Source organism: Lissotriton vulgaris, chromosome 4_1 (genome assembly GCF_964263255.1).
Source record: "Lissotriton vulgaris chromosome 4_1, aLisVul1.2, whole genome shotgun sequence".
In the NCBI taxonomy this organism is placed as follows: Eukaryota; Metazoa; Chordata; class Amphibia; order Caudata; family Salamandridae; genus Lissotriton; species Lissotriton vulgaris.
The window spans coordinates 1621185206-1621329384 of record NC_141691.1 but is presented as its reverse complement, the minus strand read 5'-3'; positions in this window follow the sequence as shown (position 1 = coordinate 1621329384).

Genomic DNA, 144179 nt, shown 5'->3' with positions numbered 1-144179 from the left:
CGTCTGACCTAGGCCAAGCCCCTATTCCCTCCTCCTCGACAAAGACACTTGGAGTCACCCTGAATAGTGATCTCTCACTAAAAACACAAGTGGGCCAGGTGGTCTCCAAGTGTTTTTTCCAATTGCGGAAAATCCGGAAAGTGCGACGTCTTTTAACATCAGAAGCCATTACTCAGGTAGTAATCGCGGCCGTGATCTCCCATCTAGATTACGCAAACTCTGTCTATCTGGGCCTACCGCTTTTTCTTCTGAAACGTCTTCAGATGGTACAGAATTATGCGGCTAGACTGATTTTGAATCGTCCTAGATGGCTATCTGCCTCCCCTGTATTGAGGCAACTCCATTGGCTCCCTGTGGCTCAGCGATGCACTTTCAAGACAGGGTGCTTAATTTTCAAATCTCTTCACTGTAAGAGCCCAAGGTTCATAGACAAGCTAATCATCAAGTATGTCCCATTGCGGAATCTGTGCTCTGCCCACCTGGACCTCTTACAGATACCATCGTTCGGCCGTAAACGCTCTGGAGGCTGCAGATTTGGTACCCTGGCTCCCCGTCTGTGGAACACTCTTCCCTTGGAAATTCGGTCCTGTCAGGACTTGCTTACATTCAGGAAAGCATTAAAAAATGGCTTTACATTCAAGCATATCAATAGAATCCCGGATACCCCTTGTTCAAATATTTTTTCTGTTTGTTAGCGCCAAGAAACCAATCGGTGTTAGCGCGCTTTATAAATCATTTTTTACCATAACATAACATAACATAACAGAGAAACAGGAGGAGAATGAGAGAAGAAAGAAAAAGAAAATGGGAAAGGAGGAGAATGAGAGAAGAAAGAAAAAGAAAATGGGCAGACTGAAGAGGGAAAACGAGCAAGAGATATAGATATAAAAGTAAAGGATAATTTTTATAGTGATGTAATTTGAGAACACCTTATAAGACAATATTCACTCAAACAATACATTTCTGTGAGATATCCACTGAGCTCACTTCCAGCACTACTTCTGTGTTTAAAAGTCAGCTATTTCGAACTTAATACATCTGATGAATTTGCACCTAAATTAGGCCACTCTCATGCTGTAGATGTGTTCTACTACAGCATAGTGCAATTTATTCTGAGTAACTGGTTTCGTTGTGGCAGCAACGGTATTTTGTTTAAGGATTTTGTGCAAAATAGGGTTGCAAACAGTGCTCTGAAATTCATGCACCAGGTGTTTGACTGCTGTGACAAGGCTGATACTGTTTGCTACCGATTCTCCGGCAGGGAGTTCTTTATGGTATATGATCTATATGAATGTCAATTTGTGAGGGCAACAATAATTGACTAGTAGCTGGCTGAGTTGTCTAATCTTGAGTTTTAAATGTGCACATTTAGATCCTTTGAATGGAGGTGTAGATAGAAAGTAGAAGAAAGACAACGTGGAGATAGGGTGAAAAGGAGGAATCGGAATGAGGATAAGGGTTGAGGAATGAGTGAAGGGAATGGGCTATTTTTCTTAGAAGACAGAAGGATTCAGACATGGAGTCACAGAAATATCGTTAGAGAAAGAAGGAAGGGACTGATGGAAAGAATGAGAGAACAGAAAGAAGAATGAGGGAAAAGGAGATACGAAAAGTGCAGTTTTTGATTTAAAATGCATCACTTTAAGGAGGTCCTCTTTCATTGAAATATTATGTTTCCTCATAGAAAATTAAAATCTGAAGTGACGGAAGAATGAAACAATAATTATGTATATTCAGAGTAAATATTTAAAAGAGGCTCTTGGGCCCTATAAATACAAAAACACACCGGAGGAATTATGAATTCAAGTTCAACTTTGCAATAAAGTCAGCTGGCATGCGACAACATAGGGAATTAAATAAATCATCCATGCTTATTTTCTTAGTTTTCACATGGCGTTGCACAACTTTTGTCACTGTTCTTCAAATACTTTACATCAATGTTCTTCATTATTTTATAACTTTTAAACTGACTAGTGCCACATTAGGTGACTATACATTGATATTGAATTCAAGATAATTACTAACGGTCTAGTAAATGCATGTGTGGTAAAGACGCGGTCGTGGTTAAGACCACGTGGTTACAGCATGGGTTGTTGAGGCATGCGTTGCTCCATCACACAACCTCCTCTGTACAACAAAATTATACTTAGGGATGCGTTTTCTTAGGAAATGCATTTTTTGGTTTGCTAATAATTTTGGTGCCCTTTGACGAATCTTAACAAAACTTTCCAAAAACTGCTGTTTTTTGCTTGGTTTCTTCTTGAGAAGTTTTAGGCCCCTAGGGCTAAAATCGGACTAGGGAAGGGGCTATGTAGCCCCTTTCCCTTTGAAAAATGTACAAACAGAGACTATGGATCTTTCTTTTCATCTGCAAGCTCAACCCATTTGGCCACACCTCGTTTTCCTTAGCGGTATGCTAAGGTGTTCCCCCCATTTTCCCACATTGATGGACAGTTTATCAATAGCCACCTGAGCGTGTTTCCAGCTGATTTTGGTGATGCATTCTTGATGCAGAGGAATAGGAGGACATCCCCAACAAAGAAAGAAGCACTTACTTCATATAGTTAAGTGGAAGTACCGCTGTTTGGTGGAGATTCTCCTCTTTTTAGTCTTGTTGTGTTCTCTTGATAAGGATTCATGTTATAACAGATTTGTGGATAAAGACGCTGCAGGAACAATCACACTGCTGAAAATACGTGCACACAAGGTCACTGGAGACATTACATCGTGGTCCTTTAAGCAGTGGCCGAAGTGGATGGGATTGGCAGGGCACAGCGTGCCCCTAGTTTTTCAATTTAATAGAATCCATTCCCCAACTTTTTTATTTTAAAAAAGTGACCCAGGACGTCTGAAATAGCTAAAGCTATAGATAAGGGTTGGCCGTTCAGGGACGGGCGGTGTGGGCAGAGAAGGAAAATGACTCTATCTCTTCCTTTTTGCCCAGAGAAGAATAGAACAGTGTCCACTTCTCCTGCTCTGCCACTGGCAGCTGCTCCCCTCTTTCTTCATCCTCTTCTTCCTCTTCTTCCCTCTCTTTCTGTCGCTGTCTTACTCCTCCTCACTTGCTGAATGAACACAGTGACTTCAAGAAACAGCTCCTACCCTCTCTTTCATCTTCTTTCCGTCATTCGTTCCGCTGTGAAATGGATCCAAAAGAGAAAGAAACACTTCTACTTGAAATTTCGTCTTTCTCTGCCATGGTTCTATTCCAAAGAGCAGCCTCATGAGGGAGAGTAAAAAATTTTCAAAATATGAAAAATTACTAAAAGCAGGACAGAGTGGTTGCAAAGTGACCAGATTGGTTTTACTCATACCTAAACACATTAGCGCCACCTTACAGACTTTGCCAGTGAACCTCTACTTTTGTTTTCTGGTCTTTTTTCTTTGAACAGCATTGTTTTTCCCTGGTGAGGAAAGGCACCATTCCTGGAGGTACTGCAATAACTGGTTGATGTGTGGAGGGGAAAATGTTCAATGCGATCATTACCAGCTTTTTTCCTTATTTTAGTTTATAAAATGTGTACCATGGCTCTGTGTTCAGGGATGTGGTCTTTTTAAACCATACTGCTTACATTTTGTAAAGATATAAACAATGGACATTAAATGGGTCCTTTCCAGGGCCTGTAGTCATGCCCTTAACTTTTCAGGAAAAAACACATTCATTTCTGAAAAATGAGCTTAAATGAATTAGGGTAACCATGTTGTTTCTGCTTACATTTCACACACTTAGTCTTGTGTTTTCTATGAGTGTTTGATTTTTCCAGGATGTTATTACTTTTTTTCAAGCATCCTGTTACTCTTGTCTAGTGCTTAGTTTGAATTGAGTTGCGACCAGGTGCTTATAGCAGGGCACAATTTGGTTGTAGCTGAAGGCAGTGCGAGTTTCTCTCAATGGGGCAGTATGGTGTTCAGTGGGGGATGGGATACAGCATTATGGCGAGAGCACCGAATTTTGAACTGAGAAACCATTCAGCCTTAATGACCAGTCCACCAGACCACTCTTCTGAGGGAGCACATTCCCACGCTACACCTTAGAGGGCTCCGCTAGATATTAGAAGTCCTGGTGTCTCAGCACCAGAAGGTGTACCCTAGGGGTGGGTTAACCTAGAAGGCCTGTCCACCACAATCCATACCGAAGTTCACCTCCAATCTTGCAGGCAGGCCTATGAAGCAGCACACCCTAGAGCGACAGTGACTTCGTCACTGAGTTCACATGACCCTTGATGCCAGTCCGCCTCAACCATTGGTACCTCCATTGGCCTTGTTTTAGCAGTAGTAGTGCAACTCACCAGGGATCAGAAATGCAGGATTTCTATGCACACCTAACTACATTTGCAAACTCCATAGTCTCTGCTTCATGCTCAAGCACTTTTAACATGTGCTGCCTGCTTTGAGGGCCACTGGAATTATGCAACAATGGAGGACAACATTATGTTGCAGTGTTGACTAAATTATGCAGCAAAAGAAAAGCTGCAGCCTAATGTGGTACATTTTCTGATAGTTTATTATTTTACACAGCTACTCACATACCCACTCACAGACCGATACAGACATACATACATCTACTCACAGATCCATACAGCCACTCACAAAACCACTGACAAACCCCTACAGCCATGTACACACCCACTCACCGATTCATACACACACTCACATACACACCAAAAAACCCACACACCCTCTCCCTGACCTAAACAGCTACTCACACACCCACCCACCCTCAAAGGTGATAGGTTATATTTAGGAAGTCAATAAAAAACAAAAGGTTACAGGAATGTTATAGTTAGGAAGTAACATTAAAAAGACCATAGAAATTGACTGAAAAAAAACAGAGGTTACAGGGACATATAGTTAGGGAATAGAATTAAAGAAACCTTAGACATTTACTGAAAAAAACAAAGGTTACAGGAACACAAGAAGTGTCTTGCGCCCAGGCTGTCCATTGACGGGGTTAGTTGTGGTAGGTCACAGAGCACAATTAAGTGCTTTCCTCCAAACAGCACGTTATACTCTATTTTTAAAATCTGTTGCATTTTTAAGTGTACAAATGCAAGCATTAAGTTTGATACCATGCTAACCTCATCGATGATTAAAAGTGATGATTAAAAGTTTCAGTTTCTCCAGTACTCTTGAGACTTCATGACAAGCTTCACCAGATAATATTTTGGTACTCCTGTTTGTTGTCATGTTCTACAAGTACCATAAGAAGTCAATGTAAAGTAATTCCATTAATACTGTGTGCAGCTAATTAGCACACAAGACACACTTTAGCTTGTAGTCCTCTGTAGGTAAGCACTGACAACTTCAATTTGAAAGCTTTTCCCAGTGCCAGCTTGACCATTGATGTATAACAGTTTTGGCTTAAATGATGAGCATTTACATTCATTCTTATCATTGAGGAATCCATGCTCTAGTATCTCTTTTCCCTCCATACATATTTCTTTCTGCTCATCGTTCATTTGTTCAAATAACTGCTCGAAATCACCACCTTCTTTTCTTGGTTGTTGCCTTTCACTCTCTACCTCATTCATGGCTATAGCAGCATAATTTTCAATAATTGGTTGTCCAAGAGGATTTTTCGTGAACTGGCATGATCTATCTCAGCAGCAATTGTTTCCTCCTGTTCAATCTCATCATTTAACATTTTCTTGTACTTGGGAAAGACTGAACACTGAAGGCTGTATTTCACAGCGTTGAAGTCAAGTCAAGTCAAAGAATTTATATAGCGCGCTACATACCCAGAGGGTCTTAAGGCGCTTGAGGAGGGGTGGGGAATTACTTGTCAAATATCCACGTTTTAAGTTGCTTTCTGAATGCTAGGTGGTTCTGGGTAAGGCGAAGGTAAGTGGGAAGTGAATTCCAGGTTTTAGCTGCCAGGTAGGAGAAGGATCTACCTCCCATGGTGGTTTTGTTGATGCGGGGTACAGTGGCAAGGGCCTGGTTGGCTGATCGTAGCTGGCGGGAGGGGGTGTAGAAGGACAGTCGTGTGTTGAGGCATTCTGGTCCGATTTCGTAGAGTGCTTTGTGTGCGTGGGTTAGGAGCCGGAAAGTGATCCTCTTATTGACGGGAAGCCAGTGAAGGTTTTTCAGGTGATCAGAGATATGTTCTTTACGCGGGATGTCTAATATGAGCCTGGCTGAGGCGTTTTGGATTCGTTGGAGTTTTTTCTGGAGTTTAGCTGTAGTACCGGCGTAGAGGGTGTTTCCATAGTCCAGTCGGCTCGTGACCAGAGCGTGGGTGACCGTTTTCCTAGTTTCGGTGGGGATCCAGCTAAATGTTTTTTTGAGCATCCGAAGAATGTTGAAGCAAGATGAAGAGACGGCGTTGACTTGTCTGTTCATCGAAAGTGAGGAATCCAGGATGACGCCCAGGTTCCATGCGTGGTCTGTCGGGATGGGTGCTTTTCCAAGGGCTTGTGGCCACCAAGAGTCGTCCCATGCAGAGGGGGAGGTACCTAAGATAAGGACTTCTGTTTTATCTGAGTTCAGTTTTAGACGGCTGTGTTTCATCCATTCGGCTACTTCTTTCATTCCTTCATGCAGGTTGGTTTTGGCGGTGTTCGGGTCTTTGGTGAGTGAGAGGATCAGTTGAGTGTCATCAGCGTAGGAGATGATGTTGAGGTTGTGTTGGCGTGCGATGGTCACGAGGGGGCTCATGTATACGTTGAAGAGGGTGGGGCTGAGTGAGGATCCTTGTGGTACGCCGCAGATGACTTCAGTGGCCTCTGACTTGAATGGTGGAAGGCGGACTCTCTGAGTTCTTCCGGTGAGGAACGAGGTGATCCATTCCAGTGCTTTTCCTTGGATTCCGATGTTTCTGAGGCGTTGTAGAAGGGTGCTATGGCAGACTGTGTCGAAGGCTGCGGAGAGGTCGAGGAGGATGAGGGCGACTGTGTCTCCATTGTCCAGTAGAGTTCGAATGTCGTCTGTTGCTGCGATGAGTGCGGTTTCAGTGCTGTGTTTGGCTCGGAAGCCGGACTGTGAGGAGTTGAGGGATTTGTTGGCTTCGAGGAAGGCGGCGAGCTGGTTGTTGACTGCTTTCTCGATGACTTTGGCCGGGAATGGAAGGAGCGAGATGGGGCGGTAGTTTTTGAGTTCGGTGGGGTCCGCTGTGGGTTTTTTCAGAAGGGCGCTAAGTTCTGTGTGTTTCCAGCTTTCCGGGAAGGTGGCGGATTTGAAAGAGCAGTTGATGACGTCTCGGAGGTGCGGTGCTATGATGGAGTCTGCTTTGTTGAAGATGTGGTGAGGACAAGGGTCAGTGGGGGATCCTGAGTGGATGGAGTTCATCAGGCGGATGGTGTCCTCAGTGGAGATGGGTTCCAGTCATTAAGGGTGTTCGAGGGGGGTGCAGGTCCGGTAGATGGTTGGGAGGGTTGGTCTCCGGGTTGGTTGTCGAAGCTGTTGTGGATGTCTGCAATTTTGTTGTGGAAGAATGAGGCTAGTGAGTCGCAGAGTGCTTGAGAGGGGGTGATGTCGTTAGAGTTGGCCGAGGGATTGGTAAATTCCTTGACGATGTTGAAAAGTTCCTTGCTGTTGTGGGCATTGTTATCTAGTCGTTCCTTGAAGGTGGTTTTCTTGGCCTTTCGGATCAGTTGATGGTGTATGCGGGTGGCGTTTTTGAAGGCGTCCTTGGTGCTGGTGGTTGGGTCTTTTTTCCAGGCCTTCTCAAGGGAGCGGCAGAGTTTCTTGGATTTCTTAAGATCATCGTTGAACCATAAGGCCTTCTTGCTGCCAAGTTTGCTTTGTCGCTTTTTCAGTGGTGCTAGGATGTCGGCGCTGTTGGATAGCCAAAGGGAGAGGTTGGAGGCGGCTTGGTCGTGGTTTGAGGAGTGGGCTGGGGGTTTAGAAGAAGCGATGAGGAGATCTGGTCGATGGTGATTTTGTTCCAGTTTCTTTGCAGAGTTGGTTGGGGGTGGTTGTTGGGTTTGGGTTTGTTGTAGGTAAAGTGAACGCAGCTATGGTCAGTCCAGAGGAGAGCCGTAGTGTGGCTGAAGGAGACATGATTGCTGGAGGTGAAGATAGGGTCGAGAGTGTGACCTGCGATGTGGGTGGGGGAAGTGACCAGTTGTCTAAGTCCGAGGTTGGCGAGGTTGTCCAGAAGGGTGGTGGAGTTGCGGTCGTTGTTCTTTTCAAGGTGAAAGTTGAGGTCTCCCAGGAGGATGTAATCTTTGGAGGGGAGTGCGTGTGGAGTGATGAAGTCCGTGATGTCCTCACTAAATTGTGCACGGGGTCCTGGTGGGCTGTAAAGGAGGGTGCCTCTGAGTGTGGTCTTGGGGTCGATGTGGATCTGGAAGTGAAGGTGTTCAGAGTTGGCGAGATTGATGTCAGAGCTGGTTGAGATGTGGATAGATTTCTTGTGGACGATAGCGATTCCTCCTCCAGTGTGGCCGGTACGGTCTTTGCGTATGATCTTATAATCTTCTGGGATGGCAATGGTGATGTCAGGGGCGGAGGAGGCGTTCATCCATGTTTCTGTGAGGAAGGCGACGTCCGGAGAGATGGTGTCTAGTAGATTCCATAGGTCAATGCCGTGCCTGTGGACCGATCGGGTGTTGAGCAAGATGCATTGTAGGTGTTTGGGGTCGGGAATCTGAGGTGTGATCGTAGCGGGGTTGTTGACGGTGCCGATGAATTTGCAGGAGTAGCATGAGAAAGGTCCATGGGTGTGTCCAGGAGCGGCTTGGACGCAGTTGGGGGAGCGGCCGGGGTTAAGGGCTAGGAGGCTGGTGGCATCGTATGTAATGCGGGATGGGTGGGCAGTGCGGGGGCCAGGGGGTCTGGCGCTGGGCGCGGTCCAGGCGCAGACGGGCGTAGACGGGCTTACCTTTGGCGCACCTTCGGCGCGACTGGGGCGCGATCGCTGCGCGTGAACGCTGCGCGCGGGTACAACTGTCATATATGGATAGTGGAGGGGGAGGGGCGAGGGCGGCTCAGCTGGGAGGCGGGGCGGGCTACGGAGGAGGACAACAACAACAAAATGGAGGCGGAGGGGTCAGAACGGCAAGAGCGCTTGGGGGGAAACGCAAAATCAGCAACAAAGTCACGCTGGCAGTTTAAAAATGCAAATAAGCAAAGCGGCAGTCAAAGCACACAGCAGGCAATAGATATTAATCAGATTCCGGTACAATGCGCTGCACAACGATACCAAAGCCACAGGGGAGCGACCACTCAGCTCAGAAGCGAAGAGCGAGTCACGGCGCTTCCAGGTAAGAGAGCGCTGTTTGTTGTCTGTGGGAGGGCGGCTCAGCTGGGAGGCGGGGCGGGCTACGGAGGAGGACACCAACAACAAAATGGAGGCGGAGGGGTCAAAACGGCAAGAGCGCTTGGGGGAAAACGCAAAATCAGCAACAAAGTCACGCTGGCAGTTTAAAAATGCAAATAAGCAAAGCGGCAGTCAAAGCACACAGCAGGCAATAGATATTAATCAGATTCCGGTACAATGCGCTGCACAACGATACCAAAGCCACAGGGGAGCGACCACTCAGCTCGGAAGCGAAGAGCGAGTCACTGCTATGAAGGAATCTTCATAGCAGTCAAAGTGTCCTAGTAGCTCCGATTCAGAACGCCATAGGTTGAATAGTTGCAGAATTGCTAAATAGAAAAAAATATCTTTTATCAGGAGCTTGGCAACTAAGTTTTCTGTGGTTAATTAGAGTTCCTTTTGTGTGTCAAACCAAGCATCATTTCTACCAACTGCTGCATATTTCCCTTCATCTATGTTTTCTGTTACATTGTTTCGATATCTATATTGTTGAAGTATCTCATAAAGACATATATTTTCAAGGTGTGGTCTCCCTTCTTGGATATTATGTGTCCAACATCTTTGATTTTATAATGTCTGTACTTTCTGGGTCGCACTCTGCTAGGTACTGAATATCCGGTAAAGACTTCAACATTCTAGTTTGTGTATTTGCAAGTCCTAGACCTACCCAAACAATTCCCCTTGGCTTTGTGTACAAACTGGCTGAGCTCAACTGATCATAGCTTCAGCTTGAAAGAATTTTCAAGCTGAAGCTGTACAATTTCTTGGTTACTGTCATTTCTGTAGAAATCTCCTCCCACACCTTCTTCATCTCTGCCTTCTCTCAAAAAGTCAAGAAAGTCATCCCACATGTACTCTGCACAACTCAGTGTCACTAACCAAGTTGGTACTCCTAGGTTTTTCAATATACATTTCAGTTCTCAATGATGACGACACAAATACTCATTGTATACCACATTGGCATGCCATCAAACCAATCTGGTTATATTTCAGCTTCTCATCCTTCCCAGGAACTTTGTCAACAAATTCCATTGCAGAGAAATGTTGTAGATGAACTCCTGTCTTCAGTTTGTGGTTTACAGCATACGATAGTCCAGACAAGTCCCTTTCAAATAGAAGGTGGAATATGTATGGATCCTCTGAACATAATCTGGTTTACCTACATTCAGCTGCTGGTATTTGTATTGAGTAGTCATCATACTGTCCACCTACTTCAGTGGGAAATAATTGTAAAAATAGCAAGCCTCAAAAAGTTTCTCCCACACACTCATGGGAGCTCCTTTTGCTTGTTTCACTTGAAAGAAACCAATAGCATCACCAATAACTTCTTTAGAATGCAGTTAATAGATGCTACAGTGTTTATACATTTCTTTTGATTTGGATAGATCAACTTTTTCAATCTGTCCACTTGATGGTAAAGTTTAATCCGCCTTACAAGTTACATCTCGAACATAAATATTTTTGTAATAAATATTACCTTCTATCAATTAGAATGTTTCTTTTTTTACTCTATTAACCCCCACTAACTTTGCCAGATTTTTTTGTTCCTGGTAGGCACACCATTTACTAGAATGATAAGGGGTTCATCAATAACTTTCTCTACTCCTACAGTTTCAATATTCCATTTAAAATCTAAAGTTAAGTTAGCTCTTCCTTGTAGGGTTTTCTGAGACTCAGTTTGTGGCAGCTTCCTTGTCTTTGGTTCCATACAAACTATTACATGAAATGGGTGTATATATTGTGTAAGAATTCATTCAGAAACATTTAATTCTCAAAAAATGTCTGGAATTGATACCATTTCTAACTTGTTATGTGTTGATCTAGCTAGGATGTTGTTATCATCTAACTTATCATAGCAAGACTTACATATAATGTTGACTAACCAAAATGTTCCTCTACAAATAAATGTACACCAAATTCTTGCCACTTATCTCTGTTTCTGGTTCAGATTTTGAGTACAGATCAACATTGTGAGATGTTTTTTGTAGTGAGTGAGCCAACAACAAATATACATACAGTTTGGTTTATCTGAAGAAACTGTGTGAAACTTTGCAATCTCTTGTGTAGAGTTATCAGTAAGACTACTTGTGTCATGTTCCTTTACAACTGCACATACCAACTCCTCATTTCCCCTAGATTCGTGTTCAAGACTAAAGAAACAAAACTGAACATCTTCATAATCTTTTTTTCTACCTCTGCTACTCTACCAGGTAATAGAGCTCGATTCATTCCTCCTAAACATAAGGCAGGAGTTTTCCCAAAGTAAAGTCTCCTAACTAAATTGGGCATTTTGGAATGATGAACTTCTAACATTTTGCAGTGATGAAACGTGCTTCTGCACACTTTCTTCGATAGACATGCCATTGAATGTTCCTGTAAGGTCATATACTTCCTAACTTTGCATGGATTCTAATTTTCTATTGCAGACTTCTGCATAGAAACATATGTAGGAAAGTTCTCAATATATCTATTGATTCTTACAAACACTTCAAATACTGCTACTGTTCCATTTGTATACAGGGGCCTGTCTACATATTCCTTGTACCTCTTCAGCTTTCACTTCCTTACCATTCCTTGGAACCATCTCCTCTTTTGCAATGGGAGTACCGTCCTTCACTTCATAACATCAACCAGTTGTTTGAACTGCTTACACTAATGTGTTGTCTTGAAAGTAGCTTCCTTTATTTAAGAAAGGATCAGTACTGGATGTATGCTTCCATTTTCCTGTCTCTGTTACCAGGGGGGTTTTGTCCAAAAATGTGGCCGGGTAGGACAATTACAATTTTGAAAAAAGAGGAAGACCCGGTCACTCGTTTATTTGTTCTGCTCAATTTTTATTTAGGGCAGAATCATGCACTAAGGTGTTTAATCCTTATGTGCAACCTTTATGTTTTTTAGAGATTCAGGAAAAGTAAATGCAATGATTTTTACAGATACTATGACAGTCCGAAGAATTACTTGCTGTCCTGCACTGGAACACATATATTTACAATAACTCAAATTGCACATTACTTAGAAAGACAAAAAAGAATTACACATTCATATAATTTTACACAAAAAAACATTTAAGACAAAAATTACTCATTAAGGTTGAAAGTACCCTGTCCACATATTTTCTGTCAGGCCACTGAAAATAAATGTTTTTCTCTTTCTTTTGGCCTGATTGCGCAAGGGGCGGCTAGTACAATGAGCATTCAATGTATTCATGACAAAACACAAGAGCCTTATGCGCAGTAAACAAACATTCGGATTTAAGACGAATGAAAGGTCAAAAGCCTGTAAGCCGACGCGTTTCTGAGCCTGTCTATATGCTTGTTCAGGCTCGTCTTCAGGGCTTCGGGGCTGGGTACCTACATAAATACAAATAGAGGGCATGATAAGTTTTTGACCCTCTTTTGTGCGTCACTAAGACTGTTCAACTTACGTTATTGTTACCTTTTTGTTTTGCGGTGTCATTTAACTGATCATCTGATCGATTTCTTTTAGGGGACTCCTTAGGTTCTGTAATGGAAACAGTAACATGGTATGTGTTTCCAGAAGTTCTTATCTTACATTATTTGTTTTTTCTCATCATGTTTTTCACTCACGTGTTTTACAGCCAATGCGTTTTCTAGCAGGTTATCGATCTCCTTTTTAAAGCGGTAATTGACGCTGGCGCTATAAAGTCAACAAGCACGTAATTAGCAATGTGAAGTTATCTTGATTATCAATACAGAAATTTAGCGCTATTACACGGGCAGCTGGTCATATCGGCACTTGCTTTTAAGCGTTCAGTGGGCGCGGAGCGTCTTGCTTCTCTAAAGTGGGACGCCACCTCTTGTTGGTTTGTAATAGTCGGCGCTGAAAGTTTAAGCGGGTGTGGTGTTTTAGTAACTCATATTACGAGGTTTTCACTGTTTTGAACGTTTTAGTTGAACGATTAAAAATAAAACACCTACTTGCACGGTGTAGACGCCGAGCCTTTGTTGTGAAAGGCGTTGCTCGATTTCAGGTTTGTTTGCAATGGATGCGGGTAGCGCTGCAATCAATTAATGAAGCGGAAAGTAGTTAGGATTGAGGTGTTTGAAAATTGTTGGAGCGTTTCTTATTTTTGTGCGCATATATTCATTTACCTGTGGGTTAGTCGCTAAACGCTGCTGTTTACTCAAGAATTCCTCAGATGAGAGAAGGGCTGAAAAAACGCGAGGGTTTGATGTTTTTTCACCGGTACGTTTTTCACTTGTAGTCCCCAAGGTATGGTTCCCATTTTTAAATGTTGGAACAAGAAATGTCCATGCAATTCAGTGCGTACATTTTTCTTGCTCAAGCGCATTAACTTGTCAGTTTCATTTTGTAGTGAGTGAGCCAACAACAAATATACATACAGTTTGGTTTATCTGAAGAAACTGTGTTAAACTTTGCAATCTCTTGTGTAGAGTTATCAGTAAGACTACTTGTGTCATGTTCCTTTACAACTGCACATACCAACTCCTCATTTCCCCTAGATTCGTGTTCAAGACTAAAGAAACAAAACTGAACATCTTCATAATCTTTTTTTCTACCTCTGCTACTCTACCAGGTAATAGAGCTCGATTCATTCCTCCTAATCATAAGGCAGGAGTTTTCCCAAAGTAAAGTCTCCTAACTAAATTGGGCATTTTGGAATGATGAACTTCTAACATTTTGCAGTGATGTATACACGAGTGTGTGCCTGGGTATACCAGTGTGCGCATCAGTGGATGCATGGGTATCTTAATGTATGCATGATTGTGTGCCTTAGTCAGTGTGCCAGTGTATGCATGAGTGTGCGCTTGAGTGTGTCAATGTATGCATCAGTGGCTGCCTGGCTGCGCTACTGTATACTTTAGAGTGTGTCTGGGTGTGTCAGTGTATGCATCAGTGTATGTTTACCTACGTCTTACTTTAGGGTCACTTATATGTAGAAAAAAAGTAAGTTTAAATCTTGGCAAGGGATTTTAAAAGCCTACTCAACTTGTCAGTACACACAGTTTGTGCAGAAGCAGTCCTGAGACATGTTTGAAAGGCTACTTGTCTAGATAGGTGACTTCGAGTGTCACTACTTGAGAATATATGTACAACAACGAAAGCTTAAGACCCAGCAAGAGCGTTTAAATGCCAAGTCAGCATAGCACTAAAACTCTACACACAGGCTCAGCAGTAGCTGGCCCAGACATTTTTAGGCTGCTACTTCTCTGAATGTGTAAGTAACTATATCGCTGTGTCACTGGCTCTCTTTGTAACTCTATGGGTGTGTAAATGTGCATATAAGTAGCTATATGGATTGCTTACCGGTTGCGTTAGTGAGTATTAGGGTATGTAACTGTGTGCAATTTCCTCAGTTACTGCTGGACACATAAGTGCAATGTGAATGTGTGACCGAATGTATTAGTGCCTCGGGTGCTGTCTGACAGGGTGTGTGAGTGACTTTATGCTTTTGTAAATTGGTATATGAGTTGTAGTATAGGTGGTAGACTGGATGTATAACTGGGCATAATGGTCTGTTAGTGCACAGGCAACTCACTGAAACTTCAAAGTGCATGTCTTACCTTTTAAGGATATACCGCCCTGGCCTTTGGCCTACCTAGAGACTGCCATAGGGGTGACTTATATGCAGTGTAAGGAGATTCAACCTGGCAGAAAAACTGCGCACACAGGCTCCACAGTAGCAGGCCCGAGATATGTGTAAAGGGTTACTTGTCTGGATGGGTGACTAGGAATGTCAGTATTTGAGTACATATCTGACACTGTGTGACAGGCTTTTCTCGTAACTCTATGGTTCTGTAAATGTGCATGTAAGTGGCTGCATTGACTCCTTGCTGTCTCTATTAGTAAGTTTTGGGGTATGTAACTGTGTGTACAACTAGCCCTGTTACTGCTGGATAAACAAGTGCTATGTAGATGTGTGAGTGAAAGTGCAAGTGCCTCTATCACTCTCTGACTGGGTGTGTGCGCGACTCTATGCTTTTGTAAATAGGTATGTGACTCACTAAAACTTACCTTTTAAGCACATACTACCGCGCCCTATAGTTTACATACAGCCTACCTTAGGGATAACTTTATATGTAGTGGAAGTAGAATTTAAGGCTTGACAAGAGGTTTTAAATGCAAGGTCGGACTGGCAGTGAAACTGTGGGTGTGTGAGTGGCTGTATGTTTTTGTAAATAGGTATCTCAGTGAGTGCATAGATAGATGAGCGGATGTATAACTGGGTATATTGATATGTAAGTGTGTTTCTAACTCACTAAAATTTCAAACTACATGATTTCTATTTTATAGACATGCCATCCTACACTATTGGCTACATACAGCTTACCTTAGTGGTGATTTATATGTAGTAAAAGGAAAGCTTAAGACTTGCCAAAGCTTTACAAATGTCAATTCAACATAGTGTGTACTACAGACATAGGTTCTGGACTAGCACGCGCACACATATTTAAAGGCCTCCTTCTTTAGGTTGCACAATCAGATATACAATGCGTCTAGTATTATTTAATTTACAGACCCTGGGCACAGCAACAGAACTGAACTACAGGCTTACAAATAAATTAAATATTCCAATTGTGGATAAGTTAATTAAACTATATCTAGGAGACAAAAAACATTTGCTCGACCACTACCTACCACTAATAAATAAACTTTTCACTCACCTAATTCCAACTAAATGACTCAGTATGTGACTAGATTTGTTAGTGACTATTTCATTGGACTTGTGTGCCCCCTCTGTTATTTCTACAATGTCCCCGGGACTTGGACCACCCAGGGGCTGATTGATAACAAAGCTTTGGAGCCTGTGCAACTTACGCTGAAAAGTTATTTTAATAAAATGCTTTTTGGGCCTTGCGGGGTTCCTGTGAGATCCCCCAGAAAGGCCTAGGGTGTCAGGGTATTTCGACACTGCCCCCTTTTCTTCTTTTTAAAAATAAATTCTGGTACTCAGTTCAACAGAGTCACAATATGGCTGCCAACACTTTCTGGTTTGCAGTGTTGGCAGCCAGTCAGATCTCAGCACAAGGTCGGGAGGGTCATGGTTCATACGTGTCCCTAGATATACAATTGGAAATTTCTTTAAATAATTCTGCAAATACAGAGTGGATTTACACCAAATCACAAAAAGGCACTTGCCTAGACCAACATCTACCTTCTTGCCAAATTTGGTGCGATTCCGTTCAACAGTTCGTGCACTACCTGTTTCTAAAGTTACTATGGAAATTAACTTGGGGAAAACTCATTTTGGGACCCCTCTTTTTCTTGGCCCCCACTTAAAATATCACCCTGAAAATTTCAACGCAGCATATGAATGGAGCGTCTAGCTGGTTTTGAAAAGTTTGTGAGGATTCGTCGAACGACAATAAAGTTATTGTCAAATGAAAAAACACTCTTCCCATGGAAACTAGTATCTAACTATAACTACCTACTGGTGACAAACAGTAGGTAATATATAAATATATATAAGCAGTGCATTGCAAGGGTGTAATTTATAGTTAGCTCGGCTATCTAGCACTGCTGGATTTCACTGGTTTTGTACGAGCGAAACCTGAGCCTAACTATGACGTCCTTGTAACCCTTGTTTTTTTCAGTGAATTTCTAAGGTTTTTTAATTCCATTTCCTAACTATAACGTCCTTGTAACCTTAATTTTTTTCTGTACATTTTTCATTTTTTTTTAATTCTAATTCCTAACTATAACGTCCCTGTAACCTTTGGCCTTTTCAATGAATTTCAATGTTTTTTTAAGTAGTAATGGTGTTTGCAGATTGGTGGAGAGAGGGGAAGGGCCTCTGACTGGCTCTCAGGAATCCCACTGTTTTGGACTTACAGAAAGTGACAGGAGAGCTTCTTGGGCACCAAGGTTCCTCAATATACAAGAGGACTTCATTCCCCAACCAGTAGTGGTCTAGGAGATGTGTTTGCAGAGTGTTGAAGAAAAGGGGCATGGCCTTTGAAGACCTCTTTGCAATCCCACTGTGTGGGACTTACTGGAGGTAACAGGAGGGATTGTTCATCCCCAAGGACCGTGGGCAGCCAAGGGGATGTAGTCCCCCAACTAGTAGTGTGCCAGGAGCTGAATTTACAGAGTAATATAGGAATGGGCCAGCGCCATGAAGACCTCTCAGCAATCCTGCAGTGTGGGACTTAACTGGAGGGGTAGTTGGCCCACAAGGATGTCACAAGGATGTCCTTGGGGGCCAACAACCCCCAGATTGCTTAGAGATCTTCAAAGGCAATGCCTTCTTTCTCCACTGCTCTGTAAATGTACCTCCTGGTGCACTGATGGCTGGGGGATGAAGTGCCCTTGGCTCCACAGAGTTCTTGGGGGCAAATAGGCCCTCATGTTACAAACAGCAAGGTCCACACAGCGTGATTACTGAGACCAAGCCCCCTTTCTCTACCAGTCTGCAACTAGCAGGTGGACCCAAGAGATGGGTTAACCTTGAAGGCCTGTCCGCCACAATCCATATTGAAGTTCACCTCCAATCTTGCAGGCAGGCCTATGAAGCAGCACATCCTGGAGCGACAGTGACTCTGTCACAGAGGTCATAGGACCCTTGATGCCAGTCTGTATCACCCATTGGTACCTGCATTGGCCTTGTTTCACTAGTTGTAGTGCAACTCACCAGGGATCGGCAACGCAGGATTTGCATGCACACCAAACTAAGTTCGAAAACTTCGCAGTCTCTGCTTCATACTCAAGCACTTTTAACATGTGCTGCCTATTTTGGCGGCCACTGGAATTATGCAACAATGGAGGACACAATTATGTTGCAGTGTAGACTAAATTATGCAGCAAAAGAAAATCTGCAGCTTAATGTGGTACATTTTCTAGGAGTTTATTATTTTAACATTTTTTACACATACTCAAAGTCTCTGCATAGATTTTGCCTCATTAGTACCAGTGTAATATCCAAATGCAGCAGTGAGAAAGGGGACCAGTTAACCTTTGCAATGGGCCCTCCACTTTGCCGCAACACAATTCATATTTTTGGGTAACTTTTGCGGGATTGCGGAGAGGTCTATGAAGGCTGTGCCCCCTTTTTCCACCACTTTGGAAATGCGCCTCCTGGCACACTGCTGGTTGGGGGATGGAGTCCACACAATAAACACAAAGGCTCTTCTCAAACGGTGGAGCATTTTCTTTTTGAATCCCTTTTAAAAATAAATTCTGACTTTGTGAATCTGTCCTGAATCTGTATACCAAATGTACACATTCAATGCACAAAAACATATTAAGGTTTCCCTTTATATGTTTCAGATACATACAGTCAGTCACTGTGTGACTGACTGTATGTATATGACTGGAAACGTAGTGGGTCTGTAAGTAGGTGCAGGAATGTCTGAGTGGGTCTGTGAGTGGGACTGGGAATGTCTGAGTGGGTCAGTGAATGGGTCTGTGACTGGGTGCATAAGTGTCTGAGTGGGTCTGTGAGTAAGTGTGTATGTGTCTCAGGGGGTCTGTGAGTGGGTGTGTGAGTGTCTTAGTGGGTCTGCGAGTGTGTGCATCAGTGTCTGAGTGAGGGTGTGTGTGAGTGTTTGAGCTGGTCTGTGAGTTTGTGCGTAGTATATGAGTGGGCCTGTGATTGATGCAAGAGTGTCTGAGTGAGTCTGTGAATGGGTGCATGAGTCTCTGAGTGGGTGCATGAGTGGGTACATGGGTGTCTGAGTGAATCTGTGAGTGGGTATCTGTGTGGGTCTGTTACTGGGAGTTTGAGTGTCTGTGTGGGCCTGTGAGTGGGTGCATAAGTCTCAGACTAGGTGCATGAGTGAGTGTGTGAGTATCTGAGTGGGTGTGTAAATGGATGAGTGAGTGTTTGAGTGGGTCTATCACTGAGTGCATCAGTATCTGAGTAGGTCTGCGAGTGGATGTTTGAGCGTTTGAGTGGGTGTATCAGTTAGTGTGCCAGTATCTGAGTAGGTCTGTGAGTGAGTGCATGAGTCTACTCAAATACTCTGCACAAACTCACAGTCTGTGCGTGGGTGTGTGGGTCTATCAGTGGGTCTGTCTGTGGGTAAATGAGTCTCTGAGTAGGTTTGTGAGTGGACGCATGGCTGTCTGAGTGGGTGCATAAGTCTCTGAGTAGGTCTGTAAGTGGGTATGAGAGTGTCTGCGTGGATCTGTGACTGGCTGAGTGAGCATCTGAGCGAGTCTGTAACTGGGTGCGTAAGTTTCTGAATGTGTCTGTGAGTGGGTGCATGAGTGTCTGAGTGGGTCTGTGAGTGTGTATGTGAGTGTCAGAGTAGGTACATCAGTATCTGAGTATGACTGGGAGTGGGTGTCAGTATCTGATTAAGACTGTGATTGGGTGCAGGAGTGTCTTTGTGGGTATGTGAGTGGGTGTATAAGTGTTTCAGTAGGGCTGTCACTGGATGTATTAGTATCCTAGTAGTCTGTGAGTGGGCGCATGAGTATCTGAGTGGGTGTGTGAGTGGGTGCATGAGGCTGTACGCTTACCCACTTCCTGACTAACTCACTATTCCCATTTCACCATTCCAATATGGCAACCGTCTTTTCAGCTAGAAACACAGTCCTTCTTCAGTGTCTTGTACAGCCCACACACCGGCTTTAACATCACGCTTTACTTTTTGACATTCACCGCCACGCCACGAGTCAGACGGAAGCGCGGATATACTGCGGAGTCCCTTCGCGTCTTAGGAAGTACCTCACACGAGGACCCGTATAGCGTTCACACCGTTAGTATTATGGATTTGTAATGATTCAGAGTATTCAGTGAACGAGGAGCTGTGACAGAGAACCTATGCTCTCCAGTCCTACATTTTTTGCCAGAGGGCACCACCAAACAATATAGATGGCTAGATCTCAATTCTCTGGTGGGGCAATGTTTGATCATCCGCGCTTTAACGAAGGCAGGGCAATTCAAGTATAAGGCCTTAAAGACCATACAGCACACCTTAAACATTGTTGTCTGTGCAACTGGCAGCCAGTGAAGGTCCTTTGTCACTTGGGTGATGTGGCCATTTTTGGGCCGATAATATATCAACCGAGCGGCCTGATTCTAGATTAACTAGAGTCTTCGTAGCAGGACTTTAGGAAGACCGAGGTAAAGAGAATTGGCCTAGTTCATGATAAGGGCTATTATTACATGGGTTAAAGCCTCCCTAGTGAGAAATTTCTTTATCTTTTGTATGCTCCGTAATTAGCAGAAGCTTGCCGAGGTTACTGCACCTACCCGCTGCTTAAATGAAAATTCCTCATTGATGATGACCCCAAGGCTTTTTACCGCCTTTTCAGGAGATGAAGGGGGAGCCATCTCGCTGGGCAAAAATGAGGGGGTCCAATAGTCCACCTTACCGTTTCGGATAACAATCTACGTTTTGTCAGAGTTCAACTTCAACTGATTACTGTACATCCAATCTCAAATGAACAGCATGGTGTACTGAAGTTCTTTAGATGTGGGGCTATCGATAATCATGAATAGAAATTGCATATCATCAGCATAATTAAAAATTTTGACATCCTTGTTTTTAAGGTGATTGACCAAAGGGCGGATGTGGATATTAAAAAGATGTGGAGAAAGGGAGGAACTCTGTGGTACCCCGCAATTCACTTGTACCTCAGATGACACAAAGAGATGATCCATTTCAAGGCTGAGTCCCGGAAACCAGCAGCCCTGACCCGGTCAGCAAGAATGATATGGTTGACTGTGTCGAAAGCCGCAGACAGGTCCAATAGCACCAAGGCTTGAGTATTACCATTGCAGCTTTCTTCTGCATGTCATCTACGACTGACGTAATCACAGCCTCTGTTGAGTGTGCTGGTCTAAATCCCGCATGACTTGGGGCCAGAACTCTGTCACTTCTGTGAAAGAGCAAAGATGGTGGGCTACATGAGCCTCAAATAATTTTGCCAGATATGGCAAGAGGGAAACCGGGCGGTAGTTTTTCAATTCCTTAGGATCTGCTCCCGATTTCTTTAGAATAGGGACATCATAATTATATTATCGCAGGCTATCTCTGGAATTTATCGCCTGGTAGCGCGTTATTAACAACGCGTTACTCCAGGGCGATAAAAATTCCAGAGATAGCAAGGGTATTGCCCTTTTGCAGGGAACATCACTGGTTTTCCAGCAATGTTCCCTGCAAAACGGCGATAATGGCGATAACCTTGCTGATACGACTCACAGGGTCGTATCAGCATAATCCACCCCAATGTTGGGGATAGGTAAGTCTGCGTTTTAGCAGGCGTTAGTTTTACCTATACCTATAAAACAGCTGTTTTCTCCAAAAACTAACGTGTGTTAAAATGCTGGGGCAGCCTTGTAAATATTGCGATGTGAACATCAGCGATATTTGCAAGGTTGTCCATCTGGGGTACGCCCAGTGACGCCCACTTTGCATCATTAGAGATGCAAAGAGAGGCGTTGGCAAAAAGGGTGCTAACATGTGATTATGCATGTTAGCACCCTCTTGTAAATAGGGTGATCGTTTTATCTCTGCTTTTTTGGCTTTTTAAGCCAAAAAGCGGAGATAAAGCACTTGTAAATATGCCCCTTTATTTTTTTAATGTAGTCCATTTTCCTCGAAATGAAATGTGACTGCATTTAAAATGAAACGTTGGCAAAGAGTTGCCAGTGGGCTATGAACAAGATTTTTTTGTATTCCCAAGGAGAAATCAAATGTATTGTCACCTCTTTTGAAGTGTCACGAAATTATCAATTTTTGCAACCAGATTTCGATCCTAAAACTTTGATGCACTAGATACCAATTTGTTATTTTGAAAGGAAACTTAAAAACACACCCCTTCCACATACCAAATCAGTATTCCTCTGTGCTCCCATTTTAGGAGACGAAAAAAGTTTTCTGAGTTCTAAAAGGGTAATAATACATATGAAAAAGCATTTTAAAGGCCGTGAATGCTGAATTGGAGCGTTTGCGGCCATTTAAACTGCTTAGTACATCTGGCCTCATGTTATTTAAAAATGGAAAAAAAGTCCCTGGTTGGGTGTGAGCTGAAATATTGTAACCTCAATTATCCCCTTGAAAAACTACATTTGCCAAAGCTATATCTGGACAGATGAGCCTAAAGTGTTTGAGACGAAAGTTGCACCTGCAGCACAGTTGGGGAGGGCGCATAGCACAGCACGCTGCTGTACACGACTCATTAAATGTATTTTTCAACTTCTTCCTCTTGTCTCTTTTCTAAATGTCTTTTACAGTATGCATTACCTCGGCCCCTGTCTGGCCTGAAAGAGCCCTGGCTCACGCTCGATGTTTCTCTGCCTGCGATGCTGGCTGGCGGATGGGGCTGCTTCTGACCAGCTCAAGGTGATGGTTGGAGGCAGTGGCATGAGACAGCACTAAGGGATGTGCTAGGGTGCAGTCAGGCAGAGCCGTTCTAGGCCCTCGGCTGTGCTGGTGCCATGAAGCCTGTTTCCACATGTGGTGTGCAGGGGCCAGAACTGCACAGCTGTAGTGAATTAAAATACAAAATGAATGATTAATAATTGCCTCCTGCTTCCGCAGAGCCACCAGCAGAAAGGTATCAGTGCGACAGCATAAGGTACAAGTGAACTCCACCAAAAACCACCAGCACAAATTATGCACAGGACTGTCACCTCTGAAAGGAGTTCATTCCATTCCTTCACCATGACTGAAATTAAACCTCTTTACTTCCACTTTAGATGGAAGGTCACGCATGCTCTCTATTTTTCTGTTCCTGGAAAGGGTCATAGGTTCCTCTTGAATTGAGCTATTTTATATTTTGTATCAAGGGGGATTAATGCCGCTCTCAGACACATCTCCCCTAGAGAAAATGACCCTCTGGGTTTAATTTATATTCTTACTAGGAGTCCGCCCCAGTGTTGCCTGGGGCAGACAGGGGTTGGGGGCAGTACACCCGCTCCCGCCCCGACCCCCTCCCGCACCGACTCCCTCCCGCCCGACTCACTCGCGCCCCCCTCCCGCCCAGACTCACTCACGCCCCCCTCCCACCCAGACTCATTCACGCCCCCCTCCCGCCCAGACTCACTCGCGCCCTCCTCCCGCCCAGACTCACTCGCGCCCCTACCTCCTCCGAAACTGCTGCCTCCATACCTTTCCTCGAGCCCCGCAACCTTCGCCAGCTCCGAGCGGCAGATGTCAGCAGCAGAGGAACTCTCCCTTCAGTGCGCTCAAGTGCGGGCCCTCCACTCTACCGCACTCGTTGCTCGGACTCTCCAGCCCGGCACTCGGCTCCCACATTGTCGCCATCTCGCACACAGCTCGCTGCAGAGCCGTAGTCATAGAAGAGAGACACAGCCCTGAGAGACTGCAATCGAGGCATTACTGCACCGCCCTCCTCCTTGTCGTCATGACGCACGTCGCGTCGTGTCCAGCGCTAGGTCCCGGCCGGCGCTACTTTCTGGGGGGAACTACTTTGTTTACAAACGTAATTTTTAAAATTTACTTTTTTTTTGTAATTTATATAGCCTATGTCCATCTACACACCCTGACATTTTCATAGATGTATCGGGTGTGTAGATTGGCGCTGTGGTTCCCGAGTTTACCTGGCCAAAAGGTGCAAGTTCTCTCTTTATAATAGTAGTATAGATAGGACAGCTAAACTGTTGGTTGCACATACTGTAGCCATGGTATCTGTAGATGTATTGGAGGGTTGGTAGTGGTACAGGAACTAAGGTACTGGTAGGGTACAGATGATGGACGAAAATAAGAGCACAGTTGATGGAGAAGAGGGTCAAAATAAACTAAGTGTGGGACCGTAGATTGAAAATGGAGGCCAGAAAAGAGAGGAAAGATGTTGACAAAGAGGGGTAGACTAGGAGAAGAAAGAAGCATGACGGTGAGGTGTACCCACGCAAAACAGAATAAAGGGATCAAGGTGATCCTGCAAAAAAGGGGAGCACAAGAAATTTTATCAACATAAGGAGTATGGAATTCACTAGGATGGATGAAACATCCTGTGAATAACATTAATTTGGCAAAAAAATTGAAAACTGGCTTCTGGAGAGTGTTGCCTCTAGAATAGGTTTCATAGCATAACATATAACAAACAGTAGCAATTTTATAGAAAGGCGAATAACATTTATTCAGAGTTCGCAAATATCTTTTTCCGATTTCGGTTCAAGATAATGGAAATATCAAAGGTCTTGCTTCAATAAAAGTAAGAATGTTAACCAATTCCTAGTTATTAGTCACTGTGCAAGACCCTTTTTTTTCACAATATGACTGGACCCCAATTTATAAAGATGACAACCTTCACTTCACACACACTCTTTCCCTACCTACACTTTGTAGTCCCTATTGTACCACCTATGCTCTTTCACATAGGGCGTTCTTAGATTTAGCTACAAAACCCGGTGCATGGAAGAGCTAAAAAAAACTGTAAATGTAAAGGCACAGCTCTCCCTTAAGTTGAATACCTTGAAGACTGAAGTCATCTACTTCTGTTTGTATTTCTAGCAATGATGCATGACATAATATCTAGGTGAAAGTATGATAGCATGTAAAAAAAGTTCATGTTAATTGGAATAGTCGGGAAGATTTCCACAAAGATAAAACAGGGTGGTCTGGAACTGAAATATTCTCTCCTGCAGGGAGCCTTGTGATTGATAGATGTAAAACAGAATAGATGAAATCATGCCATATCTCCAGGAGAAACTGTAAACATGCACTCTTGTCTGCAATTTGAACATTAGAAAGGGCAACACTCTGCCAGACGATTCAGTGTGAAAATGCGCTGATAATCAATGCAGACAAATCTTATAAGTAAAATGTTTTGTGGACTTTGAGGCAAACTAATCTAGTGTTAAAGTTCTTGTGACAATATTATGGATGTTACGATCTGTGAAATAACTTGCTTTTTTTTAAGACACAGAGAACATGAATTCCAAAATCCTTCAGTACTCAAATGAATCTGTACTTTAATCGATCCCTTCGGATATCCATCAGCAGCAGACCAATCGACAATCATGGCTGTGAAAAGGTAAACTGCATAAAATGTAATAATATTTTCGGTCGCTTTCTCCTCTTTCAATTTCTCCTCTCTTAAACTAATTAAGATTTACCTCTGTGGTCTTTATCACTAGTTTGGTAACATATGACGTGGAGGGTAGACAGAAGTATATGAACAGGGCAACCTCAGTGATTTCATCTTACCACAGTTCTAGTTTCTCTAAGTATTGGTCGGAAGTGTTTCTAAAAACTGATAGAAGCAGTTTAATTTATGATCCCCTCCGACTGGACCTTTTCTTTTAAAAACACTAGAGTCTATTATTGGTTAGAAGGACCACTATTTCTTCTCTCCTGCCGTCCTCACTGATGTTTCTTTCGAATGGTGTCACAATCCTTGCAATTTAGGCTTAAGGACAGCAAGGTTAATTCTGCCTTTTCCTCTTGTAGGTGATCCTACTTCTGGGATTCTAACAAAGTAGGGAACACCTGGGGCCATATTACAGATGACTGCGCCAGCGCTAGTTGTCGCTGTGTGCCAGAGTGTGTTTGTGTTTATGTGCGTTTGTGTCTGTTCGCTAATACAATAAGCGTACAGATGCAAATGCACATAAACACAGAGCTCAGAGGGGCAGATTTATGTTAACTGGCGCATCCATGACGCATCATGAGGGATGCGCCAGTTAACGTGCGCCACAGCTACGCCACCCATGGTGCGCCGCATTTATAATGCGGCGCACCGTGGTGCAAAAATGGCACAGATGCGTGACGCATCTGTGCCGGAAATGTGGCGCATTGCTGGAGTTGCGTCGCAAGCGCGACGCAGCTCCAGCAAGGCTCGGGGGGTGCCCCATCTACACAATGCTGCGTCAAGACCTTCGCCTGCTTCAAGCAGGCGCAGGGTTTTGACGCAGCATTGCCCTGAAAGTGACTGAGTGAAATCTCATAGATTTCACTCAGCCACTTTCAGGAGGCGTTCCTGCGCAGGAACGCCCCCCCCCTGCGCAGGAACACCTCCTTATGGTGCAGTGCTTTACAACGTGACGCATCTCCTAGATGCGTCATGTTGTAAATAGGGCGCATTGTTTGCTCCGCAGTTGCGTCAAATAAAGTGACGCAATTGCGGCGCAAAGAGGCGCAACGGCCTCATAAATCTGCCCCAAAGTCTTCACCAACATCACGGCGCATTACAAACCGATCCTCTGTAATGCCATTGAGCGCATACTCTGGCGCACAGCAACCACTAACGCCTGCGCAGTCATGTGTAAAAGGGCCCCATATTCATAAAAGGGGAAAAGGGAGTTTGGGAATAGAGAGAAGGAGGCACTCCCTTCTAGCAGGATGGCTGGTAGCAGACCTGGACTGGACTGTCTGAGATACAGGATGGCACACCATACAGAGGTGCAATACGAATCACTGTCAAGAAAGAAAACTGAGCATTAGGTAACAGAAGGAGGTTCTTATAATAGGTAGGTGTTATAGAAATGCTTACCCGGAATGAGGTGAAGCGTCGCTTTAACTAGCTCCCAGGCAAGCCTGGAAATTTGCCAGAGAACTGAAGACAAGTAGCGCTTCACTCCAATGAAAAGCTGAATTGTAATTGTTAAACCAAAAGGAGGAATCCAGATGAAAAAAGGATCCTCGTCGACTAAGCCAAATTACATGAGATAACTGGAGCAAGATCAAAAAATAGTAGGTGAGTCCAAATACCACATCAGTCCAAAAACGAATACAGAAGTCAGTGGAAGGAAGTGGGGGAAGGGTGAGCGAGGGAACCGACAAAGAGGTAAAACAATAAAGGTGAGGGAATGGATTTACGCGTGCAAAATGTAATGTCAAGAGAGGGAGCCAAAGCCAGCATGTTGCCAAACAGAGTTTTCTGAGTCCACCAACCCTTTATAGTGCTCTGCCCTCTCTGATCCGGAAGCCATCCACCGGTCCTCTGGTGACTGTGGCATGGTGTTTCAGACCCTGAGAGTTATTGTACTCAATAATGTAGTCTTCATTGCACCATTCTTCCTCTCTTCCATTTGGTATGTTTTCAAAATCTCTTGTGTGGTGTCTATACCTTGAAACCTGACAGAAGGCAGTTCAAACCTCTTCCCCACACCTGCCCCTTCACCAGGCACAAGTATTTTGGAGGAGCCTGGTTGCAAAGATTTACTAAGCCACAACCAATTTCTTATATTTCAATCTTCTCAGGCCATTGCTATAAGTACAATTTAAGTGGTAAATAGTAACAAGCTTTATTTGCAACGCTTATCAACGGTACATGCTACCCTATGAAGTTGTATGTAAAACGCATTCTATCTATCTAAGAATACATATGTATATTCACTGAAAAAAAACAAAGGTTTCAGAGGAATAGTATGGGGATTCCTATTTCCTTCCTGGGTTCTCTGTGTAGATTGGTCTTGCTGGAAAAGGAGGCCCATAGAATCGGAACCCTTATCTGACTTAGGCAGAAGGTCCCTCTCAGGTGACCCTCTTGATACAGTATTCAAGAGTCTACCCTGTCCCACAATCTTAATTAAACATTTCTGATTTATGAGTTTGCAAAACATACTGTGAAGGTTGATGGTTTGAAGACATGGCAATATTCGTTGCAGGAGTCTCATTGGGCAATTACTAAGATGTATATGCCCCATCAACAACTAGACTTATTTTTTTCAACTAATGAATAGCCCAAATTCTTAATAGACAACTCTTTCTTTGATAATTTGTCATGTAAACCTGTTACACTGTTAATGAATGTTTCCCCTTTTTGATAAAGTTTGTTTGCCAAAGTTTCTATATTTGTATCTGAAACTCTCTCTGGCCCATTTAGGTTAATGTTCAAGTCATTATTAGCTGTTTACACGTTTTCCAAAGTGAAGTTACTGTCCTTACAAGGGGTAGCTCTCAAGACGACTGCTCGCTGTTTTGCTCCTAAATCCTTCTTTTTATTTTTCCTTACTGGTTAATACAAATCAGGGGGTGAGGTAACAGGATTATGGTGAACACCGTGACAACCGATGAGGAATCTGTCCCCTGAGAGCCACCTACAGTTCTCTGGTTCATCACACCTGCCTCAACAACCTGGTTCCCCTTCTTAGGTTGAATAATAGTGGGCAGTATGAGGGAATCACCCCATATCACCAACCTTTCTTCCAGCAAAGAATTTCCTAAATTAAAACCCCAACCACCGAAGTGAGGATGGAAATTATGGAAGAACCTTTCTACGGTTCCTTGGAGGCAACAAGACCAGAAGGGCAGGAGGATTTTCACTTACCCAACTTGAGCTATACTCTGACAGGTACTACAGTCATTAGATGGGTGGCCCAGCCTCCTCTGGGCTCTGACAGGCACTGTCTCCGCGCTGCAGGGGATAAACTATGCTTAAGAGCTTTGCAGTCAGTATAGAAGGGCTCAGTGCCTCTGCCCCCTTCTCACACGGGTGGCAGGATTCTCTGGTTACAGGAGAATACTGGAATTCAAAGTCCTGAAGTATGGCGTCCCTAACCAGCCACATTCTTGAAGATCATTTTGCACATGGTAAACAAAGCAGGTTAGTACACGCTGATTTATCCCCCCATGTGGATACATGGCCCAGACAGTCTCTAGCATCATTGCCAGTTTCTTCATCTAAGGGTTCAACTGGGCAGGTGGCTGACAGTGACACCGTTTGAAGGTCCATTAACCATCTGTGGCACTCAGCCCTTTTCTACTCAATCTGGACTCATCCTTGGTGGCTGTATAGGGTTTCCTCAAATCTCCTTGCCTCCATCTGCTGCTCTGTGACCTTAACAGGCTATTCTTCTTCAGGATTAGTGTTCTTCAGGATTAGTGTTACCTGGGGAATTTGCTAGTTCTTATTAGGGTCTCCAAGTCACATCCCTAATCGTAGCCCTTTCTTATCTCCTATTACCAAATGTATTCTCCAGTTTCTCTTTTCATCTGTGTTTGTCATTTCAACAGATTTAGGAGAGAATATCACTGCAACCTCATTGCCCGTATATAGCCTTTACCCAACATAGTTGTAACAGGATTAGAAGCTATTTCCATTCTGATTTAAAGTGAGAGTGGCTCTGTGGGTACATGAGCTTAACACTAAGGGGTCTATTTACTAAATTCTCATGCAGCACAACGCAGCAGCCAAGAATGCTGTGCTGCTTTGTGTGAGATCGAGAGAGCAGGACACCACCATATCTACAGAGATATGGCACTCTCCTTCTGGCTCCCTAGTGCCGGCTAACAATCAGGCTTCCAAACACCCCACTGACACCTTTGCACCGTAGTGCAGAAGTGTCTTCGTGAACCTAGTATAGGTTTTGTACTGGAAGGGCCTTCCTGTCCAAAATAGTATACTTATAGTGAGTTAAAAACTTTTCCTACTTTTTATACCGAGGACATGCCACTCATCCTATTCCTGACAGACAATGCCAACACTACCAGAAACAACTTCATAAACTTCATGATCAGCGTAGTAGACTGGATGAAACAGAATTGCCTGAAGCTCAACACAGAAAAAACATAAGTGATGATCTTTGGAAGCAAGAGCTCACCCTGGAACTCTGCCTGGTGACCAGTGGAAGCAGGACCCACACCAATCCCATCAGATCCAGCCGGAAACCTAGGACTCATCCTGGACAATAAACTCACCATGACACCTCAGGTAAATATAGTCACCACCTCTTGCTTCCTCATGCTAAGAATGCTACATAGGATCCTCAAGCGGCTACCCCAAACTACCAGACACACTGTCACACAAGCACTCATCACAAGCAGGATAGACGATGAAAATGCATTCCATTTTCTGCTCATTAGTGCATCGGGAGGCCCAATTGAGACCAGCTGCTGCTGCAGGGGGAGGCGCTGACATTGCGCTTAAAGCACCGCCTTCCCCCACGCAGCACAGGGCCCTTTTCTGCTCATTAGTTCTTTGGAGGCTGCTGCTGACCTAGAGTCCTGCTTACCTGCTTACCTGCTGAGTGGTCCTTTCGAGGGTCGAGACGCCGCTGCAGACCCCTTCGTGTTCTTGCCCTGGTCGGACTCGTGGTCCCAGGGTGCATCGGGAGGTCCAATTAAGACCAGCTGCTGCTGCAGGGGGAGGCGCTGACATCGCGCTTAAAGCGCCGCCTTCCCCCATGCAGCGCGGGGCCCTTTTCTGCTCATTAGTTCTTTGGAGGCTGCTGCTGACCTAGAGTCCCACTTACCTGCTGACCTGCTGAGAGTTCCTTTCGAGGGTCGAGACGCCGCTGCAGATCCCTTCGTGTTTTTGCCCTGGTGGGACTCGTGGTCCCAGGGTGCATCGGGAGGCCCAATTGAGACCAGCTGCTGCTGCAGTGGGAGGCGCTGACATCGTGCTTAAAGCGCTGCCTTCCCCCACGCAATGCGGGACGCGCGCAGGCGGCGCCGGGAGAAGCCCGGGACAAGGGCGGGACCGTCTTAGGCCGTCAGAGGCCAGAGGAGGCCGGGCTGGGCCCACTCTCTTGGCGGTAATTCGCGAGAAGGTATGGCGTTTGATCCCACGAGTCAATTGTTGGTCACAATGGATGTGTCATCTTTATATACACAGATTCCTCAGCAAGATGGCCTTGACGTCATCGAACTTTATTTGGAAAGCCGACCACGCCCACACAGGGTCCCCACTGACCTAATAATCTTGTTTGCGACCCTGGCTCTAAAGAAGAATTTTTTTACATTTGAGGACGAGATGTTCCTGCAAGTCATAGGCTCGGCGATGGGCTGCCCATTTGCCCCGGAAATGGCCATTCTGTATATGGGTCAATATGAGGAGAAATATGTGTTGAACAATAACCCCTACAGAGACCACATTGAGCAATGGCTCCGATATATAGACGACGTGTGGTGCGTTACTTGAAGAATTTCATGTGTGGTTGAACAACAGGAGCCCGGACATAAAATTCAGTCTGAGCTATGACTGCAAATCCTTACCATTCTTACCATTCTTGAATGTAGAGATATCAGCCAGAAATTATGGACTCTCATGTTCGCTGTACCAAAAGAAAACAGATAAAAACAATGCACTCCATTACAAGAGCTATCACCCGAGGAGTCTAAGGGATAATCTTCCTTATGGACAATTTCTCTGTGTCAGGCGGAATTGCTCTTCTATACAGCAGTTTGAATTGCGCGGACAGACATTGACCACAAAGTTACAAGAAAGGGGATATCCACACAAGTTACTAAAGCACTCCATGAAGAGAGCCAGAGGGACACCCAGGGAACATCTTCTTGAGAAGAGATCAAGACCAGCAACTGAGAGAATGGTTTGTGTGTCAACTTTTGGCCCCCACACCAACCAACTTCAAAAAATCATCAAAAAAAGTTGGCATTTGGTCGAAGAAATTCTTCCAGACATAGGTGCTCCACTCTTTGCCCTTAAAAAAAACAGGAGTATTGGCCAGATGATCACATCTACTCGGCCCCCTGTCAAAAGGGACTCCCAGAGTACGATCTTTGGAGCAAATCCAGTCAAGGGCCACCGCAAGTGTGGGACCTGTTCCGTTTGTGACCTCACAATAGAGGGCTCGCTCTTCACAGATGGTAACAAATTCTGGCGTCATGACGAACATACTGATTGCAAGACTAAATACACTGTATATGCAATCCAATGTCCGTGTAAGAAGCTGTATATCGGCAAGACCACGCAGGAGGTCCGCCAAAGAATCATCCAACATCGCTCAAGAATAAACAATAAGAATCTCACCGCACCTCTGATTTCCCACTTTCTGCAACAAAAACACTCCTCTCATGATATAAGATGGACCGTCTTGGCAGTTATCAGAGGGGGTAGTGGAGACCCCGACATTTGCCTCTCTCAAAAAGAGGCATACCTTATCCTGAAATTCGATACATCCAATTCCGGTCTCAATGAAATGTCCGAAATTGCCAGTCTATGAGCCTCTTTCGAACTATGAATCCTGTTCTGCCTCGTTTGGTTGAGCTGTGTTCTAACTGTGCTGCGCCCTTTCCCTGTTTCACTTCTGTCTACTAATTTCATTCACTGTCGTGCTTAGTTCTTCTCGTGCTTATTCCAATTTTTGGTTTTTTCTTCTACATTCCGTGCCAGACATGGTCGCTACACCAACCACAAGATAATGTATCTGTGTTGTACATCCATGTGTTCGATATTTAGTGGGCAATTGCTACAACCATGCCTGTGTAATTTTTGGGTAATTGCTAGAATTATGCCTGTGAAATGTTGAGTTCATATCCATGATGACCCTCCATCCGCGTTGTAAGGTCAATCATTGTTGAAAAGAAGGGTTGGTGTAATTATGTTGAACTATACTATCTTGCGCTTTTTTCCTAAGCTCTAGTTGTGTTGTTTTGAATACCATGCCTCTTTTGTCGAATATGAGACAAGACTGTGGGATCCCTGTCAGCTACGCCCACATGGGTGATGCCCATGCACTCTTTCTAAGTGCCTATTACGAGCCCCCGAGGTCCCTGAGGTGACCCAGTCTCCCACAACCCTCGCTCCTGTAGCGATGCGTCCCCTCCACCTAAAATGCTGTGATCTAGTCTCTGTTGCTGTCACTAATCCAACTGGGCATTTCGCCCTGACGTTGCATTCAAACCCCCACCTGGGATTATGTATCCACGCTCACATCCAGTCAGTTTCTTTACGATGTCAGCCACATGATGACTACATCTACCAGCATTCCTAAGATGAGAGTGCAGTCCTTCCTCGATTACCATGCTGCATGGAACTCTGATTCGGTTTTTTTATATACACCGCGGCGGTGTCCGCGGCTGACTCGCTGATTGAATTCCCCTCGGAGCGGCAGTGGAGAGCAACTTCTTCAATACGAGTAAGTGCCCCCGGCTGTTTTGACACGAACCGAACCGTAGCGCGGATTCAGTCAGACGCCCCAGCTAATCTGCACTTCTTTTGTTTTCAGCGGGTCGCGGTTGAAGGGTCCCCGCTTGCTGGCTTGAATCGGTTTCATTGACCAGCCGCCCCTTGAATTCCATTTTACTTTTCAATACAGGTAGGAGCCAATCTCTAGTTCCGTTCTAAGTGCTTTTCCATCCACTTCGTGAACATGGTTGCTCAAATTGTCCCGGTTTGTACTCCAATTGTCTCGTTGTTACTAATTACAGCCTACAACACCAGCGCCTAACATGTGAGCCGCCCTTGGCATTGCGCCTTCAGGCTTTTCACCCTGTCAAGCACAGGTATGAATTTTACCACCACAGGCCCTGTGTTGCTACATGTTGCACGTCGCTTGTTTTACACAACGGTTACTGACCGCTCTGTGCACTTTCCTATTTTTCCTTTAGACTTTCATTTTGAACTGCGGTACACCTACACTCCGGCTGCCTTTGTGCCCGCTGTGCAGGTAATATTTGTCCCCCTCCCGCGCTGAGTCAGAGTAGGTCCATGCAGCGTTACTTTATTTATCTGACACCATTCCGTAATTTCCTTGCAGATTAATCCCTTTCCAGTCCCTGTCCTGAGGAGAACCTATAACATCCAAGGTTCGAAACGCGTTGACATCCCCAACCTGTGGCAAGATCAAAGGATGCAGCTAGGGTGAAAATCATACCACCCCTGCGGGCCCTAGCCGTGAAATCCTATAAACATTCGACCACAGGTCCTGTGAGACAGGCAGGCACCCTTTTTCCATTGGTCTTTAGTTCTAAGGACCGGTTTCCTTTTCCTTTCCCTCCATGCACAAGTAAATGTACTGTCCCCAACAGCATTTTGTACTTTGCAATTGATTTGGAATAGTATGTGTTCTATCTTTTTTGGTGTGATAATATGCTTTTTGTCTGATTCTTCACCTTAATTGTTTGTACATTTGTATATTTGTATATATTTGTATATATTGTATACACGATTGCATGTTGCTGAACTACCTGTACTGACAGTCTTCCGTTTATGTCTGTTGTTTTTGAAACCAATGAAATCTAAGTTTAAATGAAAATAAATGTTCTTGGAATATAATTCTATTGGCCACGTAGTACATATTGGCTGCGTGGGTCCAGAGTTTTTTGTCAATCATCCTGACCAGCCAATCTGTTCTGTTTTTCCACTTGTTGAGATCCGGGCTGGCCAGTCGTAGGATCCAATACCTTCACTGTTCCACAGTCTGGTTGAGCGGGCCATTGCTCGCAAGGTTTTGCATGTGTTTCGACATATAAATAGTGGTCGATTTTGCACATTAATTGGTTCCAGGCGGGTTCGCCTTCCTGTAAACTTAACATGGCTGAACAGGATACTCTGTCGTTCAGTGAGGATCACATTAAAAAACTCCTCTCTGACTCTACTCTCTTTTCCTCTGTCAAACTTAGCAGCACAGCCAAACAGCTCAACTACGCAGAGAAACTCATTAGACTTCGAAAGAAACATGTCCGAACAGAGCTACATGGCCATTTCTTACTTGCCAATCTCAGAGCAGGAACTATCCCATGGGGTCTTCAAATCAAGAATGTTCCTGTCATATTCACCGATGACCCAGTCTACCGAAAAGGATTCAGCTTCAATAGCACCAAATGCAGTAGGGATCTGATGGTACACACTGTGGAAACCGCCCAACGAATTCTAAAAAAGGAGGAGGAGGAAATCGAGGAACAACTACAAGCTATTAAAGATAACCAAATTGAGGCAAAAGCTCTCTTGGAAAAGATTACGAAAGAACTTCAGAGACAATACCATCAACTTTAAGACCTCCAAGTTTGAGAAAGATCAAAAAACTTTAACATCGAGACTGTGTATCCCTACTTGAAAGATGAATTCTACAGTAGATCTGATTCCATTAGATACCTTAATACCAACCAAGGGAGATCCAAGAAAAGATTCACCACATTCTCAGAGACATCTTCTTCTGAGTCGATGGAGGACTCTGATGCAGGGGAAGGCACTTCCAATAGGAACCAACAGAACAGAAACACTCCCAAGAGGCCTTTTTTAGGCCAGGGCCAACAGCAGAAGCGAACGAGGTTCAAACCTCAGTGGGAGATGACGACACGCAAAAAACATTACAACTCGTGAAACCGTCTGCCATCATCAACATCTCAGGGAAAGTTTTATCTAAAGCTGAAAAAGAAGTCTTGGAAATGGGCCTTTCTTTTGTACCTGGGGTCGCCATGGATTTTACCAAGATCAAATTGGAGGTGATGGAATTCTTTCGAAAAGTCCGCCTGAGATGGTTTTTCAAGGACTCAACTGATCAAGTTTCCACCGAAGCTTCAGGATTAAGGAACAAATCCACCTTCTGTCCCCCCAACCACAACACCTCAAAAAACATCATTGCCTTTGAACGTTCCGTCATGTCATCTTTGAATATCCTTGAGAAGAAACGTCCGTTTGTGCCCCATAACATTACTAAAAAACATAAAGAAGCCATACAAGAACTGAAGACTCAAAAGGAGGCAATCATCAGGCAAGCAGACAAAGGGGGAGCGGTGGTTTTGTGGTCCAAGGATCTTTACCGAACCGAAGGACGGAGTCATGTCTATAACCAAGAGTGGTACCGCCGGATCACACATGATCCAACATATCAGATTCAAGATGAAGTTAAAAGACTTGTCAATACCGCCAGAGAAGCAGGGATACTCGGACCTAAGGAATCGGAATATCTCGTGAAGCAACATCCACGGACTCCGCATCTGTACTTTCTTCCAAAAGTACACAAAGACTCTCAAACACCCCCAGGACGGCCGACAGTGTCCGGATGTGACTCGGTCTTCGAACCTATTTCCCAATTTGTTGACATATTCCTGAAACCCCTTGTTGTCCAGGTTCCATCTTATCTGAGGGATACTATGGACTTTATAAATAAAGTCGAAGGTATGGCGTTTGATCCCACGAGTCAATTGTTGGTCACAATGGATGTGTCATCTTTATATACACAGATTCCTCAGCAAGATGGCCTTGACGTCATCGAACTTTATTTGGAAAGCCCACCACGCCCACACAGGGTCCCCACTGACCTAATAATCTTGTTTGCGACCCTGGCTCTAAAGAAGAATTTTTTTACATTTGAGGACGAGATGTTCCTGCAAGTCAAAGGCTCGGCGATGGGCTGCCCATTTGCCCCGGAAATGGCCATTCTGTATATGGGTCAATATGAGGAGAAATATGTGTTGAACAATAACCCCTACAGAGACCACATTGAGCAATGGCTCCGATATATAGACGACGTGTGGTGCGTCTGGAATGGAACACCAACGTTACTTGAAGAATTTCATGTGTGGTTGAACAACAGGAGCCCGGACATAAAATTCAGTCTGAGCTATGACTGCAAATCCTTACCATTCTTGGATGTAGAGATATCAGCCAGAAATGATGGACTCTCATGTTTGCTGTACCAAAAGAAAACAGATAAAAACAATGCACTCCATTACAAGAGCTATCACCCGAGGAGTCTAAGGGATAATCTTCCTTATGGACAATTTCTCTGTGTCAGGCGGAATTGCTCTTCTATACAGCAGTTTGAATTACACGGACAGACATTGACCACAAAGTTACAAGAAAGGGGATATCAACACAAGTTACTAAAGCACTCCATGAAGAGAGCCAGATGGACACCCAGGGAACATCTTCTTGAGAAGAGATCAAGACCAGCAACTGAGAGAATGGTTTGTGTGTCAACTTTTGGCCCCCACACCAACCAACTTCAAAAAATCATCAAAAGAAGTTGGCATTTGGTCGAAGAAATTCTTCCAGACATAGGTGCTCCACTCTTTGCCCTTAAAAAAAACAGGAGTATTGGCCAGATGATCACATCTACTCGGCCCCCTGTCAAAAGGGACTCCCAGAGTACGATCTTCGGAGCAAATCCAGTCAAGGGCCACCGCAAGTGTGGGACCTGTTCCGTTTGTGACCTCACAATAGAGGGCTCGCTCTTCACAGATGGTAACAAATTCTGGCGTCATGACGAACATACTAATTGCAAGACTAAATATACTGTATATGCAATCCAATGTCCGTGTAAGAAGCTGTATATCGGCAAGACCACGCAGGAGGTCCACCAAAGAATCATCCAACATCGCTCAAGAATAAACAATAAGAATCTCACCGCACCTCTGGTTTCCCACTTTCTGCAACAAAAACACTCCTCTCATGATATAAGATGGACCGTCTTGGCAGTTATCAGAGGGGGTAGTGGAGACCCCGACCTTCGCCTCTCTCAAAAAGAGGCGTACCTTATCCTGAAATTCGATACATCCAATTCCGGTCTTAATGAAATGTCCGAAATTGCCAGTCTATGAGCCTCTTTCGAACTATGAATCCTGTTCTGCCTCGTTTGGTTGAGCTGTGTTCTAACTGTGCTGCACCCTTTCCCTGTTTCACTTCTGTCTACTAATTTCATTCACTGTCGTGCTCAGTTCTTCTCGTGCTTATTCCAATTTTTGGTTCTTTCTTCTACATTTCGTGCCAGACATGGTCGCTATACCAACCACAAGATAATGTATCTGTGTTGTACATCCATGTGTTCGATATTTAGTGGGCAATTGCTACAACCATGGCTGTGTAATTTTTGGGTAATTGCTAGAATTATGCCTGTGAAATGTTGGGTTCATATCCATGATGACCCTCCATCCGCGTTGTAAGGTCAATCATTGTTGAAAAGAAGGGTTGGTGTAATTATGTTGAACTATACTATCTTGCGCTTTTTTCCTAAGCTCTAGTTGTTTTGTTTTGAATACCATGCCTCTTTTTTTTTTATTTTTTTTTATTTTTGGTGCAAAACAAAGATAGCAATTACATCGTCATCAGTCACATAATCATACTTAGTTGCAGGGTGATTGAGGTCTTACAGTATACATAAAATGATAAAAGGTGAGCAATCCTCTTTGGTTCCAGTGCGCATCTGGCCGTATTGGTGACGTGATGAAAAGGAATATACATGTGTCGTAAAAATACAGTTTGCATTTTGTGTTTTGTTGACTACTATTTGTCCGAGTTTTGCCTTTTTTTTTAAAGTAACCATTAAACAGTAAAAATAGCACACTTAGGGCCAGATGTAGGTAAATGAGATTTACCGATTTTTAATTACCAAATTTTACCGATTCGGTAATTAAAAATCGGTAAATCTGAGGGGTGGATATGTAGGAACATCCAGATGTTCCTTTTACCGAATCGGTAAATATCTGTATTTACCGATTCGGTAAATACCGACCGGTAATGCCCCATTCATTCCTATGGGCTTTGAAGCCCATAGGAATGAATGGGGCATTACCGGTCGGTATTTACCGAATCAGTAAATACCGATTCTGACAAGGGTGCAGGGGGTGTCACTTTGACACCCTCTAGCACCCCCAAAAAGGTTCGGGGGCCATGTGGCAGGCATACCTGCCCTAAGGGCAGGTCTGCCTGTCATATGGCACAGGTGTGCATGCACACATGTGCATGCACACCAGAATCGGTATTTTACCATCAAATAGTATTTGATGGTAAAATACCGATTCTGTAATGCTTGTGGGACTCAGAAGAGTCCCACCTACATATAAATTTTACCGAATCGGAAAAAATACCGATTCGGTATTTTACAGAATCGGTAAATTTACCGATCGGTAAATTTACCGATTCTGTAAAATACAGGGCCCTACATCTCAAATAGCATTTACCGGTCGGTAACGGCCGAATTCGGCCGTTACCGACCGGTAAATTCCTACCTACATCTGGCCCTTAGTCCGGCATGTATTTGAAGTAGTGTCTTCCGAAACTCGCAGCACAGTCCATCTGTAAAGGGAGCAATCAGGTGCGTCGAAGCCCCCTGTCTTTCACACCCCTCCCATACCACCTTCTTAAATTAGGTCCCGCCCGCATCCATATATCACACCCTACATTTATGCACACATTCAATCAAAGGTCTTCGTCACTCTCAGATTCTTCGAGGTCATCCTCTTCCAGTGGTTCACAGATATCCCCCCTATAGGAGTTCCAGGGTTTCCACACCCCATTCCATTTACGTGGATTTTCTCTCAGTTTGTACACCGCCCTTTCAGTCAACATAAGCATGTCCATGTTGCGGATCCATTGGGCCAGTGTGGGGAGATCAGCCGATCCCCACTTCTGAGCTATGTCCCGTTTCGCTGTCACCATCCCAACTGTAACCCAGGTTTTTGCATAAAAGGTGAGGTCGGTCGGCTCCCAGATGTTCAGCAGGCAAAGTCGTGAGTCTAGAGTGAGGGAGGTGTGAAGTGCCTGAGCCATTGTGCGTACTACCCGTTGCCAGTAGCTGACAATCAGTGGACATTCCCACACCGTGTGTATGAAAGATCCTTCTGCTCCGCAGCCTCTAAGGCAGTACGGATGATCAGCCCTGTGCAGTTTATGAAGCATCGTGCGGGTGTAGTAGATTCTGTGTAGGATTTTTAACTGCACCAGGCGAAATTTGGAAGATATGCCTGCTTCACGTGGGGACGCCATGGCTGCGTTCCAAGCGGTTTCATCTAGATCACCCACCTCCAACATCCATTTGTCCTTCAGTTTCCCCAGTGGATCAGGCATATTGTTAATCAATTTGCGGTATGTTAGCGATGTCGCCCCCTCTTGCATGTAGTCAGTAAGTAGACGGTCCTCCAGAGGGGAGGATTCGGGTGGGGATGTGTCGGGCGGGATCGCTGCTTGTAGCGCGTGTAGGACCTGAATGTATCTGTATAGCTCTGTGTCCCCCAACTCATATTGGTCTTGCAGAGTTGTAAATGAGATCACTCCTTCCCTCGTCCACATGTCCCCCACCGTGGAGATGCCGATGTTGTCCCACTGTGTGAAGCCCTTGGAGCATCGCAAATGGCCCAACGCCTTCGCGTCCCATAGAGGTGTAAGTTTCGTGACGACGCCATCCCATTTCAACTTTGCCTGTGCCTTGTACCATATTCGAACTGTGTGTTTCGTGGGCCCAGTGAGTTTCGCCGCCACTCCACGGTGGTACAGTGGGGCCAGTAAAGTGTTCGTACACAGTGGTGCCCTGTCTGCCTTGAACGCTGGATCATCTTGCGGGGCATGTATCCACTGGTTAAGGATTTTGAGTTGAGCCGCCCAGTAGTACAGTTGTATGTTGGGGAGTGCAATTCCCCCGTCGTACCACCCCCTGTTTAATTTGGTGTGGGAGATTTGGGCCGGTTGATTGCCCCACAACAGGCCTGAGATCTGTGCCGTTATTTTCTGGAGGAAGCTATCTGGCACTAAATTCGGAGCGTTTTCCAGTACATACAAGAAACGTGGCAGAGCCATCATTTTAAAAAGCGCTGCCCATCCTAGTAGCGTTAGAGGAAGGTCCTTCCAGTGGCGTACATCCCCACGGAGACGGACCAAGGGGGGCTGTAAGTTCAGTCGTGCGAACTCCGCCTCGTCCCGGGTGATATGAATCCCCAGATATTTGAAGGATGTACGTGCTAGTTCCAGTGGACAGGAGTCCGGGAGAGGCGGAAGCGGCCCCCGCAGTTCAAAAATGACGGATTTGGCCCAGTTAATGGTGTAACCCGAGATTCGCCCATGTGCCGTACAGAGAGCCAGGAGGTTAGGGAGACTCTCTCCCAGGTCCGTAAGATAGATCAGCATATCGTCTGCGTATAGGGATACCCTGTCCTCCCACAGCGGGGTCCATTGTATCCCTTTCAGGAGTTGGGTGGTGCGTATCGTAACCGCCAGTGGTTCTAAAACTAAAGCGAAGAGAAGGGGCGAGAGCGGGCATCCCTGTCGTGTACCTCGGCCTAGGGAGATAGTTCTTGAAATGTGGCCGTTGGCCGTCACTTTGGCTACGGAGTCTCTGTACAGCATGCGTATCCATGAAAGGAACACCGGGCCAAAACCCATACGTGCGAGCACTGCGAAAAGATAGTTCCATTCCACCATGTCGAACGCCATCTTGGCGTCCAAGGAAAGGATAGCAGCCGGTTCCCGCAGTAGCGGAACTCGTGCCACCACTCCATGCACCCTGCGGAGATTTAAAGCAGTGCTACGATGTGGCATGAAGCCGGATTGGTCCGGGTGGATCAAGTGGGACAAACACGGTAGGAGCCTGCTCGCCAACACCTTAGCAATAATTTTGGCCTCCGGGTTCAAAAGGGAGATTGGTCTATAAGACGAGCATTCGCTGGGGGGTTTACCAGGTTTCGGTATTGCTACGATAGTTGCCATCCGTTGATCTGGCGGCAGCGTACCCTTCACTCTAGATTCCTCATACATGTTAAGTAAGGGTGTGCTTAGGGATTCTGTCATGATTTTCAGCCATTCAATGGGGATCCCATTGGGGCCCATAGCCTTACCTGAATGGAGGGCGCCGATAGCCAGCTGAATCTCCTCCACCGTAAGTGGTGTGTCTATATCCTTTGACACCTCTGCTGTCAGTTCCGGTAAGGGAACGTGTGCAAGAGCAGTCCGGACCTCACTTTCTCCCACCACCGTCTCTGGGTTATACACTTCGGTAAAATAATCGGCGAGGACTTCCACTATCTCGTCGGGGCGGGTGTGGTCGTTGCCATGTGAGTCTGTGAGTTGTAGGATATTCTTCCCTCCCTCCTGTCTCTTGTCCAACCATGCCAGCAGTTTACTGGCCTTGTCCCCAATGTCATATACCCTATGTTGCGATGCCGCAATGTCCGACACCGTAATCCTACGCATGTGATCGGTAAGGCGGCGCTGATGGACTTGGAGATCATGGAGGGTGTCATCCGAGGGATTAGCCATATGGGCTGTGATGGCCCTCTCGAGGCCTAGCTCTATGTCTAGGGCCTCTTGTCTGTGCGCCTTTTTGTGAATCGCGATCACGGCTATGGCCTGACCCCTAAACACTGTCTTGTACGCTTCCCATAACGTGGAGGGGGAGTCCACCGAGGACCGGTTTTCCTCGAAGTAGAGCCGTGTTGCCCTCTTCAGGTCCTTATTGATCTGAGGAACTTTAAGATAGCCAGGGAAGATCGGGAATAACCTGCGTCGTTTCATGGCCGTGGTGGTGAGTGTCAATGTGAGTGGCGAGTGATCTGAGACCCCCCGTGGCTGTATACTCGTCTCCGCTACAGTAAGATGACCATTGATCAAAGCAAAAAAATAATCTATTCTAGAAAGGCTGTTGTGAGTGGCCGAGTAGTACGTGTATTGCTGCTGATTAGGGTGTAGTGTGCGCCATATGTCCACCAACCCCTGTGCATTCAAAAATGTCTGGAGCCTGTTGGACCCTTCCGTGTGTGCACGTGGGGGGAAACGGTCTATGGTGGTCGTGAGTGCCATGTTGAAATCCCCACCTATGAGCAGGTTTCCATCGGGGAGGGTCAGCAGGAATTTGCCCAGATCCAGCAAGGCCTCGGAGTGTAGGGCTGGTGGTATGTAAACCGAAACTATGTTTAAAAGTCTCCCCTCCCACTGGCCATGAACTGCCGCAAATCTGCCATGGGCATCAGTTGCAGTAGATTTGACAATAAATTTGGACGATTTCTTCTGCAGGATGCCCGTGCCACGGGACCCCGAAGTGAACTCAGCGTGCACTATCATGTGATATCCTCTCCTATCTAGGGCCTTCGTGGCCGCTCCCGTCAAGTGAGTCTCTTGTAGGAGAATGAGAGCAGGTCCCCATCTCCTTATCCCCTGCAGCACCAGCCCTCGCTTAATCTTGTCCCCTAGACCCCTTACATTCCAGGACATAACAAGCAGTGGGTTCGTGGTGGTTTGACTATCCGTTGCAGCCATATAAAAGCCAATGATTCGCCATGGAGCCCCCTCGCCGCCGGCGATGTGGCACATAGTGGCAGGCGTAGGGCAAGCGTGGTTGGAACCCACAGTCCGACCCCCTTGTGCCCCGAGTGGACCAGAAGTTCTCAGTTACATAAGACATGCCTAGATACAAAAGTGTGCTTGGAACATGAACCTGTAGGACCGAAAAGTCCCGTAGTGCAAACTTACCCAACTCCCCCCCCTCCCTGCCCCCCTGCTGCACGGACTCAAAACTGCCCGCCCCCCCAACTTAGCAGAGTGCATACCCCATCCCCCACCCAGTGTACTTGCGCGTTGGGGTGAGGGACTCTCCGCAGCCGGCAGTCTCTCATTCACACCCTCTGAGGCCCTTCACCCAGTGTCCAATGGCAGGAAGCGCTTGCAGCGTTAAAGTCTCATCACAAAAGTGAATATGAATGTTATCCAAATGGTCATTGTTCCTCGAACACTTCCCTGCCGCCTTCTGCTCCCAAAGAGTCACTGTTGTCCGGTCCCCCTCCCGAAGCCTGGGAGTCCCGGCGTTGGCCTCCAGTCCGATCTTTCTTGGAGCGATGTGCTCGTCTGTGGTTCTGACCCGGTCTCCATACCTCGAGCCACTCCTGTACGTTTTCCGGGTTGTCGAAGAACCAGGTCTTGTTGTCCGCCACCACCCGTAATCTCGCAGGGAATAGCATTGAATAAGGCAGTTCTCTGGACCTCAGTTCTTTTTTCACTTCAAAAAATGTTCGCCGCCGACGGGCGACTTCCGCTGTGTAGTCGGGGAAAATGGCAACGGTGGCGTTCTGGATCTTGAGAGGAGGGGAAGATCTGGCTGCCTGCAGGATTGCGTCCCGGTCACGGAAGTTAAACAAGCGTGCCACTATGGGTCGCGGGGTAGCCCCCGGTTTCGGTTGGCCACCCGGGACTCGATGGGCCCTTTCCACAGAAAAGAAGTTGGACAGTCCCTTCGGCTTTAGTTCATCCGTTATCAGGCTCTCTACGAAGAGATCCATCGCTTTCACACCTTCTGATTCCGGCACCCCTATAATGCGGATGTTGTTGCGCCTAGAACGCCCCTCCTGCTCATCCAGCTTCTCCCGGAGCATTCTATTGTCTTGCGCCATCTTTCCCATTTCACGTTGAAGTTCTGAAACGTCTTCTACCAGAGATTTCGTGACCACCTCCATGTTCTTCACCTTCTCCGACATTTTGTGGAGGTCCGCTCTAAGTAGGGTGACATCCGTGGAGATTCCGCCAACGGTCGTTTGCAGCTGGGCCAGCGCGAGCATGACGTCGTCTAGTGTGGCCTTTTTCCCCCCTGGGGAGTCGGCCGCCTTGCCACCCTGCTCCTTCCCTGCCGGGGACCCGGTGGGTCTGTCGGAGGTAAATCGGTCTATACGGGTCTGTGTGACGCCGCCCTTAGGGCCTTTCCCCGCCATGCCGCCGAGTGTCGTGCTCCTCATGCCCCTACGCTCCTGGATGTGAGGATCGGTGTGGACCCCCTGGCTAGTCCGGTTCAGTAAGGATCAGGTCCAGCGACTTTCTCCAGGGGGCGAGATGCGTCGATTGTTGCCAAATACTTAGCGACTGTTCCGATCAAAAAGATGGCGGGCGCCCACTCCGTTGTCGACGCCCGGGCTCTCGGCGCTGCTGGTGACGATCTTTGACACGTTCTAGGCTCCGGCGACCACTCCGTCAAACACCACTCCCTCGATACGCGTGGACCGCCGCCTCCGACGCTCCGAGATGTATTCGGGCTATTGACTCCTCCGCCACACGGGCACTTCCGGTCCAAGTTCTCCGGTCAAGATGCACTTCCTGCTGGGTTAGCAATCAGGGGAGGTCCCGGCTCTGGAGGTTTGAGCAGGCCGGTTCGAGGCTTCGACGTATCTCTGGCAGCGTACGTCGGATCTTGTCGCTGCTTGTCGCTGCTTACTCCGCCCGGTCCTGGGATCCGGTACCTGCCTGCGGGGCTTGCAAATGTGACGGATTTTGTATCGGATCGACGAAGAGGCCGCTTCAGCCGCGGAGCTCGTCCCTTATGCTGCCGCCATGATCGGCTGCTAGCCACGCCCCTACCATGCCTCTTTTGTCGAATATGAGACAGGACCGTGGGATCCCTGTCAGCTATGCCCACATGGGTGATGCCCATGCACTCTTTCTAAGTGCCTATTACGAGCCCCCGAGGTCCCTGAGGCGACCCAGTCTCCCACAACCCTCGCTCCTGTAGCGATGCGTCCCCTCCACCTAAAATTCTGTGATCTAGTCTCTGTTGCTGTCACTAATCCAACTGGGCATTTCGCCCTGACGTTGCATTCAAACCCCCACCTGGGATTATGTATCCACGCTCACATCCAGTCAGTTTCTTTACGATGTCAGCCACATGATGACTACATCTACCAGCATTCCTAAGATGAGAGTGCAGTCCTTCCTCGATTACCATGCTGCATGGAACTCTGATTCGTTTTTTTTATATACACCGCGGCGGTGTCCGCGGCTGACTCGCTGATTGAATTCCCCTCGGAGCGGCAGTGGAGAGCAACTTCTTCAATACGAGTAAGTGCCCCCGGCTGTTTTGACACGAACCGAACCGTAGCGCGAATTCAGTCAGACGCCCCAGCTAATCTGCACTTCTTTTGTTTTCAGCGGGTCGCGGTTGAATGGTCCCCACTTGCTGGCTTGAATCGGTTTCATTGACCAGCCGCCCCTTGAATTCCATTTTACTTTTCAATACAGGTAGGAGCCAATCTCTAGTTCCGTTCTAAGTGCTTTTCCATCCACTTCGTGAACATGGTTGCTCAAATTGTCCCGGTTTGTACTCCAATTGTCTCGTTGTTACTAATTACAGCCTACAACACCAGCGCCTAACATGTGAGCCGCCCTTCCAACTGAGTCTGCACCGCGTCGAGGGCATTGCGCCTTCAGGCTTTTCACCCTGTCAAGCACAGGTATGAATTTTACCACCACAGGCCCTGTGTTGCTACATGTTGCACGCCGCTTGTTTTACACAACGGTTACTGACCGCTCTGTGCACTTTCCTATTTTTCCTTTAGACTTTCATTTTGAACTGCGGTACACCTACACTCCGGCTGCCTTTGTGCCCGCTGTGCAGGTAATATTTGTCCCCCTACCGCGCAGAGTCAGAGTAGGTCCATGCAGCGTTACTTTATTTATCTGACACCATTCCGTAATTTCCTTGCAAATTAATCCTTTTCCAGTCCCTGTCCTGAGGAGAACCTATAACATCCAAGGTTCGAAACGCTTTGACATCCCCAACCTGTGGCAAGATCAAAGGATGCAGCTAGGTTGAAAATCATACCACCCCTGCGGGCCCTAGCCGTGAAATCCTATAAACATTCGACCACAGGTCCTGTGAGACAGGCAGGCACCCTTTTTCCATCTCAGTTCCGCCTGCCCATTGGTCTTTAGTTCTAAGGACTGGTTTCCTTTTCCTTTCCCTCCGTGCACAAGTAAATGTACTGTCCCCAACAGCATTTTGTACTTTGCAATTGATTTGGAATAGTATGTGTTCTATCTTTTTTGGTGTGATAATATGCTTTTTGTCTGATTCTTCACCTTAATTGTTTGTACATTTGTATATTTGTATATATTTGTATATATTGTATACACGATTGCATGTTGCTGAACTACCTGTACTGACAGTCTTCCGTTTATGTCTGTTGTTTTTGAAACCAATGAAATCTAAGTTTAAATGAAAATACATTTTCTTGGAATATAATTCTATTGGCCACGTAGTACATATTGGCTGCGTGGGTCCAGAGTTTTTGTCAATCATCCTGACCAGCCAATCTGTTCTGTTTTTCCACTTGTTGAGATCCGGGCTGGCCAGTCGTAGGATCCAATACCTTCACTGTTCCACAATCGCGCTTAAAGCGCCGCCTTCCCCCACGCAGCGCGGGGCCCTTTTCTGCTCATTATTTCTTTGGAGGCTGCTGCTGACCTAGAGTCCCGCTTACCTGCTGACCTGCTGAGTGTTCCTTTCAAAGGTCGAGATACCGCAGCAGATCCCTTCGTGTTCTTGCCCTGGTGGGACTCATGATCCCAGGGTGCATCAGGAGGCCCAATTGAGACCAGCTGCTGCTGCAGGGGGAGGCGCTGACATCGCGCTTAAAGCGCCGCCTTCCCCCACGCAGCACGGGGGCCTTTTCTGCTCATTAGTTCTTTGGAGGCTGCTGCTGACCTAGAGTCCCACTTACCTGCTGACCTGCTGAGTGTTCCTTTCGAGGGTCGAGACGCCGCTGCAGATCCTTTCGTGTTTTTGCCCTGGTGGGACTCGTGGTCCCAGGGTGCATTGGGAGGCCCAATTGAGACCTGCTGCTGCTGCAGGGGGAGGCGCTGACATCGTGCTTAAAGCGCCGCCTTCCCCCACGCAATGCAGGACGCGCGCGGGCGGTGCCGGGAGAAGCCCGGGACAAGGGCGGGACCGTCTTAGGCCGTCAGAGGCCGGAGGAGGCCGGGCTGGGCCCACTCTCTTGGCGGTAATTCGCGAGATGGCACTGTTACAAAAGTTATCTGGAGAAAACTCCTAGTACACCCTGCACTTTCGAACTATACGGACTATTTGCTTACTTTTACATCTATATTGTTCAATCCTATTGCTTGGGTTAGTGCTATAATTGGCTTATGTATAATTTGACTATGATCAAAAGGAAGGGAACAGCTAGGACATTAGATGACTTCATAACGAGAGCTGAACATGTATTGTTCCGTGAAATTGAAATAGCTCAGAGAAGATTATCGTTAGACCCATCTAAACTTCCCACATATGCGGCAAATAGGGAACAGCTCCCACCGAAAACCATGAGCCCCACAACTAGTCTAGTTGATCGACAAGAGAATTATAGCATTCCATTAGTTCATTCTAGTTCTTAATCGGACTAGTTGATGGAAATCCTAGTGCAAGCCCTGGAATTTCAAGTAGACTACGAGGACAAAAGGCAATGGGATTAATGGCATCGCATAATGAGGAAATAAATGAAAAATCATTAAGGGGGAAGAAATGTTGTCAAAAGAAAGGGAAAACAGGAGGGAAAGGGGGTGTTTGTCACTCTCAGATGAAGGATACAGAAGTTACAAGCCACAGATCTAGATCAATAGGGATACAAACAGATGATATTGGAATTAACACTAAAGGGTGAATTAATACCTAGTTTATTGGATTGTGATATTGTCCCGCTAGCGAGCACTGACAATGTAATAGTGAGTAATAATCGCTGCGCAGTCAAATGGGCATATACTCTGGAAAATGATGTAAAATTGGCAAATATCTACGGTATTTTTGCAAGTAATTTTTGTAAGTACACATTCCCTGAAGTGGTAATTGACGAAGATTCATTTTTAGATTCACACAAGGAATTTTTTAAGGAAATTGTTCCTTTATTAACCAAGAAAATTAAAGTGAAAACAGAAAAAGGAAATCAAAAGCCGATGGTAAAACCTTGGTATGACACAGCATGTCGCAATGCTAAGACAAAATTAATAAATGCCATTAAAAATAAGAACAATAGTTCTATGGTTAAGGAAGCGCGACAAAGTTATTAGAAGTTATTAGAAAATGCTAAAACAGTCTGGGACGAAGTGATTTGGTCAGATATGTTGGATGCAGCAAAAAGTAGGGATTCCATGGCATTTTGGAAAATAGTTGCTAATGGGAATAGGAAAGAAATGGGCTCTAGAGAAGTCTATTTGGATGAAATGGCATGGATAGACCACTTTACAAAGTTATATGCAGCCCCGGAGATTAGTACCGGGGGAGATGACCTGATATTAGCTAACTCGTGCAAATGTATCTTAAAAGTTAGCCTCCAGGAAACAATTATGGCTATTAACTCTGTTAAAATTAGTAAAGCCCCAGGATTAAACACGATTCCCGGATACCTTTATAAGCATGACATGGGTGTCTGGGGGCCGTATCCTAATTATTTGTGTAATTTTATAGCTGCTGGAGCAGATATACCGGACACGGGGAGGGGGCAGAAATCATCTGTATTTCTAAAAAGGGCGATAGGAGCGATCCGGCAAACAATCTCCGATCAGTTTAATAGACGTTTCACAAAAAATTCATGCCAGGCACATTTTAAATCAAATTAATGTTTGGATTGATGAAAGAGAGGTTCTTACTAAATTCCAGGCAGGATTTAGAACTAAAACCAGTACCATAGACCAAGTATTTAGGTATTGCTGTATCTGCTGGAAATATGTTACTTTAAAAAAAATGCCATTTGTATGTGGCATTCGTTGATTTAAGAGCCGCATTTGATCTCATCCCCAGGCATCTGTTATGGAAAGCACTTGATAGTCAGGGACTACCGGCCCACCTCTTAGTCCAACTAAAAAGATTACACCATAACAATTTTGCTAAGGTGAGGTGGGGCCCAGGTGGCGAACTGACTAGATCATTCCCAATAAATAGGGGAGTTCGCCAAGGTTGCGTCCTGGCACCAACTTTGTTTTCCTTATTTGTTAATGACATTCCTTCCTCTTTAAGTAATTGTAGTAATGATGCACCGAAATTGGGGGTGAGAAAATCCCGGCCCTACTATTTGCGGATGATACCATCCTAATATCGCAAACTTCTAAGGGTCTACAAACCTTGCTCAATATTTTCCAATCTTATTGTAGCAAAAAAGGATTAGAGATAAACACCGGTAAGACAAAATACATGGCGATTAATCCTCATAATTAATTTAGGAGAAATTTGGCCTTGAATAATCAAAAACTGGAATATGTCCAAAACTTTACTTATCTGGGTGTTTTACTTGACTCAAAAATGCAGTGAAATCACAAATTGATAAGCGTAAGCTGGTATTAATACAAAACACTCGTCCGATATTGAAAAGACATGGCAACAGCATCAATAAAGTGGTCCTTCCTGCACTCGAGGGTTTTCGGGCTAAAGCACAATAGGCAGCTTTATATGGGGCAGAACTGTGGGACCCGTCCTGCAAAAAGTCATTTGAGTTGAAAGAGAATATATTTTATAGAGCCCTCCTAAAGGTACCGGTACACACTCCCACAATCCCGCTGATATTTGATCTCAATATGAAGCGTACAGATCATCATGCTATACTTAGACCCTTAATGTTCTGGGTTAGAATGTGGACAACACCAGAGCTCCTACATTATAGAGAGGCTCTGGAGGAGATCAAAGACATAGATACCTCTAACTGCATTACATGGTTTAAACATACTAGAACATGGTTAGAGAGGGTTGGTTTATCACACTTTTGGAGTAATCCATCTGCACTATTGCCAGGGTCAAAAAAGATTATGAAAATAACTTTTTGGGTTTACATGGACGATCATAGAACCAATGATATAACAAATGGTTCTTTGACTAAAGAATTTCTCTCGTTCAAACCAGGCCCAAATTTTAAAACTTTTTTAAATTAAGTAAATCCACCTTTGGCTGAAACATTATATCTAAAGTTTAGATACGGAGTATTAATGTTGAAATGCTGATTAGCAAAGTGGAACAAAGAAAGTAATGATAGATGCACGATGTGCAGTGAGGAAGTTAGGGGGGATACTGTGCATGTCTTGTTCTTTTGCCCTGCTTATTTGACTGCAAGGAAAAGATGGATCAAACCCCTCTGTATAAATATTGGTGTGCGATCGTGCAGAGTAGCAAAAAGAATTTTAAAAACCGATACGCGCCAGGTATTTGTTTTTGGTATCAGTAGGTTTCTGCTAGCAGTGTATTTCCTTAGGAAAAAAGCTGGTGTACAACTTTGAAATTAATTCAAGAACCAATATATTTATACATTAATTAAGACTGTTATAAATTGATGAGTTATTAAGATAATGATTTTATTTTGCCTTTTTAAATTATTTATGCATGTTTTAAATCACGGTTGACTACTTCCCCTCATGATTAGAAATGCCCGTATTTATATCGGCCCACGGTTGTGAAATGATGTTAAACTTCCTTGTAAAAATCTGTGATTTCTTTTTTGTAACTTTTATGATACTGTGTATCGAAATAAAGATTAAATGAATGACTGAAGCATTCCAAGGCAGAAACCTAACCCACCTCATGCAGAGACTCCAGACCATTCAGAGCGCTGCTGACAGACTCAATCTTGACTTCCTTTGACGCACCTACATCTCCCCTCACATCAGAGAACTCCACTGACTCCCTATCCAGAAACACTGCCAACATGCTCCCCTACGCATCAAGGCACTCCACAACATTGGACATGCCTACCTCATCCCCACCTACACTTCTACCAGCTCACAAGACAACTGAGATAAAAGGTCTCTATCTCTCTCTCGTACAAATCCCACAAGCCTACAAAAGCATAGCTGGAGGTTGGGTTTTTTCTTACAACACTGCCAAGATGTGGAATGACCCTCCAAACACATCAGGACCTTTTCTTCACAATGTGACTCAAGTTGAATACCTGACTCTTCAACTTAACCCTGTGGATCTCCTTCAGATGACCAAAGTCTGCTCTCGCTCGACCTTCACACCTGCTCAAGCACCTGGATGCTCTCACAGGTGTCAAGTGTTTCAACAAATCTACATAACATAATATAACATATGTGGGCTGTACAGTGCAGCACACAGGCGAAGTCCAAAAAGAAAAGGGAAAATAATGCATTTCTCCTTGATAATGCCTATTTCAAGTGGTCGCTATTTTTGATGCAAAAACATGTCAAATTTTCAAGTTGATTGAGATTGGCAACAAAAACCATGGGTGGTTGCATGGGAGGACCCATGCACCACCCATGGAACGTCTCCTTGGCGCTATGTAATGCAAAGCAGTTCAAGCCACTGATTATCACTACATTCATTTAAATGTCGCATGCAAAACTATTTTTTACGCTGGAAAGTAAATTGGAAAAAACTGGTCCTGCATCATTTTATGTCACTTTTGTGATGCTAACATTGTGCAAGTTGAAGTGAATGTACGCCAAATAGCCATTAAGGTGACCTTTTTAGGTTTTGCCTGCACACCGCTTGAGCTGTGCTTGTGAAATCTCTTGTATTTAACAGCTGTGGCCGCTGCAGGTATGAGCGGTAGGGAGGTGGGGCTGTGTGCGGGGGGATTTTGAGAGATGACCATGAGGGAAAATTATTTATTTATTTAATTTTCCCTCATGGTCCTCACTCAAACCCCCCACCCCCCTCCACCTGGCACCACTGCCCGACCTCTCTTCCCTGCAGCGGCCGCGGCTGATATTGAATATATATTAAAAGGGGGAACCTATCAGTTCCCACCGCTTAATTACTGTGTTCATTCGCTTTTGTGTGGAACATTTTTTATGGTAATTTCCCCTTGCTGCATGCATTTATGATACTTCTCCTAAAGCTGTTCACACTGTTTAAGCCCTGTCAAGTTAAGAACTTTTCCCACGGAAAAGGGAGACAGCTTCTAACAGTATGCTGGAATGCTTGCTTTTTATTACTTAGTTGTATAAAACATGTGCTTTAGCCTTAGAACAGAGTGGCATTCTCCTATTCCTGCTCCAGTACCTTTCTTTGTATGCATTCTCAGATAGATTTTTTCAACTCAATCTATTTGGTCATTATCGTTAAATTCTAAATGCTGTAATAAACATTGCACATTAAAAATAAGTTAATATACAAGAGCTATGCTATATATTACTACTAAACATGCAGCCACAACTGCAGTTACCTTTCAGACAACATGGTCATAATTTCAATGGTGCAGTAGCACTGGGCCCAACATTTGTCATGACTTCCTAGAAACAGCTGATATTACTATATTTTACTACTATACAGGAAGACACATTGCAGTTAAAAGGGGCTTGATATGAATAGTTCAGCAGGTGTAGTGCAAAAAGCTCCAGGATCCCACTAAAAGCAGAATATTGCTAAACTGTACTACTAAACAGATAGTCACAAGTGCAGTTATCTAGCAGGCCCTAGGGACATGATCTCAATGTAGTGTGGTTTGTGGGCCTTCTTTTTGCGTGCATGTTAAGTTAGCATGGCTTATTAGGAGTTTAAACGCCATTTTATCTTTTGCTGCTTTTGCACACAACACTGCTTAGCAGTTTTTGCAGAGTTAGCTTTCACAAAGGTCTATACATAAGAAAAGGTTTGTTTTTTGACATCTCTAGACATACATCGTGCCCCCAGTCTCTACAGTGAGTGCTGACCTGCCAAGGTTATCATAACATGCGAGCCTGTTTATCGGCGTGTCCGTGTAACACATTCTAGACACAACATTTTGGCAGCTGCAAGCTGAGTAGGATTCTGACGCCTTTATCATAGCACACTTGCCATAATTTCACACACTTGGAAGATTTCAGGCATGCAGAGAGACTAACCGGTCCTGATGTAATTTACACTTACTGAGCGTACGGGTAAATGGGGTCCCCCTAACAAAGCTCGAGAGACCTTCTATAGTTTTATAATACATAGTTCCTAGAAAGGTAGGGCGCTTTAAATAGGCGCTTTTATCACCTGTTTGCACTATCATTGTAATAGGATTCCTCCTTTTGTATTTTATGGAATTGTAACCATGCTGACCATATTATTTTTAATCATATGTATGCTTATGTTGATTAAAATACTGCACTAGAGATCACGTTGTTAAAATAAATATTTTAACCTTACTGTGTCTTTTATTTACTCCTGTTGTGGACTGATATGAGAGTATAACAAAAGAGTGTTCTCACTTCCCACCATTTCTGAGATCGTCCTAAGTCGCATGTTCTAGGTTATCTAATCATTGGTTCCTTTGCTATAGGACGAAGAGCTAATGTGACACTGATTGCTAGTCTGGTAGGGGATTTTTGGTACTAAGGTGAGTTTTAGAACATCCTAATTCACTTAGGTCCTAAGTCTTTGTGCACAGTTCTGTGTTTGCGCAGAATCCTTGTAGCGCGGCGCCGCCAACGAGTGTGGTCTTATTGTGAGACACTGTGTAGTGCTTATATCAGTCTACAGCCCCCTCACTATTGTTTCCGGTTGATGGTAGTGACGGATAAATAACCTACGTATAGTTACATAGGTTTATTCAAGCTTGATCAATTTAAAACGGTTTTCTGTTTGAATTACTACCCAGTTGTGCCTTTTTGTATTGCATTGTACTACACTATTACTGTTTTGATATATGGCTGCGGTTGATATCCCAGCACACAGTCGTGTAGCTGTGCGTAATCATTTTCAGGAATACCTCGTTTCTATAGAGGAACAAGCGGGGGTTTTTGTAGTCTCTGCTGACATAACATACCTGTTTGAGTTGTATTACTCCAGGGTCACATTTCCCGCAGTTGATGCTCATTCTGGTGTTTTTCACTCTTACACCCCTGCTGATGCTCCTGCAGTGTATGCTCCATATCGAACAGTGGAAATTCCAATTTCTGCTTGGCAGCATGCCGTTTGGTTTAATGGCGCCGTCCCACATGTTATTACAGCGGTTAGACAAGGGCCATTGTCTATTCCAGGCGTACTTGGCCTGTTTTAGCTGCTTACACCCCGCATCCCCTGGCGGGGCAGTTAACAGCTCAGCAACTGCGACCCCTGTATGCCTCTGCAATTGCAGTTATTAGGGATCTGGTTCATTACATTACACGCAACCTCCCGGGTGGGGCCCTGGGTGGTGCAGTGCATCCAGTTGGTGGTGGTGGACTAAAACTTAGTCCCGTCATGGTTAATGCGGTCATGGGCAAGCGTCTCCAGGATAAGGAAGAGATGCCTTTTTGGCTTGCCGAGAAATTCGACCAACTAGAAGCTGTGTTCCCAAATACAAGTCCTGTTGAAAAACACAGGATCCTTACAGTTAGTTTGCAGAAAGACTCAGGGCCCGATGTAGGTGTCCATTTACCGACCGGTAACGGACGATTTCGGCCGTTACCGACCGGTAAATGGTCATTCCTGATGTAGGGGCCCTATTTTACCACCCAATCCTATTGGGTGGTAAAATACCGAATACAGGTGTGCATTCACATCTGTGCATGCACACCTGTGCAATGTGACACACAGACATGCCCTTAGCGCATGTCTGTGTGCCACATGACATACAAGTCCGGAATTGGGGTGCCAGAGGGTGTCAAAGTGACACCCCATGCACCCTTGCAACAATCGGAATTTACCGAATCGGTAAATACCGATTCGGTATTCCACATTGATTCCTATGGGCTTCAAGGCCCATAGGAATCAATGGGGGATACCGATTCGGCATTTACAGAACCGATAAATTCCGAATCTTACCGATTCGGTATTTACCGATTCTGAATTACCTACATTTCCCCCCCTCTAATTTACCACTTCTTAAATACCGAATCGGTATGATTTGGTATTTAAGAAGTGGTAAATTAGAATTACCTACATCAGGCCCTTAGTGCCTGACGTAAATGAGTGTACAACTTGGGGGTTGATTTTTGCAGCAGTCTACCCTAGTTGCTTTGGCACCCCGTCAATGTCTGTCCTGCCCTCTGTGATCAAGCGTGTTCAGGATGAACACGGACCAGAGGCGGCTGTGGAGTTGGGGATGCGTCTCGTGGGAACGTTTGACATGGTGCGCGATCTCGTCCTTGCAAATGTCAAGGGGGATGACGTAAGTTTCCAAGTCTCTAATACTGTGCGCGAAGTCCCTGACGCCGACAAACCCATCAGTTACCGAAAATTATTACGGAGGCTTATAAGACCATGGGCCGTAATAGTTTAGGTGTTAAGCCTTTCGCTAAGAAAGAGAAACTGCAGCAAACTTAGCAAGGGTTATCTTATAAGGATGACCGCCCGAAGGTTCAGAAACAAAATTGGAGTAAGAACAAAAAACAGGGTAAGCAGCAACAGAAACAGGGTTCCCGTCCAGCTCCACCTACGCCTGCCCCTGTTGAGCGTAAATATTATTTGCGCGTCTGCAGTACTATTAAGTCGCCTGATAGGTTTCAGGTTCCTGAACAATGTTCTTCTGGCTCTTTGCAGGAAACATAGGTAACAGCCACCGGTGGAGGAGGCGGCGGTAGAGGTCAAGGTGCCCCACAGAGCCCTGAGCAGCCTCGTAAGGCTGACGGAAAAGGCAAGCAGGACGAGACACCACGTCAAAGACCACAGTTTCAAAAGAAGAAAGTTGCTGCTGTAACAGCGAGATATGCCACAGATAGTGAGAACGCAGCCTCGGAATCTGACATGGTCGCTGAGGCTGCTAGACAGCACAGCTGAGATTCCCATCATTCATGAGGCGCTGCGTCCACTACTGAGGGTGACAGCGACTGACACCTTCGTTGTAGTGGAAACAGCTGACACTAGAGTGGCTCCCCTGAAAGACTTTATGAAATTGTCCTTATGATTAAAGGAGATATAGAGCGTACCATAAAAGGTTTTTTTGGGGAAAATCTAACAACTACCTATGATATTTTGTTGGCAGAGGTCGAGTGGCCCCCACCTTTTGTCTTAGCCGCTCCGCAAGGGGAGGAGGTGATGCTCCCCGCTTTTGCGCACACAGTGCCGAAGGAGCAAGCTCTGCAGTTTGCAGAAGATTGGGCTAAGGCGCTTGTGCCGGCGTTGTACCGTACTCACTGTGGGTGGGACAAATTATCCCCTTGACATGAGATTCCATTGCGATCGATGCCCCAGTTTCAACCGCAATACCACATACGGCGAGAGGCGAAAGCCTCTGTTGCCGAAATCCTTGAACAATTGGAGTATCAAGGTGTAATTGAAACGTTTGTGTCTCAGATGAATAACCCACTTTTTACTGTGACCAAGCCGGATGGTTCTTACCTTTTGGTGTTGGATTACCGCCAGTTAAACTCACATTGTCGTACTTGTGCGGTGCAGAATACTCACAGTCCTGCTCTTGCGGATAGTATGGTGCGTAAAAGGTTCAAAACCACGCTTTATTTTATTTATTTAGCGCGAAACGAAGGCCCATGGGCATCTCGGCGCTGAGTAACTGCAATGTTTGGCCAACAAGGGGGCCGGGAGATCATTGATTAAAAAGCCAAGTTTTGAGGTTTTTTCGGAAAGACCATAAAGAAGTGCTGGTCTTGATCGAATGAGGCAGTGTATTCCATAGTTTTGGAGCAGCCACAAGGAATCTTCTGTCACCCCAGTTGACAGATTTAGTTCGGGGGATCACCAGGTTCAGGGAACTGGAAGAGCGCAGTGCTCTGGATGGGCAGTAGAGGGTAAGGTTCTGAGTGAAGAACGCTGGAACAGCGTTGTGTAGAGCCTTATATACCAGGCATAAGGTTTTAAACTTAATCCTCTTCCTCACCGAAAGCCAATGGAGTTGTTTTATGGTGGGTGAAACCGGATGGAATTTGGGGATTCGCCCTAGGAGCCTGGCGGCCGCGTTCTGTATAGACTGCATTTTTGTTAACACTCTCTCCTGGGCCCCTAGAAACAAAGCTTGACATATCCAATGGCTTTTTTGCCCATAATTTGTCCTCCCTTAGTAGTCAGTGGACGAGTTTCACCTGAGGTGGCAAACAGTGCCAATTTCTTCGATTTGCGATGGGCTACAAGAATAGTCCAGGCGTTTTTGCCGCCTGAATAGTCTCTCTTCTTAAGAGGCTCGACGCAGATGCATGTTCGTATATGGATGATATTTATCTCACGGACGACGAATTATGGCCGCATCTGTGCCATGTTGACCGCATAATTTGCCGTTTTGCGGACTTTTGCTATAAATTTAACTTTGCGAAATCACACATTGCAAAGTATACAGCAGAGGTCTTCAAACTTTTTGATGCCAAGACCCCCTTGTAAAACCTTTTTAGGCATAAAGACCCCCTTCCAACAAAAGTTTCTAGAAACTTGTACTTCTCATCATCAACAACTATCGACAACCATAAATGCGCCTGTTAGACCTCATCACATCCATCCATCCATCATTCATCCACCCACACTTTCACACATCCATGCATCCTTCATCCATCCACCCTTTCATCCTTCCATCCATACATCCATCCTTTACCCATCCACCCTTCCATCCATCTACGCATCATTCATCCACCCACCTTTTCACACATTCATCCATCATTCATCCATGAAACCTTCTATACATCCATACATCCATCTTCATCCATCCACCCTTTCATCCTTCCATCCATACATCCATCCTTCATCCATCCACCCTTTCATCCATACATCCATCCTTCATCCACCCACCCTTTCATCCATCCATCATTCATCCCCCACCTTTTCACACATCCACCCATGCATCATTCATCCATGCAACCTTTTATCCATCCATACATCCTTCATTTGTCCATCCTTTCATCCTTCCATCCATCCACTCTCTCATCCTTCCATCCATACATTCATCCTTCATCCATCCACCCTTTCATACATCCATCCAACCATCATTCATCCACCCACCTTTTATGTGCCTCTCTCATGGGGGGGTGGTCAGTATCTCTCTGCTTCTTCTTCCTTCTTCTTCCTCTCTCATGGGAGGGTATCTCTGTGCCTCCCTGCTGGGGGTGGGGGGGAGGGGCAGACAGGCTGTAACATCATCTCGCCTTGAAGAACAGACTCTCAGGAACATTTCTCCAGCACAGGTGCCAGGTATGAGGGCTCGTGGGACTTGAACCAATTATTAATGGAACATATTGGAGGTGGGGGAGAGGACCTTTCTTGTGCTTTACTGGCGGGACCCACAGCTCCAGGTGCGCAACGTCCATTGAACTCAAAGGGCTACAGCCTCCTCCCCCAGCCACCCCACCCCCCCTTGCGTATATGAGCCTGGCTGAAACAGCTCCACAGACACACACAAAGCCACACCCGAGTACTTCACAGGTCTTTAAAAGACCTTTTACTTGTTAATGAGGCTTTGATGTTTTTCACCCCTCGGTGTGAATTAGGCCTCCGCCGTGAGCACCCTCAATCAGCCTGATGCCACTAAGGCAAACCACGCGTTTCAAGGAACTGCACGCTCTGACAGAATCTGCGACCCCCTGCCCAGGACTCCAAGACCCCCCTGGGGGTCACGCTCCACAGATTGAAGACCCCTGGTATACAGTGTTGTTCCTGGGCTACAAGCTCAACAATGAGGGTTGAGGTTTGGCGCCTCACTTCTTGGAGAAGTGCACACTTTTGCGGGCTCCCACAACACTGAAAAAGCTACAATCTCTACTGGGCTTTTTGAATTTCGGACGTACGTACATTCCGGACTATGCCTAGCGTATTAAGCCGCTTTATGCGTTGATACAACCTACTTTTTCCAAATCGTGCTGGCTGCTAGAACATTCAGCCATCTTGCAATCTTTGCAGGCTGACTTACTTGAATCTAAGTTCTTGTCGACTCGTGATAACCACACCAACCGGGTGATAAAAATCGTGCTAGGGGCGGTGGGTTTCATGTACCTCACTTTTAATGAGGGAGACACAGTCCCTATTGCTTACAATTCACACCCGTACACTTCGGCCGAGTTGCGGTTTTCCACTGTGGAAAAAGTTTTGACAGCAGTGCAAATGGCAATTCTTAAGCAACGAGCACTGTCGCAGGGAAAGCGCATTGTGGTTGTTACTCTGTATCCTGCCTTGGAGGCAGTGACGAAGGCCAGTGTACCAAATTCCAAGACCTTTCACACATGGTGGATACAATGGGTTACATCCTTGACATCCCCAGTTGTAACATTAATTTTTGATTCCTATTTGCAGACTCAGGAGTTCTTGCAGTATGAGTTTTTTTGTCCTGCTCCTCTGACTATGCGCCCACTTGAGAATTTTCGTTGTATCATTTACACTGCTGGAAGTGCTCAAGCAGCTACGTGTTCTAGACACGCAAATTCTGCGGCCTGCGCAATTGAGGTTGGTACTATGGTCAATTCAATTCCGATGTCGTGCACACACAGACATTAGGGGACTGTACCGCCCAGTTGGCAGAACTACGTGCTCTGATGCTTGCATTGGAGTACGCGGTTCCCAGTGTGACTACTCTTGTTGTGAGTGATTCCTACACCTGTGTACAGTCTTTCAATGACAATCTACCCTTTTGGACTCAAAGTTATTATCGTGACTCCAAGGGTCGCACAATAAAACATAAAATGATCTGGGTTCGAGTGGCTGAGCTCAAAGAACAGCTCCCACTCATTTTTGTAATTCATACTTTGGGTCATCAGCTCGCTGGGGCTCACGCTGTTGGCAACTGTCTCGCGGACGAGGCTGCAAAGACAGCAGTAGCAACATTTGCAGTGGCAGCGGTTACACATTCCAAAAGTAAGATTGATGATGACATCTTGGCAGCGATTTCCGCAACTGGTGAATGGAGGTAATTATCCTAAAGGATTCTCTTCAAAGTACTCTTATCATTTAAGTCCTGATAAAGTTCCTTATGTGAGAATTAACGACGTTGGTGAAAGATTGATTCCCAACGTGGACCGCAGACAGGCTTTGATTACAGCAGGCCACGCCGGGATGGCTTCGTGCATGCCGGCGTTTCAGCTACTGTATCTCTCCTCCAGCAACGATATTGGTGGCGGGGTTTGTACAAATAGATTTGTGATTTTGGCCTTCAATGTGGCATTTGTCTGCAAATTAAACCTTCTATTGCTGCGCGCCCGCCCCGAATCTCAATGTACATATCTAATAAACCACTTGCGTGTGTTTATTTGGATCACTGCGGTCCTTTCTCCTCTGATACTGCATATAAGTACATCTTAGTAACAGTTGACTCTTGAAAGCGCTTTGTCTGGGTGTGGCCTCAAAGGAGCACTGATGCTAGAACTGTCGTAAGAGATTTGTGTGTCTTTGTGGGAATTTCTGCGTGTGGTACCTTCCATTCGGACCAGGGTCCAGCGTTCGCCTCTAAGGCGTACAAGGATTCCATGGCTTCATTGGGGGTAAAAGTCAAATTTTCGTCTCCATACCGGCCTGAGGGTCATAGTGTTTTGGAGCGAATGAACCGTGATTTAAAGCAATCATTGACAGCAAAGGTTTTAGATGCTGGCAGAGATTTGCTCACCCACCTCAATAGCGTACAGCGTGCACTTAATAATCTCCCTAGAAGGTCTCTGGGTGGGCGAACCCCATACGAAATGCTGTTTGGCATCAAGATGTTTGTACCGGACCTTGCTGGTCTAGACATGGCGGCGGGAGCCGCATCCTTTGACGTAGATAAACATTCTAATGTTTTGCAGAACCTACAAAAGACCAGGGACAGTCTTGCAAAGGAACACTTGCCCTCCACATCTGAAGCTGCGTTGCAGATTCCGGTAGTCGGCTGGCTACCCCAAGTTAACGACCTGGTCCGAGAGAAGATCGACAACAAAAAAGAATTTGGCCCTTCCTATCGAGCTCCAGTTGCCATGCTTGGCGTGCAGGGTACAAGAACAGTCATTTTACCACCTCTTCCTGGGCGAAAGTGGAACAGGTACATTTCCATTGACAATGTCAAATCACACAGGGTGGCTGATTCTCTACAGTATGACACCTGCGGTTTTGCGTCCAGCAGTGACGCAACACTCTGTTTTGGCCCCGGATCCTGCCGTCGGGCCTGATGTTGCTATTGAAATGAGTCCACTTACAAATCCTTTATTGAATCAACCTGCTGGTGATCCTCTTAATGACACTGAATATACTTACCCCACTGACTTGTCTATGCCTGATTTGGAGACCCGTGTGGCTAATCAGTCCCGTTTTTCATTTGACACTGGCTCGTCCACATCTAAGTCCCCTCCAAAAGTTACGATTTTTGCTACCTGGTTTAAAAAAAAATGTTGGATTCCTCCATGGACTTACATTTGGCTGGTGCTGATTGCAAATTTTTGTTCATGTCCATAGGATTTGTTGTATATTTTTCCCGTTTTATCAATGGACACTATGTTGAGGAAAGAACTTCAATTCGAGTGATTGATGGAACTTTGGTTCCCCATTCCTCTTCGCACATCATGAAGAGTTACCAGACATTTGTGAATATAACTGCTTTGCCCGTTTTAGATGGGATTGCATGGGATGCTGTAAAGTTCCAGATACGTGGTCCCACAGAGGTTATTAATGTTCTCAATGTACTCTGTGTTTCTATGGGGGATGTGGTTAAACAGAATATTCGCTCTGATGATTGGGACGTTAAAGCTGTTGAGGCTTTATTTACTGATTTGAAATATTATGCTGCTTTTGATGTTGAAGATTTATATTTGGAATCTGTAAATTATGGTGATTTGTACTGTTACCAGCATTTTGGCATTCATTTTTTGCATAAATCAAATTCATTTAGAAATATGGTTAATTACACACAGTGGGAACATTGTCCCGCACCAGTGTAAGGCAGCTCAAAATCGTTTTTGAAAATGTTTTCCTATTTTACTGATTTTGATCAAGCAAACCCTGATGCATTTTATTTTAAGTTGACTGAGAAGTGCTCTTCCAAGGTTAGACTTACTCACACAAAATTACTGTATTCTAAGACCTTTAATGACCAGTTTGCTGTTGGGGGCTATGAACTGTCGAGAGATACTATTGATCTTAAATCTGTTTGGGGTTCTAAAAGTTGGCAAGTGCAAGGCACTGAGGCTTTGCATCGTGCATGTCTCATCCCAAACCATATGTTGTTTCTGAATGACACTATTTCACAAATCACCTTCTTTGGTTTGTCTACTTCTAAAAAATTAAATGCTCCATCATTTGCTGATTTGGGTGAATTCCCCCATTGGAATAATTATACCATTACTTCCCTGAGTGACTTACAAGCACTGTTTAAAAATTCCTCTTTTAATATTTCCAGCATTAATCCCGAAGGCTGGTTGCTATGGCAAAAAAGTGCAGATTCTTGCCAGCACCGTTTTCTGGGTCTGACCCCTGGCTATACAGAGGTTAGAGTTGATCCCCGTTTTCAGACTCAACATTCAGTCACCACCTATTCTGTAGGTAAATTGTGCGAGAGTTGGCTCACACATTCATCCTTAGCGTCTGTTAAGCCACATTTGTCCAAACTCACTGACAATGTCAATTTAAATGATTTTGTGAAAGTCCGTGCGGGCTCCAGATCAAAGAGATGGATATATGCTGCTTACAATGAAGTTTGGAAACTGTCACAGATTGAAGCTACTTCTAGACTTAGAGCTATTGATCAACCCAATGTAGAAAAAGTGCTTGCAGTTATAGATAATAGCATAAACATCCTTTCTTCCCGAATTTACACTCTGGATAATATTGTATTATATGTGGTTGATATAGTGCAGGAGGATGTTGCAGTATTGTATCATGGGCAAAATCAATTGAGTTCTGTTATGCAGTTTGGCTGGACTTTGCAAATGTTAAAAAATGGCAGAGTTCCATGGGATTACATAAACACAAGTGTATTATTTCTGCCTTTCAATTTGACTGTTAAACAACAATTTATGTTGATGAAAGATGCCACGTTTTCACTATTGCATATTGAAAAGTTAGAACCTTTGCCTTTCTCTGTAGGTGGAAGCCAATTCGGCAGTTTGGCTCATCCATGGGTTAATAACTTTGCCGTTTTCACTTTTCAAGTTTAAGAATTGCATGAAACATTATGCCATGGGCAGATTTGAGCCCCTGGGTGGTGCTTATCTTCATGAAGTATGGATTCTCCCATTCACATATAGATTTCTGAGGGATGGTAAAGAAGTTTTTTTTGAATGGTGGAGATTGCACCACGACACCAGATCATTCATTGACATGCAGAAATATTCAGTTGCATGGATCTTGTAATGTGCTTGCACCAAATTTAGTTTGTATACTGAAAGGTACTCCAGTTCCGGCCATTACACCTACATTTACTTTGCTTGCCAATGGTAGTTATTTACTGCTAAATAATGAAGAGTGTTGTGGGATGCATGCCGGTATTGCTTACATCGTTACCTTTTCCCAGTGTGTAACTTGCTGCAAGAATGTGTTCTTCCCTCCTCCGCATGGCAAGCTTGATGTTTCCATCTGGCCCTCGATTCTGACCTTGAAAGCAGAGTTCAACAAGATGAGCAGAATAAGAGCTCTTTTGTCTCAGAAGGAAGTCCCCCTCCCTTACATCTGCGCGTGAGACATTCGTCCTTCACGTTGCAAATACTCGTATTGAGGTAAATGCCTTATTAAACACAGACCTGCCCCTGCTCTTCGGTGCTTTGATTCACACTATTTTGAATGCCTCATCGACTACTGGCCTGGCACATTTTTTTAAAGTAGTATGTTCTGGCCTTGTGACCTCCTTTCAGACTATATTCGGTTTGATCCCTGCATTTTTTCATTTGATTTTTTCGAGTGTCTTTGGAGGGTTCCCCATGCTCCTGGCTTTAGGTGCAGGCATTCTGCTGCTATTTTGTTTGCTACAAAATGGATGCACAGTTTGTGCCCCACGACGTACTGCCCCGGCGGCTCCACCTGTGTAACCGTATGTTAGAATACTATGGAGCGCTGCCTTTGGCGACTCTAAATGTGGCGTATGCTTTATCCTTTATCCTTCCGGTTCTCTTTCTTCACCTGCATGCAGCCTGTTTTCCATTGTTTTCCATTGCCTGGATTGTGACTTTGAATGGGCCCTGGATTTGTGTCTCTGCAACACGGTGTCTTCTGAGCTGGATTTTGATCTACTAATGAGTCCCTTAGTTGCTCATGAAATAGACTGTTCTAGTAGCGGTACTATGGCCTGCGCAGCAGCACATGGGGTTCTAGGCAACTAGAACATTTGGACTGCTGCCAATGACTTTCTGGATCGCAGTTATCTTGAAATAAGCCCAAGTTGCCCTCTGATGATTCTAGAGGCTCCGGCTATCGAGGAACATGTTTGTTCTTTCCCTTTACTTAATTGGATGGCTGAAATGTTCATGGATGATAACAACAACTTCCTATTGTAGGCGGTTGCAACATATGGTGCTTACACGTTGTTGGACTGAGATACGGATTTTTTTTCTGCATCATAGACACGTATTGAACTAGTGAATATTTTTTTTCTCTTCACGCCATAGCCACGTGTGTTTGTTTTCACTGCCTTGATTATTTTAATTTTCGTTCCCCACATTTCAAGTTTGGCGAAATCTCTGAACTTGGTTCTGTCTCATTCGAACTTGAACTCTGCGTTCTGTGAAGTTTGCCCTGAGTGCTGTGTGTTCCCCGAACATGGGGGGAGGGGTGTAGTGTGGTTTATGGGCCTCTTTTTGCATGCATGTTACGTTAGCATGACTTATTAGGAGTTTAAACGCCATTTTTCCTTTTGTCGCTTTTGCACACAACAATGCTTAGCTGTTTTTGCAGAGTTAGCTTTCACGAAGGTCTATGCATGGGAAAAGGTTTGTTTTTCTAGACATACATCCTGCCCCCGATCTGTACAGTGAGTGTTGAGCCACCAAGGTTATCATAACATGCGAGCCTGTTTATCGGCGTGTCTGTGTAACATTCTAGACACAACATTTTGGCAGCTGCAAGCCGAGTAGGATTCTGGCGCCTTTATCAAAGCACACTTGCCATAATTTCACACACTTGGAAAATTCCAGGCATGCAGAGAGACTAACCGGTCCTGATGTAATTTACACTTACTGAGCACGACAGGTAAATGGGGTCCCCCTAACAAAGCTCAAGAGACCTTCTATAGTTTTATAATACATAGTTCATAGAAAGGGAGGGTGCTTTAAATAGGAGCTTTTATCACCTTTTTTGCACTATCATTGCAATATGATTCCCCCTTTTGTATTTTATGGAATTGTAACCATGCTGACCATATTATTTTTAATCATATGTATGCCTATGTCGATTAAAATACTGTGCTTCAGATCACGTCGTTAAAATAAATAGTTTAACCTTACTGTGTCTCTAATTTAGTCCTGTTGTGGACTGATATGAGAGTATAAGAAAAGAGTGTGCTCACTGAGGTCCTAAGGCTTTGTGCACAGTTCTATGTTTATGCAGAATCCCTGTAACAGGTGCAGTGGCACCTGGGCCAAAAGTAGTCAATACTCCTCTAAACACAAAATATTACTATATTTAACTAGTAAATGAGCAGTCACAAGTGTAGTTACCTTGCAGGCACTAGGGCTTTGATTTCAATGGTGTAGCAGGTGCAGTGTCCCTGGGGCCCAATGCTCTGGGAACCCCTCTAAATGTCAAATATTGCAATAGTTTACTACTAAACATGCAGTCACACGCGCAGTTCCCTTACATGCAATAGGGTCATGATTTGAATGGTGCAGGAGGCGCAGTAGAGCTAGTCCCCAAAAGTTGTCAAACTCTTCTAAATACATAATATTGACTCCTAAACAGTCAGTCACAATTGCAGTTACCTTGCAATTAAAAGGGACTTGATTTGAATGGTGCAGCAGGTGCAGTGGCACTGGGGCCAAAAGCTGTAGGGCCCCACTAAACCCAGATTTTTGCTAAACTTAACTACTAAACAGGCAGCCACAAGTGCAGTTTTCTATCAAGCACTTAGGCAGAGCTTTCCAAAGTATGTGTTGCGACACAGTACTGTGTCGTCTGACATGTGTGGGTGTGTCGCGCGATTGCGCTCTCTAATCAAGCATGTAAGTCTGCCTTAAATCTTTAAGACAGATGTACATGCTTAATAAGACATATGTGAGACGTACGTACATTCTGGTGGATCAGGACGTCTGCGTCGCATACCCAGGAAAAGCTCTGGCTCAACGGATCACCCCTCTGCGAGAAGGCGGAGCGGGAGGTCAAGCTGCTGCTGCTGGGTAAGGGGCGGGGGCGAGCAAGGGTGCGCAGGGCGTGGGATCGGAAGCCACAGGGGTGGATGCAAGCGGCTGGGTGAAGGGACAGCCAGTGGTGTTTGAGAAATGTGGCATACATAGTGTATTGTCCTAGTATTCCAAAGCAGAACGACATTTAGGAGTAAACCCATATGAACACCCTCCGTTTTTCTCTGATTGCTTACTTTTTTATTAAATCAATGAATACACTGGATTTATTGACGCGGTAGTCTGATTCGAAATAAATGGACAAAATCAGTTCTATTTGGGGTATTTAGAGCTGGCTCCTGATAGCACACCAAAGTGGAAACTCTGTTTTACAGATCAACAGTTTTTGCATGTTGGAAAACATTAAGCTGCCCTTTCTCGCCATCAGCGACCATACATTTAACCCATCGCAAGATGCCTCACTTGAAGGTTATCGGCACACCTAGGATATAACACAAAGTACATTTCCATTCTCCTCCAGTGAATTATCGTCTGGTAATTAAAAAAAAAATACTGTTATCCAAAATATATATCTCTGTTGACAGGTATTGTGGAATGTGGGAATGGTGTTTTCTGACAATGAAGGAACAACAATTCAGTGTACAAACAGCCTCTTCAAAATGAGCATGGTTTGAAAAAAGGCATTTCAACCAATTCATTCAAATGAGAAGCTTTTCATATTTGCCAAGGTCCCAGCTCTCATCTGCCAGAGCTGTTAAAACTGGGTATTAACTGCGAAAGCTGGGATAATCTCATATTTTTTTATCAATCAGTTCTCTGTCTGACCTCCAGGGGGCACCTTTTTTTTAATAATAATTTCTTTGATCTTGGGGAGGAGAAGGGACCATTGGCTACATATCGGCACTATCAGGCCCTCCATCTGGGGAGCTTCAGAAGAACACATTGATTGCCAGATTTTGTGAAGAGTATGGGCAGACAATTAGAACACGTTACAGATTCCAATTCAAGTGTCTGTTTCAATCGTATCTTCACTCACAAACTTTACTGTGACAGGTGCAAGGGATTGAAAGATGTTGTGTAACAAAGGTCCTTTGAAAACTCTCGGAACGAAGTAGACCTTTGATTGGGGTGACATCAGCTTCAGTACCATCAACTTTATGGTTTAAATCCACAACCTAAGCTACCCCGACCATGTGTCCCCCCCTCCACCCCCACCCTCTCAGGCCGTCTTTTGGGATTCGGTGAGACGCAGCAGCCGGAGATATCTGGGGCATGTTACCTCCCTAAATTCCGAGGCTAGGAGCGACATAAAGGGTTGCCACAGTTCGCTATATTTGGTTCCCTCCCCGCCATGGTAAGCGTTAGCTTCTCCATGCCAAGTACATGCCATAGACGGTGCAGCCAGCCTATAAACGTTGGGATATTGGGAGTGCGTCAGTGTGTGAGTATGTTTTGTGTCGCTGACCCCAGGGCAATTGCTACCTGTCTGCCCCTGCGTAATCGTAACGGGTACACCAGGAGTTTAGCGAGTCCAAGTAAGATATATGCTGGAAAGCGTGGAATCTCAATCTCGAAATGCTTATACACCTCATCTAGCACCTGGGACCAGTAGGACTGAACATGCTCACACTCCTATAACAGATGCACTAAGGTGCCCACTTGGTCTCAGCCACGCCAACATCTTGCCTCCCGAGTGTGGTCCATTGCATGTAAGCACTCCGGGGTGTAATACCAGTAGGTTACTACCTTCGTGAGTGTCTCGGTAAGCCCCATGTGGTATGGAGAGTGCCGGGCCCTGTAGTATATTTTGTCCCACTCCTTATGGCTGAGTGTCCTGCCCAATTCCCTCTCCCATCGCGCTTTTCTGGGATTGTATGTATATGTATGACCTACTTGCAACATCTTGTACAGATCAGAGATAAGTGTTTTATCTGATGTGCGTGTAATGAGCCATCTTTCGTAAGAGGAGAGGGGCATATCTACTTCGAAGTGGGCCTAGAGTTGAAGCGCCCAGTGTCTAACTTGTAAGTATCTAAGCCTCTCTGTCTCTAGCAGCCCATATTCCTGCTTAAATTGAGGGAACGGGATCACCCCCTCAGCGTCATAGATGTGATACAGAAAGCGACACCCAGCAGGCCTCCACGTTGCAAAGGCGACCTTGTCCATACCAGGAGTGAAATCCGGCTTGTCAATCAGTGGGGTAAGCGGAGATGGAAAGGTCGTACATTCATGTTTGAGATTAGTAGCGTCCCAAATCTCAAGGGGAACCTGTGTAATGTGCGAAGCATATACGTTAGAGGGTCTGTGGGGCTTGCGCAAGAAGGGAATTTCCTGCTAAGGTCGCGCTGCCACCACTTGGTCCTGAAACAGCCAATGCTTCTCTGACTCCCATCGGCTCCACTCAACCAAGTGTTGCAGCTGAGCGGCTTGGAAGTAGAGTCGAAGATCAGGAACCCCAAGTCCTCCCCCCTCAGGAGCAAGCACCCCCAAAGCACGCCTCATTCTTGGCTTCCCCCGTTCCAGATGAATTGTGCAAGGTCCGATTGCATCTGTTGTATCCAACCTGCGGGCGCCCAAAGAGGGATGGTGCGAAAAAGATAAAGGATCTGTGGTAAAATGGTAATTTTGACCGCTGCAATTTTACCGAGCCATGAAAGGGGGTAATGCTTCCATTGACCGAGTTCCCGACAAATCTTCCTACTCCGGAGCGCATAGTTGGTGATGACCACTGCAGGGAGGGAGGAGGCTAGCTGGATCCCCAAGTATGGAACCTTGTCTGTTGCCCATTGAAGAGTAGGCATGTTCTGCAAGTATTCCCGGGTGGGCCGTGACAAGGAGAGGTCTAAAGTTATTGATTTGTCCGTGTTCACCTTAAATCCTGCCGCCCGGGCAAAGGTATCCAAGTCCTCCAGACATGCCGGCAGTGCACTCCTCTGAGTAGCAAGTGATATCAGCACGTCGTCAGCATACAAGCTGATCGTGTGGACATATCCATCAAATTTCATCCCGGTAACTGCTGGATTCTGCCGTAGTCTCTGGGCAAGGGGTTCCATATTGAGGGCAAAGAGAAGGGGCGACAAAGGGCACCCCTGTCTCGTGCCCCTCTCAATGGGGAATCGGGAGGACGTATGTCCGTTTACGCAAACCACCGCAGTGGGGAATTGATAGCAGTTAAGGCTGTATGTGCGAAACCGTTCCCCCATCCCTGCTCGCCTTAGGACTAGCGCCAAGTAAGGCCAGTGAACGCGATCAAACGCCTACTCAGCGTCAATAGCGAGCATCATATACTCCCCCAAAATACGTGTGGCCTTCTCGATGAGATAGAGAACCTGTTTGGTATTGTCTGACGTCCGGCACTCGGGGATAAATCCTGCCTGGTCCGGGTCAATAAGGCCCGGCAAAAGAGGGGCAAGGCGATTGGCTAGGATTCCGGTATACAATTGAAGATCTATGTTGAGGAGAGAGATTGGGAGATATGCTCCACACATAGATTTATCCTTCCCCTGCTTGAGGATAACCACTATGGAGGCCTCCAGGAGGTCACTCAGAATTGCCCCATGGTCTGCAAAAGAGTTAAACAGTTTAGTGAGAAGGGGAGCGAGCAAGGCACAAAACGTTTTGTAAAAGATAGCAGAAAAGCCGTCTGGTGTGGGAGCTTTAGCTAGCTTACGGCGAGAAATAGCAGCGATGACCTCCTCTGTGTGGACATTCCTGTCAAGGTAGTCAGCCTGGGCCTTGGTCAGAGCTGGCAAGGTGACCGAATCTAAAAAAGCAGTCCCAGCCAGTCCAGCGGTGCTCCGGTGTAAAGAGTGGTGTAAAAATTGCAAAATGCTTTGGCTATCGCCTTATACTTGGATACACGTTCACCATCCACTCTGCGGATCTCCAAAACTCCCTGCTTTTGTCAGGTCTCCCGCAACATGTGGATGAAGAGGCGTCCGCGCCTGTTCCTCCCTGTGTAGTAGGAGTGTTTTAACCGTAGAGATGCAAATTAAATTCTGCCCTATCTTGATTAAGTGTTGCTAGCTGCTGGCGCGCAACCTTAAGCTGTCTCCATACTCGAGGGGCTCCCGTCTTCTGATGCATCCGCTCCAACTCCCTAGTTTGTTGCGTAAGTTCTTCTCTTTTGCACTTGCGCTCTACATACGCGGCAGAGATAGCGATGAACTCCCCCGTATGACTGCCTTCAGCGCTGCCCACTGCATTGCAAGAGTTGTGTCAGAGTTGGCATTATGTGAGAGGTAATCAGTAATGGAGTGTTGTACGCACCAAACTATGTTTTCCTGGTGAAGGAGCGTATCCCTGAGGCACCATACCCTAGAGGGCAGTGATAGTGGTGGGAGAGTGGGAGCGACGGTGACCGGCGCGTGGTCCGAAAGTCAAATCCTACATCGACCACAGTCGTGAGCGCATGCACTGGTGCAGTGACCAAAAAATGATCGAGTCTCGCGTAAGTCTTGTGTGCATTGGAATAATATGAGTATTCCCGCTCGTGAGGGTGAAAGCTGCACCACAGATCACACAACCCCAGGTCCTGAATTCGGGTATGTCCTTCAGTAGAAAGAGCACTAGGTTTAGGTCACCCCCTAAAATAACATGACGATCTGTCGTGGCCGTGGCCTCCGAGAGAGCGGCATGCAAGAACCGTTCCTGGCCCTCATTAGGGGCATGCACAGAGCCAATGGTGAAGGTCAGGCCACCTATAGCAAACCGATAAATCAGGAGCCTCCCCTTGATTTCAGCCTCCTTCTGTAATACCTCCCCCGTAAACCACTGAGCCACCAGGATCGCCACCCCGCGTTTTGGTAGGGCCTGAAGAAAAAAATTGGATGGGCAATTTCCGGGACCTTAAAGGATGGCAGTCCCTTGCTAAGAGGTGAGTTTCTTGTAGGGGGCAGAAGTCTGCCTGAGCATTCTCTAAGCATGACAAGACTGCTCTGCATTTTACCGGGTTATTGAGACCCCGTACATTTAGAGTTAAGATCTTAAGTGTGGTGGCACCAAAAAGGACTAGTAACATAGATACTGTGCTGCACATAAGAGAACTGGGATATGAGGCGACCAGGTGACAGAGGGCCCCGTGGTGATGTGGGGCTACCCTAGCTCTAGAAGGATGTGGACATGGAACACTGGATCCCCCCACAAACCCCCCACCCCAAAGAACAACAACAAAATAAGAACAGTTGAAAAGAGGGAACTGTCTCCCATTGTCCATAATCCATCGACGATTGGTAAGAATGTAATTGGGGATAGACCACCAACAGTAGCCTGCCTCCCCTCCCGCCCATGACCTGGCTATTAACAAATTAGTCCATCGGATAGAAACAGTGTCCAAAGTCAGCCCGGTGGGAGATTGGCCAGTTCTGCGGAGACAACTTCAAGAGCCGACCTCTAGCCCTGTGTGATCTCCGCAGCAGGAGGTTTCCTGGGCCTTCGTCTACGGCCCTGTAGGCGCCAACGGGCCTGGAGTCAGCTGTGTTCTCTTTAGTGATCTCTTCCCCACTCTCCTCCTTCGGGATATCTACCACCAGCAGTCTACAGGCCTCTGTCAGGGAGCACAGTTGATACAGTTTGTTATCCATACGAAACACCAAGCGAAATGGGTGGCCCCAGCTGTAAGGAATGTTGTGTTGTTGGAGATGCAGAGTGACCGGTCTGAAGATTCTACGCTTTTGTAGTGTGAGGGCGGATAAGTCCTGAAACAGGACCGGTAGCTGGTCCTCGAACTTCACAGGGTGCCTCTGACGCGCTTTTTGGAGGATAGCTTCTTTGGTGCGGTAGTCCTGGACACAGACCAGGATGTCCGACGGCGGGGCAGACGGCGCCCGCTGTGGTCCCACCCTGTTTGCGCGATCTATGCAGAGTTCCATCTCCAAGGGTCTGCCCAGGATATGATTGAAAAGCTCCCTCGTGTAGGTAAAAAGGTCCTTCAAATCGTCGACCGTCTTCACTCCCCGGCTTCGGATGTTATAGTGCCGGGAGCGGTTTTCTAAGTCTTTCAGATGGGTTTGGAGATCCACCTGTTGGTCGTGGATCCTGAAAATATCCTGCTGGAGTGCCGCCAGCTTCGTGTCTCTCCGATCACTCTTGCCATACAGTTCAACGACCCTCCCACCAATGCCATCCATGTCTCTACGGACCTCCCTGATCTCCAAGGTGAACTCCCGCTTGAGTGTGCGAATGTCTTCCCTTAGTGCTGCAAACATGGACTCAAGAAACGCCTTGGTGATGGGCTCTGTGCGGCCCTTGCGTTCTGATGTTGGGCCAGCAGCACCCGTCGCCATGTTGGAGGCTGCTTGGTCAGTTTGCGCCTTTGCAAACAAGTCTTTGAGGGTCTTGTCTTTGCGTCCCCTGGAGGAGGACATAGCTTGCCTCCCTGGGATCCAAGAGAGCCGCAGAAAATCACCACCAGACTGTCTGTGCTCTCTGGAAAGGTCCGTACCCATTGACGTGTGCTGGCACTGGAGCTCAATGTCTCGGAGGAGTGCCAATGTCTAGTATGGGGCCCGGAGGCAGCAAAGCCCAGGCTCCACCGCAGCCACAACAGTTCGTCCTAGTCCAGCGCCGCCAGCCCCGTCGTGGTCGCATAGAGCTTCTCGCCGAGCAGCGTACCAAAATGGCTCTGGAGTCGTCGGCAGGACCTCACAGCCAGTGCCTCCCGTATTTCTAGTGCGTCCCCGGCTATTTCAATGCAAAACTTCAACTACTCCTGTTGGCCGAATGTTGCACCAGGCTCCAAGCAGCTCCGCCGCCCACTAGCCCCTTCTTGTGGCTTCCAGTGTCCATCTAGGTCAGGCCTGTAGACTAGGCAATGTCCGGGCCCACGTGGACCCGCGTCACTGGGAGCTCGGGAGCAGTGCCTCAGCTCACTTCGCCATCTTGGTCACGCCCCCAAAAGTCAGTACCATCAACTTTAATAGACTGCTTCTCCTCTAAACCCCACTGTAAATCAAAACATGCATTGACAAAGCCAATAAGCGAATTGACTGCCAATGCTTTTTGCCGATGCTGTGCATAATCGGCAAAGAAAGAAAAGAAAAAGGTGTGATGATGCAAATTGAGCATATGTGCGCACACATCATGGTGCTGCTGAAGTCTGCCATTCTGTATGCACGTGCATTCCTGATGATGAATGTGCACTCATAGATTGACACAGTCATTTTATTTTATTTTTTATTTTCAATTGTAAGCCACTTGTAGCAGCAATTTCTTTAAAAATCATTTGCTCAATAGCCCTTTTTTTGGGGAAAACAGAGCAGTCCTGCAGCAAATGGAAGCTGCTGGTCCCGCTAAAAATGTAACACAAAAAATGTTTTTGAAAAAGTTTTGTGAATTGAAGGTTAGGAGGCAACAAGAAAGCAGGTGTCGCACTTCGGAGGCTGGTGCTGAGTGTAACGGTGAGCAGGGGGGGCCTTTAACCAAAATACTTCTAATTAGTTGCTATAATGTGCCTATTAGTGTCGATGTTTCCACGTTAAAGAACAGTATATGTTAAGCACCCAGGATAATGTGCTGCATGGCTACATACTTATAAGATCCCAGAGGCAAGACCTGTTGACTATGCCAATGCTTGGTTTTGTTTGCAGTGTTGTTTGGTGAACTCGACCAAAGGTATTTGAGAGCTTTACATGAGCACCAGTAGGAGGTCAGCTAGAGCCTCAGTTCTTTCTCCCACCAAAGAGAAGAAGAGAACTGGGAGGCATAGAGGAGGTCATTCCACTGTGGCATAGTTTATGCTTTAAAAATGAAGTCTTGTAAATTATGAAAATTAAGATTGCAAATTAACAAGAGCCTAAAACATTCAGAACAAGTTTGTTCTCCTATCTTAATGCTGAATACACCAGGTTCACAATTCTTATCCGGTGAGGGAGGTTCTTGTATCATGCCAGTGGGCTCTACTACCATTTAATAAACATGAGCATTAGCATATATGTATATATTCATATTTATTTTTGTATTGTGTTAGATGTTTTACAGGCTATCATTATTAATTACCATTTGAACATGAGTGAGATTAATAGGGGCTATAATCTGTTATTGTAAAAATCTGGCACTCGGGCCTCTTTAGGCTGCAGTTTGATGCACCAAGGAGAAACTGGGCAGATGACATGATCTCCCAGTGCCCTGTTATCTAATGTCCACAGAGTTCTCCGCAAGTAGTAGTTACTTGTCCCTGGCCTTCTTCGCCCTCCCGTGTTTTGAAGGATGATGGTGTGTGGTGCTATAGTTGTCAACTGTCACCTGTTCAGCCTCATCTGGCTGTCAAACTGCACATGCCAACGAAGACTGGGAAAGCTGACATTGCCCAGGCATCCACCGTGAGACAGGGTGCTGGTAGAGGCGTGATAGTTTCTACTAGAGGTGTCAGGGCTGTTACTTTTGACTCTTTTTAGGTGGTGGTAGCCTGTTGGTGGGAACTTTATTTAAAAGGTGTTTTTTGACTGAATCACTCATTTCTTAGGTAGGTCTGTATACTTTTTATTCTATGCCAGAAGGTTTGCTTGTAGGAGCTGTGTTGGTTGGCCATGTTTTTTTGCTGCTATGTTCAATGGGTAATCCTGCTATGTATTTCTTTCATGGTGTCTTAAGATTCCACTCTGAATGTTGCATTTCCCTTCTGCATCCTGTGTGTCAATTGATCTGTGCCTCCCCACCCTTTGTAATCCCTCTGTGTGGCTGCCACCTCCTCAGTATCTACTTTTTCTGCCTTACACCCTACTGAAGTCCGCATATGTGACCCTTTCTCCACTGCAGCCTCTCTGTTGTATCTATCTCGCCCCTGCCAGTCCTCTGAGCCCCTCCATCCCGAAGCTCCTGTGTGCAACTGCCTAGCCCTAGCCTAGTCTTTTTAACTGCGTGGCCTTCCACCCTTTTGCATCTGCTCTGCCTCATCTCATCAGTGCAGCCCCTCTATGAGCTAAATATAGTGTTTATGTGTGGCAAAGTTCTCTTGCAAACCCTCAGTATGCCCCTGGCCCCCACATGGGCCAATACCTTGTTTCTGCTGTCTCTCTGTGTGACCACGACTCCTGGAACTCCAATATGACACTCATATCCATTTCGCCATACCGTGCCACTCCCCTTCGCTTGTTTCAGGCACAAACCTAACCTTACACCCCGTTTTGCGAGTCACTGTCTTTGTTAGAACAGATTCACAATTGCTTTATTAACCTTCGTGCTTTCTCAAATTTGCTTGAAAATGCACCATTTGCCCACTATTTTAAAAACAATTTATAGGGGGGAGATCCAAAATGAAAATTTGGAAAGCTGTGCACTAAGGCCATGATTTCAATTGTGCTGCAGGTGCAGTGACACCGTGGCCAAACGTTGTCAGAACTCCATTAAACACCAAACATTGATAGATTTTACTATTGAATAAGCAGTCACAAATGTAATTACCTTGCAGGCACTAGGATCATGATTTGAATGGTGCAGCAGGCGCAGTGGCACCTGGGCAAAAAGTTGCCAGAACTCCTCTAAACACCAAATATTGCTATATTTTATTACCAACTAAACAGTCACAAATGCAGTTATCTTGCAGCCACTAAGGGCATGATTGGGATGGTGCATCAGGTGTAGTGGCACCGAGCCCAAAAGTTGTCAGAATAACTCTAAACACATAATATTGTTGCTATAGCAATTCATTCTATTAGTTCCCACTTTCATTTTTCAAAATTTTGCAATTACTTACCCACACTATACTACTAGTAACAGCCCAATATATTGCCTTTTTGTTCATAAGCAGGTCATAACACTTTAACAGACTTTCAGTTACTTATATTGAACAACTACTCAGCAAGGTACAACTTACAACAACAAACAGCTTATTATTGATCACTTAGGCGAAACCTAATGCATTTACCAATGCTTGTTTTATAGATAGTGTCTGTCAGCATTTTCTAAGTGACATTAAAACAGATGTATACAAAGCTTTTCTTTTCCTGGAGTTGATGTTTTGTGTATCATTATGTTTCTCTTTATTAGATTTCTAGTTGTGTTAGTTATTTTCATATTTTCTCATGAATGCCTGACTTAGAAAGAAGGCCAAGTCTTTGGATACACCAGATTCATTAATACATATATTGAGTTCTTAAAAAGGTTGCCGACAAGCAAAGTTCAGCTTATTCTTTTAACATCTTTGAGTGTGAATTGCAAATTAAATCTGTAAAGATAGCTCGCCTCAATTTCAGGGTGCATCCAAAGAGATTTGAAAGGCATGTTTTGGTCTTCTTGTCAACCCGCATTCCAATTTGCCAAAGGGAGAGTGCTGTATATAGATTCTTAATTCTTCCACTGTTTTTGCTGTTTCTGGTACCCAGTGATCCCTCAGCTGCCAGTACAATACAATAGTCCAAGGAAACTCCTTTTGACTCAGTTGTTGCACTCAAGTTAAATTTGCCTTTTCATTTTAGGGAAGTCAATTAAACTCTTGGGTAGTCGTTCAGCAAAGGGGTGAGGTAGCTGCCCACTTTGGAGCAAGGGAAAAGGGGTTTTATCAGTTTATCCATCTTCACCTGAAATGCTTATATTATCCAGGGCACTTTATGTTCCTGTGCCTCAGTTTGTCAAACTCTGTAGCAATTACAAATAGGCTACGCACCAATGCTAGGTGCTTTCTGGAACACAGTGTGTGCTATAAAAGTCTGCTTGCTCACTCAGTGATTAGTTCTACTTCTGTTGAAAACAACTATTTAACAGTTCCTTTGTGTTTATGGTTTCCACCACAGCTTATGTAGGATGGCAGGGTTGAGTTTGTTCTTGGTAGAGGGTGAGAGGAGGAGGAATTCTGTTTTGGGGGCTTTAATATTAGAAAGTTATCTTTTATCCACTTTTTTAGCTGTGCACACCAGTTTTTCAAGGTGATGATGTCTTTGATTTTTAAAGATTTTAGGAACAGCTATGATTGGTGTACTGTTGTATGGTGCGGCCTGCCTCATTGTCGATCAGACTCAGAGCCTGGATGTACAGACAATATGTCTGCCTGGATGCGCTGTTGATGGTGGCTTAATCAGGGCAGGTCTTGGGGGCAGAATATTTGGATGTGTTGGATTTGTTTGCAGATTGCTCGCAATACACAACTACTGAAGCTTCCTCTTAGACACACAGACTCAGCAGATGCAGATGCAGACGTTAGGACGTTAGGAGGAGGAGCATTGTGCTGCGAGGCCACAAGGAGTGGTAAAGAGACACAAGGTGTTGGGGGGTGGCAACGGCACCACTAAAGTGGACGCCGCCTCCGATACTGCCCCTAATACTGTCTCTGATACTGCCCCCCCCCCCCCACCCGGGACACACCCGAATGCTGTATAACGGCCCTCGGGTGGTGCTGTGAGCACGCAGTGGGGAGATTTATGCCTATGAGTTACCAGAGCTGGGCGGGTGACACTTTCTAGCGCATCACAAAGCGCACAGCTCCCCCACTTCTGCAGGGCCCTGTCAAACCAGACTGCACTCCAAGCCAGACTGCACCAAACACGCGTTCCACCAGCTCACAAAGACATCACTGAGTACTCAATGAGCCTGGTGCTCGGAGGTGCCCCATCAGCATTTGATATCAGTCTTTTTTGCCTTAAGAATACAGTGCATTCTCAAATACTTCTGCAAACACTCAGTCTGCAAGCTAGGATGCCGGAGGGTATTAACCAGTATAATAAAGATTAACAACGATGGGGTAACACAATAAAACATCAAGGACCCAAGAGTTACTGAGGGTGGTAGCCCAATAAAACCAGCATTGGAGTTTTATTCCTTCTGTATCCCAAGTGGGTGGCGAACAGCTGGTACCATTGGCTGATTTCCAGGAGAGCGATGGAGCCCCGAGGTCCGCAGAAGTGATCTGACTAGCGTTTGCGGCCTGGGGGAGCTCCCCCATGCCACCTCCCCTCTCGGTATCATAACCACAAGCAGTGCAGTGCACAGCGCCCTATGGCTCATTCAACAGATCCAGGAAAGATCGCCAGCTGTGTGTCTCTCTACTGTAGTACAACCATCAGGAGGCGAGGTGGGACAGTCAGGCAACTAAACCAACCTAACACTATTCTGTCACTGGTAACCACCAAGGAAAACAACTACAAAACAATATCAACACAACTAGAAGATGCCAAGACTGAAGTATCCAACCCTTAAACAGGGGTTGGTGAATAACCCAGCACCTCAATCTCCACACAATGTTTCCTTTCGATTTCCAGGCCCTAAGGCTGCCTGCCTGGTGGAGTCAAGTTGGAGCTGCCGTCAGCCCCCCCCCCACCCCCTTTCCACCCCGCCGGAGACACCTTTGGCGAGGTACAAGATTAGACGATTCCTCTACAAAGCCACAGAAGCAGACCCAGATGCAGGGTGAGAGAGGCCTCAAGATGAGGAGGTGCAGTGCAATGGATCCAATGGCTTGGGGCATCCACACAGGCAAACCAGCAGCTTGACTAGTAGCTCCTTCAAACCCACTCAACTCTCTACTTATGAAGCAAGGATTACAGGGGAATCTAGACTACTAAGATCTCAATCATGTCCTAACCTGAGGAGAAGGCGACCCTACAACTGAGTCAAGCACAGAGTCATCAGCGCAATCCCTCACAACAAAGTTAGCTTCTGTTAATGGGCACGACTGCAATAATGGGGAAGTGACAGTCATCACCACTACGTGCTCCTCTATATTGCCTTCCATCAAGGTCCTATCAGGATCCAAACTGAATCCAAACCAAATGATGGTTGCTCCCCAAGTCTATTGAATGCTAGAGTGGTCCCCAGAGTTGACGAGCTACCGCCCACAACAAAACAAACCAGGGGTTCACTATCAAATATTAACTGCTCTCTCATCCTGCCCAGAAGGTAGAGCTTTACAGACCAGGAACTGGAGTACCTGTCGGATCAATTCCTCTCTAACATAGAAGCACAAATAAATTAAACACCCGAGCAAAGCTTGCTAGTGGAATAGGAGGAAAGGTCTCTGGGTTGGCTCCCGGGCATTCTGACAACACTTTGATGAGCCACCTGGCCACTACAATACAATGTTTGCATGCACCTCCCTGGGCCGGGCTTGGACCAGGGAGTATTTAATAAAGGGTGACGTCAGCGCTCGTGGCTGACGGCATGGACCGAGCATCTGTGTAGATATTCTGTGTGTGTGCTCTGCTGTTGCCCATAGGCTGAACACCTCCTCACACGATCCTATAGTTCCAGTGCGTGGGTTACCCTCTCTAGTCCTGCCGGGTACTTGGAATATCACATTGGCGGCGAAGATGGGATCTAACTCCACAAGCAACTGTGTGGCTGACACGTGGGTTGATTTCAGAGGCAGGCGAGCAGCTGAAGGAATGGGGGGTAACGTGTGCACTTCAATGGAAACAGGAGGTGTGAATCGAGATGGAAAGGACGGCTGCTGTGGGGGCGGCCAGAGGGCCGCTGAGCCACACGACCGGGAAGGAAGAAGTGGCTGGGCAGTTGGAGAACTACTTTGTTGCTACCCGAGAAACAGACGACACAGTGAAGAGAGCGCTGAAGCTACTAATAGGTGATGATGAACTCTACGAGCGGTTCCAAGACCTGCCTGAAACCAGAGGTAGCGGGGACAACGACAAGGCAGTACAGGCCCTAAACTTCTACTTTGATCCACAAGTCCACAAGTAAACCCTGATTTTGAACATTTTAAATTGGGCCAAGCCAAACAACGGGGGGAAGAATCGATTGACATGTACTATGCAAGATTAAGAAAATTAGTCAGCACTTGCAGTGGGGTGATCGAGCATTCGAGACAAGAGCCCAGTTGATTGCGGGATGCAAGTCACCTGATCTGCGCAAGCTGATCCTCCGCCAACCAGGGATTACGTTGGAAGAAATACTAATCCTGGGAAGGTCACATGAGCTGGTGGACGTATGTGCAGGTGATATGGAAATAGCACTTGCAAAGAAATAGCCAGTCTGTGTTCCCAGCTCCTATCAATGAAGAAAGGGTCGAAGCGCTGAAGAAGGCATATGGCGGAGGGGCCGGAATGGGGCCAAGCCAGAGGAAAGGCGCCGGAGGCGCAAGTGCCGAAACTGGGAGATTGGGGCACATGCCCCAAGAGTATGTCCAGCACAAGGGAGGCAGTGCCTGCTATCCAACAAGTATAGACATTTCGCCAAAGTGTGCCAAAGAGGGAAAGCACAGAGTAGTAGCAGGCTTCCAGAGTCGAGGCCCACGAAATCAGCAAAGAAAGTGCTGGAAGAAGAAGAGGTGGACAGCAGTCATCGACAGCGGATACGAGGAAGACAACGTGTTCGTGATATCCCATGTAAGATGGGTGAACACCACCAGGACACCACTTCCTAATGCCCATTGTGGATTGGAGAAACCTGTGTCAGGGCACTAATTGACACTGGGGCCTCGGTCAACATACTGGATGCGGATCAGTATAAGAGGCTCACCCGAGACCCCGACTGATGCAGACGGCCGACCGGATTTTGACATATGGACGAGACACTCCGATTCCACTGCAAGAAGTAGTTGACATGGAGGTGAGGTACAAAGACAGAGTCACCGCCACACGGTTTTATGTCACCTGTGACCGAGCTGGTTCGTTAATAAGATGCCACACTGCAGAAGATCTCAGCCTAGTGACCTTTGCAAAGCACATACATCAATCCCAGGCGGACAAAATCCTGGCAGAATTCCCTGAGCTGTTTAGAGGACTGGGATGGCTGAAAGGAGTGGAGGTCCAACTACACATTGACAAGTAGGTTCAGCCCGTCACGCTTCATCACCGGAGGGTGCCATTTCACCTCAGACCCCTGGTGGAAGTGGAGCTGGATCGGTAAGGAGTGATCGAGAAGGTCTCGGGCCCCACGCCCTGGGTGCCCCCCGTAGTGATAGCACCCAAGCCGAAGCAGCCAGGGGCCATCTGGCTGTGCGTGGACATGCGGCTGCCGAACAAGACCATCCACCGAGAGAGACATATAACGCCAACCATCGATGAAATTGTGACGGACTTGAATGGGGCACAGGGGTTCTCGAAAGTAGATATGAACTCTGGGTATCATCAACTGATGTTGGCGGAAGAGAGCAGGTACATCAAGACGTTTTCCACTCAAGTGGGACTGCGCCAATTCAAGAGACTGAGTTTTGGAGTGTCCTCGGTGGCAGAGGTGTTGCAAGAGGCCGTGAGAGAAACATTATCTGGCTTAGTAGGAGTTATCAATGTGAATGACAACATTTTAATATTCTCAAGTAGATGAAGGCGTTGAAATCTACTTGAAGCACCTGCTGGAAGATGCTCGTCCCAAGCATTGCTGTTGGAAGACATCCGGAAAGCATCAGCTGAAGATGAATGCCTACAGATGGTGGCCCGTACGCTACAAGATAACCAGAGGAAGTGATTCCTCAGTGGAAATGATCGAAGATTGGCGGAGGAGAAGGAATAATGGGAGGGCATGTGGAGGTGTCGAGGAGAGCTGAGTGCGGCAGGGAATGGGGTGATTCTGCGAGGCACCTGGATCATAATACCTGCTGCCCTCTGAGAGCGCATGATCAAATTAGCACACCAGGGGCACCATTGTCTATGGAACAAGGTGTGGTTTCCGGGTGTGGATCGCATGGTGGAAGACAAGGTACGGTGCTGCTATGCCTGCATCGTAACAGGAGCTGATCGCCGGAAGCTCCCATTATCACCTAAGGGCCCAGCCTGTCACCCTGGGAATGAGTGAGCTTGGACTTTGGGAGTTTCCCCGATGGCCGACAAAGGGCTGTGATGGTCGTTAGCCATTCGAAGTTCCCGATAGTGGAGTTGGTGGCCTCGACGGCGTTTGAATGTGTACAACCAGCACTTGAAAATACATTTGCTCTGCTGGGGCTGCCGGTGGAGATTCGGGTCGACAACGGGCCGCCATTCCATGGGCAAGAATTTCACGAATTTCTCAAACAACAGGGCATCCGGCACCAGAAAATAATGCCACAGTGGCCGCTGGCCAACGGATATGTGGAACGGTTCATGCGGACATTGAATAAGGCCCCACGGATCGGAGTAGCCCAAGGGGTCCATTTGGAGAACTGTTTACATCAATTCCTGAGGGCATACTGCCAAACACCACATTGCACGATGAAATGTGCTCCCCATGACCTTCTGCTAAAGAGAGCTGTGCAGATGGAATACCAAGCAGTGAAGCATGGACTTCTGCAGTAGTAGACGTGGAACAATCCCAGGCCTGCCGTAAAAACAACAATGATTGGGCCAGCCAGAGAAGAGGAGCTCGACCAGCTGACATTCGGGTCGGGGACTACGTGGTAGGAAAGGATCGATACCCAGGGTCTAAATTCCACACACCCTTTGAACCTGATCCCTGGAGAGTGGTGCGGGTCCAAGGAACTCTAGTAGTGGCTGAAAAAGGACACCAATGGATAACCCGCATCATATCCTGGTTCAAGAAGTTTCTCGGGCCGAGGGAAACTGCGACGGAACCCAAAGTAGTAGGGTGGGGACAATAGGAAGCAGAAGTGCCAGGGGATGGAAACCAGGCCATGAGTGCAACCCCGAATAGACAGAGGGGGATAGCGGAGCCAAGCGGGAGTGTGCCCGGAAGCGACAGCTCTCAGGAGGGGACAGAGTGTGGAGAGGATAGGAGCCAGCACCATCGTTTTGATTTCCTCAACAAGCCTGTGCCGTACACCAGGCTGCTGGACTTTGTGAGGTAAGTCCAGTTGGCCGGAGGCGCATCAACTGGAGTGCTGTATACGTGCTGCGACCCGGACGTTGCCACTATGACTGGCTTAGTTCAGTATCTAACATTATGCTTTGTGTTGTTTCAAATTGCGAGGTTGAATGGGATGTGGTGAGCCACCCAACCGCTACAATACAATGTTTGCATGCACCTCCCTGGGTCGGGCGCGGACAAGGGAGTATTTATTAAAGAGTGACATCAGCGCACGTGGCTGAAGGCACGGACTGAGTAGCTGTGTAGACGTTCTGTGAGTGTCCTCTGCTGTTGCCCATAGGCCGAACACCCCCTTCACACGATCCTATAGTTCCAGTGCCCGGGTTACCCTCTCTGGGTTACCCTCTCTAGTCCTGCCGGGTACTTGGAATATCACACACACCTAACACAGAAGCGCTGGTGGCAGTAAAAGCTTCACAGGGCACGATTGCCAAGGGCCCTTCTCTAGCAGTCAAGCAAAATAAAACTACAACTGGACCTGATTTAGTCATTCGCTACCACCTAGTAGAATTTGGGGCTAAGCTAAGTCGCCTGGAGTCCTAACTAAAAGATAACAAGAAGGAAAAACCCTGCCCATGCACCCCAATTATCAACAGGAGCCGATAGCAACTTGATGCAACTGGATTCGGCCCTCCAGTGGTGGGAGAAGTCCCTGGAGAACCTCAGACCACTCTTGAAGGGAGAAGAAATCAAGACCAATGCATCACTGCGAAGCATAGCACACAAATTGCCCTGTTGCCCGAGGAGCACAAGCCAGATGCTGTCTTCCTGACAGAGACATGGCTCACAGCCCAATCTGAGCCAGACATAGTCTCAGCCCTACCCGCTGGCTATCAAATCCTTCGACTGGACAGGCCAGAAGGGAGAGGTGGAGGTCTGGCAATCATACTAAAGGACCAGTATCGCTGCCGAACTACAGCAGAAACCATCCCTGAGTGCGAGAGTGTAGAATTTAGCATAGATTTTAAAGCAAACAGCTCCTTCTCCGGCACATTGATATACCGCCCCCCCGGAGCCAGCAAAACTGTTCCACAGGTCTCTCCCAGAAATCATAGCAAAAAGAATTTTGACCTCTGCCAACCACACGGTTTTAGGGGATCTTAATTTCCATTTTAATTCCCCTTTAGATCACATCGCTATGGAACTAATAGGTGACCTAGGAGCCCTTCAACTATCCCAGCTGGTTACAGCCCCGACTCATGAGAAGGGTAATCTACTTGACCCAATCTTTAGTAACTGCACCGATTTGACTGTAGACCAACCCACCCCCCTCCCCTGGTCGGACCACTTTTTAATCCTGTTCACCTGGGTTACACACAAAACCCCCCAGCCGACCCCCCAAGTCACAACAAGGAGGAACTGGACAAAACTCCCTATGGAATCCTGGACATACAATCTGGACTCCACCCGTCCACCCCCCTGCAAAGACCCCAATGTGGCAAATAAAAACTACGTAGGCTGGATCACGAACTCTCTGGACACGATCCTCCCTCTTCGTAGGTCCTCTTCAAAGAGAATGCATAAATCAGCACCCTGGTTTTCAGAGTCTCTAAGAGAAAAAAAACGCCTTTGTAGGCAAAGAGAGAGAGCATGGCGCCTAGACTTCCAACCGGAAAAAAAGGTACATTATAAAGAGGTCATCAAGGCCTACAGAAAAGGGGTCAGGGCGGCCCAGGCAACCTACTTTTCGGACAAAATTTTGGAAGCCAAATCCAAGCCCAAGGAAATCTTCCACATAACAAAACAATGTACCAAAGTCAACACTGCTCCTCCCTCGACCAAAACTCAGGAACAATGTAATGAGCTTGCGGAATTCTTTCACAACAAAGTCTCGAAAATCTACTCCACCTTCCCAACAGCAGCCACAATTCCTGATGCAACCGGCCTACCTTCCCCAAGACCCCCTCTTCCCCCAGATCAGCCAACTCTTGAGCACTTCCCTCCTCTTGACCGTGACACCCTTGGCAAAGTGGCACGCCAAGTCGAATCGGGCTCTCCCCACGATCCAGCTCCACCAGAAGTTTTGATGCAGGCATGCCAAGCCACCCTGCCTGTAATCCTGGAGCTACTAAACTCCTCCATCTCCGCCTGTACAGTGCCCACCGCTTGGAAGCAAGCCATGGTGCGGGTGCTATTAAAAAAAAACAACCTGGATCCAGACGATCACTCCAGTTATCGCCCCATCTCACTCCTCCCATGGGCAAGCAAGGTTCTGGAGAAGTACATAAACGCCCAGCTGGTCCAGTTCCTTGAGAACAACTCACTATTAGACACGTCCCAGACAGGCTTCAGACCGAAGCACAGCACTGAAACCGCCCTGTTAGCGGTTACCGAAGAATCTCGAAGGGTACTAGATCAGGGAGGATCAGTGGCAGTGATCCTCCTTGATCTAAGTGCTGCCTTCGATACGGTCAGCTATGCCACCTTGCTGAACCGTCTCTATAACATCGGAGTATCAGGCGACGCTTTGAGGTGGTTCGATTCCTTCTTGACCAATAGATCTTTTCAGATCTTTGACAGGGACACAGTGTCTTCCAACAAACCATTAAGCTGCGGAGTACCGCAGGGCTCCTCCCTGAGCCCTGCGCTATTCAATGTATACATGAGACCACTAGCTGGGGTCGTAGAACCGTACGGTATCAAAATCGTATCGTACGCCGACGATACCCAACTAGTGGTCTCCCTGGCACAAGAGAATAACAGGCAAACCCCGGAAGGCCTGCTGAAATGTTTAGAGGACGTCAAGGAGTGGATGACTAACTCCTCCCTCAAATTAAATGGAGAAAAAACAGAGCTCATGCTCCTAGGACCAGCCTCGCCAGTGCCTTTCACTTCCTTATGGCCCCCCTGTCTGGGCTCTCCTCCCACCCCTAAGGAAAGTGTAAAGAGCCTGGGAGTATGGCTGGACAAAAATCTCTCCTTCTCCACTCAGGCCACCAAGTTGTCAGCCACATGCTTTGGCCTACTTAGAACCCTGAGGAAGGTTCTCCCGCTTTTACCACTGGAAGCCAAACAGGTGGCAGTACAAGGCCTCATCCAGTCCCGCCTAGACTCAAACAATGCCCTATATGTAGGGGCCCCTGAGATGACTCTTCGGAAGTTGCAGGTGGTACAGAACTGCGCAGCCCGTACCCTGCTACAGATCCTGCGAACCCAGTCAGCCAGACCCGGACTAAAAAGTCTACATTGGTTGCCAGTAAGGCAGAGAGTGGCATTCAAGGCACTATGTATTGCGCATCGGGCCTTCTGGAAGACAGGCCCAGCAATCAACGACAATCTAGTCATCCCCTACCACCCAAATAGAAACCTTCGCTCCACGGAGGCTTTCCTGGCTGTGATCCCCAGAGTAAAGAGAGCCAGGGCCGGAGGTAGGTTGTTTTCCTTGAACACCTCAAAGCTATGGAATGCTCTTCCTCTACAACTCCGGTCCAACTCGAACCTGCTCTCATTCCGCAAACAGTTGAAAACCTTACTGTTTGCCAAATCCTCTGAGTTCTAACTCTTCTGCTCCGTCCCATCTCTGTCACTTACTCAGCGCTTGGACGCCCGTGGGCAGCAACCGCGCTTAATAAATCTATTTACAATTACAATTACAATTACAATCACAACTCGGTGGGGGACGGAGAATCGCAACACAACTTGATAAAGCCATTATTGTTGAAAGTAGGACCCTCTGCAGAGTTCTGTGGACCCACAAACAAAAATCCACAGTAAATTCAGCCAAGGAGGTCAAATGTAAGAGATTAACCCTTAAGAAAACAATCTGTGAACATAAGGTGGCAAGAACCAAAAGGAATGAGCAACCATATTCCAGCTACAGACAGACCCAAACCATATGTGCATCTGGGAGCACATGAACAAATTAAAAAGCTGCAAGGAATAATAGCATCCCAGAAGATGCTTGGATCAGACATGTAACAGAGTTATATCTGGCCATACCGTCGGAACCAGTCAGTCGGGGGTCATGGTTGTTAAGCAAATCTCCTGAGCTGATGTTCCTACTGGGGATCCAGCCACCCAGTCTAGGAATAGAGACAGCTCAGTGCATGATCTATCCTTACAACTACGTGTGACCCATCATCCAGTAGCCAAACATACAAATTGCGGGAAGGCTGAAAGCTTAATTTTCAATGAGAAAGGACGGGGCTCCCAGTCCCAGTGGCTGAACAGCATCCCTGTTTAAATACGCCCCTGATGACTGGTCAAAGATGCTGACCCCACTTTTCAGAAATTCGTTTCAAACTGCGATAGTCCCTGACACTTGGAGAGGGCCCATCCTCTGTCACATATACAACAAGCAATGGCATATCCAATAGGTCTCGCCTTTGGGACCTTATAAGTATTTAGTTATGCAGCAGGTCCCAAAGGTGAGACCTATTGGCTATGCCAATGTTTGTGTCCTTAAGCCTCCTACATTTGGTCAGGGGAGAGGATACACAACAAACGGATTGACAAATGTGTCCAGGATCACAGAATACTGACTAACTTCAAAAGACCAAAGAAGCACCCAGGTCTCCTCAGAGGTACAAAGCAATATATAAGTGCAGTAAATTAGCCTATATCCTGCTTGTGATGTTTTGAACTTGAGTGTGAGAGTGCAAGCGCTGCACTAATATCCAGCCCGCATAGTGTCCACTGGCTGCTGTGCATTAGGTAGCCTGATTCCACAAAACGTGAGCAGCCGGACTGCTGCGCAAGCCATTCATTTGGGAGGCATGTGCGGGAGGAGCCGAGGGGTTCCTGGCAGCAGCACGCGGTAAAGTTTTTGGGCTCCCAGCAGCAATCCTCCTGCTCAGCTGTAGACATCCTCTAACTCAGATATAAACATCCCTAAAGAGAAGCATGGATAAGAGCAGCGTGGCTGGGGCTTCCCTGGGACAGATATAAACAGGATGCCGCAGAGTTAGAAATTTTTCCTAGGAGGTGTGGCGGGGGTCGCTTGCTGCACTGGGGGCACCCCTGAATCGCCGAAGGAGGAAGTGGGAACCCAGCAGTCCTTGGACAGGGCACAGGGAAGCCCCGTGATCGGCCTTGGGCTGCCAGACTGTCATCACACAGAGCGCTCCCAGGCTGCAGCCGCGCACAAGGATTAGCTGCAGAGAAAGGGCAGCTCGGAAGGGGAGACCCAGGGCTGCACACCCAACCAGGGGCTGCCGGACTCACCTCTCAAACTCCTGAGGTAAATCAGGGTCAGTTAGCATGCTGGAAAGGTGAGGAGTCCCAGTGTCAGGGTGGCCGCCTACAATCTCCTCCGAGCAGACCTATCAAGTGACTCCTGAGCTCGGGCAGTGGCGGAGCATCTCCCAGGCTCTGTGCACTGCTGCTGTGGCTGCCTTCCCCCCTCAGAGAGAACAGGGACTCCTTGACCAGGCCCTTAAAGGGCCAGTAGACCGGGTCTAGAAGCAGTCTCGTACACAATGCCAGTGTTAATAATAGCGCTCCCCAACGCACGGAGCAGCACCGGCAGGTACAACACGTTTGATGCTGCCGGAAGTGGATGTTCAGTGTTTACCTTGCGGGAGCGAGCGCAATATTTGCAAACAGATGGCGCCGCTGCTCGCTCCCGCATGGTAAATGGCACACATGCACAAGAGCTCATTGGGAACAGTGCAGTACATGCACGAGTTTCCCAAAAATCCCTGAGTGATTCCAAGAGGTCATCTCCTAAGCAGCACATGCGTGCCGCGTAGGCGAGACCTAAAAAGGAGACCTGTCAATGGGTTCAAATGACCGTATAATTGCGTTCCTCGATGTGGAGGCCAAAGCATATGCACGTACCCTGCTGGTGCAGATAGAGATGTGGGTTCAAGAGCAAAAAAATTTGCCATTTTTCTCATCCGACTTCAGAGCAGGGGCGTCAACAGTGGACAACATCCTAGCACTATCTTTCCTGAGGCCTCAAGCCATCAAAAACAAAAGTCTACTGCTCTTTTGCTGCTTCATTGACTACAGTTGGCCATTTGACAGTGTTGACTGGCCAAACCTAAGGAGGAACCCAGGTGCATGGGGCATATCACTCTGCTGTGAAGAGCCGTAATCTCATCGTACTCAGGGACATGAGTCAGAGTGAAAACCGGGCTTAGTTCAGTCACCTGAAAAATCAGAACAAATTGTTGCCTGAAGAAGGGTGTGTTCTGGCCCTCCATTGTTTAATTTGTACACAAATGATTTAGGGAAAACCTTGAGGGCTGGCTTCCTGGCCCGCCTAACCTAGGAAACTCCAAGCTACAATAATCCAATATGTGGATCACATAGTGATTATGGATCACACTAAAACCAGTCTACACCGGGCATTGAATGCACTGAACACATTCAATCAGGCTAACCATCTCCCGGTAAACCAGGAAAAAACAATAGTCAATTTATTCAGAATATGCAGGAATAAAAAGAATATCTCCTAGGGCCTAGGTTGCAACATCATCTGCACAGCAGTGAAGTACAACTACCTCAGCGTCTGGTTTAGTGAAAATAGCACAGCAGTGGCACAGGTAAATGCAATTTAAAAGAAGGAGCTTCAATTATATATGGGATCAGCAAACTGAACCAGCGATTAATCAGTGCGTTGGTGGCCCCAATACTAAGGGTCATGAAGGCAACATTTTTCCGAGCCTTACAGTGCGACCACCTCACCTACCTAGGGGCCTTAGACTATGATCTGGAACAATACCACTGTAGAGTGTACAAGAAAATTTTCCAACAACCAAGATACGCTTGTCACTCTAGGCTAAGGCTGGAATTGGGCCTTGTGATTCAAACACTAGTCTGCCAAGCCATCATGCTGAAATATTTCATCAGGACTGGAAGGCCCACACACAAGCACTAAAAGGCCACTTAAGATTCATTTTCGAAACTCCAAGCAATCCTTGGCACACCCAAGTAAAAAATGCTATGAATTCTCTCCAGATTAAAAAAATAGCCTTTCAAGCAGGGGAAATTCCATTTAACATCTGGAAAAAGGTAATCAATCGGAAACTAAAGATGTCCTCAAGGGACTAAGACCCACTAACTCTAGTCAACTTGCCATTGGCATAGACCTTAAATGTCTCCTATCTTGCTGGGAAACTGCAACGTACTTCCTGGAAGCAATAAATGCAGAAACCCATCGGCAGATATTTATACATGTGGTTGTTAGCTCTGCCAATAAAAGACTTTATCCCTGCCTGGGCTGACCACAGAGACCAAATGGATTCTTGGTTATGTACCTACTCACGTGAATCATGGTTGCACTTGCCAATCTGCTGCCATTCTCTAGACCATTAGAGGATACTATTAAACAGACCAGTATGCCTGGCCCTAGGGGTGTGAACATGCCTGAACATGCCTGGAAGCATATTCTATTTGTTTTAAGCACTCTGTTCCCTGGGCACTTGTTAGATGTGCAAACTGTGTTAACATACTCAAGCAGCACTTTCTTTGCTTACTGTGACTGACTATATTGAAGGACAAAAACGACAAACACATGCACACTGAGCAGCGCCGAGCGAACGCTAACTGGAGGAGTCATACTGAGGCATCGGCACTCTCATCAGCTGCCACTTGTGCTGTTATTTTGCAACTTGAAAAAAAAAAATGCACACATCTCTCAACTGTTCTTTAACGTCCGGCGTTGTGGAGGACCTTGTGGGTGAGAGTGAGCAGCTTGAACTGGTATCTCTTCTGTATGGGGAGCCAGTGGAGTTTTCTGAGATGGGGTTAATGCTGGTCCATTTGGGGAGGTCAAGGATGAGTCTTACTGCAAAGTTATGTATAGTCTGGAGTCGGAAGAGATGGAAGGTTGTTTCAGTGTATAGAGCATTTCCAAAGTCCAGTCGGCTGGTGACAAGGGCTTGGATCCCTGTTTTCCTGGTTTTGACAGGGATCCATCCAAAAATCTTGCAAAGCATGCAGAGAGGGTCGAAGCAGGACTGCTTTGACCTGGAACTTCATGGAGAGATCTCTGTCCAACATGATGTTGAGGTCAAGGACGTGGATGCTAGGGGGAGGTGAGGGTCCGAGCACAGTGGGCCACAATGTGTCGTTCCATGGGGAAGTGTTCTATCCAAAGGTGAGCACTTCCGTTCTGTCTGTGTTCAGCTTCAGGCAGTTGATCTCATCCAGTAGGTTACATTGGTTTTGGTGTTCTGGGATTTGACTCTGGTTGTGGTGGTGTCTTCTATGAGAGATAGCATTAGATGGGTGTCATCAGCGTATGAGATGATGTTGAGCCTGTGGGTGAGGGTGATGTTGGCCAAGTGGAGTCATGTAGGCATTGAAAAAGGGTGGGGCTGAGGGAAGATCCATGGGGGATTCCACAGATACTCTTGGGTTCAGAGACAAAGGGTGGTAGGTGGATTTTCTGTGTGCGTCCTGTGAGGAAGCAGGTGATCCATTTGAGGATGTTTCTTCTGATGCAGATTTGTCTGATGATAAGAGTATGGTGGGAGATTGTGTTGAAGGCAGCAAAGAGGTCCAGGAGGGTCAGGGCTGCAGTCTAGTCACAGTTGAGGATGGATTTGATGTCGTCAGTTGTGGCTATTAAGGCTGTCTTGGTGCTGTGGTTGGAGTGGAGTCCGAACTGTGTGATGTCGAGATGGTTGTGTCCTTCCAGGTGGTCTGTGAGCTGGCGGTTGATGGCTTTCTCCACAACCTTGGTGGGTAATGGGCACAGCGAGATGGGGCAGTAATTCTTGAGCTTGTTGGGGTCGGTGGCGGGTTTCTTCAGGAGGGATTTCACCTCTACGTGTTTCAAGGCGTCAGGGAAGGTGGCTGTGCTGATGGATGAGTTGAAGATGTCAGCGAAAGTTCTGCTGATTTCCTTCTGTCCCAGATTTAAGGCATGTTGGGGGCAGGGGTCTGTTCATGCTCCAAGGTGGATGGATATTCACATAAATAATCGCGGCTGTCAACACAAATGATATATTGAAAGTAAGGAGTGATCAAGTGACAAGTGTGCTCAGTGCTCCTGTATCACCGTAGCTGTTAGTCAAGGAGTCCTTGACTAACAGCTACAGTGATACAGGATGGATGCCTGTTCACCAACCACGAAAATGGATTCTCCGTACTTAGACGATTTAAGACATCGACGGAGCCAACATTGATTCTACTTCTAGGCCTCTCCCCAGGATTCACTCTGGTTCCTTTCGGGCTTTCAGTTCTCATCCCCTGTTTTGTCCTGGTTTGACTACCTAATGGAGCATAATTCGGGTTGAAACATCAACGACCACGCAAGGCCAAGATTGATTAATGCTCTGCACAATCAAAGCATAATCATTACCCAGCAGAGTCATTGTTTCTTTAATTATCTGCCGTATCAACCACTTGTACATATATTTTTATTACCATGTATATATTGCACATCACTGAGCACAAATGCCACTTGAACACTTCTTACTTGTAATATTTCACTTGTGTTGACAGCAGTGATTATTTATGTGAATATATATGAATGATTTAATTCAGAAAAAACATAAACAGTAGACATCAATTTGAGTCATGTGCTTTATTGGTTGTAAAAAAGACTTCTATGTGTAGGAATTTGAGATACGTATTCTAAAATAGGAAAGAATAACATATGCAATACTATGTGCGCTGACAGAAATAACTGACATATACCCGACAGAACCACTTTTTGTTTACTGAGATATACCCAGGTTCTGAGGGACACAGGGTCACCCCATTTTTTATCAAAACCGAGGTCGATGGAGGCCATGATCGCGGTGGTGATTGGCGTGGTGAGCGGTGCCCATTCAGTGAGGTGGCTGTGGAAGTTGCCGGTGCAAGTCAGGTGGTGGGTGAGATCGGTAGACTGCTGGTCAAAGTTGCTGTAGACGGCTGCTATCTTATCATGGGAATCGTTCGCCAGGGAGCCGCAGAGGGTTTGGTAAGGACAAATTGTGGTCTCGGTGGCCGACGGGCAGGAGAATTCTCTGACGATGCTGAAGAGTTCTTCTGTGTGTTTCGCGCTGGCTTTGATGCGGGTGGTTAGGATGTCCTTTTTGACTTCCTTGAGGTGGTGGTGTTAGTGGCAGAGGGCAGATTAAACTGTGGTGAGGTCTGCTGGATCACCAATGCCTCTCCAGAGATCGGGTGAACATACTACCATGCTTGGAGGGTTTCCTGGTTCTGTTTTTTTTTAAAGGGTGCAATAGTGTCAGTGCAGCTGGACAACCAGTAGGAGAAGTTTTAGACGTTTAGCTCCAGATTGCTCATGGTGAGGGGTCTGATAACATTGATGGCAGTAGTTCATTGGGTCTCAGTGATTTTGCTCCAATTGTGGCGGGTGTGTGTCGGGGGAGTGGAGTGGGTTGTGGTGAATCTGAGATGATGAAGTGGATGATGCTGGGGACCAGTTGCATAAGTCCGATGTTGCTCATGTTTTCCAAGAGGTTGGCATAGTTGGTGTTAATGGGATAATTGAAGTGGAAGTTGAGGTCACTGAGGAAGATTTGTGCTTGGAGTTGATTGTCAGGGGGGCGATGTGTTCAGAGATGGTGTTGCAGAAGTCAGGGTAGGGACCAGGGGATCTGTAGGCGAAGGTCCCTCTTATGATGATGTTTGTGTTGATTAGGATATGGAAGTGAAGGGGCAATGGTGGCACAGCAACACAAGAAACAAAAGATAGACAGTACCGGTTAAGACAGGTGATGCATAGGAACATCGGCGACAGGAATTGAACCTCAGAAGGACTCGTGAGGATAGAGTTGGGGCTGAGGGGACGTCCTCAGTCACAGCTCTCTACCAGCAGACTAGGGGGATTGGCACACAGAATCACATTCAAGGGCTACTGTGTTTAAATGCAGAAGCCAGCATTTTTGGTTTAAATAATTTTTATTGTATTTCAAGAAATAAAACACAAAACAAGGCAGGCAGTGTACATCTCGGGGAGCATACCCCGTCTCAGATTCTTGCCCCCCCCCCGCCTGAGGTTCTGTAATTCTCGAGTCTGACTCCATTCTGTTCTGTGCCACCATTTTGTGTTGCCCTTACTTAGGCCTGTGAAGGTAGCCTGGCGAATAATGTGGCCTGGCCTTCTTAGTTCATGTATACATTAACTAGGTTTCTTTTTGACTCTGAAATGAACTGTAAGAAACTGACCTCTTCACCTGAAACTGACCTCGCAAAGCCAATTTCCCTGATCGATCTTTGTCTGAGATTGCCAATCAATGTTCAGGACATCGTTAACTTTTAGGTTCCTTGCACATGCCTTATCTTGTTCAGCATCTCTTACTGTTTCTTTTTTATGTTTCTTTATTACATGGGTTATGCTTTCTATTATACGTTTGTCCGGCTTGTGGAGATTGAATTTAGACATTCCTAACAATTAACTTTTGGGTTGGGATCCTGTAAATTGAGTTTTTGTTATGTGATACTTTGTTTGAAAATGTACCTTATTGGCTAGAATTTTGTGCAGTGGGTGTACATTTATAATGTGAATATTGGGTATAAAAGGAGACGTCTCGCCTTAGTAAAATAAGAAGTCTCCTGAGAATTTACACCGTGATGTATTTCTAGGATCACTGTTACTAGCTGCAGCTAATAAACTTGGTCTCTGACGCCATCCAGAAGTATTCCGTGTCTCTGTATACCAAGACAGGTGAACTCGAAGATCTTACGCGTGCCCCTGACGCCGCTGGGTTAAACCCCGGTTCAACTGGCGCCCCTAGTGGGGCGACTTCAGCTGCACTGGCCCAAACCCCAAGATTGTGAGGAGCCCCAGGAGGAAATTCTGGAGGACGGCTGCCACTTCATCGACCCCTGCATGTCGACGTGGACCGAAGGTTTTTTCTGCGAGGCTTCCCTTTTCCGACGGCTGCAAAGGACTGCTGCCCTGACTGTCGCCCTGTCTTGGACCCTCTTGTGATGATTTGTAAGGCGAGACGTTAGACGGTCTTCTGGTGGCGTGACAGACATTTTGGTTAAGTATAAGTGGGTCGCTCCCACAACTTTGTTTTGTTTCTTGGCTTTGATTCGGCCATTGCAATAGTTGAAGCCGAGGGGTTCGTATATTTGCGAGTGTATCATTTTTGATAACCCCTTGAAGTTTTAAGCAAGACTAGTGAGCTAAAAGATGCCTGGTTTTAGCAAATCTAGGAAATGTTTTTGTTGTAGTTGTAATAGGGATTCCCGATTGGAGGACTCGTGGCCGATACCTCCGGTTGGAACCCCAACTTATGAGCTCTATTCAAAGCATGATATGGGTCCCCTTACCTTTAATGAAGTATGGGTCTGTTATACAAGGAAAGATGGTGTTTTACGATGGCCCCAACATGGTAGTTTTGAATCAGATGTTTTAGGTAACCTAGAAGTTGCGCTTTTTAAGAAGAAAGCCTGGCCGGCGATGTTTGACTCTTTCCGCCTTTGGCGTAAGGAAGCCAAACAGCGAGAAATTAAGCAAGCTAAGAGAGATAGGAAGGAAAGGAATATATCGGTAATACAAGCTGCTAGGCAGTTTAAGGAAGATGAAGAAGATCGTGCGATTGAAGTGTCAGATAGACAACATTGCATGGCCATTGACAAATGTTACCCGGCTTTGCCACCTCCCCTTTCAAATGTGACTGAATACCCTGAAAAGGATCCTTTGATGTCACATTTACTGAGATTACCACCCCTTATGTGCAGGGTGCTACTGCACCTCCGTTACCTCCAGTTGTTGCACCCCTTGTTGTCGTTCAACCCCCTGTTGTTGTTCAGCCACCCGTTGCTTCACAGGTGGTTCTTCCTCCCCCGGCGCAGCCCCCTCCAGGGCCGCCAGCCTTGCCACCAGCCTTGCCTCAAACTCCTTTGCCTTACACTCCTTTATCTTCGCCTTCTCTTATTTCTGTCCCTACGTCTCTGTCACCTCAAAACACTTTGTCTCCTGTCCTCATGTCAACTTCTTCTCCTTCTGCTCGGCAACGAATGACTGAGACTGTCACTAGTGTTTTGTCTCCTTTCTTTGGGTCACTGAATATGACCCCTGTTTCTGAACGTAAGCAGAGACGTAGTCAGCTCCCTGGTCCCCAAGAGCAGGCAGTGTTAGATCTCCTTGCTCATAGATGAGTTTCGAATACCTCCAAGTACAGTCCACAAGTGGTTATGGATATCTTCCTACAGTGGTAGGCACCAAAACAAAGGTATGTTTTTGATGTCATGTGTATCTTCCTTCGTCGGGAGTGGGAAGATAATGAGTTGGGTTCAAATTCCACTGGAATTGCTTAATGTTCAGTCTGAATTTGCTATAGGGACGATAGTGGGTTCCGATGTTGAGGAAGCGGTAGAGACACTGCTAACTTTTAGGTCTAGACTTCCACCTCAGTCATTGTTCGAACCTGACCCTTCTGTTAGGAGAAAAGTGAAGGAGTATCCTATGAGAGAGGTTCCTCCTGTATGGAGAGAGGCAGTTGTGGCTGATGCCGCTCATGGTATTGCGGCTGCACCGGCTCATTTTCAGCGAGTGTGGGTGCATGTCCCTTAGAAGGGAGCTGAGGTCCTGGCTCTTAAGCAGACCTTGCCTGACCCTCGTAAAAATCCTGCTGGTTATTACAAGGAGTTGTCTCAGACAGTTGATGCGTGTGTTATGAATTTAGCTGACATAGATATGTTGATGGGTAATGTAGTTCCTCAACCCTTGTGGGCGAAGATCCGTCACGAGGATCACGCGCCAGATTTAGGAGATACGTGGGTTAATATTACTACTGCAGATGGTAGGCAGGTAGGAGGTGCCAAACCTGAACCCTTAGTTGCAGAACTACCTGGTAGGATTATTAATTTAATGAAAACTATGATGCCTCCTCTGCGGGTGAATTGGGACAAGTTAGCAGCATGCAAACAAAAGAAAGACGAGAGTGTGTCTGATTTCTTTACTAGGTTTGAGGAAACATTCATTGATCATAGTGGTCAGGACATGAGTACAGAAGGTGGTCAGAGGTTGTTTGTAGATACATTTGTTTTTAATGTACTTCCTGAACTTTCTAATAAGTTAAAGGACTCTGAGAGTTCATAGGCTGTTTCTTCTTCGGCCCAGATATTGGCTACTGCACAATACTATGAGAATAGAAATACAGATGAGAAGGATAAAGTAGAGAAGAAGACTAGAGAATTAAAAACGAATGTTGCTCATAGAAGGCTTATCCACCTCGCCCTAATCAGCGTCAGTTTCAGCAACCTTCCCAGTTTCAGCAACCCCCACAGTTTCAGAAACTGTTGCAGAAGCCTGAGTCTTTTGCTTTGCGACTCCCGCTAGGCCCTAATCAGTGTGCTTATTGTAAAGAAGAAGGTCACTTCAAGAATAGTTGCCCGATCTTGCTACAGCGTGCAAATGGTATGTCTGGTCTGAGAGGTTGTGGTAGTTTCCAACAAGTACCTAGGGGTAGGGGACGTGGTACGTTTCCCCAGAATGAACGTTCCTTTTCCCCTCAGAGTTCTATGAATTATTTTGACCAACAGAATGTTCCGACCGTCCAGTCCGCTCAGTACTACACTGATGATTATTATGTTGGAAGTGAGAGTGCTGATTTTAATGATAGTTAGGACAGCCATGGACAAAGGGAGGGAGTAGTGTCAGTTCCAGTAGACCAGAGTGGACATTATGTTGAAGTGATTACATCAGGTGTGGCAGAACCTTTTCTTTTGAATACTGGTGCAGCAAAGAGTTCTATCATGCACTCTAAACTTCCTAGCGCACCTTTGTCTGGCTTGACCAATGTTTCAGTAGGATTTTCTGGCGCCCCAGTTCATAACCCGGTATCTTGTCCTTTGCCCCTTTCTATTGGTCCCTGTGAATTGGAGTCTCCCCTTATTCTAACGACTGGCTGTGGCGAGAATCTGTTGGGTTTGGACTTGTTGAAAAGATTGCATGCAACATTACATTGTTCTCCTTCGGGAGTATATCTTACGGTGGGTAAGAAAGTGATTTCCCCGATGTATCTGACTAAGGATCACCTTCCACTGGAACTGCATTCTTTCCCTGATACACTTTGGGCTACTGGTCCCAATGATGTTGGTATCTTGAAGATTCCACCCTATGTTGTGACCCTTAAGTCAAATGCTAAATTACCTCGCATTCCTCAGTACAAAATTTCCAGTGATATCGAAAGAGCTCTTTTAGCGATTATCTATGATTTGGTTGAGAAAGGTGTGGTTGAAGAAACGAGAGGTAATGTGTGTAACAGTCCTGTTCTGCCTGTCCTTAAGCGTACTGATTCTTCACAGCCATCTGTGTATCGGTTTGTGATCGACCTTCGAGAGGTCAATAAGATCGTTGTGCCACAGTTTACTGTTGTCCCGGACATTACTGCTTTATTGACTATGATCCCTGCCTCAGCTGCTTGGTTTTCTGTTATTGATCTGAAGAACGCTTTCTTCAGTATTCCAATTGCTGAGGAAAGTAGGGATATTTTTGGCTTCTCATTAGGAGGCCGCAGTTTCCGGTTTAAGCGCGCTCCTCAAGGTTATTGTGAGAGTCCCTCCATTTATAGTCAGGCTTTGAAAACTCAGCTTGATACTCTTGCATTGCCTTCTGGTGCTACTCTTATCCAGTATTTTGATAATCTGTTGGTTGCTGCTGATGATGAAGAGATTTCTAAAGAAGTTACTCTTTCTTTGTTGCGACACCTGTCTGACCTTCCTCATAAAGTGTCACCTTCGAAGTTGCAGTATTGCCCCCAAGAAGTGACCTACTTAGGTCATCTCTTGTCGAAGGAGGGAAGACGATTTACCCCAGAGCGTATTCAAGCAATTGCCCAAATGACTGTGCCATGCACACAGAGAGAGGTGTGTGCCTTCTTAGGTATTACCTCGTATTGTAGACAGTGGATTCCGAATTTTTCTTTGCTAGCAAAACCTTTGTTGGCACTTACTCTTAAGTACACACCATGCCCTCTTCCTTGGTCTGACGAATGTCAGAAGAGTTTTTCTGAATTGCGTGATGCATTGTGTTCTGCTCCAGTGTTGGGTACATCCGACTACAGTAAACCTTTTACACTTTATGTACACGAGAGAGAAGGTTGTGCGTTGTCAGTGTTGACGCAACAATTTGGAGACAAGCAGCGCCCATGTGCCTATTTTTCAGCTACTTTAGATCCGGTAGCTAGGGCGTTGCCTAGTTTTCTAAGAGCTACAGCAGCAGCGGCTGTTTCTATCCGACAGTCTGCTGTTTTGGTATTGGATAATACATTGATTGTGATGGTCCCACATGCAGTAGATACCCTATTGAATAGAACGAAGACTCAACATCTTACCAGTGCGCGTTTGTCAGGTTATGAGTTGACGCTTTTGGCTAGCCATGTGCACATCAAGCGGTGCAACACATTGAATCCAGCTACATTGTTGCCGATTTTTGTAGAGACAGATGCTCAGGAACACCATGACTGTTTTCTCTGGACAGAGGAGGAAACGAAGGGTAGAGTTGATCTGAAAGATACTCCTCTTTTGAATCCTGATGGTACCCTATGGGTAGATGGTTCGTGCTTTAAGCTTCCGAATGGAGAGACGACTGCAGCATATGCTGTCACAACTTTGCAGATGATTGTTGAAACAGCACGTATTGCACAGAATTCAGCAGCGGAGTTGATAGCATTGACTAGAGCGTGTGTGTTGTCAAAAGGAAAGAGAGTAAATGTTTATACTGATAGCCAATAAGCAATTGGCGTGGCTCATAGTTTTGGTCGCTTGTGGAAAGATAGAGGATTTCTTACTTCACATGGTACGAAAATTCAGCATGGACAATTAGTGAGTGAACTTCTTGAATCACTTACTTTGCCGACCCAAATTGCGATAGTGAAGTGTAGCGAGCATAAGAAGGTTACGGATGATGTGGGTCGAGGGAATACGTTTGCAGATGAAGTAGCGAGAGAAACTGCGAAAGATGTGACGAGTCGGAGGTATGTTGCAGGTCCTGCCAGATGGGTTGTGGAAGGAGGAATGTGTGATGATACAACAGAAAGTGTGAAGATGATTCAGGAAGAAGCTACTGAGAAAGAATTGAGTATGTGGAGAGAGAGTACAGGAATGTTGGATTCAACAGGCTGTTGGGTTGAGTTGTCAGAGCACCTGCGATGGCTGTTGCCGGATGCATTCCGGTGGTTACTATGGCTCATGGGTTGGCTCACATTAGTTCAAAAGGGATATGTACGTTGTTGGCAGAATGGTGGAATTCCTAGGTGTACTGAGAATTTGGTTAAACACTGCATGATTTGCTTGATGTATAATCCTGGAAAGGGAACCCCAACTCCAGTGGGTCATTTTGCTCCTCCAACGTATCCGTTCGAGTTTCTGCGTATAGACTTCATTCATATGGAAAGATGCAATAACTTGAAGTATGTCCTTGTGGTTGTTTGTGCCTTTTCCAGATGGATAGAGGCCTACCCCCTAAAGGATAATACTGCCTTGTCTACAGCCAAGGTTTTGCTCAAAGAATTCTTTCCCAGATATGGTTTGCCGAGGATGGTATGGAGTGATAATGGAATTTGTGGGTCAGATTATGAAGAAAGTATATGCGGGTCTGGGTATCAAACAGAAATTTCACGCTGCGAATCACCCCCAGTCAGCAGGCCTGGTCGAGCGCTATAATGCAACTCTGAAGCTGAAGTTGGCCAAGGTGCAAGCGAGCTCCGGTCTTACATGGCCAGATGCCTTACCATTGGCACTTTGGTCCACGAGAACGACAGTACATTCTCGCGAGGGACTTAGCCCATATAAGATTGTTTTTGGACGCCCGGCGAATGTCTGGGGTGTGCCGAGGCCTAAGAAGTACAGTGATATTGAGTACCCTATGTTGGTTGACTACTTACATGATTTGACTGCTAAATTGCATGTTCTTCACCAACAGGTCCATGACACTTTGCCTTCAGTTCTGGTAGACGCAGGCCACACGATTAAACCTGTCAACTGGATTCTAAACAGGAATTTCCAGAGGTCAAAGAACTTGGAACCAAGATGGACCGGTCAACTCGGACTGCTATTAAGGCGTTCGGCAAGAAAGACTGGGTACATGGTACCCATTGCAAGAAGATGCCTTTGCCCTTACCGTACGATAAGTGGGTCCAGGAAGGTGTTGCCGATTCTGAGAGTGAAAGGGTTCCGAGATTTGTACCTTTTAGCGATGCACATCTGGAATGGACTCAGTCAGAACGTGCGGATGATGAAGTCTTGCAAGAAGCTGTGCCGCCGTGTTTGAGACTTGATACTACGCATCCGGAGACACTTTTTCAGGATCAAACTGTGCCTGGTAAAGAACGTTACAACTTAAGGTCTAAAAAGGACAAATAAAATCTGAATTTTTTTGTGAATTACACTCTTTCAGACAAGAGACTATTTTTCTTTTTCTTTTTCGAACCACCATCTGTGTTCAGCTGCAGGGTCGTGGTATAAGACTTAAGGGGTGGCCCGCATATTGACGAAACGTCTGCGGTTCTAGGGACGTCTAGGACGCCTGGACGCACACTTGAGTGAAGAAGGAAAATTGCCACGAGCAGCACGTTAGAGGATGGAGTCTATTGTAACTGAAAGAGATGTTGAGAGAATAGATCTTAAGACAAGATTTTGTACATTGATACATAGCAAATGTTTTATAATATTGTGCTTTTTGATGTTTTAAGTATCACATTAGCTTGTGTGGGTTGGACTGTCTATGCTACACAACAGATATCTGCACCCACCTCCCAACCTATGCTTTCTTTCACTACTGTATCTTTGCACCAGTTTTATACGTTGCCTGAACATGAACAGACAAGGAGATCAGAATTTGTCAACAACTTGTTTATACAGTTGTTGCATAAGCATCAGTTAGTTGTAAATACCACTAATTGTTGGGTTTGTGGTCTCATGCCTCATACGACAGATAAAGGTATGCCATATTTGGTTTTGCCTTTTTCTTTTAATGGGTCTGTGTGGGCTTTTCAGACCATGTTTATCTATGCAAATGAGGTACGCCCCTTACGTTCCCTTAAAGATAACTCGAGCAATAGTGCCATGATAAGGGGAATAGTAGCTATGATCTGAGATATTGATGCATATAATGCTATCCCTAAGGATGAGGTGCAGGCTTACGTTGGTTGGAACGTGACTGGATATAGTACCAGCTTGACAGAGAGGGAGAGACGAAAAAGGTCTCCCCCTATTTGGATTGTACCCCACCGAGGCCATTTTTGTTTGCAAGGTGATGTTTGGAATCCGAAAGCTCAGCCAGGTAAGATTGTGTGTGCTCAAACCTATGTCTATTCATCTCGGACTTCTCCACCGTTTGTACCAGCTAAAGGCACATATTTTGTTTGTCATGACAGAGCCTACACATGGTTGCCACCTGATTTTTCAGGGGCGTGTTATGTGGTGTTTCTGCTTCGTCCTACATACACTACTGCTTCAGACTATCATAGAACGAGATATGGTAGAGGTGTCAGCATGATGTTGTTACAGCAACACCTTGATGACCTAATGAATATCGATATAGACCTAGATTCAGATTAACATGAGTCTTAGGTTATTGCCTACGTAATGGCAAAAGGAGGGTATGAGATTCTGTAATTCTCGAGTCTGACTCCATTCTGTTCTGTGCCACCATTTTGTGTTGCCCTCACGTAGGCCTGTGAAGGCAGCCTGGCAAATAAAGAAGCCTGGCCTTCTTAGTTCATGTATACATTAACTAGGTTTCTTTTTGACTCTGAAATGAACTGTAAGAAACTGACCTCTTCACCTGAAACTGACCTCGCAAAGCCAATTTCCCTGATCGATATTTGTCTGAGATTGCCAATCAATGTTCAGGACATCTTTAACTTTTAGTTTCCTTGCACATGCCTTATCTTGTTCAGCATCTGTTACCGTTTCTTTTTTATGTTTCTTCATTACATGGGTTATGCTTTCAATTATAGGTTTGTCCGGCTTGTGGAGATTGAATTTAGGACATTCCTAATAATTAACTTTTGGGTTGGGATACTGTAAATTGAGTTTTTGTTATGTGATACTTTGTTTGAAAATGTACCTTATTGGCTAGAATTTTGTGCAGTGAGTGTACATTTATAATGTGAATATTGGGTATAAAAGGAGACGTCTCGCCTTAGTAAAATGAGCAGTCTCCTGAGAATTTACACTGTGATGTATTTCTAGGATCACTGTTACTAGCTGCAGCTAATAAACTTGGTCTCTGACGCCATCCAGAAGTATTCCGTGTCTCTGTATACCAAGACAGGTGAACTCGAAGATCTTAGGCGTGCCCCTGACGCCACTGGGTTCAACCCCGGTTCTTCACGCCCCATGGTCGATCATTGTGCAAACAAGAGTGTGAGATGTATCCATGAAAGCAGGTGTGGGCTCGGTGCTGGGCGGCAGAGCCTCGAGCAATCCAATCCCAACTGAACAATCCCCCCTCCCCCAGACCCCCCTCCTTTCCCCCCACCCTGGATCCACCCCTCCGGTGTGGGCATCACAGTGATAGTCATTGCAAACGTCATAGGATCTAAGAGCTCTATGTGGATGAGGCAGCTGGTCTCTGGAATTCATCAGCAAGTCGGAGAACCTTGAGGTATTTTGGGCAGGTTAGCTCATTAAATTCATTGAACAAGATGTCTACCATGGGTTGCCAGGTGTCCCGAAACGTGTCTTGTGTTTGGGTGAGGGAGGTCTGAGTCCTTTCCATGCCCATCAAGTACCAAAGCCTGTGGAGCCACCCCGTATGCGTGGGTTTTCGTGTGAAGCCCCATAGCGAAAGGATGTGTTGCGTTGCTGCCCCCAAAGCCAGCCCTAATTGAAAAACGTGAGAAACGTCTACATTTAACCTGTGCAAACTCATTTCACAAGTTTATACACAACAGTTGTTTTTAAAATTATGTTTGCTTACCAGAGCATATTCGAAAATGTCGACGATGCTTGCTGTGATAGAAATGCACATGCATTGTCTATGAAGTGTATATGTCAATCTGACTAGCCATACTGGCTGTACAACAAGATTCACGATATTATATAAACGGTGTCTCATTTCCTACCTGTGTTGGGTGATGGTTGACTTTAAACCTGAAAGTCATTAGAGAAACAATGGGAAGCTTGCAAAATGAGTTTGCACAGGTTAAATGTAGACGTTTCTCATTACAGGCGACACTCATTCACTATCAACACAACTAAGGTATGAATCCAAACATTAAATTTAGATTAAATAACAGCATCCATGGGCACACACAACAATCATTATGTTTTCATTTTTTCTTTTAGAGTGGCCCCTGAGGAAGGTACCGATTGGGTACCGAAATGCAACGGGCACGCAATTAAGATGTGTTATATGTTAATGTTGATTGATAATTTTGAAGGTGTGAGATAACACCAAGTGAACAGTGCATGACTGGACTAACTTTCCGGCTAGTCTTAACAAACAGTTCAACCAAGGAGTGAAAACCCTTATCAGTCATAGCACCAATTGACCAGAAGGTTAAAAAAATAAATTTGGAGTGCTCTTCACGCACATTCCCATTGCCATTTTTCAAAGGGCGTGAGGCGCCGACTGACCTGCGGCAAGACGTCTCTGCTCATGAGCCAGTGACGGATTTGAAAGTATTGGAAGCGCGGGATCCGCGGAAGCCCATGCATCTCCTGCAGGGTTTGCTGACCTGCAGTCTGAGACCTCCAGTGAGGGTAGGAGCAATTTACCGCACCCGGCTTAAAAGCTGGGTTATCGAACAACGGTGTCATTGGCGAAGGATAGGTAGTGAGGCCCCTGGGCACCGCAACCTTGTCCCACACCTGCAAAATAGTGCGCATGATAGGAGATTTCTTCATGTATGCAGGGCGGTCTTGACGCCTCAAGAATGGGACTCTCCACAATGGCATTTGGGCCATCGCGCGGTCCTGGAACAGCCATCTCTTTTCAGATTCGATGCGGTGCCATTCCAGGAGATAGCTAAGATGCGTTGCCTGAAAATATCTCCGGAGGTCTGGGGCCCCCGGTCGGCCAAACGCCGTGGCCTGTCCAGTGAGGTCTCTACGTAGCCGTGGCCGTTTCCCGGCCCAGACAAACTGACAAATGGCATCCTGGAGTTTATTGAGCACGCCCAGCGGGGGTGTGACTGGCAATGTCTGGAATAAATACAGGACCCACTGCAGCAGAGACATTTTTATGGCCGCGATCCGCCCCAGCCAAGATAGTGAATGTTGGCACCACTTTGCCAGGTTGCCCAGAAGCTGACCAAGAAGATCCAAATAGTTCTGTTCCACTGTTTGCACAGTGCTAGGTGTCAGGCTATGCCCAGGTAGGGCACCGACTTGCTAATGGCGAGCCCCCCTAGGTTTCGCGGTAGTGTGCTAGACGCACTGGCATTGCACCCCAGTGGGAGTACCAGGGACTTTCCGATGTTCATCTTAAATCCTGAAACTTTTCCGAAATTCTCCATTTCCGTCAAGAAGGCCGGGATCGACCTGAGAGGGTCCTCCATCGCCGCTAGGATGTCATCCGCGAAGAGGCTTATGGTCTGCTCTTCCCCTCCAAATGTGACTCCGGCGATCGCTGGGTTGTGTCTGAACCTTTGTGCGAATGGCTCGATGTAGAGAGCGAAGAGTAATGGGGAAAGTGGGCACCCTTGTCTGGTCCCACGTTGGATGTCAAATGGTTTGGAACACACCCCATTAACCCGAATGACCGCCTGTGGGGCAGCGTAGCAGCTAGCGACCCAGGTACGGAAGCGTTCTCCCACCCCAAAGCGTGCCAAGGTGGAGTCCAGGTACCCCCAGTCAACCCGGTCAAATGCCTTTTCCGCGTCGACCGAGACAAGGGCTTGGCCTGAGTCATTGAAGTGGGCCTTGTCAATGACGTGCAGCAGACGTTTTGTGTTGTCCGCACACTGCCTATTCGGGATAAATCCTGCCTGATCCGGTTCAATGATGCCAGGCAGGCATGGGCCCAGCCTTGTGGCCAGCACACCAGTGAACAGCTTTAGGTCCAGATTGAGCAGTGATACGGGTCTATATGCTGCGCAATTGGCCTTGTCTTTCCCTGGTTTCGGCAGGATTATGACGTCAGCCTCCAGCATGTCTCGCGGAATGGAGCCTGGGCCTTGGAAAGAGTTAAATAATCGCGTTAGGATCGGGGCTAGAAGTTGGCAAAACGTTTTATAGAAACCCGCCGAGAAGCTGTCCGGACCCGGTGACTTGAGCGGCTTGAGGCGCGCTATTGCCGCGATGACCTCGTCCGTTCTTATCGGTGCGTCAAGAGAGTGCGTGGACGTTGCGCTAAGGGCTGTGACAGTTGACGTCCGCAGATATGAGTCTGCCTCTCCTTTGTTCAAGCCAGGCTCTGCCGAGTATAGTGACGCGTAAAACGCCTGAAATGCTTCAGCGATCTGTTCGTCGTCCTGTAGCTCTTGCCCGGTGCTATCTCGAATGGCCGTGATCTTTGAGTGTAGGACCTTGGCCTTGTGTCTACTGGCGAGCAAGCGGCCTGTTCTGTCTCCGCCCACGTAGTATGTGTGGCGTAATTGCAGCGCCGCGTATTCCTCTCTGTCCAGGTCGAGGCTCGCCAGCTGGGCCCTTGCCGCTTTAAGCCTGCGCCATATTCTAGGGGCCCCTGTTCTGCTATGGACCCGCTCCAAATCTAGCACTTGGTCAGACAGCGTCCGGCGTTTGTCACAACGTTCCCATGCTTCCGCAGCCGCTATTGCGATCAATTCTACCCGCACCACCGCCTTCAAGGACCCCCACAGTGCTGTTAGTGGAATGTCTGCTGTGTCGTTTGTGGTTAAATAATCAGGAATGCGCGTGTTGAGCTGTTGCGTGACCCCTTTACGATGCTAGAGAGTTTCCTTGAGACGCCATCTACCCTTCTGTGTCTTGGCTCTAGGAACCCGTATGTGTAGTCCAGTGCGTCGTGGTCGGAAAGTGACGCCGGGATGAATTCAATGGCCCCGATCAGGGATGCCACTTCCAGGGACCCCAGAAAATAGTCTATGCATGCGTACGTGTGGTGTACTTGTGAGTAGAATGTGTATCCCGGGGTGTTAGGGTGTGTCCTCCTCCAGAGATCCACAAATCCTCTATCCACTAACCATTTCTCCCCATCTTTGGATATCGCCCCGTGGCACCATACCTCTGGCCTGACCTGTCTTTCGCGGAGTCCATCACAAGGTTTATGTGGCCCCCCACTAGCGTTGAGTTGATGTTGTGGGACAGAGTGTCCGCCAGAGACCCTGTGAGAAAGGTTTCTTGTCTGGCATTGGGTGAATGAAGTGATCCGATGACAGCTGACCACCCCCCTATTTGTATTTTGTAAGCCAGGAGCCTCCCTTTTATGTCTGCAACTTTGTCCCCCACCCGTCCCCTGAAGTGGCGCGCAAACAGAATGGCGACCCCTGCTTTCTTTTCTGTGGTGGAGAAGTAGTATTGTGTTGGGAATGCCCTGGAGCGCATACGATGCCAATGTTTAGGTAGTAGATGAGTTTCCTGCAGAAGGCATATCTCCGCCTTGGAGTTCTCTAGAAGGGATAAGACAGCCCTGCGTTTGATGGGGTTATTAAGCCCCTTGACATTAAGGGAAATGATATGCAGAGTGGATTCAGTCACGCGGGCGCTGTAGGTAGATTTCGCTTCACCACTGGGCATTTGCACCACACCGGAGCCCCCCCTCTCCTTCAACCGGAAACCATCCACCCTGTCCCAACTCACCCCCCCCCATAGAACCCCCCAACAAACCCCCCCTTCCAAGCCCCCCAACAGTGAAAAGTCAAAGTCCCAGTCCTGCCAGTCCATCGCAGGGCTGTGGTAACGGTACCTGGTGGAGCGGTTCCAAGTGACGGCCATCGTGGTCCCCCGCCTGCCCCCCCCTGTGCGTGCTGTGTAGATGAGTTGAGTCGTCCCCCCAGGCTATAACTTATTCAGAGGTCGACGTTTCCTTGGCCACCACTCGAATGGCGGTGGGCCTCTCCTGTGAGATGACGTGGGCCTCGGGCTTCGATTGTAGTTTGAGTGCACGCCTGCGTCTGACTGTCCGCTATCCGTCCGTGGCTTGCCCTTGCGGCAGGTGCTTGGGTGAATGGTCATCATCCGGTTGCTCTATCCTCAGAAGTGCGCAAGTTTCCTGGAGTGATCGCAGTTGCTGCAGAGTTCCGTTCCACTTAAAGATCACCCTGAACGGGTGGCCCCACGAGTAAGGATTCCCCACCTTTCGCAATGAGTCTATTGCTATCTTGAAGGATTTCCGCTCCTGGAGGGTAATGGCAGAGAGATCCTGATACAGAACTACAGGGCAGTCGCGGAACCGTAGGGGTTGTTTCTGTCTCGCTTCCTTCAGGATCCTTTCCTTAAGAGAAAAGTCCGGCAAAAAAGCCAGGATGTCGGGGGGAGGAGCAGGTGCACGCATAGGGAGACCCACTCGGTGTGCTCTGTCAATCCGTATTTCAAAGTCCGTAGCTTCCCCTAGAATGTCGCGGAACAGAGCTTGTAAATAGCCGGCGACATCAGTCCCCTCTTCCTTCAGTGGGACCCCTCGGACCCGTATGTTGTTCCGGCGGGAACGGGTTTCCAGGTCCTCCGCGTGTGCTTGAAGATCCAGCTGTTGATCCTTCAAACGGATGACCTCTTGTTGTAGCTGTTCTACCTCCTCACTCCTGGCCTAGTCCTTCTCTTCAATGGCCGCCTCCCGTTCTCCGAGGCCATCCACCTCCCGCCGGATCTCCTTGACCTCTCCCGCCACTTCCTGTTGTAGCGTCCTGAAGTCGTCCCTGAGCAAATGAAATAAAGTTTCTAGGAAGGACTTAGTGATCGGAGCGTCCGCCCCGGGGGAGCTAGACTGTTGCTTCTGGCGAGGGTGGGCCTTTGTCTGTTTTTGTTGGGCCCTTCGCCAGCATCTCTCGGAGCGTACGGTCTCCTTTTCAGCGTTGGCCTGCCATTATGCCCCCTGCCCGCTGCGGGTCTCCTCTAACGGCCCCATGGGCCGCCTGTCGTTCGGGTCTGACTTATGGGGCGTTGGGTGGGCTTCCCATCCTGTCCGGCCGGGGGGAGCCTCGTCTGGCGTGCATCTGGGCCTGTCGCTCTGCTAGGGGCTTCCGCAGGCAAAGGAAACAGGAGGTGTGCCGGTCTCAGTGTGCCTCGAGGCCCAGAGGCAGGAAGCAGTGGCGACGGGGCCTACGGCACTGTTCCCCTGCTCCCTCTGATTGCTGGTGATGCGGGTCTTTCCCTTGCGGGGTCTATGGAAGAGGGCCTGAAGGAGAGGCCTACGCAACTTCTGAGGCCCAGCAGGCCGGGCGGCTGGCTCAAGGCCGCGGCGCCATCCCACCTCCAGACGCCGCCGGCCGAGCGTAAGCGCGTTCTCTGCAGTGGCCCAGGATCAGCACAGGTGTCTATCTGTGGGCCTCCCGGCCCCCGCCTCCGCACCCCAACTCCTCACCTCACGCTGCAGTGGATCCTTCACGCCCCTGTGGACAGGGATCGCCCGCCGCCTCAGAGCCCGGGGGAGGGCCGCGGCTCCAAGTCCGCCGTGATCACGTCTCCACTCCTCCGCTAATTGAATCCGGGTCCCCGGCGTCCACGAGCTTCCCAGTGTTGGTGGAGAGGCAGGGGGAACCCAGAGCTGCCGTGGGCGCCTTCCGATCTGGGCCTCCAACGGTCGCCTCGATGTCGCGGTCAGCGAGCCACGTCCTTGGATCACCGCAGTGGGGCTCGCCAGACGCTGCCGCTATGTCTCCTAGCTGCCGGGGGCAGTTCGGACGCCGAAAACGACTTATTGTAGGGGGGCACTGTGCTGAAAATCAGCTACTGGGGGCGACGGGCCGGGAGCTCACGGGATCCGCGTCCGACTACGCCGCCATCTTGGCCATGCCAGGCGAAGCCAGCATTTTTAATCGGAAATTACAAAACAGTTCAGAAAAGCTCTGTGATCTTCAGGTTAATTCGCACCAATCTACATTATTCAAATAGTAGTGACCACTGGTGTGGTGAGGATCAGTTCTTTTTTCACAACCTTTGTCTCCAGCTTAGTCCCTTGATCCTCTCTCTTAAAGTCCAATAAAGGGCACTCTGAGCCTGCTTTATATATTTTTTCAAGTAACACAGCACCTGCAAAGGACTCTTTGATCAGCAGAGAGCACAAACTGTATCCTGGACTGCACTTCGGTGAGGCCCCATTTGGATGTGTTTGTCCATGAAATGGGCTTTTGTCTGCAGATACAGGCATAGAGGTAAAATAGTTATATCTAGCTACATTTTTGGAGATTGTTATGTGCATTGTGGATGAAGTCTAGATGAAATGAAAGGACATCAAACACCCACAGGGAATCCTGCATCATTTATTTATTTATAGCGCTAGCCAGACCCGAAGGTATCGGAGTGCTTTACAACATTTGTCGAATAACAGTTGAGTATAAAAAGAGTGGAACAAAAAACACAGTGTTTTAAGACGGTCATTGATCAGTATAAGTCACTTAGCTTTCGAATGCAGAGTAGTAATGGTGGTGGTAATAGTAAGGGGGGGTAATGTGCAGGCAAGAGGAAGATGCTGTAAAGAGTTGTTCTTATCGTAGTGACTGGATCCTCAGTTGGTGGCGGTTCGGTATTGTAGGGCCGTTGTCACTTCGTGAGAGCTCAATTGAGGAAGAGCACTTTTAGCTGGCTTTTGAATTCTTTGAAGGAAGGGTTAGTCCTGATATGTATAGGGATGGCATTCCACATTCTGGGTGGATTTCCAAAGATCGAGGTAAAGCCTTTTGTTTGCGGGTTTTCGGGGGGATGAGTAGCAGGGTGTTGGTGCTCCTGAGATATCTTGTCTGTCCTGCTTTGTTGAGCTTGGCGGCTAGATAGGTGGGTTTACCAGTGTGCAGAGCTTTGTGGGTGAGACAGGCAGTTCTGAAGTTAGCACGTATTTCTATTGGGAGCCAATTAAGCTCTTTGAGAGCGAGTGGGAAATGTATGTATTTTTTTACTCCAGTCACCCTTCTGGTTGCTGCGTTTAGGGTTGATCTAAAAGGAGCAGGGTGTGAGTGTGATTTTGCCATGGCCTGTGAGGGTGGCATTCCTGTAGTCTAATCTGGATAGCACAAGGGATTGCGTGACTTGCTTAAGGTCTTTTGGGGGGATGAAGCGTTTGATTTTGTTTAGTAGTTTTAAGATGAAAAAGGCACATCTTGCAGTGTTCTTGATGTGTTTGACCATGTCAAGGTTGGGGTCTAGAATGATTCCCAGTGATTTCATGGAGTCTGCCTGGATGAGAGTGCAGTTGAAGCATCAATAGACTTTATCCATTCCGTGATTTCGGGGGTCTGCTCTTTGTTGGCTATGAGGAGGATATCCGTTTTGTCTTGGTTGAGTTTCAGATGGTTTTGGGACAGCCATTTTTGGACTTCTATTAGAGTGTCATTGAGTCTTTGAATGTCCGCTATGGTGGAGGTTTCGAGGTAGGTCTCGTTGTCATCAGCGTAGAGGTGGGAAGGTATGTTGGCTTTTTTGAGAATGGTGGTGAGTGGCTCCATATAAATGTTGAAAAGTGCGGGTGAGAGAACGGATCCTTGGGGAATGCCTCTGTTTATGGGGTGTAGGTCGGACGTGAAGTTTCTGTTTTTGATTCTTTGAGAGCAGTTTAGCAGGAAGGAGGTGAACCATTGTAAGACCACCCCTTCTGCTCCTACCCTTTATCAGAGCACGTTGAAGAATAGTTTGTGGTCAACCGTGTCAAAGGGCGCTGAAAGGTCCAGCAGTATGAGTAGACAGTAGCAGTCCTTGTCCAGTGACTTGTGGACGTCATCAATGACATTCAAGATGGCAGTCTCTGTGCTGCATCCTTTTCTAAAGCCCGATTGGTGAGGGTCGAGCAGATCGTTGTTGTCCATGAGATGGGTGAGTTGACAGAGAACACATTTTTCTACTAGTTTTGCTAGGAAAGGGAGATTGGAGACAGGCCTGAAGTTGTTGAGATCGTTTTGGTCAGCGCCTGCTTTTTTCAGTAATGGTGTTACCTGGCCGATTTTGAGGGAAACAGGCATGATTCCTGTTTTCACAGAGCTATTTGTAATCTCCGACCAGAGTGGGTCTAGGGAAAGTTTGAGTTTGTTTGCCAGTTGGACAGGGAAGGGATCCTCAATGTGTGGTGAAGGCTTGCATCCGGTAGTCAATTCAATAATTTCAGTTTCCATGATGGGTTTGAATGTTATCCAGTTGTTTGTGGATTGCCTGATGGGGTTTGTGTCTTCTTTATAGAGTAGCGGGCCTTCAATGGGGGTTCGGCGGTGGCCCTTAAGTGAGAGCTCAATCTTTGATATTTTTTCATTGAAGAAATTGGCAAATTTGTTACATTGGTCTTTGGAGGCCGGAATTGCATAAGATGATGGTTTGGATGTTTGCTGTCTGAAGATATTGAAGAGTTCTTTGGGGCAATTTTTGGCATTATTTAGTGCACCGCAGAAGAAGGTGGATTTTTCATTTTTGATGTGCTTTTTATATTTCCTATGTTCCTAATTGAGTTGATCAAGGTGGGTTGTCGAAGGGTTGCTGCGCCAAAGTCTTTCTGCAACTCTTAGTTGTCTTCTTTCCAAGTTTAGGTCAGTGTTGGACCACGATCTTGATGGAAGGGTTTTGCTTTTTTTCATTTCAGAGGGGCTATTTGGTCCAGCATGGCGGTCACAGACGCATTGTAGTGTGAGGTAAGTTCTGTTGTGGACCTGTCGCCTGCGATGGAGGGGAGGAGTGTACTTAGCATTTCTTCTAGTTCTGTGATGGGGATCTGTCGCAGGGTTCTCATCCAGTGAAAGTGTTCATTTGTGCGAGGTGGTCAATGTGCCTTTTGATTGATATGAAAAAGAATGAGATAGTGGTCTGACCAGTCAATGGGGAGGGTACAGTCGATGGTGATTGCATCTTCGTGAACTATGATGGCATCCTGGATTGAGCCGTTGTTGTGTGTTTGTTCAGTGCAGTGTTGGGTCAATTGTTATTGTGAAGGAGCTCATTTAAAGTTTGTATCAGAGGGTTGTTTACCTCATTCCAGTGAACGTTTAGGTCTTCGAGTATTATGTTGTTCGCGTCTGATAGGGATCTGTGTGTGATCAGGTCGGCCAGATGTTTTCCAAATGGGGGAGTGTTGCCTGGTGGATGGTAGGGGAGGTGACAGTGAAGCGTTTTGTTTTCTGACGTCTTAATGGTGGCAGTTAGGTATTCCAATCTGTTATATTTGAAGGAGTCAGTTTCTGTTATAGAGATATTCCTTTTACATATGATTGCGGTCCCCCACCTCACAGGTTTTTCTGTCTTTGTTGATGATTGAGAACTCCGGAGGTACAAGCAAATAATAGATGGGGTGTGCGGGTTTGTTCCTCCAGGTTTCTGTGATGAACGTGATGTCTATGTTGTGTGTTAGGATGGTTTCTGCCAGTCGGTTGTGTGTTTGTTCGCAGAGCTGCAGTTTATGAGCATGCAGTTAGTCACCCTCTTGTTGTTGAGTTTTTCCATTTGTGGGGAGCCATAGGAATGTTGGTGAGGTGAACTGGAGGTCTCACGGTTCTCGGTTTGGTATGGTCTCTACCAAATCCAGTGATTACTTGGCTCACAGAGCTGGGGGCGACAGTTGGAGCTGCTTTATAGGATTCAGTGAGATCCCTCGCCTCTTGCATGAACATTACAGTGCTAGTCCTTTTGGATCTCTGTGGCTGGTTTCTAGAGGCGGTTGTCTTCCAATTGAGTCGTTGGGCCTTGTGGTGGTATTTGTGTTTATTGGGAGTGCCTGATTGTGTGGAGGTGGGCGTTGGGTGGTGGAAGTGGTGCAGTTAGATAAGATTTTATTAATACCCTTTATTACTATTTCTAGCTGGTATTCCAGTTGTGCCAATCTTTGGACTGTACTCATTGAGGAAGGAGTGGGGGATTTTAGTCTTGGTGTCTTCAGAGCCTGGCCATCTATGGATGGGGGTGATTGGTTGTGTTCGGGATGGGGAGAGCTTATCTGTGTGGGTGAGGCTCCCTGTGCTTCTAGTATCTGTGTGTTTTTTGGGGGAAATCGTGGGGGTGAATTGTGCTAGATTCTTTCAAGAATTGTGTGGTGATTTCACTGGGTTTAGTGCAGGTAAGGAGTTGAGGGCTGTTGCGTGTGGGCTGGTTTAGTTGGTTCCTAGTTGGGGTATTCTGAGAGGGAAGACTGGAGAAGGAATGTAATGTATCATCCTGGACAAGCCTTGTGTTTGTTGTGGCTAATAGGAATGTGTTGCACGAGTTGGAGGGGGAGTTGGAGGGGATGGTGGGGCAGGGAGGAGATAGGTTGGAGGGTTGGGTTTGAATCGAAGGATTGTTTTCTAGGACGGTTGGCCCGAGGCTAGGGTTAATTTTGAGTGAGAGTGGAATAAATGAGTGAAGGTGATGCGTAGTGTGGGGAAGAGTGAGTCGAATGTGTCCAGGTTGTCATTGTTGGCTTGGATCACGACTGTGCCATTGCTGTAAATGGGTGCAAAGGTGTTGCAGTTGCGTGTATGGTGGTTAGGTATTAGGAACGCTAGTTTGCAGCTGAGAGGGTTGCTAATAGTTGAAGAGATGTGGAGGTGGAATCTGAGAGTTCCATCCTGCCAGATTCTGGGTGTGGATAATAAGATCCATTTTCTGCATGCCTTTTGAGGAACAGTGGTATATGTTTGCACATAGTGTTTCTTGGTGCTGTCTTATCAGCCTTTTCGCTTTAGGTGAGAGGTTGGGAGAGTAGATGATGGAAAAGGAGTACCGGCCATGGGGTTTTAAGCCATGTGCTGAGTTGGCTCGGGGGGGGGTTAGACTGTCCTGTGATCTATAAGTTCTGTTATGTGCGTGCATTGTTGTCCAATTGAGGGCTGGGAGTCAGGGGATGGAAGGTGCCTTCTGGGATAGATGTTAATTTTCTGGAGATATTTGTGGACGACTGCCTTGAGATCTTCCAGTTGGGTTAGACTAAAAGGTGTGCTGTATAAGGTGGCAGACTCTTTCTAGTCAGCGTTCTGACCGTACCTGGTTGTTACTTGCGCTCAGTACGTCAGGGTTGTAATAGGGTTAGTTGTGCAGCTCCATTTGTAACCTTGTTGGTCACAACTTAGTGTACGGTACTGAGAATTTATCTGCTTGCTGGACCGCAATGCTTCAATTTGCTTAGGAACTATGCCATATTGGTTGTTTTTATAGAATTTAAGTCATGATTCTTTCTATTAGTATTTCAGTGTCCTGCCAATGAGCCTGAGGTAGCTGATGGTTGTGTTAGATTGACTGGCTGGGCTGTCCCTTTCTGGAGAAAAGGACTTTGTCAGCGGTGAGCCTAGACTCAGGGAGCCGCCATTTTGCAGTCAGGCATCCGGGATGTTTGTGTTGGGGCTAGAGGCATTAGTTATTTTGATTTACTCACTGCCTATTGGAGTATGCTGGGGTTTAAATGCAGACGCTCCTTGCATTTGGTGGATCTGGCTTCATTTTACTGCTCGGCAGCAGGACGTGGTCTCCGGTGTGCCTGGCCCAGAATGGATGCCATTTTGGGGTCAGGCTTCTAGGATGTTCCATGTTTCCATTGAAGTCTCTACATTGGTATTTCAGTTGCCCTTCTCCCACTTTTAGACACCAGGCTCAAGATGTCTTCACCATTATCACAGGTTTCCAGTGGCCTACACTGATTCTTCGATCTGCGACCTCTGTCACAAATTAATACCCCTTCAACTGCTCCACCCAACAGGTCGAGAAATTAGACAAATTCTAGCAAATCAAAACACACAGTTGTCCATCCAACTGGGTAATATTTCAGCAACTGTCTAAAGCTAAAGAGGTACTGAATTTGCTTGCCTCTGTTTACCGACACATCCATATTTCAACTGCTCTGCAAGAAAACACGTCTATTATGTTTGTGAGTAGAAATTACACTCTTCACTCAGTTTGTAAACTCTTCACTTAATGATAGCACTCTGAATTTAAAATGAAATTAATAGATACCGTGAACTATTAGTCATTTCTCATGGCTGGAGGCTAAAGTTCTGAAAAAGTATTGTTCAGTACTGAGGAAATCTCTAGCTTTGCTCTTACTATATTCCAGGAAAATTGATTCTTCATGACTATCAAAAAATTTGATGTATTTCTACTTTCATAAGGAATGTTCTAGGGCTGCTGGTAGTGGATTTAAATATTCCATGTCTCTGTGCCATTAAAATTGGACTATACACTTTCCAGTAATGAAAGAAGACTCGCGAAGTAAAGCATGGTCTAATAACATGTACATTAGTCCTTTCCTTAGTCTTTGTGCAGCTGGAGAGGCATCATCAAATTGTTGGCCTCAAGGTTGGAGTATTTGTTAAGCAAACTGAAAACATATGTCTAAACTTAATTGAGTGGTTGCTGGGCCACTTCTCTAGACTGTACTGAGATTTCCATCTAAAGATGCTGACTTCTGCATCTAAACAGCAAACCTGAAAATACTGGAAGAATTACATTGCATACACGGACAAAGGGGAAGCATGCCTACCTGTGATGTTAGATCTATCAACCACATTCAATACAGTCAATCACGGCAAGCCAGTCTAAACTCTGGAGCATCGCATGTATTTTCAAAGGATGGTACTGAAATGACTTGCCTCTCACCTCTCTGGCAGATACTAAGTGATATTGTTGGGATAATAGACCTATGCCAATGCTGAGTTATTATTCTGCCTCCCACATGGATACATTCTAGATCTTGTATAATTCAGTCTGTACATTGAGGCTCTGAGTGCTCTGAGTCCATGCATTTGTACACCAGTGACAGCTGTTCCTAAAAACTTTACAAATTATCAAGGACATCATCACTTTGAAAAACTGGCATGCGCAGGTAGAAAGGTGGATGACAGATACATTTCTACTATTAAAGCCCCCAAAACAGAATTCTTCCTTGTTAGACCTGGCATCTTTGGTGTGATTTCCGCTGACTTTTTGCCTCTACCCCCAGTATTTTTGATGCTTTGCTGGATTTCGTTTTTGCTGGTTTAGATGCTTTGGGCACTTTGCCACTGCTTATCAGTGTCAAAGTGCAAGTGCTCCCTGAGTAAAAGTGTAATTATGATTGGTTATCCATGATTGGCAGATTTGTTTTATCAGTAGGTCCCTAGTAAAGTGCACTGAGTGTGCCAGGGCTGGTGATTCAAATGCTACTAGTGGACCTGCAGCACTGATTGTGCCACCCACACGAGTAGCCCTAAAATGGTGTCTCAGGCATGTTACCGCAGTGCCTGTGTGCATTTGCTAACTGTCACACTGACCTGACCAGTGTCCCCCCTGGCCAGGCCTAACCCTTCCCTTTTTGTACACATTGGACCCCTATGGAAGGCCCAAGGTACCCCGATCGGCAGGGTGCAGTGTATGTGAAAGGTAGAGCATGTACCAGTGTCGGTGACATGCTCTAATAGTGAAATACTGCCAATTTAGTTTTTGCACTATTGAAAGGCTATCTTGCCCATCGGCTAGAATGGGGAATGCTGTGTATAATGTTTACCTGCATATCTACCCATAGGAGCAAGATAGAAAATTGAAGTCTGGTATCCCTGAACTCAGAATTTAATAACCCATTGTAGTGACGACCACAAATAACAAAGGACGTCACGTAGGTTGAGCACAGGTATTTATTAAGTGCAAGATATTCACTGCGACCTCAGCCACAGCCTTCGCTCACGCAGCTTCCCACACAGTAATCCCCGGCGCTCGCCTTGGAACGCTGGTCGCGGTGACATTCTAAGTGATGTCACCGCGAGCAGCTCCATCACACGCGGAGACGCCGGGGGTGAAGAAGATGGACGATACCACACATCCCCCTCCCCTGCGGAAATGAAACATGGAACAATGAATGAACAACTGGCAACAGGAAGGACGTTGAAGTCCTAATCGGAATGTTCAAATAGGCTGGTCATAGTCCTGCAAAGAGGAGTAACACAAAAATGGCAGAGAAGCAGGGGCTACATCATGATGTACTGATCGAAATGCCTTGGGGGTCTGGTCACTCTCCTGTTAGACCTACTCCCAGGGTGAGGAACTGACATTGGCTTGTTAGTGTTGGGACCTCGGTCCTGTCTAGCATCACCCTCACCCCCCCTTTCACTCTCGGAGTCATTCCCTGGTGGGTGGAACCTCGCTACTCTCCCTAAGTTCCATATCTTTCCCTCTTGAGTCTTGACCGCATTCTTGAATAGCTTTGTGATTTTGGTAGGACTACTGTACCCTGACCAATTTGCTCTCCCAGTGGGGGTTCTGATCTTGATGCTGTCCCCTACTTTGAATTCGGCCTCCTGTGTGGCCTTGGACCGGTCATATCGTTCTTTTCTTTTTTTCATGGCTTCTTCTTGCTTCTTCATGCTTTCCGCTCTTTTGGCCTGGTCTAACCACCCCTTGTGCCACTCCATCCACCCTGGGGACAGCTTAGTGTTGGGTATCCTTGCACGGAGCAGTTCGAAAGGGGTGACTCCCGTCGTCTGGTGCGGTGTGAACCTGTATGCTTCTAGCCGCCTCCACGCCTCCTCCTTCCTGCTTATACCACTAGCTTTGGCTAATTGGATGCTCTGCTTGAGAGTTTTGTTGAAACGCTCAACCATGCCGTTGGTTTCGGGGTGGTACAAGGCGCAGCGTTTGTGCTTGATGCCTCTCTCCATGAGGAAGTCTTCCATTTCTTTCGAACATAGTTGTACACCATTATCCGTGAGGATGTTGCTGGGCAGCCCTTCCCTGATGAACACTTCTTCCAGGAACCCGATGACTGTCTTGGTCGTAACTTCACTCACAAACTTCATCTCCGGCCACCTAGAGTACAAATCCATCAGCACCACGATGTAAGGCGTACGCTGTTCTCCAGACATGGGGCCTACGATGTCTAGCGCCAACTCTTCCCATGGTCCTGACGGTGGCGGCCTACATACCATAGGGGGCGTCATCTGCTTCAGGACTTTGTCACTGTTACTGCACGGGACGCAGTCTCTGATTCTTCTTTCCGTGACTAGATCCATGTTCGGCCACCAATAGCTCTCCCTGAGTCTTTGTCTGGTCTTGGTGATACTGAGATGCCCTTTGTGAGCTATCTCGACCAAGTTGTTTCTCACTGATGCAGGCGGCACAAGCCTCGTCCCCCTGAACAGGCATTTGTCTACTATAGACAACTCATCCTTAACAGCCCAGTATGGCCGTAGATTTTCTTCTCGTTTGTCTTCGTTCTTCCATCCGTTTTTTATTCTTTTGCATACCTCCTCCAGTGCCTTGTCCTCTTCCAACGCCTTTCTCCATGTTTCCTCTCCCAACGCTCTCTGGATGGTGCAGACGTTCTCCATCTGAAGTTCGTCCTCTTCTCCATCCATCTTCTTTTGCTTCTCCTTCGCCTCATTTTCACTGACGAGTCTTGACAGACAGTCTGCTGCCAAATTCCGTGTTCCTGGGACGTACTCGACGCAGAATGTGTATTCTTGGAGGCTGACCACCCACCGTCTTATCCTGCTGGAGATGGCATCCAGACCTTTCTTGCTGAATACTTCCACCAACGGCTTGTGGTCGGTACGAAGAGTGAACTGAGTTCCCCACAAGAAGTCTCTGAACTTTCCCACCGCCCAGGATACTGCTAGGGCCTCTTTCTCGATCACCGAGTAGTTGTTCTCGGACTTCTGAAGTGACCTCGAGGCAAACGCTATGGTTTCTTCTCCTTCCTTGCCTACTTGGGTGAGGACTGCTCCCAGTCCCTTGGCACTAACATCAGTGGTGACTACCGTCGCCCGGTTGGGTATATATGACTTCAAGCTGGGGGCTTCTGCAAGTGCCCTCCTTACATCTTCGAACTCCCTCTGGCACTCCTGACTCCAGTTGAATTCAGTCTCCTTCTTCAGCAGTAGCCTGATGGCGTAGGTCCTTCCTGCCAGGTTTCTTATGAATTTCCCGTAGAACTCCAACATTCCCATGAATGACTTGATTTCGTCTTTGTTTGTGGGAGGCGCCAAGTTTACAATGGTGTTTTGCAGTTCGGCCTTGGGACATATTCCTTCTGCTGTCACCTTGCGTCCCAGGAAATCTAGCTCTGCACAGCCAAACACACATTTGTCCTTCTTTACTGTAAGTCCTTGCGACTGGAACCTCCCTAGCACGCATCTCAGTCTTTTATTGTGCTCTTCATGGTTCTTTGCAAAAAGGAGGACGTCATCCTGGTAACACATTACTCCTGGGATGCCCTTCAAGATGTTGCCCATGATTCTCTGGAACACGGCAGCCGCCAAGACTAGCCCGAAAGGCATCCTTTTGAACTTGTATGCACCCATCGGTGTCACAAATGCAGTGAGCTCCTGTGACTCTTCGTGCAGTTTTATCTGGAAATAGGCCGAGGTGAGATCGAGAGTGGAAAACACCTTAGCTCCCTCTAGCATGCTCATCATTTGGGTGATGTTTGGTAGGGCGTATCGATCGACCACGACCTCCTTGTTCAAGGCCCTAAGGTCGATGCAGAGCCGGACCGACCCATTCTTCTTCTTCGCGGCCACGATGGGTGCTAACCATTCCGTCGCTTCCACCGGTTCGATGATTCCAGCTTTGCATAATTTCTCTAATTCGGACTCCACCTCTTCTTGGATGGCAATAGGGAGTTTCCTGACCTTAGCCACAACTGGTTTGGCGTTCTCTTTCAGCCTCATCTTGTGACAGTCGTTTTTTAGGCACCCAAGTTCTTCTCTGAACACTCCTTTGAACTCGGTCACTATGTCAGCCTTGTGTTCCTGTATTTCCTGTATAAGGATCTGGGGATTGCTGTTGGGATTAAGGTAGATTCCTAGCTCCTTCTGTGCTTGCCACCCCAAGATGTTGTCTCCTACTGTGGACACATACACTTTGGACACTGTTGCCCTGTTACTGTATTCAATTTTCCCTAAGAAATATCCTTTCATAGAGATGGGGCGACCAGCATATCCCCCTGGCCTTAAATCCATTTTCTTCAAGGTTATTTCTCCTTTAGACACTCAAGAGAACTCCTTTGCATTGATAATAGTTATCCTAGAACAGGAATCAAACAGTGCTTCTAGGTCAACTTCCCCAACCTTAATGGAGTCTTTAGGACTGCTGACTTGACCTTCCTCTATCTGCACCACTATTTCTTTACACATGGGGTCTTTGGGACGTGAGACTTGCAACTCTTTTACTTGCACCACAAATTCATCGCACACTACATTCGTCCTGTCTCTACTCTGTCTACTGACCCCTTGCCCACTCTTGCAGTATTGCTTGAAATGGCCTTTCTTCCCACACTTGTTACATGTGAATCTGAGGGCGGGGCACTCTTTGTCGTTGGCTAGGTGTCCCTGCTTGCCGCACCTATAGCAGGTACCCTTGAATGATCCACCCAGCTTGCTCTCTTTCTGATCCTTTACCGTCACCTTCTGGCCTTTGACCACTGACACTGCCTCACATTCTGTTACCACTTCACTGACACAGGTCTTGTCATCGTTCTTCTTTTCCCCTGCGTCCTGCTTTATTTCCTTGACACACTGCAGCATGTGCTCCACCTGCTTGGCTATGATAAGAACCTCCCTCAATGGTGGGTCATCTTTAAGCCACAACTCTTCACGCACTCGTTCCATCCTGCAAGCCAAAACAAATTGGTCCCTAATCCTTTCTTCACTCGCCCCACCGAACTTGCAAGTAGCAGCCAATTTCCTCAACTCAGAAACAAAATCTTCAATGGACTCTCCTTCCTTCTGTGCTCTTTTCCCAAAGTGGTATCTCTCCATGATTGTGCTTGTCTTTGGGAGATAATGCAAATCTAACTTCTTCAGATTTACTTCAAACTCGTTGAGCCCCCTAGCTTCTTGCGCCCCTAAGTCTGGGAGATGGTCTAAAACCTCCTCTCCTTCTGCTCCTAGGTAATATGCTAACAATGCAACTTTCCTTTCTAGACCAAGGTTTGGCCCACATACAGTAGCGTGATTTAAAAACACGTTTTTCCATTTTTTCCACTGAATTGTGGGATCCCCTGGGTTGGTCAAGAAAAATGGTGGAGGCGTCACACTCTGCATAGTTATTAGTCAGAGGGTTATCTTTGAATATACTACCTAGATGAGAATGTACAAATCCAGCAGGACTATACAATTTCCAGCACCAAACACAGAAACAATCATGAATTACATGCGAGTATACTTCCACTCCTAGTTTCAGCTTTCTAACAACCCTCCTGCAGGAACAGTTTGGGTGAGTAGGCTTCAAGATTACAATGCTACGGGACATTTAAATCATGCATACTTCGTGCAGTCCATATGTAGCCCGCAGTAACAAAGAAAAATTTCTTATAAGGCTCCTTGGTTCAGTTTTCCCTGCGCAGCCTACCCTCCCCGGAGCAACCTGCACTCTTCATGAGACTGACTGGGGATAACGCTGACTCTCCCAATTAGATGTCACTCCCCCCTTCAAACTGTCACTCCTGCATTCGCTAGGTGCGCCACACCGTGTTCCTTATTCTTTATGCCAGCACAGTCCAATTCGAACCACTCCGAGGTGACAGAGGAAAAAAACTCCTTCTTCGAATGCCCCTCGACGTGTTAGTGAAACACACAGTCAAGACGAATTCCTGAAGAACGACTTCCAAAGGCTGACGATGTTTACTCCTTTTTGGCAGTGCGTGCGTTACACTGTTTCTCTGACTAGGGTTGCTGGCAACGTCATGCATCAAACGCCAAAACGTGGTAGAAGAGCTCCCTTCACTACAAGCGCCACGCTGCGTTGAACCTAGACAGCTGTGCCTCGCATACTCGATAATCAGCAAAGCTACGTGGAAGGATGAAAAGCGCCTGCCAACCAGTTTTATCCGAGAGAACTTTCACACTATCTCAGGATGCGCCGCACTGTGCTAGAGTAAGAGGCCAGGTCAGAGGTGACAGCTCTGCGCTTCCGTGACTGCCTGTCACAAGCTCCCCCTTGATTCCTTAATGGGGTGAGAGTGTTGCGCGCCTGGCTCTCGCTGTCAGGTCGAGTCGGAAGGTGAATCACTATTCCGCTTGCCAGACGCCTACCGCATCAAATCGCCTTGCATGCTCAAATGACCACAGACGCCAGCACATCCTATCAGGGTCGACAATCACAGTCTAATAGCAGCGCGCTGGGAAGGCTGGCAGGCGTCACCCCGCTCTTGTCGCATGACAGGTGGCATTACTCACTGACCCGCAGTCGCCTTCCTCCTCATTCCTTCTTCTACAGAGTCTACAAACTTGTTTGCTACGCTTCACCTCACGACCCCGCTGCTGCTCCTCCTCCAGAAGATTCTTTGCGACGCGGTCTGCCTCCGCTGCTTCCGGATGCTTCCCGCACAGCTGTCTCCTTATCTACGTGGGAATACTTCTTTCTTCTTGGGTCAGCTGGTCACTTTACTTTCTTTAAAGCGTGTTGAGGTCGCATCAGTTTCCTCCCTCGTCGCCAGTGTAGTGACGACCACAAATAACAAAGGATGTCACGTAGGTTGAGCACAGGTATTTATTAAGTGCAAGATATTCACTGCGACCTCAGCCACAGCCTTCGCTCACGCAGCTTCCCACACAGTAATCCCCGGCGCTCGCCTTGGAACAATGGTCGCGGTGACATTCTAAGTGATGTCACCGCGAGCAGCTCCATCACACGCGGAGACGCCGGGGGTGAAGAAGATGGACGATACCACACCCATCTTTTAGGGAGGATATTTTTTTAAATCCTGTGTTTAAAAATAGCACTTTTAGAAAGTTGCCGTTTTCTTGTCTGACCTTTCTGGGTGCCTTTGCTTGTTTGTGAATTGACTGTCTGGCTTGTGAGTGACAGGGGCTGGGGTGGCTCCAGGAGGCTGGATGAGTCAGCACTGGGCTGATTAGCCCCATCTGCATCTTGAGTGGTGGGAGGGGATAGCACTTGGGCCTAAATAGGGCTGTACCTGCCTTCCACAATGCTGGCACCACCTCCTGCTGGGCGGCTGACGACCTTGCCCATCTCTCTCAAAGGAAAGAAGAAGTCATGTAAACAGAGTGCACCAGGACTGACCAGAACTGGTTTGGACTAGGCAAAAACCTCTCTGCCTTCAGAGAACAAAGACAATATTGGTATAAAAAGGGATACCCAGACCCCAGAACTTTAGGTCATCCTGGAATCAAGAAAGGAACCTCTGCCAAGGAAAAAAGCTGGAAGACTGAAGAGGGAGGACTGTCCTGCTGTGTGTTTGTGGGCTGACCTGCAGTTGCTATTCTGCCAAGGAGAGGGGAAGGACTTTGCTGTTGCTGTGTCCCCTTACTTGAAGAGATCTCCAAGGGCCTGAGGAGAGCTGGCCTCCAGTTAAGAAGTCCTAGGAACAAAAGAACTTCATCCCCAGCTTCCCCCCTGAACTCTGCTGTGTGAATTCTGACCTGCCTGTCTGAGTGCTTGATTCATTTGTGGGGCCTCTGAAGGTTGTTTCCTGCTGTTTGGGCTGCTGGACAAGAAGAAAAGAAGAAAATCTACAAGTTGCATGAATCGCTCGCTTGCGGAGCGCATCGTCGACAGTGCAAGAAGGTTCCCGTTGCTGCGAAGATCATCGCAGCGCCTGTTGCCGCTGCAAGAACTGTCGCAATGTTCGCTTGCGGCACGCATCGCCCCGGTGTGGCAAGATCCCTGTCGCTGCGAGTATCCTCGCAGAACCTGTTGTCGCTGTGAGAACCGTCGCACCGCTTGCTTGCGGACCGCATCTCATTGCTGCAAACATCGTCGCAGAGTCCAGCACCAATGCATCAAGGGGCCACGACAGAAGAGGATCAAAGCTGTAACGCGCATCGCCGCTGCACTTAAGATCGTCACTGCCCAGAGATCCTCGCATCGTGCCTGTGCGAGCAGGTTCCTACTGCACCCTGGAACCCATACAAGGTATCGCTCCCCATACAAACCGGATTCATCCCAACTCACCCGCTGCGTGCAACGGGTTTGTTGCATCGCTTCCGCAGGGTCTCAGGAGTGACGCATCGCTTGTTTTTCGATGCTGCCGCTGAGCTAGGAACCTGTGTCGCATTGACAGGTACTTTGGGCTAAAACTGACGCAACTGTGGATTATTTTGACGCAAACCCTAGAACTCTTTTAAAATCCTATTCTTGAACTGTGTATGTTGGATTTTTGTCGTTTTGGTCTTGTGTAGTTTAGATAAAGATACTTTATTTTTCTAAACTGGTGTGGAGTCCATTTGTGGTGTTTTCACTGTGTTACTGTGAGTATTGGTACAAATACTTTACACATAGCCTTTGATAAGCCTGTCTGCTCGTGCCAAGCTACCAAGGGGGTGAACAGGGGTTATCCAAAGAGTGTATCCCCCTTACCCTGACTAGAAGCAAGGGTCCCTATTTGGGCATTGGTACCTCACTCTGCCAACTAGAGACCCCCAGATCTAACACTCCTCCTCTCATCCTCCACCAAAAACAAACTCAACCCTGCCATTCTATAACTGGATGGATAACACCCCTCCCCTTTACCTTCTCTCTTTGGTTTTGCACATGAGTCAAATCTCATACTATAGACATAAGCATGGTGCCTATAGCATCAAACGTCTATCTCCATGTCCTGAACACATCTGTAAATCTAACACCCAAAGCACCTGAAAGCAGCTGTCCACTCCTTGGTCATAGCCAGATTAGACTTTGAAAAAGCTATCAGGAATAGGAGAATCAAATATCCATTTTCCAACAAAAAAGTGCGGATGATCTTGTTGACTAGCAATTCGATTATATTACTTCAATATCATGTGAGCTACACTGGCTCCCCAACATGGAAATAACATTTGAGCAGTATGACTATATTCACATTTAGATATATGATTGATTAGTCCTCTTTTGAGTGATTAGACCTCTTTTGTTTAGGCCATTGATCAAAAATTCTGAGTTCCCCCTAAAGAAGAGTTCACCAAGACTCGAAATGCTTTTGAAATTTATATAAACTTGAAAGCACGGAATATGTTTAAAATGTATCGAATTTTCATACCAACACAAAACTAAATGAAGAATGAAGAACTGTAGAAGCATAATTACACATTTGAACGCAATAGCAACAAAGAAAATTAATTACCGACTGAAGGGTTCTTTGTGCTGACTGGCCTTAACTTCCACGCACTGGGTGACACACATTGGCTATAACCCAGCTAGGGTTGATGCTGTGCATCTGGAGGAATACTGCAACTGATGGGTATTCATTCACATTAAAGCAACAGTCTACATAAAGAAAGATTGGGCCACTTTCTTGGGGCAGTTAATTGGAACACATTAAATGTAAATTGATACTTGTATAGCGCACTACTCACCTGCAAGGGTCTCAAGGCGCTTGTACGAATACCGCTGTGGAACCCATCCTGGCTTTCCCTGTGAGGCGTCCACTCCTAGACACCCCCAAGGTGGAAGCCAGGCATCCTTAGCGTTGTGGGGGCCATTGTGGAGATTAAGCAAGCTATTGCCCAGAGTTGCAGAGTGGGACTCCATGATTGGAATAGGCACTGAGGCGAGAATTATCAGGTCCGTGGAATTTTTGAGCCCAAGACCCGCCGAGGCGGGGAATTGAACCCTGGTCCCGGGCTAGACCTTTGCATCAGGGTCTACCACTCTAACCATTGAGCCACACTTCTCCACTTAAGAAAGGAAAGGCTGATAGCATGCCATGTAATGCTTTGGTAGGAACATTATTTGGCATGCATTGAGATTGGCAAGCATCACAGTATTATGATCACATTGCAGTCTATGTCTCACATTGCAACTATTTACTCAGAAATTGTCATGCTACAATGGAATATCATGGTATAGATGTGTAACTGAAAATAATCCTCCTCTCCATGGTCAAGGAGGAAGGCCAAGATACATCGCTCCGATCATTTGACAGTATAATGTGCCCTACCTTCTTTCTTCCATAGAGAAAGAATGTATGCATGTTCCCCCAATATTTCGTGTATTGCCAGCATCTGGTGTGCCTACCTCTTCAAGTAGTTCAGAAACAACCTCCATGCTCTCCTTGTAGATGTGAAACAGTTCCGGATGGCTCCTGAAGAAGTTGGTTACAGCTCAAAGGTGATGGATGGATGCTTGCAAAAGTCTCTGTCACTGGCAATTGTTTGGGGCCACCAGTCCTCCATATTTTGATGTTGAGTCTGTGACTGACACTTGGCCTCTGCCATCACCTGTATTTAAAATTCACCCAAGTTCTGCCCTTTAGAAGGAATCACTGTTACCACCAAGGCCATGATCATTACACTAAGCAGCAGTGTCTCTTGGTTAACGTAGAACTAAGGAGCCCCCGCATTTCAGGAGATGCTTTAACAAAAGCATGATAACCAATGTGAACAAGACAGAGAGCAGTGCATTCAGAAGTGTCGAATATGTTACCTGCTACCAAAGAATAATGATGTGCAACAGCTGTGACCAGAAACAGTTCAGCTCTAATATGGTTAAAAAGCAATGCGTCCTTTCACATGGGGAAAGCCCCATGTAAAAGGGCTTGCGTCAGTCTTACGCCTGCTGTGAGGCAGGTGCAAGATTTTGACGCAACAGCATCCTAAAAGTGACGCAGTGAAATCTCATAGATTTCACTGCGTCACTATTACGAGGCTTTTTGCGGGGGAACGCCCCCTCTGCATACATTATACCTGATGCAGGTATAATGTGGCGCAGGGGTTTAAAAAGTGACGCATATACCTAGATGCGTCACTTTTTAAATATGGCGCAACAAGGCACATTTTTTACGCCACTGGTGCGTCACAAAAAGTGACGCACCGGTGGCACAAAACTGACGCAAGGCCTCATAAATAAGGGCCCTGATTTTTTAGGTTGAGCCTACAGCGTGCATGTGCTGTCTGCAAGACCTGTTGTCATAAATATTACCTCTCTATCCCGCCTGCTACTTACTATCAACTCAACTCCTGCCTCCTCACTGTTACAGTCAGCGATAGGTCACTTCAGTTGTTCAGCAGATGAGTACCGGCTAAGTACAGTGTTGTTGCACTGGCCGTGTTTTTCTGTTGTCTTAACAGAAATATATATATTTTTAATTGTAGCTTTCTGCCTATTGTTTGCAGCATTTTATTGCACACTTCTTTGCAAAGGCACCAAAAACCAGCAACAAAACAAATGTTCTCTTCACCTGTGAGATTGTATTTAAATGGGCATTTTTTAAGGCTATGGTAATATTTTATCTACCCTAGAGGTCGGTTTTTAGCACTATTTGGTCTAGCTCCTAATGATGAAAGCCTAGAATTTCTCTGACATTGTGACTTACTCAAAATATGCATGGCATGTTGCAAAACCATGGGGTAGATGTATCAAGCTTTTTTCTTTTCGCAAATGCTGCGATTCGCAAAATAGCAGCGTTTGCAACAAGAAAAACGGGAAATGAGATGTATCATGCAAAAAGTTAGCAATATTAAGGAATCACAAATTTTGCGATTCCTTAACATTGCGCAAGCATTTAAGAAATCGCAAATTGCGGTTTCTTAAATGCTATGTATGAAACATTTCATTTTAGCGAATTTTGGCTAAGAAATCGCAAATTACCACCAACTTGTAGTTGGTGGTAATTTGCGAAATTTTTTACAAATGCACTTTATGCAATTTGTAAAGGTGCCATGTGACGCTCACACATGCCCTTATGGCATGTATGTGCGCCATATGCGCACACATGTAATTTTCAGGGGTGCAGCAGGGTGTCCTTGAGACACCCCTGCACCCTTGAAATTATTCTCCATTTGCGATTAGCAAATTGTGAATCGCAAATTGAGAATAATTTCACATTCATTGCTATGGGCCTCCTGGCCTAAGAAATGAATGGGAATTATTCCTTATTTGCGATTAGCAATTTGCTAATCGCAAATAAGGAATTTTACGAAATCACTAAAAAATAGCGAATTTCTACATACATGACATTTTGCAATTCCCAAATAGCGATTCCTTCAAAATCGCTATTTGGAAATAGCAAAAGGGTATGTTGATACATCTAGCCCCATGTTTGGTGTTATGATGGGTACTTATCGTGAGCACTTTGTCTGATGCAAAGCAGCAAATTAAACATGCAAAAGGTGTATCATGTCAAAAATTGAACCTCGTGGAGCGCTAAAATTACTTTACGCCGCTTCCCTTTTAATATATTCAAAGAAGGCATGTCTGGAGCTGAAAACTGCGCGAAAAACATCTGCTTTGGTGCACAGCCAGAACTACTAAACTTGTGTGATTTGGTTTTGCACCAAATCCAAGCGTCAAGTGAAATGAGCTGCGAGCAAGGTGCCAAGCAGAACATCGCCTGATGTGCTTATGTGCAACATGCGTGCTTTAACCTAAAACGCACATTTTACATATGCTATTGTCTACACATTGGGCACGGTGAAAGATTTAATCAAATCACACATGTTAAATAATGTAAGGATGCAACATAAAAAGATGCATTAAAACTAAGACTTGGAACGCATGCAACGAGATTCAAGTCTTTTGTTAAATTGAAGACACTCAACGTAATTTGAAGAGAAACATTTATGTTTCAATGCTAAGTGCTTCCATCTGCTAGGGATTGGGTTCCTAAACCAGGCATTTTGGTTACAGTAAGTCCTTAAGCGCTGACAGACCCAGCGTCTTCGATGGAGTAGCACACCAATAAATTGGAAAAATCAAAATAAAAGTTTAGACGTTAAGAGCGCACTAAGATAACATATTAAGCATTGTCTATACATTGCAATGTATACTGTAGGGTGTACTTTACATACAAATCATAAGCTCATTGGTTTTTCAGCCGATGGTTATAACCTCAAAGGAAATGTTTTTTTTTTTTTTATTTCAAAGAGTTTTATTGAAGATATTTGTAATACAGTACAGTGGTAATGCGGGGTCACATACAGATGAGAAACAGGCATCTTGTGGGTACATTCAGTATTTAGGCATGGCGGCTGATATTGGTAGACAACGTATCTGTAAGCCCCAAGAGACTGGAAAGAAAGTGAGAAGGGAGGATAGGGGGGGGGGTACAGACCATTAGCTAGGTGGTTCACCTCTAGCCTGCGGCAGGTTACCACCAACAGAGCTGGGCGGTTACCTGTCTACGGGGGTTTGTGTGACCCTAAGTGTGCGTCTAGGGCGGCCCACATCCCACTTCTTGCTGTGTGACTTGTTGAGTAACTTGCCGTGATGTTGTCCGCCCCCCTGAGGAAGGTTACCCAGTTGACCCATCTCTTAAATGTCGCCTTGCCGGTGTTCTTCCAGTTCGCTAAAACTGTTTTAGCTGCCGCTGTGAGTAGAAGGTCAACCAGGTCCCTGTCCTCTTTAGATTCTAGGTTTGGGGCCATGAAAGTGGTGGCTAGTCCATCGAGACCTTCCTGTATGGTTCCCCCCACTACTGTGTTGATGAACTTGTTTATCTTGTTCCAAGAGGACCTGACATTTGGGCACTCGTATATGAGGTGGGCCAGATCCCCCTTTGCTTTATGGCAGTTGCAGCATGTGTCCCGCTCTGTGACACCGACTGCAACTAGGCGGGCCGGCGTCCAGAATGCTCTGTGCAGTAGCCAGTACTTTGTGGGCGCTAGTTGGGGGGATACTTTGTTCTTGGAGGCTGAGACCCAGAGCCGGGATTTCTCTTCTTCGCTAAAGTGTCTGTTATGCAGTGTTTCCCAGAACGCTATCGTTTTGGTGTTGAGTGTTGACGTGTGTGGGCTTAGGAGTTTGTACAGGTGGGCGGTTTGATGTCCGAGCCTGTTCAGGTTTTGCATGTATTGTACGATGGAGAGGGTCACTTTGGCCAGGTTTGCTTTTGTGATAGCTGCTTTGATCTTTCAGAATTCATAGAATTCTATGTTGGGTAGGTTGTAGGCTAGTTTGAGCGTGTCGAATGTAAATGGTGTGCCGTCCTTCCCCATCTGAGCAGATGTGGTGATCCCCCTCCCGTACCACGCCTTGTTGGCAAGTGTCCTACGTCTGTATTGCATTTTCAAGTTAAACCAGATTGATTCCAGCTCGATCTCTTGATACTTTATGCCATATTCCTGTCTATCTTCAAGAGGGCTATTCTAGTGTTCTTGAGGACAGCGTTATTTGCTTCAGGGTGCTTGTTGGCTGTGAGTACGGCTACAGGGTCCGCACCATCCAGGATGTCCCTCTCTAATGCAAGCCATACTGGTGTGTATTCCTGGTTAGGGATGAGCCAGAATATTCCCTGCTTTGCCGGGCAGGCTGTTTGGAATACCTTGAAATTCGTGACGTTTAGCCCTCCTAATTCCCTGCTGCCTGATTTCACCCTATAGAGTAGCCTTGCATTTGGGGGCATTTTCCGTTCCCACCACCACTTCTGCTCGTGGTCTCAGCAGACACACCTACCTCTGGAGGGGGAGAGTCTGCCTCCACCTCAGCTGAGTGTCTGCACTGGGAGAGCTCTCCTTGCAAAGCAAACCACTGGATAATATATTGGTGTTGTATATTAGCACCACAAATGGTTTTAACACGCTTGCCTCTACGATGCATCCCAACTACGAATGCGTCTTAACCACGCATTCCTGTACCACGCATACCTTTACCATGACATTTCATGGTATAGGCATGAATGGTAAAGGGGTATGTGTGGCTAAGGTCGCCACTACATCGCCTCCCCTCGACCAACCCCCACCCCTGCCCTCCGCCGTCCCTTAAACAACCCCAACCCCTTCTACTGCCCTAAAACCTACCCTGACCCCCCACCCTAAAAACGAGCACAACTTCCTTTTCCACTCCCACTGCCCTAAAGCCTAAAAGCTTGCACCCTAACTTACACTACCCTGCCCCCGTGCTGTCCCTTAAACTACCCCAACCCCTTCCCCTGCCCTAAAACCTGGCCCGGCCCCTCCTATGCCTAAAAAACTACCCAAATGACCAATTCCCCTCCCACTGCCCAAAGTCCTAAAACTCTACACTACCCGCCCCCCACTCCCACACTGCACCTTTAACTACCCCAACTGCTTCTACTGTCCTAAAACCTACCCCAACTCCCCTGCCCTAAAAACAAAGCTAACTTCCCATTCCCCTCCCACTACCTTAAGGCCTAAAACCCTGCATCCTAACTTACACTACCCTGACCCCCACCCTTCTGCGTTGTATCTTAAACTACCCCAAAACCTTCCACTGTACTACAACCTGGCCCAAACTCCTTCCGGCCCTTAGAAAAAAACAGCACCACTTACCTCACCACAACGTCTTCCTACAGCTATACCGCACACTGCAAGGCACACACGTAGTTAAGGCATGTCTGCTATAGCTTGCGTAGTTGGAACACGCATGGTTCAGACCATGGTGTTACAACTGTTTCCCATATATTAGCAACTAGCATCACACACAACTATCAAGTTCCGTTAATCAGCAAGACCACCTGACATTAGCAGTGCCTGTCACTAACAGCTCCCCAGGGCAGTCGGTGAGACTCTGTTGTTTAAAAGAAATGGCAGCTCTACTACCCATCTTAAGTCTGGCTTATAACTCTACAACTTAAAACATGTTGACATTGTGATGGACACCTGTTTTATTTTATATTTAACTGAAACAAGCATTTGCAATACAACAGGGTCTTGCATTACTGAAAGTTTGAGCTATTGACGTTGCATTATTACTTGCAACACCAGTAGCTCAAACTTTCTGTAATGCGAGACCTAGTGCATTGCAAATGCTTGTTATTGCACACAGCCTTCTATTACACAGGGCAGACAGTAGTGAAGCATGGAGGTGATGTCATAGGAATTATGACTGAAACTATTGTTCAAGAAGGGATGCTAATACGTGTAGTTAGTCTATAGATGTTATCTCATGGATGTTTACTTAGTTGAACATTCTGCTTCCTCTCATGAATTGTGACTATTTCGACCAGACGTAAAACACCATTTTCATTATCAGTACGGATTTGCTGTCCTTCCCGAATATTGTGTTTTACAGGAATTGCCCTTGTCATGATTGTATTAATAGGAGGATGTCTTCTGTGCCTCCGTTTTTCCTTCCATCCTCTAAACCACTGATCAACTTTGAATGTTTTTATTTTATTGGTATGGACTCCTGCTCACAGCTTTTTCTTCTCTTGCCTCTCTTTACGATGTGAGACTCAAATACCACTATGTCCTTCTCTTCTGGTCCCACTCTAGCCATCATGGTGAAAGATCCCCAACCCACTTTTCCAGTACTTTCTCCTTTTTTACCTTGGCCAGAGTTCTCTGCAGCCTTCTGCATCTCACTTGTGACACATCTTGTACATTCTTTAAAAGACTGTGTAAAGTCCATACACTACAGAATAACCTTCGACCCCTCACCTCACTACACCTTCATCAGAGAACTGAACCCATCAACACAGCCCTCGCCCTAATCCTGATTTACTCAATGTTGGACTTGGCCCTTTTCCCCCACAATTTTTCACTTTTTGCCCCCCTAATTTGAGATGTCTCCCCCATGGTGAAGGTTACCGAATAGGCCATGTGTGGTGTGAGACGCCATGTTAATGTTAAATGTAATGCAATGGTGTGTACATTTATTTTCCCCCATTGTAAACATGTACCCTGGTGAAATGCTGCATTTGTGTTTTGCATTTGAAATGGCTGCCATTGCTGTGCGTTGTGCCACCTGCCTGCAGGAGGTTAGCAGTCTAGTTGTTAGGTACCCAGCCACCCCTGCATTTGGAGGGAAAGCATGGCACCCAGGGTGCTCTACTCCTCCCGCTGAGCCAGTTAGAACTAGTTCGCCTGTCTGAGGCGGGTTAGCGCTCTAGTTGTCTGGTACCCAGCAATCCCAGCATTTGGAGGGACCTTCTAGAAGCTTCCAGCCTTTCTGGTATAGGGAGAGCAGTAGAGATGTGATGTGCAGAGACAGAGCTGGGACAGGAATGTGAGGGGACCTGCTGCCAGGGGATACCGCCACTTGGGCCTGTGTGCTGGACCCTGCACCCATCTAGGACCCCCCTACTGCCCCCAGGATTTGTAAAGCCCCACTTCAGGGTTCAGGCTGCCGTGTGGGAGGAGGGCCACGCTGCAGTGGGGATAGTGAAAGCCTACCACCCTGTTTTGATGATGCCCCCACTACCTGCTGACCCGGCCCAGTAGTTCCTACTGCTCTGGCCCCCATGCCCCTGAAGAAGAAGGGGCTCCCTAGGTCCCTGAAGCTGCCGGGACCCTGCGCCACGCAAGCGCTGCGCAAAGAAGCGCCTAGAAGGGAAGGAGTATCTTGCCCATCCCAGAAGGTGAGGAGTGTTATCCCGGGGCTTGCTGCTGGGACTGTCCGCCCCCTTGCACTGTGTGCCTGGAAGTGCTGGCCTGCAGAAGACTGCTTGTGTCCCAAGAGCGCTGTGACCAAGACTGCCCTGCTGATTGCCTGCCAAGCGCTATAATCTGGGAAGCGCTGGCCTGTCAAATAACTGAATTGAGGAGTGCCTGCTAAGCGCTATAATCGTGGAAGCACTGTGCTGCAGAAGCCCTAGGTGGTCTTAAACTGCCTGAACTGTACTGCCTGCTGCTGGCCTGAGCGCTGTCAGCGCTGTTGTGACTGCCCCCAAAGCACCACTGTGTACTCTAAGCGCTGTACCTGCTGAGAGCCGTGTTGGGAGGATTGTGCCCTCAAAGAGCTGTGGCGCCTGTATGCAGAGTTGTTCAAGGAGGGACCCTACCCCTCATTGCCCCCGGGATTAGTGTTTGCCTGCCACGGAGGCAGTCCTGCCCCTTGGAGACTGCCGTTGGGCCCGGTTGGCCCCAGTGGAGCTCACTGAGATCACTGGACTGGGCGGGAGCCCGAATTACGCTGTTGGTGAATGCCCCGCCATAGAGGTAACCCCTGGTTAGGGGAGTAGTACAGGCCACCTGCCCTGTTGCCCCTTTGACAGCGGGGCTGGTGTTTAAGGAACCTGGCACTTCAGAACAGTGCCATGCCCAACAAGGTTTTAATGCTTATTGGAATGTACCGGTTTCTGCTGCACTAGTGGGTTTATTCCTGCCCAATGAAATGGTTCTGTCCATGGCCCCTTTATAATGACAGGTGGACTGATGTCAATGGCTTGCACCTAATAGTTTATATGATGGTGCCCATACTTGCCCCGGGGTTCTCCTAAGAGTTATTGATGCCCCATGTTGAATGTGAATATGCCTGTCTAGGCCTGATGGTAAGGTGGCATGCCTATTGTTTCTTTTGCAGGAGGTGCTAATGCAGGCCGGCTATGCTATGCCTTCATACCTAAGTGTATTTTATGTCTAATGCTTTAGTTTATGCTACAGCTTACTTCTAGGTGAGGCCGAGGATTAAGGCCTGTGATTGCCTTGCAATATTGACCCTATGTTTATGCATTTCATAACATTATTTTTATTTCAGCTGGACACTAATGGACTTCCTTAACCTTTTTTCTTACTTCTCCCATTTTTCCTTGTAAATAATCCTCCTGGTATACTTTGCTCTGGTGCCAGTTGGCGCCCCATTGTGATTACTGCCGTTATTGTGTTTTACCTTTGCAGGTTGGAGATAATACAAAACGTATTCTTTTTCAAACCAGAAGCAGTGTACTGTCTCTTTTGTAGTGTGCCTGGTGTGTCGTCTGTGGGTACTGCGTGAATGCTTCACACATGTCCTCAGGAGTTTGGCCTGCCCGCTCTGCTCTATGCTACCCCCTGTAGAATTGGTAACCTCATTTCTAACACTCACTCATCACACCCACCTTCCCATATCACTGGAAACACCCCATAGTACTACCCCTCCTCGAGAACCCTTCATCAGACCCAAAGAGGACATGGCCTAATGGCTAGGGTGGTCGGCATTGAAGCTGGGGAACCGGGTTCGACTCTCTGCAGGGGTGCCCAACTTCCTGTGATTCTGGGCAAATCACTTAATCTCCTTGTGCTTCACAAAAGAAATGAATATGCCCATCTGTAACGCAACTGGTTCTCGTATAAAGCGCTCTCATACCTTTGGGTCTAGTTTGCGCTGTTTAAAACTCCCCCCCCCCCCCAAAAAAAGTTGCTACCCAGCTTCCAACCTATCTCCCTGCTACCCTACCTGGTAAAAGTCATTCAAAAGGTAGAAAGCACATGCCAAGCCACCCACCTCAATGACAACCCCCTCCTCGACTCCGCTCAATCTGGATTCAGCCCCAAATGCAGTACATACAGTCCAATCAGGGGTTTCTAAAGTACACTACCCATTAGGGTCTCAAGGTGCTATTGGGTGTGTACATAGACCACCCTAATTGCTCCGATATCCGGATGATCATGGACAGAGGTCAGACCATAACCTCATTCTACTCAATCTTTCTTCTGCCTTCAACATTGTTTCGCACTCCATCCTAATTCAACGACTGCACAAATCTGGCATCCAAGGACCACACATCACTGAATATGCTTTTTCCTGACAGAGTGCAGTCAATTAGTCAGCCCATTCCCATTCACCTCGGACACTGTCAATTTTATTTGTGGAATTACACAGCCATCCTCAGTCAGACTCACTCTCTTCAACGGCTGCATGACCCTACTCAGTAGCATCATCCGCACCTACGGCATCAACATTATATCCTATGCTGAGGACACCCAGTACACACTCTTCCTAACAAGATGCCAAACGCCTGGAACAATTGCTCCAGCTGCATGAGCAAAGTCTTCAGATGAATGATAACTAACTGCCTCAAGCTCAACACTGACAAGACGGAAGTAGTAATCACTGGTAAAGACACCTCCCAGTGTCCTCTACTGTCAAACTTCCTATAGATGAAGCAGTCATGCACGCTTGCAACACAATTGATTTATGTCTGAATAATGCTTTGGGTTTTTTGGTTTGCAGTACCATCCATGTGGGCATTTAGGCATTCTATTGTGCTGCTTATGATTTGTTTTTGTCTTTGGTACCATCTACAGCTTCTAAAACAAGTCGAAAGCAGACCTGCCAAAACTCAAGCAATTTTTACAGTTTGTTGTAGAACCCTGGGGCAAAGGCGGTTTGCGCCATTGCACAAAAAGATCCGGAATAGGGGTGTAGTGATCAAACCTGTCCAAGGCCACACCTACATTTCCCCAGGACACAAATAAAACTATCAAGGGCCACCCAGAGGTCTTCAAGAGTCTGCAAACCTGCAATGGATTACGACAGAGTTAAGCCTCTGTACAAGAGCTGGAAAGCAATCGGTTTCAGTGTTTTCAGCTCACCTTGTGGTTCAATAAGGGAGGGTGTGGCAGATGCTGAAACCACAGGCAAACACATTGTGGCATTCTGTGAGTTGGGTGATCTGAGAAAGAGAGCCAGTGGTTGATCCAGCATTGTCGTCGGTGCACTATTGATTAAACTACCTTTAATTTAGCATTTTTCTTTGCATGCATTATTTCCATCACAAACCATTCAATTGGACCTCCTTCAGTCTCATAAATATGATATAAACTTTGAGTGTAAAGTGAAGCACGCATCACTCGGATTCATGGCCTGAGTTTCATTAAACGGCCTGAGAAAACCAATAGTAAGCATTAAGGTACAGCTTTCCACAACAGGAGTTTGCCAAGCTGAGGACAAAGGACACTTCAGGATGTAACCGTTTTTTAATTGAATTCTGTAAGGCGCCACAGACCTACTCTGAGCTGCAGTCATACAGTCATGAATAGTAAATTGTAGAAAACAGCTCGCGCTTCCACCACAGACGACCCTGAGCAAAATTATATGTTTTATTTTAATTTCCAAATATATCGACTGGTGTGGTTTTTTGGACTAACAAGAAACTCAATCAAAGTAAGGCTGCTTTTGATAAGCGAAAAAGAAAAACACGTATTCGTTTTCTTTAGTTTGTTTCTGGTGTAGGTGCTGCCTGCTGAAGCCTGTTTTGTTCGTGTTTTGATAAGTGCACATCTGTCTTTATACCCAGCAGCTTTTCTGGCCGGAACAAGTCCTCTGTGAGTTTCTCCATTTAAGCTCAGTGGGATCTCTGTCAGCTGCAAGATTTATGTCATCTGCCCCGGCACCGAGAGCTGTTCCCGCAGACCCTCACATCTGCCTTTAATTGGGAGAGCTTATTGAATGCACGAGAGAGCATTCAGGGCACAGCTATAGTGACCATTCATTAAAGAAACCCTCTATATGAGCGGAAATACGACGAGAAAACCAAATCACAACATTCTAAAAGTGACTGCTCATAATTAGCTTTGATTTTACTGCCTTCCTTTATTAGCTATGAAAGATTATTATAGCTGCCTGGAGCCCTAAAGAATATTTCTCCCTTAAAGAGTTCTTTATGTGCTGGATGCTATTATTGAACAATTCAGCTAACCTGTTTCTCATGTCCGGTTTACAGGTTCCTCACCCCTGCCCCTTCCACCTGTCCGGTGTGCCTTGCCAGTGAAAGGCAAGTGTTTTGTTGTCAGTAATACCAGTGCCTTGATGTACAAATTAATTAGCAGGTTGTGTGGTGTGCTTCCCACTAATCAACTCTTTCGCTCACCAGAGGTATCTCACCTTCTCATCTATGTCAAGACCCTAAGATGCTTTTTTATAAGCTCCTTACACCACAGGCGCGTCATTTCTTTGACACACACCAGCGGCGGATTGTGCTGGCCCATATTTACAAGCCACGTAAGGTCACCCTGCATGGGTTTTCATGGCCTTGTAAATACGGCACCTTTTCAAGCATCACTTTGAGTGAAGTGGTGTGCCATTGGTTTTGCTATGGGTGTTCCCATGCAACACCCGTGGATTCTGCAGCAATCCCAGATTTACAATGTTTCGGAAACCTGAGAATGTTTCAGAATCCTACTACTCGACAGGGGAGGTGTAAGTAGGCGCAATCAGAGAAAAACTTTTGTATCTCCTTGTTTTTAAATCTTTCTATCCATGCTGCGTTTCGCAACACGCATAGAAAGAGGAAAACACCATCAATTATTGTTTTTGTGCAGGAAGGTGTCCCCTCCTGTGCAACAACAATCATCTCGGCAAAGCAGTCACCCTTGCAACATGGTGCAGCTAAATGGCTTGCGGTGCTGCGCCATGTCATTTTGTTGTAAATGAGGCCCTAAAATAGCAGCACTTTTATAGGTGACTTCATGCACATCCCAACGTTGACATTTTATGGCAACCGTAGCCCTACAGCTTCCCCATATTCTCTGCTCAGGATCTGGGAGGAAGCAGACTAGCAGAAACCACAGATAGAACACAGGGTTCTTAGGCCCCTGTTTAGTTATTCTTTTTGCCCCTACCTTCATCATTCCAATGAACAGGGGCAGCAAAGGCAGTACCAGGGACTCAAAAGGAGGAGCCAGTGGTAGCACACGCTCCCCTTTGCTGCTTATAGTTCAATGCCCTCAAATACTTTCATGAAGAGGAATAACACAGGACCCACTACCTCTTGTTCACCTAAATGACACCTAAATATCCACCTGTGCTTCCAGAGGCAGCTGCTGATTCACTGAAACAGGATCTTCTGATATGTATCTGCACACGTCACTACTATGCAATATACAGCAGGTGGCCAGGTTTTCTGTAGTAGTGAGTGAATGTTGGAGTTGGTTGGGAAACTGTCTCTCTGGGAGGGTCTTTGACAAAAAGAGTGAAAGCCCAAAAAGTTACGATTTTTTGGGTAGTCCTAAAAGCTTTCAATACCTTGCCTCTGTGACTGCATGAGTAAATGGACACCTAAACACCTAGCTGTAACTGGTAAGTGAACACCCACCCTAACGCCACACCAATAGAACGTCCACACTCCTTAAAATCTGCGGACATAGGAGTCGGTTTATCACTACAAAAGAAACGACGAAAGAGACACCTTTTTTCTAAGCAAGCTTGCAGGCTTTGGAAATCAAGCAAATTTGGGACATTTTAGCACGTCTCTGATTATCCAAGTATTTGCTAATACAAACGTCCCATGCGCGTCAGCAAGACATAACTAGATCGACGAGTCAGGAGAAGGCACTTCATGAAAGATTCAGAGGCAAAATGCAATACAAAGAAAGGGTGCTAGAAGCCAAAGTATCTAAGTAGAACAAGTCAATATAATATATAAAACATTTTCAGGAATGGCAATTTTCGTTATATATTATGCACTTTTATGGCTATGATTAATCAAATAAAGGATTGTTGACTGACTGGCAATTTATGTTTTTGCCAGCAAAAATATTCATTTAGTTTTCAGCTCAGAAAAAGCAGCTATTCTAAAATGTAGTCTGAAGTGCCATGACCATTTCATATATGCTCTCTGGACACCCATCAGCTTCCTTTCAAAGAAATATTACAATTGCTGCCTTCCACTACCAACTCAGGGCCTCATTTATTTATTTAAAACATCAATGAAACAGTTTTCACTGCGCTATCCTTGTGACACGATGGATGCGTTGTATTTAATGTATGGCGCTGCATGTCGCAAGGAGTTACAGAAACGTCAGTATTACTGACGTCACTGTAGGCGCAAAATTGACGCATTGCAGGGGTTTGTCTGAAAACAGATGCAACTCCAGCAATGTGTCCTTTCACATGGGGAAAGCCCCATGTGAAAGGGCCTGCATCAGTCTTATGCCTGCAGTGAGGGAGGCGTAAGATTTTGACGCACTTGCATCCTAGAAGTGGCACAGTGAAATCTGATAGATTTCACAGCACCTCGTTTACGAGTCTTTTTGCGAGGGAACGCCCACCCTGCATACATTGTACCTGACGCAGGTATAATATAGCGCAGGGCTTTACAAAGCGTTGCATCTGCTTAGATGCGTCTATTTGTAAATTGGGCGCAACGTGGTGCATTTTTTACGCTGCCGGTGTGGTTACTTCCACTATGTAATAAACATTCGCTAAAATGCACTCACTTTCAGATGAAAAAAACTGACTAATCAGCCGCTCGCATGCTTGGATGGTACTTCAATCTTATAACATCTTGAAACCTGCCCCATATCTAAGTACAACATTTTTAGTCCACAAGTAGAAAAAGCTGATGGCCACCCGCTTTGGCATTCTGCCATACTTGCCTGATCATCCATCCTGGAAATATAATGGTCCAAAGATAAGTAGATTATGTGGTGCCGCAAAGAAAGGCAGCTTCCATCTTGTCTGTATATGTCCCTTTTTCAGTCTCGCCTAGCGACACAGCACATGCGCTACTCGCCTTGGCGAGATCTAATGTTGTGGGTTTTGCATCTGAAGGGGGACAGGAGATGTACACGCGTACGGACAGGAGATGTGCACTCCGTACGTGTGCACATCTCCTATACCTGCATAAGGCTTGCGTGACAACACTTTGTTTGAGAAACTGACCCTAACATCAGCCTGAATTATCGCAGCCTGTGCTTCACCCCTCCTGCTGATAAGCTCGGTGCACCGCTGCCCGGCTCTGCCATTGCTACACCTTTTACTGATTGCAGTCTGCCACATGAAAGATTAGAGCCGGGTGCAGTGCATTACGCTTCACTGGTTTTCTATCTCTACTGCTCCCATCAGTGCTTTGAGGCAACTTGACGGTGGCAACCAGCGCTTTACAAATAATTAATATAACGTATGCAAAGACTTCAAAAAGGATGTCATTACACATACATTAATGGCAAACAGACAAAATGGAAAGAAAGAATAGCCGGGAAGATCCGGCTGTCCCATGTGTATGACAATGGGGCAGCGTTCGAAACAAACGTTTTAAGAAATTTTAAAGCAGCCTCACACAGTGACAAGTTCCTCCTACGCCGCGGTCCCTTACAGAATGCTGCCTGACGCGATCGCGGGTTCTGCGCATGTCTCACGCCGTGACGTCCTATGCACGCGCACACACCACACTGTTTGGAGGGCCCAAACAGAGCTTCCACAGATCACCAGCAGCGGGCGAGATGTCAATCGAAAAGGCCATAATACAGAGTTTAAGAAGGAAGCTGCAGGGTTAAACCCCGAGGCAAGTATTCTAAACAGTGCACAAGGCCAATCAATTCATGAAACTCTGCAAGGCCTGAGCGTGAAAGGGAAACTGGAGACCTTTGTTACCAATGTCCTCTGAGCAGATCTATTGCTTAAATACAGGTGCTTCCGGTGAAACTAGATCTGCAGGGGTAACTGCAGGAGATCTGGGTGCAGGCTTCTGAACTGCACATTTGAAGGATGTAACTAGCAGACAATAATGCGGGGCTGAGGGAAGAGCTAGAAACAGCAAGCAGGTTGTTTTTATAGCGTCAGCTTATTCCAGGAGTTATGTGTAGCACCAGTGAGTTGTTCAAAACCTTTGCCTATATTTCCCACCCTTAAGTCACGCATTCATTGGCAAAACATAGATTGAAAGGCCCAGGGCATTCCAAAATAGGTCTTGACATGGTTGGACTATGTGCCTGTCCCTTACAGGAGCTATATGGAACAAGCAATTGCAATGCAATAGGCCTCGCATGTATGAGAGTTTGCACTATTGGCATTGTAGATAACACTGCCTTTTATTTATGTGTTCTGAAAATCTGCAAGCCGTGCATAAGCACACACTCTGTACTATGTCGTTGCTTACGAGAAGAAAGGATGACGGTAACTGCTCCTCTTTTACTGCCAGCTTTGCTTCTCTTAAGCAAGGATTATAAACACAAAGGGCGTGTTTAAGCACCACTTGCAGGTTTTCAAATCACATCAATAAAAGGCATTGTACTTTACATTGCGAAAAGCTGACACTCAAAAATGCGAGACATATTGCATTGCAAATGCTTTTTTTTCTTTTTATAGGCTGCTCGACAAACCTTTCCTTTAAAAAAAAATCAAAAGGCTTTTTTAAACAGAGCAGAATGTCACCTTCATCTTACAAAATGGAGGCCACACTCATTCCCCAATGGCATTGCATGTGTATCCTTTGTAGCATTTTTTTGTTTAACAAACACTTTAGTAGGGCGCTTGCTCCATGCAAATGCAATAGGGTCTTTAAGGGCTTCTCTGGCTGCCTGAACAAACATTGCAACAAAATGGCTAGCTAACCACGGTACCTGGACAATAAACGGAACCGAAAACAATCTGCTCGTAAGTCAGCTTTATTTTTAGCAATGTTGCCTCTCCCTCCACTCCCTTGTACCCGCGCATCCTTCAGTCTACTCGGCTGCTGTACACCTCTGGACTGCAGAGGAGGAGTTGGCCAGGTGGTGTGTGGGGCACTTGCATGGCATGCCATGTTGTGGCATTTTAATGCTTCTGAGTAATGCTTAAGTTCAGGGGTAAAATGAACACACCAGCGATATTTTGACAGATGCACGTTTTATGTTGGCACATTACCTTCGGGTTTATTTTTTTCATTTATTCGATCCTGTTTTCATTTTTCTATTTGTACTTTGTTCCCTTCCCCCACTAATTCGCCATACCACTTCCCTTCTTTTCTACAACTGTCCTACATACGAATTCACTCCCTCTGCGCTTTCTGCATACACATACGCTTCCATACTTTAGAGTGCACTTTTGTCTTTAAAGAAACACTCTACAACAAATAAAACTACATAAATAAAAAAAACGGTGTCATTTATAACACCAATAGCTCTAACTTTACAAATACGAGACCTATTGCATTGCAAATGCTTGTTAAATACAGCATGTATCTCACTATTGAAAAACATTTGAAACAACAGGGGCATTCGACCCTGGAGGATGGCTATAATATAAGGACTTGATCCGTCACATCCACAGATCAACTGCAAAATGATGGCATATTTTCCTTTCTATGAAAAAACTGTCTGATACGAACATTCTTGACCAATAGGTCCACAAGCCTTATGTTGATCACTGAATGCAGGCATCATACACCCAATGTTTACACACAAAGACTCCCTAAATAACTGTGGCACAAGGCAGCACTATGGCACTTTATCATGACTATTGGTCAACATTACAAGCTGGTAGTAGAGGTTTTAACTGATCTGTGGCACTTTAGTGATAGCATACTGAGGGGCCTAATTTTTTAGAACAAAACGACCATTGATGGTTTTTCCTTCTCCCTTTTAAGTACTAGTTCTGGCGGTTAGAACACTATCGTCCTTCACTATTGTGTTGTAATTGCATTTATATAGCTCTTATTACGCCTGACGAGGCGTCAAAGTGCTTTTTCTGCAAGTATAACAATTCTCTGTCTTTGGTAGACAGTATGCACTTGTTTGCATTCAATGATTTCCACTTAGACAGATTATGGAGTAAGATATCACAATGGGACTCCACCATGACCATCTGCCAACAAGTCTAGGTGATTGTAGAGGAACCAATAACGCTATTACACTTCACTGATAACAACCAATGGGGTTTCTACTTTTAATGGACTAAATAATTGTTTTAAAGATTTTACCCACCCTGGATCAGGCTCCAATAGCACTACAGCACTTTATAATTGACAATTGTGACAGCT